Genomic DNA, 111,298 nt, shown 5'->3' with positions numbered 1-111,298 from the left:
GAGCTTTGGGAGATTGTAGGAGTCCAAGAATTTATCCATTTCCTCTAAGTTATCCATTCTGTTAGCATAGAGTTTTTTGTAGTATTCTCTTATAATCCATTGTATTTCTGCAGAGTCTGTTGTTATTTCTCCTCTTTCATTTCTGATTTTGTTTATTTGAGCTTTCTCCCTTTTTTTCCTTGTAAGTCTGGCTAGGGGTTTGTCAATTTTATTTATCTTCTCAAGGAATCAGCTCTTTGTTTCATTGATCCTTTCTACGGCCTTTTTCGTTTCAATAGTAATTATTTCTGCTCTGATTTTTATCATTTCTCTCCTTCTGCTGACTTTGGGCTTTATTTGTTCTTCTTTCTCTAATTCAGTTAGGTGTAGTTTAAGGTTGCTTATGTGGGATTTTTCTTGTTTGTTAATGTGCCTGTATTGTGATGAGTTTTCCTCTTAATACAGCTTTTGCTGTATCCCATATGAGTTGGTATGGCATGTTATCATTTTCATTTGTTTCCAGGTATTTTTTGATTTCTTCTTTAATTTCTTCAATAATCCATTGCTTGTTCAGTAGTGTATTGTTTAGTCTCCACATCTTTGTGCCTTTCTCAGCTTTTTTCTTGTAATTAATTTCTAGCCTTATAGCATTATGATCAGAGAAGATGCTTGTTATTATTTCAAATTTTTTAAATTTGTAGAGGCTTGCCTTGTTTCCCAACATATGGTCTATCCTTGAGAATGTTCCATGTGCACTTGAGAAGAATGTGTATTCTGCTGTTTTAGGAGGAAGTGATCTATATATGTGTGTTAAGTCCAATTGTTTTAGTTTTTCATTTAGCTCCACTACTTCCTTTTTGATTTTCTGTCTGGATGATCTTTCCATTGATGTGAGTGGGGTGTTGAGGTCCCCTACTCTTATTGTGTTGTTTTTAACATCTTCCTTTAGGTCTGTTAATAGTTGCTTTATGAACCTTGGTGCTCCTATGTTGGGTGCATAGATATTTATCGGCGTTATTTCTTCTTGATGAAGTGTCCCTTTGATCATTATATATTGTCCCTCTGTGTCTCTCTTTACCTGTCTTATTTTGAAATCCACTTTGTCTGATATAAGAATTGCAACACTTGCTTTTTTTTTGCTTGCTATTAGCTTGAAGTATTGTCCTCCACCCCCTCACTCTGAGCCTGTGTTTGTCCTTAGGGCTGAGGTGTGTTTCCTGGAGGCAGCAAATTGTTGGATCTTGTTCTTTAATCCATTTTGCCACTCTGTGTCTTTTTATTGGAGAGTTCAATCCGTTTACATTGAGAGTGATTATTGATGCATGTGGACTTAATGCTGTTGATCTGTCACTTGTTGTCTGGTTTTCCTGCGTTTCTTTTCCTGTGTGCTTTAGCCTACCCATTTAATACTGCAATTTCTTATGCTGGGTTTCTTAGATTTTTCCTTATTTATGTTTTGTGGCTCTGTTCTGTTTTTTAGTTTAGTGGCTACCCTGAAGTTTGTATTTAGAGTCTCGTGTATAATATACTCTATTCTTTGGTGGTCTCTTACTTACTTGGCCTAGACTGATTTAGTCCCTTTGCTCTTTCCCTCCTAAATTATTATTTTCATTTCTTATTCCAACTCGTGTTATGAGTTTGTAGTTAGAGTGATAAGATAGTCTTTGCTTTGGTAGTTTTCTTACCTTTATCCTAATGCTATAGTTGAATATTTGCTATCCTATTCTGGTTCTATCTATCTGTCTCCCTACTCTGTGGTTTGTGACCCCTTTCTCCCTTTTTTCTTTTTTCAGGTACGAGAGCCTTCTTGAGGATGTCTTGTAGTGGAGGACTTTTGGTTACCAATTCCCTTAACTTTTGTTTGTCTGGAAAAGATTTAATTTCTCCCTCATATCTGAAGGATATTCTTGCTGGATACAGTATTCTTGGCTGAAGATTTTTATCTGTTAAAGTTTTGAATATGTCACTCCATTCTCTCCTGCTTGTAAGGTTTCTGTAGAGAAACCGCTGAAAGTCTGATAGGAGTTCCTTTGTAGGTTATTTTCTTCTGTCTTGCTGCCCTGAGTATTCTTTGTCTTTCATTTTTGCCATTTGTACTACTATATGCGTTGCAGTAGGTCTTTTTACATTGACAAATCTAGGAGATCTGAAAGCTTCCTCTACACACATTTCTCCCTCAATCCCTAGATTTGAGAAGTTCTCTTCTATAATTTCATTAAGCACACTTTCTGCTCCATTTTCCTTTTCCACGTTCTCAGGAATTCCTATGATCCTTAAGTTCTTTCTCCTCATTGAATCTGCTATCTCTTGGAGATTTTCCTCATTTTTTTTAACTCTTAGTTCTCTTTCTTCCTCTGTCTGGAGCCATTCAGCCTGTCTATCTTTGATTATGCTAATTTTCTCCTCTATGGTGTCTACACGGACATTCAGGGAATCCGTATTCTGTTTTATCTGGTCCATTGTGTTTTTCATCTCTAGTAATTCTGTTTGATTCTTCTTTATAATTTCAATCTCTTTTGTGAAGTAACTCCAGAACTCGTTGGCTTGTTTCTCTATCTTTCTCTCTACCTCATTGAGTTTTTTGATTATAGCTACTCTGAACTCATTTTCACTTAATTTACCTATTTCCAAGTCCTCAGGACTTAATTCTGTGTTTTTATTGTTTTCCTTCTGGTCTGGAGCTTTTATAAATTGCTGGATGGTAGAGGAGCGGTTTTTTCACATGATGGTAGAATTCGGTTGCAGTTAGAGCCTGTCACCACTAGATGGGGGTCGAGAGCCACGCATTCTGAGCTCTCTGCCTTTGGGCAAGATGGCCACGCCCAGCGCGGTTTGCCGGGGGTGGGAGGGGTGGCGAGAGGGGCTGTTTTTCTCACACGCTGATCTGGATTCGGATCAGTTCTGTTCTCTGGTCTCCCGGGGCCCTGGGTTTATGGGGTCCCCATGCCCGGAAGCTTTTCCCCATCAGCATGTTTCCACTGTACCGGCAGCAAGTCCTGGACGATCCCCCAGTTGCACGGCCCCTCCCCCCCTCCTTCCCATACCTGGAGCAGCAATCCCAGACTCTAGGGGAGGGAGCAAAGTTCTCTACTACCCCATTCCAGCTCCTCCGAGGCCAGCAGCAGGGTCTCCGTCCTCCGTCTTTTTGATACTGTAGGTCTCTGATGTCCTGGCATTAGGTTTATTAGCTGAAATTCAGTTTTTTTCCAGTCTTTTGTTGTAGTTTGGAGGGGAGAGAGTCCCGGGTCAGCTCACCCCGCCATTTTGCTCCACCCCAGTCTCCTCTAAAGTTTTCTTTAAGCAGCTCTATTGTGTTTTCCACTCACATTTTGCGCTCTATCACTGGTATCCCTTTAGAAGTTTTCCAGTTTCATTTATATTGATCACAATGTGCTTTCCACTTCTGTAAAAGTAGTTAATACAGTCATGTGAGGTTAAATGTAAGTAACACATCAAATCCTTCTCAAGTAGAATGACCTTAACATCAGATTGAACATTGTATACCAGAAAATCTATAGGAATGTCAGCGAGTAAAACATCCAATGATCTGTTTCTAGCCAATGCTATTTTTTATGACATCCTAGCCTTCTCTCACACATGGCTGATGACATTGTCTGTGCCTTTGTTCCAACGTGGGTAGTTATGCTAAAAATTCTTGCAATGAACCTTATTTTCTTTTCTCTTTCATTTTTAAAAAATTAACCAGGGCACCGTCCTGGTAGCGTAGTGGTTAAGTTCACATGCTCCACTTTGGCAGCCCAAGGTTCAAGGGCTTAGTTCCTGGGCATAGACCAGCACTGTTCATCAAGCCACACTGTGGTAGCAACTCACATGAAATAGCAATTGGCACAGATATTAGCTCAGGGACAATATTCCTCAAGCAAAGAGAGTAAGAGTGACAACAGATGTTACTTCACGGCCAATCTTCCTCACACAAAATAAATGACCAGGAATGGTTCACAGCTGCAGTTTTAAAAATGCCAGTTTACAGAGTTATGACCAAGTAAATACCTGGGCACCCACCACTGGTGTAAGAAACAGAACCTATGAAGCCCCAGTGGGCACCTCCCTAATCCCATCCCCCAGATGTAACCTCTATTCTGGTCTTGTGTTTACTATTCTCTTGGGTCTCTCTAAAGATTTTACAGTAAGTGTATATATCCACAAACCAAGTAGTATTTAATTTTGCCTGGTTTCAAACTTCCTGTACAGTGAACTCATACTGCATGTATTCTTCTGTGACTCAGATTTACATAGGAGAGTTATCCCTCATGTGTGAGGCTGTCGTTCATTAAATTCTACTGCTGAAGTCTTACATTTTATGACACCACAATTTTGCTATTTTGCTATTGATGCATATGTAGTTATTCTAGTTTTCACTGTAAACACTAGTGTACTTCTCTCCTGGGGCACATAGGCAAGAAATTTCCGAGAGCGTATGATCAGGAGTGGGATTGCTGGGTTATATCAGGTGTGTACTTTAACCATACTAGATAATGCTAATTTGATTTCCAAAGTGCTTGCTCCAATTTAAACTTTTACCAGGAATGTGTAAGAGTTCGTGTTACTGAGTTGTTTGTTCTAAAATAAAAAGCTCAGCAAAAGGGAAGAAATTAAGAGTTGAAAGCTACTGCCTTGGCTGCAGAATCACCCAGGCATTTTTTTTTTCAGATTCTGTTAATAACTTTATTTACTTTTATTCCATATACTTTGACATTATACTTTTAGCATGTAGGTCCAGACAAGGCTTCCTTTCAGCATAACCACATAAGTGTCATTTATTTGTTTGGATTTTTCCATAATAAAAAAGAAAAATGGAGGAGAGAAGGAGAGAGGGAGGCAAGGGAGGAGAAAAGACAAAAGAAAATAAAAGAGAGAACAGGAGAGGAATTGGAAACAGTGAGGAGAGAGAATATTCCCATGTGCAAAGAAATACAGGAAAGATAGACTAATAGAAGTCTAAGAGAGAGTTACTAGTTATCTATTGCTGGGTAACAAACTACCTCAGAATTTAGTGGCTTAAAACAACAAACGTCTATTACCTCAAAAAGGTAATACAAGCACAAGCAAAACTGAGCAGATGCCAGTGGGAGAAGTTGGGCAAAGAGAAGGATTTTACAAGATGGAATAAGTAATAGGTCATTGGTATACAGATTAAAATGGTTTTGTTAGTCCAAGTCCTCCAAGAAGCAGACATCAAGATGGGATTAAATTTTATTAGCGAAAACATCTGTCAGAGAATATGGAGAGGGAGCCGGAAAACACCGGGAAGGGCAGCAGACAAAGATGCAAGTCTGACCCAAGTGATGGTCAGGACAGAAGGTTTGTTGTAGGTATCTTGGACCACCAGGCAAACTAAGTGCAGGTGAGCAAAGCCATAGGGAGTCCTGAACCCACATTCAGACATCAGAGGAGCCCCACATCTCCCAGGAATGGCCTGCCTTAGTGTCCCTGCTGTGAACAGTCATTCTGGAAACAGCCCATGGGAAGTAGAGTCTCTGCACAAATGCTGCCATTGATTTCAAAGCACAGGAGTGGGGGTCCTTGTGGCTTACCTGGGGGATGTGACCTAATATGACTCTTCATACTTGAGGGGTCTGGGCCCTTGGAACCCAATCCCTTCTCAGACTGGGTTGCTGCACATGTCCAGTCACAGTTACAGTGGAGCAAGGGGGAAATATGAGGTGCCTAAATCTATCACCCGGGTGCCACACGTCTTGCTCCTGCCCCCATGTGTGACACAGCCCCACCCCCTCCCCCAGATCAGGGTCAATTACTTCTCCCTTGAGTAATGGTCTCCAGGCACATGGAGTCCAAATTCCCTAGTGACAATCATAATACATAGTTCAATGGGACCTTTGTCATGTCCCCTTTCAAGAGTGCCCCCTTCTGGGAACCAGGATCTCCTACTCTGCAGAGATCAGAGTTGTGAAGACAGGAAGTACAAAATCCTCCAGTGGATGATTGGAAGTGATGGTAAGTAAGGCCACACCTGCTTCCATCCTTGATCCTGGACCCACAGTCTATTCCTACTGAAAACAGGGCACCAAATAGAGGTCTCTTATTTAAGAAATACGCTATGTCCTAAAAGAGGTAACCCCATCCCTACAGGGCTTTTCCTCAAAGCTGGTGTGTCAGATGTGCCTTCAGCAGGCCTGTCCAGAGTTCTGTGTGGCCGGCAACCCCTGGATGGTGCAGTGGATCCCATGGTCATGACCCATCCTGCACCTCCTTCACTGTGAGGTAAGTCCCTCTCTTAGATACCATGCTAGAGCAGTTCCAAGCCTATGGATCCAACATTTCAATAACCCCCATAGTAGTGCTGGCTGAAGTTCTGGGGACAGGGAAGGAAAAGCCACACATAAAACAGGTATCCATCCCTGTGGGGAGGAACCTCTGACCCTCCCAGGATGGAACAATCTTGCTCTAGTCAATTTCTCATTTGGTGGCTAGTTGGACACCTAAAGAAAAAACGCTAGATTAGGGCCCAGTATTAGTCTAATGCTGACGAAATGGACATTCAGAGGTGGCAGTAGCCAGAACAGCCTTCATAAGTGTGAATCAGTGCTACTGGACCCGTATGGAGTCTCATCTCTGCCATCTTCGTCACTCCATTCATGCGCCCAATCTGCCAGTCCTGGGTTGACCAGTGATGGAGGCTGGCTAAGGTCCATTTATCTTCTTGGTTGTTCAGTACCTCTTCAAGGGTAGGTGTTTTCAGGGGGTGTGAACATGTGATTCAGGCTTAACCACAGATGTATCATTTCCATCTTAGGATGGACTGCTGTGGGCTTGCCCAATTGATGACTTAGTGGGCTATGCAGAACCTAGTGCATATGGTCATTTTTAATCACATGGGTGCTTGGTGTCCCATGGTCAAGCATTCTCTCTTAAAAAGACCCAGTAACCCACCTAACGTTTCCTCCAAAAGGGGGTATATTTCTCTGCTGTGGATGGCATGGCCTTCCTTCAAAATCCCGGGGTCAGGGGCCAGCCCAGTGGTATAGCAGTTGAGGCCACACACTCCGCATCAGAGGCCTGGTGTTCGCCAGTTTGGAGCCCAGGTGCGGATCTATGCTGCACTTATCAAGCCATGCTGTGGTAGGTGTCCCACATATCAAATGGAGGGAGATGGGCACTGATGTTAGCTCAGGGCCAATCTTCCTTGGCAAAAGGATATTAGTGCAGGGCTTATCTTCCTCAAAAACAAAAACGAAGCCCAGGGGCCAGTATGTGATTCTCCCACTGTTATTTGCCTCTAGCTCCACATGGCATTTTTTCCCATCACTGACATCTCCAACACCACTGAGTTTGATCAATAGTGTCTTATTGCAACAAGCCCTGGATCTACTGCAGTGTCCTTTCATGTCCAAGCCCCACTTGAAGTTGGCATCCTTCTATGTCACCTAGAATATGGGCCAAACAATGTACCTAGATGTGGAATGTGATGTCAGAAACCAAAAAAGCCTACCAGGCAGTGTGCTTCCTTCTTTGCAGTGAGGGATGCAAGATGCACAGTTTGTCTTTTACGTTGGAGGGGATATCCCTCCACACCCCTAACCGCTGAACCTCTAGAACTGAACTGAAGCAGCCACTCCCTGAGTCTCCATCAGCTTTATCTTCTACTTCCTGGAGTGCACCTGTTTGACCAAGGCCTCCAGCATACTCACCCATCCCAATAAACATGAGGTTGTAAATTAAATGAACTAATGTGACATTCTACAGGATGTCCAGGAGGTCCAGATCACTTAAGACTATATTACAGAGGGCAGGAGAATTAAAGGCACTCTGAGATAAACTATAAATAAATGTTGTTGCTTCTTCCACATGCATGCTAAAAATTCCACCTCCACTTTTCTAACTGAATAAAACAGACTGCGGTCATCAAATCTACAGTCATGTACCTTGTGCCTGAGGCCTTACTAACCTGCTCTAGCAGTGACATCACATCCAGCAGAGCAGCAGCATCAGGACCACTACTTGGTTGAGTCTGAAGTAGCTCATGCATCCTTTAGACCACATCAGGCTCCTGCAGGGACAGATTGCTGAATTAACTGGAGATAATAGGCAATACCACGATGGTCCCTGCATCCATCAGGTCTCTAATGGGGGTGCTAACTCCTACAATACCTGCAAAACCTCCACAATACCTGCCCTGGGACACAGTATCATTTCTGATTTGACCAAGATGGGGCCAGTTTCAGAGATTTCCTTTGGCCTTCAGCACAAAGAGACCCCTTATTCCACAGACCAGGGACCCAGTGTGGAGGTTACTCCAACTTTCAAGCATATCAATGCCAATTATGCACTCGTGGAACGGGGATGATTGCCGGGTGGGTCCGTGGACCCAGGGCTCCCATTCTGAGCCACACTTTGTCCAGGATTCCATTTATTACCTGGCCTCTGTATGCCCCACTGTAATAGGGGGACATGATTGATGCTATGGGTATCAGTGTGATTTCTGGGGCAATATATGATAAATATATGATAAAATAATAGTATCAGTGTTTCCAGAGCTTTGGCTACCCTGCAAGGAGATGAGTAGGAGATATGAACATCAGAGAGTGGGAAGCATGAAATGGAGACTATGGAAGGGCTGGGTTATTGGCAATGGTTGGTCTAGGGGATACAAGGGAGTGAGGACCCAGGGAGAGCAGAGTAGAAGGTCATGGAGAAGAAGAGTTCACGGAAGTGAGAGGCCAGGGTGTGAGAGCATCTCTGCTGTGTGGGTTTCTATCACTGCCATAAAAAATTACCCCAAACCTAGTGACTCTAAATAACACCCATTTATTATCTCACTGTTATGTAGGTTACAAGTCCAATGTGTTCTCACTGAGCTAAGATCAGAGTGTTAGCAAGTCTGTGTTCCTTACTAGGGGCTCTGGGAGAATCCGCTTCAAGCTCATTCAGGTTGTTGTCTGAACTCAGTTCCTTGCAGAGGTAGGACTAAGGTCCCCATTTCCTTGCTGGCTGTCAGCTGGAGCCACTCTTAGCTCGTAGAGGATCTCTTCGGTCCTCCAACATAGGCCCCTATGGCACACCCAGTCCTTCTCCTACTTGGGACCTCTCTGACTTCCCCTCTACCACATCTCTTCAGCAGTGTCTCTCTGACATCAGCCAGAGAAAAATTCTCTGCTTTTAAGGATTCACACCATTTTCTTGGGCAAGCCAGATAACCCAGGATAATCTCCCTACCAGGATAATCTCTGTATTTTAAGGGCCTTAATCTTAATTTGTGGTTGTTAGTGCTGTCAAGTTGACCTGACTCCTAGCAACCTTGTCTACAGTAGAGCAGAACCCTGCCTGTCTTTTGTGTGCCATCCTCTCATCTTCTGGTGCTATATTTCACAATGCTCCATGACTATTCATAAGGTTTTCATGGACAATTTTTTCCTAAGTGGGTGGCCAGATCATTTTTCCTAGTCTTAGTCTGGAAGCTCTGCTGAAACCTGTCTACTATGGGTGACCCTGCTGGTATTTGAAATACGAGTGGCACAGCTTTCAGCATCATAGCAACACACAGCTGCCACAGTATGATAACTGACAAATGGGTAGTGTGGTCCCCTGACAGGGAAACAAACCAGGGGCCCAGCAGTGAGAGAGCCGAATCTTAACCACTAGACCATAAACCATAAATCCATAAACCAAGCAGCTCTTTCTAGGTCAGTTGAGAACTGTTTGTAGGACACTGTCCCCATGATAATAGAATCCAGCAGCTCCTCATGCAGTTCCAAAGTCAGTTCTAGGGAGATAGAGGCTCCCTGCTCAGGCATGTATCCTCCTTTCATTCCCCTGGTAGCATGATCCTGTATAAACTGTGTCTGCTTTTTAATGGAACTCTTCTGGGCACTGTCCTTTCCATCAGAGTGTTTCTCCTACATTATCTAAGACAACATGGGTATTTCAGGTTTCAAGTTTGTTTTATATCTTTCAGTCATAAGGGTAGTTTCATAAAGTGCAGCAGAGAGCTAGTAACTGCCCCTTGAAAGGAAATTCTGTAGTTCAAAGTACCAACAGTCATCACTGGGAGGCGCTCAGAAGCTTTTGCCATAAGCTCCAGTACCTGCTCTCCACAGTTTTTGTATTGAGAGTGTGTCTGCACAGCGCTTCAGTTTCTATTCTATCCTGTTGGGTTTCCACTGTGCATATCTAATTAATATTGCTTGGAGGGTGGATTTATATGTTTTCTGTTTTACAATACTAGGTAGGGAAAGTATTCCCCAGTCACACATATCCCCAGATAGACATATCTATTCCCATAAAACATTTAGATAAAGAAGACACAACCTCTTCATTTGAAGCCTGTTAAAACATTTCATTTTCATCCAAATTTTCACCTTAATCTTATCAAGTCTTAAATTTCTGTGCTCTCTCAATCTAATTGTAGCCCACGGTAGTTCTTCACCAATGAGTTTTGGTGCCACAGTGCATGGGGCTCCTGTGTAAAGGAGCCAGCCTAGACCATTTTACCCTCTCTTGTGTGTAAGGCATTGGGTCCTCGCAGGGTTGAGCCAAACTACCCTGGCTCTTTAGTCATATGTACCTTCATTAAACTGCCTGACTATTGCAGGTCAGGGTTCTCATTGTGGTCTTTGTCTTCCTGCTTTTAAAATTCCTCAAAACTGAGTTAAATGGGGCCATCTTTTTTGTGGTCCTTTAATGCTGAAGAACTAGCAAGCGTCCTTTTGGCTCACCCAACTTTCAATACTGTTATATTAAGACCTTTGTTTTAACATTTTCAATATTTGTTTTATTCATTCCATTTCTTAATAATCATCTGTATTAGGGTTCTCCAAAGAAACCGAACCAGTAGAATATATATGAACTGATAAGATTTATACAATATGATATAAGGAATTGGCTCATGTGATTATGGAGGCTGAGAAGTCCCACACTCTGCCATCTGCAAGCTGAAGACCAAGGAAAGCCAGTGATGTAATTCAGCTTGAGTCCAAAGTCCTGAGAAGAGGGGAGCCGATGGCGTAAAAAAAATCCCTTTCTGAGGGCAGAAGACCAATGTTCCAGCTCCTATGATCAGGCACAAAAAAGGGTGAATTCCCCCTTCCTCCACTTTTTTTTCTATGCAGGCCCTTAATGGATTGGATGATGCCCACCCATATTGGGAAGGGAAATCTCCTTTACTGAGTCCACTGATTCAAATACTAATCTCATCTGGAAACACCTTCACAGATACACCCAGAAATAATGTTTAGCCAAATATCTGGCACACTGTGACCCAGTCAGGCTGCCATATAAAATTAATCATCACAAGCACATCCTTTGTTAACCTGGCACTATTATGCATCTCCTTAAGCCAAGCTTAATCTCCAAATAAGGACAATAACAAAGTCATCATTACAGTTAATATGATTCAAGTATCCTGTGTACAACTGAAAATATACTAACCTCTTCCAAAGAAGAGGAAGTAAAGTCCTTGGGTGATGTTTAGTTTTCTCCTTGTAAATACTATAACGTAAAATTAACGGTACTTAAATATTATGATACAAAGTCAATACATCTTATCTTACATGTTAAGGGAATAAGAGAGGAAGAAAACAAAGGTATTATACACACACATTCATTGTTCATAACAAAGTAAATAAATACTAATGACAATTACAGTCCTCGTTTCTTTAACTGGTCAGATGGTTATAGCTGGTAATTGTAACTATCTTCTTCCATTATCCACTCTGTATTTCTTTTGCCTTCAGCAAGCATCTCAGCTAGTTATAGTCCTTTGCCTGATAGGGTGACCCAAACCTTCATTCCTGAAGAGTGTAGGCCATTAGCAGTCCTGCTTGAGTTGGGTTGTACTTTACCATTGACCTTAATCACAGGGTGTGGTAATACTAAAATATGCCCTAAGGGTTCTCTTGTGTTCCAGACATACCCTTTCTTACCTCCATTGTGCAACAGTAGTCCAATTTCTCCTTGGCAGTCAGGACCAATCACCTCACACAACACATAACTCTATTCTTTGCCTGTTGATTCAGAGGCATGAGGAGCCCAAAGTGGCCAGATGGAAGTCTTAGCTTCCAGTTCAGTGGAATCACTGTTGTGTCTCCTGGTGGAAGCATTCCTCCTTCTGGAGCTAAGGCCTTTAGTCCGGTAGAGCATAAAGTTGTGGGAACAGAAAGTAAAAATTTTGCTGGGGAATCACTAGCGGTAGTAGTGAGTGTTGCCATTCCCATTTCCACCAGTTGGTTCCTGGACCTGTGAATCCTGGCTACGGGAAAACAGCACCATGTATTGGATGCTGATTCAGAGGACATACAGCCATCTGGAGAACCTTGAGCCAGCCCTGCAAGTTGTTGCAACCATGTTGCTGAGCCCATGCATAACCTCCATCCCTGCCACCATAGCCACTTTGTTCATGAGCCCACTGGACAATTATGAGAGTGACTGGGGAAAAATGTTGACAGGTGTCCACAGAATGGGTCATCATATCCACTTGATTATTAAAATCCTCCTCTCCTGAGGTCACCCTTTGGTGAGCATTCACATGGGACACAAATATCTTCATGTTATTTACCCAATTCAGAGAGGTCTATCTACATACCTTTTCCTCAAATTTCCCTGTCACCAGTTTTCCAATCATGTTCCTTCCACATCCCATCCAGGCAAACCATTGAATATAGCCCATGAATTTGTATACAATTGCACATCTGACCATTTCTGCTTCCAAGTGAACAACAAGGTGACTCCTGAAATTCTGTCCTGTGGGAGGATTTTTCTTCACTGCTGTCCTTCAGGGATGTCCCAGAAAGGGGCTGTAAGTGCTGCAGCTGTCCACTTTCAGGTGGTGTCTGCATATTGTGCAGAACCATCTACAAACCAGGCCTGAGTCTTCTCTTCCTCTGTCAACTGATTGTAGGGAACTCCCCATCAAGCTATAGGTGCAGGCTGGGACAGAGAAGGTAGTGTAGCAGGACTATAGAAGGTAGTGGGGACCATAGCTGTTTGGACCACTTCTTCATTTAACTTACTTGTGCCTTTAGGGCCTGGTCGGGGCCACCAAAGTATATACCACTTCTATTTGATGATAGAGTGCTACCATACACACCTGATGTTATGATTTGGTGGGTCAGATAATACCTAGTTCATGATGGGTAACTCAGGTTGCATGGTAACTTGGTGGCCCATGATTCTCTGTTCAGTTTCTACTAAGGCACAGTAGCAGGCCAAAAGATGTTTCTCAAAAAGGAGAGTATTTATTTGTAGAGGATGGCAGGGCTTTGCTCTGAGATCCTAAGGGCCTGCACTGTGCTTCACCCATAGGGGCCTGCCAAAGGCTCCAAGCAGCGTCTGTATCTGCTACTGACACTTCAAGCAGAGTAGCCTGGGCCTGTTGCAGAGCCATCTCTTGTTCAAAACTAGCAGCTTTTCAGGTCACTCCATAAATGGGCCAGAATAACACACCCAAATGAGAAATAGGTTACCTCCAAAATCCAAAGAGGCCCACTAGGCATTGTGCTCCTTTTTGGTTGTAGGAGGGACAAGATGCAACAACTTATCCTTCATCTTAGAAGGGAGATCTTTTCTTCCCCAGCTTTATCGAGATATAACTGACATACTATCCTGTGAGTTTAAGGTGTACCACAGGATAATTTGATATACGTATATGTTGCAAAATGATTGCCACAATAGGGTTAGTTAACACCTCCATCACCTGACATAATTAGCATTTATTTTTTTGGTATTGAGAACATTTAATTTACTCTCTTAGCAACTTTCACGTATATAATACAGTATTGTGAACTATAATCACCTTGCTGCACATTAGATCCTCATAACTTATTCATCTTCTAACTGGAAGTTTGTGCCCTTCACCAACATCTCCACATTTTCCCCACCCAACCCCACCCCCTGGCAACCACCATTCTACTCTTTGTTTCTGAGTTTGGCAGTTTTGTTCATTTTGTTTTTTTTTTTTAAAGATTGACACCTGTGCTAATATGTTGCCAATCTTTTTTTGTTTCTCCTCCTTCTTCTCTCCAAAGCCCCCCAGTACATAGTTGTGTGTTCTAGTGTAGGTCCTTCTGCTTGTGTTGTGTGGGATGCCGACTCAGCATGGCCTGAAGAGCGGCACCATGTCCGGCTCCAGGATCTGAACTGGTGAAACTCTGGGCCACCAAAGCGGATGTGCGAACTTAACCCTCGGCCACAGGGCTGGTCCCCTGAGTTTGGCTTTTTAAGATTACCCATGTAAGTGAGATCATAAAGTATTTGTCTTTCTCTGTATGCCATTTCATTTAGCATAACTCCCTCAAGGTCCATCCATGTTGTGGCAAAGGGCAGGATTTCCTTCTTTCTCATGGCCAAATAATAATATTCCTGTGTGTGTGTATACATGTGTGTATATATATATATATATATATATATGTATGTATATATATGCCACATCTTCTTTATCCAATCATCCATAGAGGGACACTTAGGCTGTTTCCATATCTTGGCTATTATGAATGATGCTGCAATGAACATGGGAGTGTAGAAATCTCTTTGAGATCCTGATTTCATTTCCTTTGGATATATACCCAGAAGTAGGACTGTTGGATGATATGTTAGTTTTGTTTTTAATTTTTTGAGGGACCTTCATACTGTTTTCCATAGTAGCTGTACCAATTTATAATCTCATCAACAGTGCACAAGGGTTCCCTTTTGCCCACATCCACACCATCTTATCTCTTGTCTTTTTGACAACAGCCATTCTAACAGATGTGAGGTGGTATGTCATTGTGGTTTGGATCTGCATTTCCCTTATGATTAGTGATGTTCAGCATCTTTTCAAATACCTGTTGGCCATTTTTGTCCCTTAGAAAAATGTCTATTCAAGTTCTCTGCTGATCTTCTAACCTGATTGGGTTTTTTTTCCTTTTTGCTATTGAGTTGTATGAATTCTTGATATACTTTTGATATTAACCCCTTATCAAATAAATGGTTTGCAAATATTTTCTCCCATTCCGTAGGTTGCCTTTTTCGTTTTGTTGATTGTTTCTTTTGCTGTGCAGAAACCTCCAGTTTGAGGCAGTCCCACTTATTTATTTTTGCTTTTGTTGTCATATTCAAAAAATCATTACCAAGACCAATGTTAAGAATCTTTTTTTCTATGTTGTCTTCTAATTTACAATTTGAGGTCTTATGTTTAATTCTTTAATCCATTTTGAGTTAATTTTTGTGGGTGGTGTAATGTAGGGATCCAATTTTATTCTTCTGCGTGTGACTATTCAAGTTTTCCAACATTATTCATTAGAGAGACTATCCTTTCGCCATCAAGCATTCTTGGCTCTCATCAAATATGAGTTGGTCGTATACACATGCGACAGTTTATATCTGGGCTCTTGATTCTGTTCCATTGGTCTGTGTCTGTTGTTATGCCAGTCCCATACTCTCTTGATTACTATAGATTTGTAATATAGTTTGAAATCATGAAGTGTGATACCTACAGCTTTGTTCTTTTTTTCTCAGGATTGCTTTGACTATTTGGTGTCTTTTGGGGTTCCATACAAATTTTAAGATTGTGCTATTTCTGTGAATAGAATTTTGGAATTTTGGTAGGGATTACATTGACTCTGTAGATGGCTTTTGGGTGATATGGACATTTTAACACTATTAATTGTTCCAATCCAGGAACATGGGATATCTTTCAATTTATTAGTGACATCTATTTGTTTTCATCAAAATCTTATAGTTTTCAGTATACAGATTTTTCACTTCCTATTGTAAACTCGATTGCTTTCATCATTTCTTTTTCACATATTTTGTTTTTGGTGTAGAGAAATGCAACTGATTTCTGTATTAAAAGTGAATTGCTTTCCTTTAGAGCAGCATGAACACTGGAATTTGAAATAAAAAACCCAACACTATTTACATTAGCATCCCCCCAAAATGAAATACTTTGGTATAAATCTAACAAAATATGGATATGACCTATATGAGAAAAATTATAAAACTCTGATGAAAGAAATCAAAGAAGAACTAAATAAATGGAGAAGTATTCCATGTTCATGGATAGGAAGATGTCAATATTCCCAATTTGTCAAGATGTCAGTTCTTCCCAAATTGATGTATAGATTCAATGCAATCCCAATCAAAATCTCAGCAAGTTATTTAGTGGTTATCAACAAAATGATTCTAAAGATTATATGGAGAGGCAAGATATACTAATAGCCAACACAATATTGAGGGAGAAGAACAGATTTGGAGAAATGACACTACCCAACTTCAAGACTTATGGTAAAGCTACAGTAATCAAGGCAGTGTAGTACTTGTGAAAGAACACACAAATAATCACTGTAACAGAATAGAGAGCCCACAATACACACACATAAATATAGACTACCAATCTTTGACAAATAGCAATGCAATGGAGCAAAGATAGTCTTTTCAACAATTTGCACTGGAACAACTGGACGACATCCAGATGGAAGAAAATGAATCTAGACATAGATCTTACACCTTCACAAAAATTAACTCAAAATTAATTTTTTGAGTTATTGTCCTAAATTTAAAACTCAAAACGATAAAAGCCCTAGAAGATAACATAGGGGAAAACCTAGATGACATTGGACATGGTGATGACTTCTTAGACACAATACCAAAGGCACAATCCATGAAGGAAGTAATTGATAAACTGGACTTCATTAAAATTAAAAGCTTCTGCTCTGTAAAAGACAATGTCAGGAGAATGAGAAGACAAGCCAAGACTCGGCAAAACTATTTGCAAAAAATACATCTGATAAAAGTCTGTTATCCATAATATACAAAGAAGTCTTAAAATTCAATTGTAAGAAAACAAACAACTCAATTGAAAAATGAGTTAAGGATACCTATCAGTGATCCCTTATCAAGGAAGATATACAGGTGGCAAATAAGCATATGAAAAGATGCTCCACATCATATCTTATCAGGGAAATGCAAATTAAAACAATGAGGTACCACTACACACCTATTAGAATGGCCAAAATCCCAACACTGACGAAACCGAATGTTGGTGAAGGTGTGGGACAACAGGAATTCTCATTCACTGCTGGTGGGAATGCAAAATGGTGTAGCATTGAAACATTGGAAGACAGTTGGTGGTTTCTTAAAAAAGGAAACATACTCTTACTGTACAATCTAGCAATCACACTCCTTGGTATGTACCCAAAGGAGTTGAAAACTTATGTCCACATAAAAACGTGTACACAAATATTTATAGCAGCTTTATTCAGAATTGCTACAACTTTGAAGCATCCATGATGTCTTCCAGTAGGTGAATGAATAAACAAACTGTGGTACATCCAGACAGTGGAATATTATTCAGCACTAGAAAGAAATGAGCTATTAAGCCATGAAAAGACATGAAGGAACCTTAAATGCATATTACTAAGTGAAAAAAGTCAATCTGAGGGGCTGGCCCCGTGGCCGAGTGGTTAAGTTCACGCTCTCCGCTGCAGGCGGCCCAGTGTTTCGTTGGTTCGAATCCTGGGCGTGGACATGGCACTGCTCATCAGACCACACTGAGGCAGCGTCCCACATGCCACAACTAGAAGAACCCACAACGAAGAATACACAACTATGTACTGGGGGGCTTTGGGGAGAAAAAGGAAAAAATAAAATCTTTAAAAAAAAAAAAAAAGTCAATCTGAAAAGGCTACACACTGCATGATTCCAACTCTATGACATCTTAGAAAAGAAAAACTATGAAGACAATAAAAAGATCAGTGGTTGCCAGAGGCTACGACTAGGCTAGAGCATAGGGTTGAATAGGTGGAGCACAGAGGATTTTTAGGGCAGTGAAAATACTCTACATGATATCATAATGATGGACATATGTCAGTATATATTCGTCCAAACCCATAGACTGTATACCACCAAGAATCAACCCTAGTGTAAACTGTGGACTTTGCGTGAATATGATGTGTCAATGTGGGTTCATCAGTAACATTTGCACTGCTCGAGTGAGAGATGTTGATAGCAGGAGAAGCTGTGCACATGTGGGAGTAGAGGGTACATGGGGAATCTCTGTACCTTCCTCTTAATTTTGCTGTGAATCTAAAACTCCTCTTGAAAGTCTTGACAAACCCAAACCAAACCAAATTCATCAGGTTGCTGCATGCACGAATAGTTCATTTTCTTTTGATCACTGAAAAGTATTCCAGTTTATGGTGTACTGCCCTTGTTTATCCTTCCACTCTCGAAGGGTATCTTGATTGTTTACAGTTTTTAATGGTTATGAGTAAAGTTGCTATAAAGATTCACTGCAGTTGTTCTGTGGAAATAAGTTTTCAATTCACTGGGGTAAATATCTAGCAGTGCAATTGCTGGGCCGCATAGTAGGTGGATGTTTAACTTTATGACAAACTTCCTGTCTTCCAAATTGGCTTTACCATTTTTCATTCTCGTCAGCAATGAATGAGAGTTCCTGGTGTCTGTGTCCTTGCTAGCAATTTTATTGTCATGAAATTTTTTTTAAGCTATTCTAGTTGTGTGGTATATCTCATCATGGCTTTAATTTGTATTTTCTTAATGACATATAATATTAGGCAAATTTCCACGTGTTTATTTGCCACCCACGTATCTTCTTTGGTGAAGATCTGTCTTTCAGTCCCTTATTAAATTGGGCATTTTTGTTTTCAATTGTCAAGTGTTAATTTTCTTTATATATTTTGGTTATAAGTCCTTTATCATGTCTGACTTCCAAACATTTTCTCTCAGTCTGTCTTATCCTTTCATTCTCTTCATAGTGTCTTTTGTAGAGTAAAAAGTTTTAAATTTTTATAAAGTCCAAGATATTATTTTTTTCTCATGGATTGGACTTCTGATGTTTTATCTAAAAACTCAACACCAAACTCAAAGTAGAGTTTCTCCTTTATGTTCTCCTAGAATTTTCATGGCCTTTCATTTTACATTTAGGTCTATGGTCCATTTCGAGTCAATATTTCATATACAACCAACTATTGTTTAGGTTATTATTTTTGTATGTGGATGTCCAATTATCTCAGGACCATTTGTTACAAAGAGTATCCCTTCTTCTCTGATGACCTTTGCACCTGTATTCAAACTCAGTTGACTATATCTGCATAGGTCTATTCCTGGCCTCTCCATTGTATTGGTCTATGTTCTACCCTATTGTCAACATCACACTGTCTTAATTGCTGTCATTTATAGAAAGTCTTGAAATAGCATCCCATAATTTTTGAAAAATATATTTCCATTATCATTCAGTTTAACATGTTCTCTAATTTGCCTTGTGTTATCTTCTTTCACCCATGGGTTATTTAGAAGGGTGTTTTCAATCTTCAAATACTTGTTTGATTTCCCAGATATCTTTCTATTTCTAACGAAATTTTGGCCAGAGAACATACTCTGTATGATTTAAATCTTTGAAATTTATTGTTACTTGTTTTGTGTCTCAACATATGATCTCTTATTGAATGTACTGTAAGCACTTTAAAAATATATGTATTCTGTGGTTTCTGGGTAAAGTGTTCCTATATGGTATATGGTTTTGTGCCCCACAGGGTATAGTCTTGACACCTGTAGAGTCCAGGGTTGCTCAGAAGTTTCTTCCCCCCACTGATGCCCAGCCTCAAGGGCAGACTTATCTGACCAGTTTACAGCTCAGACCCTCCCAGGCAGGTCAATCACAATCTGAAAGCAGAGCAGTGGCGCCCCCGTGTGGCCACAGGGATGAGGACAGAAGACCCAGCTCCCCTTTCTCCTGCTCAGCCAGGATCTCTCCAGGGTCTCCCTGGACCCCCAGTAGCAGGACAGGGGACTGCATACAAGGGAGCGAGCCTTTCCTGTGTCAGGTTCAGGGTGTGAAGTGTTTCTCAAAATCCACACTGACATAGATGTTTCTTAAATCAACATAAATTCTGTCTCGGGGCACAGTGAGGTCTCCAGGCCATAACAGCTGGTTCTGAGGTATGGGATGGGCCCCACAAACTGGGTGCCCTCAGTCTCCTGGAACAGGACCTAGGACTCCAGAGACCTTATAATTTGTTCCTGCTGCTGCCTCTGGGGCTGGACTCCATCCGGTGAGCCTCAGAAAATGGGATGGGGGTCAGGGAGAGAAGACCCTACAGTATTAGGTCCAGGAAGGAGACGATGTTCCTGGGGAAGTGAGGACAGAGCAGAAATAAGGACATCAGACGGGTAAAGGTTATAAGGAGAGGAGAAGGAGCCAGGGAAGGGAGGGGCATGGGAAGGGCTGGCCTAGGGGACACTTGTTGGGTTGTATTTGGAGAGGGTTTTCTGGGTACTGGACCATAGAGAGCAAAGGACAGCTGCCTGTGCCACCCTTGTAGGGACCAACCCTGGTCCCAAATTCCCAGGATTTCCAGGCTCTCAATCCCTGCACTAGGAGATGACAGCCATGTTTGAGCCAAGCCCAGAACAGCCAGTTTCTACAGCCTTGAGTTGTCCCTGCCTCCCCTATGACAACCAGAGCCTCTGCACCAGGCCTGGGGCCCCTGAGGATCATGTGATGAACATATAGTGGGACTACAAGGACCTCAGCAACAGGACCCAGGAAACCAAATACCCATTTCCCAATAGCAGTCCTGCACCCTCCACAGCTTGCTGCTGAAGGACTCTGGGATCCCATCTCTCCGTTCTGGTGACACAACCACCCAGATCCTCCAAGTGGAAGCCTCTGGCCCTGCTCTCTGCCACCGCCAACCTCTGAACTTAGGAGCTCTGTAGGCCCAGCCCCAAATCTCATTTCCACCCTGATGACTGACCCAGGACTGCAGGGGTGCTATAGACTGAATGTTTGTGTTCCCCCAAAAATTTACATGTTGAAACCTATTCAAAATGTGATGGTATTTGGAGGTGTGGCATTTGGGAGGTGATCAGATCATGAATGGGATTAGTGTCCTTATAAAAAAGATCCCACAGCACTCCCCAGCCCCTTCCACCATGTGAGCAGTGAGAAGACGGCCATCTATGAACCAAGAAAAGGGTTCTCACCAGACACCCAATTTGCTGGCACCTTGATCTTGGTCTTCTCAGCCTCCAGAACTGCAGAATAGAAATAAATTTCTGTAGAAAAAACTGTAGAATAGAAATAAATTTCTATTCTTTATTAGCCACCCAGTTTATGGTATTCTGTTATAGCAGCCTGAACTGACATGGGGTCAAGTCAGGGGAGGGATCCTCAGACCCCCACATGCTGCAGCTGAGCCACAGCTGCGATCTGGGCAGCAGTTGCCCATGACCCCACAACCTAGACAGACCCCTTTCCCTGGCCCAAGAGACATCAGGGGCAGTTGGTGGCCAGGTGCTGCCTGTCTGCTGTGCTTGTGTGGTGAGAACATGAATTTGGGGCAGTGCTGAGCATTGTGCTCGTCAGGGGGTTCCAGAAACCAAGACCAATTGGTAGTTTCCAAACACATACACATCACAGGAGACACCTGTTATGGACTGAGTTGTGTCCCCCAAAATTTGTATGTCTAAACCCCTAACCCTAACCCCAAATGTGATTGTATTTAGAGATAAGCCTTTAGGGAGAGAATAAAGGTTAAATGAGGTCACAAGAGTGGGGCCCTGTCTGACAGGACTGGTGGTTATGAGAAACAGACACCAGAGATCTCTCTCTGCACACAGAGGAAAGGCCATGTGAGGACACAGCAAGAAGACAGCCATCAACAAGGCAGGAGGGAGCCCTCATCAGAAACCAAATCTCCTGGCACTTTGATCTCGGATTCCTAGCCTCCAGCACTGTGAGAAAATAAACTGCTGCTGCTTAAGCTCCCAGTCTGTGGCATTTTGTTACAGCAGCCGGAGCAGAGGAAGACAACCTCCAAACCAACACCATAAACTCTCCCTTTCAGTCTCAGACTCAGCTCTAAGGAACATGGGCCCAGCATTTACTCATTCACTCGCAAATATGTAGTGAGTGCCTCTGTACCAGGCACTGTTCCAGGCCTGGGGAATCATTTAATCAGAACATACAAAACACCTGCTCTCCTGATGCTGACAGTCTGACAGGACAGGCAGACAATAAATGAAAACATCATAATAGTAATAAATTATATGGCATGTGTTCCCATCATCTATTGCTGGGTAACAAACAATCCTAAAATACACAACAAGCTTTTTGCTCTCTCATTCTGTGGGTTGACAGGGCTGAGTCGGGCAGCTCTTCTGCTCCATGTGACATGGGTTAGGACTGCAGTCATCTGGAGGCCCAACTGATCCAGAACATTCAAGAGGGCTCCATGATGGGGCTGCAGGTGATGCTGGCTGTTGACTGGGAGCTCACTGGGGCTGTTAACAGGGAGACCTAGGTTCTCCTCCACCCGCTTCTCCACATGGCTTGGCTGTTCCCAGCTCAGCAGCTGGGGTCCAGGAGGGAGTGTATCATGTGGACAAGTCAGAAACCACAAAGCATCTTATGTCAGAACCTAGAAATCAAGCAGTGTCATCTTCCCATGTTCTAGTCACCAAAGCTTGTCACAGATCCAAGGGTAGGGGAATTAGGCCCCACCTCTAGACGGGAGATGACGAGGTCACACTGCAAAAGAGCATGTGGAGGGGGGATATTCTTGAGGCCATCCTTGGGAAAAGAAGCCTTCGTAGTACGTTAGAAAGTGATAGGAGACATAGAGAAAAAATAATGCAAAGTCAACAATCAATAAAAGGTGATGGGAGAGGTGGCGCTTTTAAATGATGCGGTCAGGACGGGCCTCATTGAGATGACACTTGTGCAGACGTGCAGGAGGTGAGGAACTGAGCCATGCAGACATTTGAAGGAAGAACATTCCTGCATCGCCTTCTGCGAGTACCTGGGGCTCTGCACGGAGCAGGCCCTACCACTGCAGTGGGAGTGGAAGTGCGCACACTGTGGAGAGACTCCTGGCACAGAAGTGGGCTTCCCCCCTCCCTGCCTGGGCTTTCAGAAGTCCTGGGGCTGGGGGAGGGAGGAGGCGCTGCTGTGGAGGAAGACTAGGAGAAGAGGGAGGAAGCGAAGGTGGGGCCCACCCTCACTCCATCTCTCTACTGTCTCTCACCAGTGTCCTCCAAGGTCGTGATGACTGACAAGGAGGACCATCACACTGTGAGAGGCTGAGCATTTGACTCTTTACCTGCCAACACTATGCTGACCTGGCTGCAGGAAGGGAAGGAGATGATTGTGGACTCAGGACTCAGGGGGACCCAATCTGCAGGGGGACAAGACACACCAGGGCTGGGCAGCTGTGGGGCTCCTCCCTGGAGAGGAGCTAAGATACACCTACCTGGTGGAGCACCTGGGCCTGAAGGGCCCCCTGGTGTGACCTGGGGTTTTGTCAGAGGACAGGGGTGAGAGTGGGGGTCAATCTCATCCAGATCCTGCCCATGCTCTCTGCCCCTGTACCCAATGCTTCCCTCCTAAATGGAGATGCCAGCAATGTCCTCAGTCACCCTCTGATCACTTATATCTCACTCTCATTTATAAGTCCTTCTGAATCTAACCTCCTTCATTCCTGCTGTACCTTCTCCCACAGTCCCAGGCTCTGACCTCTCTCTCTCCTCTTCCACCCTCCTGTGGTAGGAATGACACACTTCTCACTCAGGAGCAGCTCTAGGGGAGAGACTCGGCTCCAGATGAGTTTGGAGGAAAGACAGGCTCCTGGGCCAGGGGTTGGGGAGGGAGAATGGGCGCAGCCAGGGGAGAAGCCAAAGGGCTGGGGGAGGCAATGAAGGAAGAAGTTTCTACATCATTTTTCTCTATGGTCCAAGGGAGCCATCCTTTCCCCAGGCCCAGGGACATGGAAAGAGGGGCAGAAGAGGAAAATATTCCACATGAAAGAAAAATACAAGAGATTCCTTCATGTGCTAGCTTTTCCCTCTTGCCTATTCCGGTCAATTTTATAAGTGAAACTTGAAGTTTTCCTTTCAGGAAAATCTCCAAATATTAAGGAATTAAATTATTAATGTCTAAGCCATGCAGACTGAAAAAGCAGAAGCTTTAACAAAGAGAGGCATATGTGGAGAACTGGCCATATTGCGTTGGGTCCTAAAGGCTGCAGTGAACAAACTCGAATGTGGTGCTGAAGTGAGAGCCACCTATTTGCCTGTGTGAGCTTGGACGGCTCCAGAACCTCTGCGTCCTCTTTAGAAAGTGAAATGAGCACCCAGTGTCCAGATCTTAGTCTCTAAATATCATTCTCCAATAAAAGGAACCAGGGATATTTAGACAAACAGCTGATCCTAGAGCTGAGACAGAAACAATACAAGATGAGCCTGGAACATCTTGTAAAGCCAGAAGAGAAGTGCACCTCTAAAAAATGGTGCATGTCAAAGGGACACAGGAGCCAACATGCAAGAGCTCCTTAGGAACAAAGCTGGAACACTTTGAGCAGCAAAATAACAAGAGTATTGGATTATAACCCAAAATATAAAGTAAATATCGAGTTCATACTGAAATATATGAATGACTGAAAAACTTTTAAATAGGAGAGAAGGGACAAATCTTCCTTACAGAAGAATTCAAAGTAATATCCCTCATGAACATAGATGCAAGAGAATCCCCCTACAAGGAAGTGGGGCTTACTTTCCCTCACCTTGAGAGCAGGCTAGACTTGATGACTCACTTCCAAAGAATAGAATATGGAGAGGGAAAAATTGCTACTAACTACAAAGTTACTACCTTAAAGTTGAGAAACATGGCAGACATAATTTAATCAGTGATACAGGTCATGTTCACATCATAGACCTTCTGACATGATGTGATGAGAAGGACACTTCACCTCTACAGTATTCTTCCCCTAAACCCATAATCCCAATCTAATCATAAGAAAACATCAGATAAACCCAAAGTGAGTGACATTCTACAAATTATCTGTCCAATGCTCTTCAAAACTTTCAAGTCATAAAAACAGGTAAAGGCTAAGAAACTCAACATATCAGAGGAGACCAAGGAGACACAATAATTTAATGCATATTAAGGTACCCTGGATTGGATCCTGGAACAGAAAAAGGACATTAGTGGAAAAACTGGTGAAATCCAAATAAAGTCTCTAGTTTAGCTAACAGTACTACACCAATGTTAATTTCTTAGTTTCTTAATATTAACATGGTTTTGTAAGATGTTCACATTAAGGGAAGCAGAGTGAATGCTATATGGGAACCCTGTGTTCTAGCTTTATAACTCTTCCGCAAACTTATATTATTCAAAAAAATAACTTTAAAAAGTGAAATGACAGAGTGACATCAGCATCATGGCGGAGTGAGCTCTTCCCTTAGACTCTCACCCCTGAGAAAGAACGAAAAGCACCTTCATATATCAAGAGAGGACATTCAAACAACAAAGTAGACGTCTGAGAGACCCACACAACCATACGTCTGAAGGTGGAGGTGCTGGACCCCCCCAGGAGGCAGTGGAAAGAGGGAAGGGGACCTTGTCTCCCTCTCTGAATGGCAGCTACCTATGGCGCAGGACTGTGCAACTCTGAGAGGGAGACAGGGGCAGCCCGTTGCAGGAATGCCTTCGCTTTGGGAGTTGCCTCCCAGCCCATGGGAAAGCTCCACACTGAGGAGGCTAAGCAATTGCAGGGGGGTATTCACCAAGCTGAGCAGCCCAGAGGGCGGACAGCGAGGGCAGAACAGGACCACCCCTGGGATTGCACATGCAAAAGAAAGCATCCCTCCCTGTACCTGGCATAACAGCTCAGCCAGTCAGCTGGAGCAAGAACCCCTGCAAGAGAGCCAGCCCATACGTGAGTAAAGCAGCAGCGGCCAGCAGGCAAATGGAGATGGGCTCTGTCAGTATAGCTTCCAAAGGAAGGCACAGTGCCAGGGATCACCACAGGCTGAGAATATACAGATCGTGCCTCCCCACAGTGGTGGCAGGTGGAATCTATGACCAGATACTACCAGTATGCGAAGGCACAAATCCACCCAATCAAATAGTAGGAAAGGGTAAATAAATGCTCCAGACCAGAGGAAAAAGACAAGCACCTCAGAAATTAATCCTGAAGGCAAAGAAATTTGCAGTCTAAATGACAGAGAATTCAAAACAGCTATCATAAAAAAAAACTCAACGAGTTACAAGAAAACTCAGACAGTTCAATGAACTCAAGAATAAAATTAATGAACAGAGGGAATTCTTCACAAAAGAGATTGAAACTATAAAGAAAAACCAATCAGAAATGTCGAAGATGAAAAACACAATGAAGGAGATAAAGGAAAATCTGGAGTCCTTAAATAACACAGCCGATACTACGGAGGACAGAATTAGCAACTTAGAGAACAGAAATATAGAAAGGCTTCAGATGGAGGAGAGAGAACTAAGACTAAAAAGAAATGAAGAAATTCTCCGGGAAATATCCAACTCAATTAGGAAATGCAACATACAGATTATAGGTATTCCAGATAGAAAAGAGAGGGAGAAACGAGCAGAGAGCTTGTTCAAAGAAGTAATAGCTGAGAGGCCGGCCCCGCAGCCGAGTGGTTAAGTTCGCGCACTCTGCTGCGGCGGCCCAGGGTTTTGCCAGTTCAAATCCTGGGCGCGGACATGGCACCAACTGTCAGGTCACACTGAGGCAGCGTCCCACATGCCACAACTAGAAGGACCTGCAACTAAGATATACAAATATGTACCAGTGGGATTTGTGGAGATAAAGCAGAAAAAAAAAAAAAAAAAGAAGTAATAGCTGAGAACTTCCCAAACCAGGGGAAGGAGATGGAATTACAAGTAAAAGAAGCTAACAGAACTCCTAATTACATCAATGTAAAAATACCTTCTCCAAAGCATATATTAGTAAAACTAGAACAAGTCAATGACAAAGAAAAAACATTACGGGTAGCAAAGCAGAAGAAAACAACCTACAAAGGAACCCCTATCAGGCTTTAGGGAATTTCTCAGCAGAAACCTTACAGTCCAGGAGAGAGTGGAATAATATATTCAAAATTCTAAAAGAAAAAAACTTTCAGCCAAGAATACTCTATCCAGGGAAACTACCCTTCAACTACAATAGAGAAATAAAATCTTTCCCAGATAAAAGCTGAGGGAGTTCATCACCACTAGACTCCCCCTCAAAAGAAATGATTAAGGATGCCCTCATACCTAAAACAAAAATGCAAAAGTCTACAAAGCTGAGAGCAAGAAAATAAATAGAAAGACAAAATAAGAAAACTTCAGCTCTCTTTCAGAACAGAGTATCAAATACTCATAACTTAAAAGATAAAAGGAAAGAAAGCATCAAAAGTAACTAGAAACACTTCAATTTAGTCACAAACTCACAACACAAAACAGAATAATTTGTGAAAACAATAACTCAGAAGGGAAAGGGATACAACCTGCTTAGGCTAAGAGATAAGAGGCTATCAGAAAATGGACTATCTCATCTACAAGATCTTTTATACAAACCTCACGGTAACCACTAAACAAAAAATCAGAACAGAGACACAAATTAAAAAAAAAAGAAAAAACTGAGAAAAACATCATAGAGAACCACCAAACTGAACTGGCAGTCTGAAATGCACATGACAAGAAACAAAGGAAATATAGAACAACTGGAAAACGAGTGATAAAACAGGAGCATTAAGCCCTCATATATCAAAACGAAAATGGATTGATTCTCCAATCAAAAGACACAGAGTAGTGGATGGATTAAAAAACAAGACACAACAATATGCTGCCTTCAGGAAATATATCTCAGCTCTAAAGACAAACACAGGCTCAGAGTGAAGGGGTAGAAGATGATACTCCAAGCTAATGGCAAACAAAAGAAAGCAAGTGTTGCCATACTCATATCAGACAAAGTAGACTTCAAGATAAAAAAGGCAATGAGAGACAAAGAGGGGCAGTACACAATGATAAAAAGAACACTCCACCAAGAGGCTATAACACTTATAAACATATATGCACCTAACACAGGAGCACCAAAGTACATAAAGCAACTATTAACAGACCTAAGAGGAAATATTAACAGCAACACAGTAATAGCAGGGGACCTTACACCCCATTTACATCAATGCATAGATCATCCAGACAGAAAGTCAACAAGGAAATAGTGTAATTAAATGAAAAATTAGACCAGATGGACTTAATAGATATATATAGAACACTCCATCCAAAAACAGCTGAATACACATTCTTCTCAAGTGCACATGGAACATTCTCAAACATAGACCATATATTGGGAAACAAGGCAAGTCTGAATAAATTCATGAAAACTGAAATCGTATCCAGCATCTTTTCTGACCACAATGCTATGAAACTAGACATCAACTACAAGAAAAAAGCTGGGAAAGGGACAAAGATGTGGACATTAAACGACATGCTACTGAACAACCAATGGATCACCGAAGAAATTAAAGAAGTGAAAAATACCTGGAGACAAATGAAAATGAAAACACACAATACCAACTCATATGGGATGCAGCAAAAGTGGTCCTAAGACAGAAATTCACACCAATACAGCTTCACCTTAACAAACAAGAAAAATCTCAAATAAGCAATCTTAAACTACACCTAACAGACCTAGAAAAAGAAGAACAACCAAAGCCCAAAGTCAGCAGGAGGGAAATAAAAATTAGAGCAGAAATAAATGAAATTGAAACCAAAAACAAACAGTAGAAAGGATCACTGAAACTAAGAACTGGTTCTTTGAGAAGATACACAGAATTGACAACCCTTAGCCAGACTCACTAAGAAAAAAAGAGAAGGCTCAAATAAATAAAATTAAAAATGAAAGAGGAGAAATTGCAACAGATACCACAGAAATACAAAGGATTTTAACAGACTACTATGAAAAATTATATGCCAACAAATTGCACAATCTAGAAGAAATAAATTCTTAAGACTCATACAACCTTCCCAAAACTAAATCAAGAAGAAATAGATAATCTGAATAGACCAATCACAAATAAAGAGATTGAAACAATAATCAAAAACTTCCTAAGAAATAAAAGTCCAGGACCAGATGGCTTCTCTGGAGGCATCTACCAAACATTGAAAGGAGATTTAATACCTATCCTTCTCAAACTATTCCAAAAAACTGAAGACGGAACACTTACTAACACATTTTACAAGGCCAACATCACCCTGATCCCAAAGCCAGACAAGAACAACACAAAGAAGGAAAATTGCCAGCCAATATGGCTGATGAACAGAGATGAAAAACTCCTAAACAAAATATTGGCAAATCGAATACAGCAATACATTAAAAGGATCATACACCATGATCAAGTGGGATTTATTCCAGGGATACAGGGATGGTTCAACACCTGCAAATCAATCAATGTGATACACCACATTAACAAAATGAGGAATAAAAACCACATGATCATCTCAACAGACACAGAGAAAGCATTTGACAAGATACAACATCCATTTATGAAAAATACTCTCAATAACATGGGTATAGAAGTAAAGTACCTGAACAGAATAAAGGCCACATATGACAAACCCACAGCGAACATCGTACTCAATGGGGAAAAACTGAAAGCCACTCCTCTGAGAACAGGAACAAGACTAGAGTGCCCACTCTCACCACTTCTATTCAACATAAATACTGGAGGTTTTGGCCCGAGCAATTAGGCAAGAAAAAGAAACAAAAGCTTTCCAAATTGGCAGTGAAACTCTTGCTGTTTGCAAATGACACAATTTTATATGTAGAAAACTCTAAAAAACTCATTGGAAAACTATTACGAATAAATTTAACAAAGGAAGTCAAAGACCTATATAATGAAAACTATAAGACATTATTGAAAGAAATCAATGATGACATAAAGAAATAGAAAGATATTCCATGCCTATGGACTGAAATTATAAACATAGTTAAAATGTCTGTACTACCTAAAGCAATCTACAGATTCAATGCAATCTCAATTAGAATCTCAATAACATTCTTCAAACAAAAAGAACCAAGAATCTTAAAATTCACATGGGGTAACAAAAGACCCAAATAGCTAAAGCAATCCTGAGAAAAAAGAACAAAGTTGGAGGCATCACAATCCCTGACTTCAAAATATACTACAAAGCTACAGTAATCAAAACAGCATGGTACTGGTACAAAAACAGACACACAAATCAATGGAACAGAACTGAAAGCCCAGAAATAACCACACATCTACAGACAGTTAACCTTCAACAAAGGAGCTAAGAACATACAATGGAGAAAGGAAAGTCTCTTAAATAAATGGTGTGGGACAACTAGACAGCCACATGCAAAAAAATGAAAGGAGACCATTATCTTTCACCACACACAAAAACTAACTCTAAATGGACTAAAGACTTGAAGGTAAGACGTGAAACCATAAAACTCCTAGAAGAAAATATAGGCAGTACAATCTTTGACATCAGTCTTAGCAGCATTTTTTCAAATACCATGTCTACTCGGGCAAGGCAAACAAAAGAAAGAATGAACAAATGGGACTTCATCAGACTGAAGAGCTTCTGCAAGGCAAAGGAAACCAGGAACAAAAAAAAAAAGACAACCCACCAACTGGGAGAAAATATTTGCCAATCATATATCTGACAAGGGGTTAATCTCCAAATACATAAAGAAATCACACAACTCAACAATAAAAAAAAAAAAACAATCAAAAAATGGGCAGAGCATATGAACAGACATTTTTCCAAAGAAGATATACAGACGGTCAATAGGCACACAAAAAGATGTTCAACATCATTAACCATCAGGGAAATCCAAATCAAAACTACATTGAGGGGCCGGCCCAGTGGCGCAGCGGTTAAGTGCGCATGCTCCACTTTGGTGGCCCTGGGTTCACTGGTCTGAATCCCAGATGCAGATATGGCACCGCTAGGCAAGCCAGGCTGTGGTAGGCATCCCACATATAAAATAGAGGAAGATGGGCACGGATGTTAGCTCAGGGCCAGTCTTCCTCAGCAAAAAAAAAATAGAGGAGGATTGGCAGATGTTAGCTCAGGGCTAGTCTTCCTCAAAACAAACAAACAAACAAACAAACTACACTGAGGGGGTTGGGAAGAGGGTCAAAGAGGTGACTAGGCACATGTGTATAGTGATGGGTTGTAATTAGTCTTTGGGGGTGAACATGATGTAATCTACACAGAAATTGAAATATAATGATGTACAACTGAAATTTATATATTATAAACCAATGTTACCACAATAAAACAAAAAAAAAACTACAGTAAGATATCACCTTACACCCATTAGAATGGCTATAACCACCAAGACAAAAAATAACAAATGTTGGAAAGGATATGGAGAATTGAGAACCCTCATAACTCTGCTGGTCTGAATGCAAACTCGTGCAGCCACTATGGAAAACAGTATGGAGATTTCTCAAAAAATTAAAAATAGAAATACCATACGACTCAGCTATCCCACTTTTGGGTATTTATCCAAAGAACCTGAAATGAACAATACAAAGAGATTTATGCACCCCTATGTTCACTGCAGCATTATTCACAATAGCCAAGAAATGGAAGCAACTCAAGTGTCCATAAACTGATGAATGGATAAAGAAGATGGGTTATATATATGCAATGAAGTACTACTCAGCCCTAAAAAAAGACAAAATCATCCAATTAGCGACAACATGGATAGACCGTGAAGGTATTATGTTACGCAAAATAAGCCAGACAGAGAAAGACAAACACCGTAAGATTTCACTCATATGTGGAAGATAAACAAACACATAGACAAAAAGAACAGATTAGTGGTTATCAGAGGGGAAGGGGTTCGGGGGGTAGGCATAAGGGGTAAAGGGGCACATATATATGGTGACTGACAAATAATAATGTACAACTGAAATTTCACGTTTTAAACTATTATGACCTCAATAAAATTTTAAAAAGTAAAATGAAATAGACAATCCAAATAGACCTATAAATGAAATTTAATCAATAATTAATAACATTCCAAAGCAGAAAGGACCAGGCCCAGATAGGTTCACTGGTGAATTCTACCAAACATTTAAGGAAGAAATTATACCAATTCTCTACAATCTCTTCCAGAAGATAGATGTGGAGGGAATACTTACTAACTCATTCTATGAGGCCAACATTACTCTAATACCAAATCCAGACAAAGACATTACAAGAAAAGTACAGACCAGTATCTCTCATGAATACAAATGCAAACATCCTTCACAAAATATCAGCAGACTGACTTCACAATGTATGAAAAGAACTATATACCACAACCAAGTGGGGTTCATCCCAACTACAGAGGGATAGTTCAACATTTGAAAATCAATTAATATAATCTATCACATCAACAAACTAAAAAGGAAAAAGCACATGATCATGTCAACAGATGCCAAAAAAGTATTTGACAAAATCCAACACACATTCATGATAAAAACTCTTAACACTATGAATAGAGAGGGAACTTTCTCAACCTGATAAAAAAAATCTACAAAAAACCAACAGCTAACATCATACTTGACAGTGAAAAACTAGGAGCTTTCCTGCTAAGACCAGGAACAAGGCAAGGATGTCCCCCCTCACTACTCCTTTTCAACATCATACTAGAGGCCCTAGATAATGCAATAAATCAAAAACAAACAAACAAACAAAGAAAAGGGTTACAGAGTGAGAAGGAAGAAATAAAACTTGCTTTGTTGGCAGATGACACGATTGTCTATGTAGAAAATCCAAAGAATCAACAAAAACAGCAGCGAACTCCTGGAATAACAATTAACAAGCAATTATAGCAAGGTTGCAGGATACCAGGTTAATATACAAAAGTCAATCCCTTTCCAACATACCAGCAACGAACAAGTGGAAGTTGAAACTAAAACCACAATACCATTTAGGTTAACATGCAAAAAGTTAAATACTTAGGTACAAAATCTAATAAAATATGTACAAGATCTAAATGAGGAAAATTACAAATCTCTGATGAAAGAAATCAAAGAAGTAAATAAAAGAAGAAATAGTTCATGTTCATGGATAGGAAAACTCAATATTGTCAACATGTCAGTTCTACCCAACTTGACCTATAGATTCAATACAATCCCAATCAAAATCCCAGCAAGTTATTTTGTATACTGACAGTTGATATTGTCAATATGCCAGCAAGGATACTGACAAATTGATGCTGCAGTTTATATGGAGAGGCCAAAGAGCCAGAACAGCCAGCACACCATAGGAGAACAGCCAGAGGACTGAAAGAGCCTGACTTCAAGACTTACTGTAAAGCTACATTAATCAAGACAGTGTGGTATTGGTGAAGGACCAGACAAGTAGACAAATGGAACAGAATAAAGAACCAGAAATAGACCCACAAAAATACAGCTAACTGATTTTGGACAAGTAAGCAATGGAGAAACAATAGTCTTCAACAAATGGTACTGGAACAAGTGAACATCCACATGCAAAAAAAAAAAGTGAAATGGGAAAGTTCTCTTGGAGAGACTGCTGAGAAGATGGCAGCATAGGAGGACTCTGAGCTCACCTCCTCCCACAGACTCAACAAATTTACAACTACTCTTGGAAACATTAGCCCTGAGAGAGAACTGAACACTGGACAACACAACAAGGGACAGTACTGACCGAGGTGGAAGAGGCAGAAATTCCTTTCTGGAGAGAAAAAAGCCACATTTTAGCTGCAGTGCTTTGCCCAGGAGCAATCTTAAGCAACCTTTTCCTGGAGGATTGGGGGATCTGAGAAGAGGAGCTTTGGACTCAGCACAACCAAGACGAGTGTCATAGTATCTGGCTTTGATGGCTATTACCAACAAGGAATGTACCCAGAAAAGCTACCGGACATAAAGGGAAAGAAAAGCCTGCTCTTAAAGGGCCAATGCACAAATTCATCCATTTCAAAAAGCAACCTAAAATCACCAAAATGAAAGGTGCACAATTCTTTGGCAAAAAAAGACTCACTTGATAGACTCTGGGCACACCTCAGCAAGAGGTGAGACCTCCCTAGGCTGGCCCCACATCCCCAGGGACTAAGACATTGGCAGAGGCTATTATTGTGACCTAGTACAGGCATGCTGACACAGACACTAGCAGATGCCATGGGAGTTCTTTTCCTGGCCTGTTAGCACAGGGGTCTTCCCCACCCACTAGAGCACCAATTTAATCCAGCTCAGCCAGGGCAGGCAGCCTGTGCTAGGGACTGGCCCCACCCAACAGCAAGTTGTCAGGCAACTTGTGGGCCCACAGGCGAGGTGTGTGGGACCTCTGCAGCAGGCTGAGTGGGTCCACCTCCACAAGGCAGGGCGTGTGCAAGGGACAAGTCTACGTTATCAAAGTGTGTGGGGCCCTGTGGCAGGGCCAGAGGGTACACTTCAGTGGGTCAGGACATGCACACAGGGCAGGACTGTGTTGACAGGGTGTGCAGGCATGTGGGTGGTAGGGCTTGGCAGTTGCAGCAAACCTGTGCTTCTCAAACAGCCACATAGGGAATCGACCGCACCTTCCAATGCCTGAAACAACTGTGTGCTGCCACACCCGGGGTAGGCCCCACCCAGCTGCGCTCCTGAAAGAGCTGATATCAGTTTTGCAGGCCAGAGGCCTGCAGCAATTGTAAACCCCTGAGCCTAGCAACCAGCCATGCTCAGGGCCTACTCATTTAACACAAAAACTGTAGCAGGAATGTGCTATTAGACCTTGCAGCCAACTGTGCTGGGGCTGCCCCCACCCAGTAAAGTCACAGAGGGACCATAGCAGCCACACATAACTGAGCATCACAATCAGACAGCCAGGGGGAGAGCCTAGCCTCCCATGAGCCTGCAGCAAGAGCAACTCTGCCACAACAAAAGGACACAGGTAGCCCACACAGGGGACACTCCTGGAACATTTGGAACTGGTGACAAGCGGGGAGCACACTGCTGGGCCTCATAAGGCATCTCTTACATAAGGTCACCTCTCCAAGATCACGAGACAGAGCTGACCTACCTAACATAGATATAAGCAGAGAAAGAGGTAAAATGAGGAGGCAAAGGAATATGTTCCAAATAAGGGAACAGGCTAAATCCTCAGAAAAACCTCAAGAAAGAACTAGAAAATATAAAAAATAAAATTAGAAATGAAGAATACAATAATGGAAATTAAAAATTTTAAAAAATCAATAGCAGAGCAGATGATACAGAAGAAGAGATCAGTGAGCTGGACGAAGACCAGAGAAAATCACCCAAGGTGAACAGATAAAAGAAAAAAGAATTAAAAAGAACAAAGACAGTCTAAGGGACCTCTGGGACAACATCAAGCACACTAAGATCCCTATTACAGGTGTCCCAGAAGAAGAGAGAGACAAAGGAGCAGAGAATCTATTCCAAGAAATAGCAGCTAAAAACTTTCCTAGCCTAAGGAAGGAAACAGACATTCAGGTACAGGAAGCACAGAGAGCACCAAACAAGATAAACCCAAAGAGGTCCACACCAAGACAGATTATAATTAAAATGTCAAGAACTAAAGATAAAGAGAGAATCCTAAAAGCTACAAGAGAAAGGTGACAAGATACACACAAAGGAAACCCCATAAGGCTAGTCATTGACTTCTCAGCAGAAACCTTACAGGCTAGAAGGGATGGGCACAATATATTTAAAGTCCTGAAAGGAAAAAACTTACAGCCAAGAATACTCTACCTGGCAAGATTATCATTCAGAATAGGAGAGATAAAGAGTTTTCCAAACTATCAAAAACTAAAGGAGTTTAACACCAAGAAATGAGCCTTACCAGAAATGTTAAACGGGGTTATTTAAGTGGAAAAGAAAAGACCACAAATAAAAATAAGAAAACTATTTAAAAAATAATAAAATCACCGGTAAGGGCAAATTTACAGTAAAGGTGGCAGATCAACCACCTATGAAGATCAAAAGACAAAAGTACTAAAATTATCTGTTTCCTTGATGAGACAGTAATGGATACACATGAACAAAAAAGAGGTTAAATATGATATCAAAAACATAAAATGTGGGAGGAGGGGAGTAAAAGAGTAGACTTTTAGAAAGAAGTCAAACTTAAGAGATCATCAACTTAATACAGATTGCTATATATGTATGTCATTATATATGAACCTCATGGTAATTAAACCAGAAACCTGTAATAAATACACAAAAAATTAAGAGAAAGGAACCCAAACATAATACTAAAGCAAGCCATCAAACCACAAGAGAGCAAGAGAAGAAAAAAGTAACAAAATGGCAATAAGTACATCCTTATCAATAGTTACTTTAAATGTCAATGGACTAAGTGCTCCAATCAAAAGATATAGGATGGCCTATTGGGATAAACAAAACAAGATTCATGTATACGCTGTATACAAGAGACACACTTCACACCTAAAGATCACAAACTGAAAGTGAAAAGATGTAAAAAGATACTCCATGCAAATGGCAGTGAAAAGAAAGCTCGGGTGGCAGTACTTCTATCAGACAATTTAGACTTTAAAACAAAAACTGTAACAAGAGACAAGGGTACTACATATGAAACGGAACAATCCAACAAGAGAATATAACACTTGTAAATGTCTACGCACCCAACATAGGAGCACCTAAATATATAAAGCAATTATTAACAGACATAAAAGGAGAAACAGTAACACAATAATAGTAGGGGACTTCAACACTCCACCTACACCAACGGATAGATCATACAAACAAGATCAACAAGGAAACATTGGCCTTAAATGACACATTAGACCAGACGGACTTAGTAGATATATACAGAACATTCCATCCAAAAACCACAGAATACACATTTTTTTCAAATGCACATGGAACATTCTCCAGGACAGATCACATATTAGGCCACAAAACTTAAGTTTCAGTAATTTTAAGAAGTTGAAATAATACCAAGCATCTTTTCTGACCACAATGGTATAAATTAGAAATTAACTACAGGGAGAAAATTGGAAAAGCCACGAATATGTGGAGGTTAAACAAAATGCAACTGAACAACGATTGGGTCAATGAAGAAATCAAAGGAGAAGTCAAAAAATACCTGGAGACAAACGAAAATGAAAATATGACATGCCAAAATTTATGGGATACAGCAAAAGTGGTTCTAGGAGGGAAGTCTACAGCAATACAGGCCTACCTCAACAAACAAGAAAAATCTCAATCTAACAGTGCACCTAAAGGAGCTAGAAAGGAACAAAGCCCGAAATCAGCAGAAGGAAGGGAATAATAAAAATCAGAGCAGAAATAAATGAAATAGAGACTAAAAAACAATAGAAAAAAATCAATGAAATAAAGAGCTGGTTCTTTGAAAAGATAGAGAAAATAGACAAATCTTTAGCTAAACTCACAAAGTAAAAAAGAGAGAAGGCTCAAATAAATGAAATCAGAAATGAAAGAGGAGAAATTACAACAGACACCACAGAAAGACAAAAGATTATGGGGCTGCTCCCGTGACCTAGTGGTTGCATTCAGCACACTCTACTTCGGCAGCCCGGGGTCACAAGTTCGGATCCCAGGCACAAACCTACACCAGTCATCAGCCATGCTGTAGCCGCAACCCACATACAAAATAGAGTAAGACTGGCAACAGATGTTAGCTAGGGGGTATTTTCCTCAGGAAAAAAAAAAGAAACACAAAAGATTACAGGAGAATACTACAAAAAGCTATTCACCAATAAATTGGATAATCTAGAAGAAATAGATAAATTCTTAGAATCATACAACCTTCCAAAACTGAATCAAGAAGAAACAGAGAATTTGAATAGATGAATAACCAGTAAGAAGATCAAAACAGTAATCAAAAGCATCCCAAAAAATAAAAGTCTAGGACCAGACAGCTTCCCTGGCGAATTCTACCAAACATTCAAAGAAGACTTAATACCTGTCCTTCTCAAACTCTTCCAAAAACTGAAGAGGAGGGGATGCTTCATAACTCATTCTATGAGGCCAACATTACCCTGATACCAAAACCAGACAAGGACAACACGCAAAAAGAAAATTGCAGGCCAGTATCACTGATGAACATTGATGCAAAAATCCTTAACAAAATTCTAGCAAATCAAATACAACAATACATTAAAAAGATCACACACCATGATCAAGTGGGATTTATTCTAGGGATGCATGGATGGTTCAACATCCACAAATCAATCAGTGTGATACACCACATCAACAAAATGAAGAATAAAAACCACACAATCATCTCAATAGATGTAGAGAAAACCTTTGACAAGACACAGCATCCATTTATGATAAATACTCTGAATAAAATGGGTATAGAAGGAAAGTGCCTCAACATAATAAAGGCCAAATAGGACTAATCCACAGCTAATATACTCAATGGAGAAAAAGTGAAAGATATCCCTCTAAGAACAGGAACCAGACAAGGATTCCCACTTTCACCACTCTTATTTATAGTAGTATCGGAAATCCTAGCCAGAGCAATCAGTCAAGAAAAAGAAATAAAAGGGATCCAAATTGGAAAGGAAGAAGTGGAACTATCACTATTTGCAGATGACATGATTTTATATATAGAAAACTAAAAAAAATCCAGCAAAAACTTTTAGAAATAATAAATGAGTATGGTAAAGTTGTAGGATACAAAATCAACATACAAAAGTCAGTTGTGTTTCTATACACTAACAACAAAGTAGCAGAAAGAGAAATTAAGAATACAATCCCATTTACTATTGCAACAAAAGAATAAAATACCTAGGAATAAATTTAACCAGAGATGAAAGACCCGTACACTGAAAACTATAAAATATTGTTGAAACTGAAAAAGACACCAAAAAAATGGGAAGATACTCCATGTTCTTGGATTGGAGGAATTAACATAGTTAAAATGTCCATACTTCCAGGGCCAGCCCAGTAGTGCAGTGGTTGGGTTCACATGCTCCACTTTTGCAGCCCAAGGTTCACAGGTTCAGATCCCAGGCACAGACGCAGCACTGCTTGTCAGGCCACACTGTGGCAGCATTCCACATAAAACAGAGAAAGATTGGCACAGATCTTACCTCAGTGACAATTTTCCTCAAGCAAAAAGAGGACGACTGGCAACAGATGTTAGCTCAGGGCCTTCTAAAGCAATCTACAGATTCAATGCAATACCTATCAAAGTTCCAATGATTTTTTTTTTTTAAGATTTTATTTTTTTCCTTTTTCTCCCCAAAGCCCCCCGGGTACATAGTTGTATATTCTTCATTGTGGATCCTTCTGGTTGTGGCATGTGGTACACTGCCTCAGCATGGTTTGATGAGCAGTGCCATGTCCGTGCCCAGGATTCAAATCAATGAAACACTGGGCCACCTGCTGCGGAGTGCACAAACTTAACCACTCGGCCACAGGGCCAGCCCGATTTTTTTTTTCTTTTAAAGATTGGCACCTGAGCTAACAACTGTTGTCAATTTTCCTTTTTTTTTTCTGCTTTTTCTCCCCAAACTCCCCCCAGTACATAGTTGTATATTTTAGTTGTGGGTCCTTCTAGTTGTGGTTTGCGGGACGCCACCTCAACATGGCCTAATGAGCTATGAGCTGTGCCATGTCCACACCCAGGATCTGAACAGGCGAAGCCCTGGGCCGATGACGCGGAGCACGCGAACTTAACCACTCAGCCACCGGGCCAGCCCCCTCCAATGATATTCTTCACAGAAATAGAACAAAGAATTCTAAAATGTAATGCAACAACAAAAGACCCCAAATAGGTAAAGTAATCCTGATAAAAAAGAACCCAGCTGGAGGCAGCACAACCCCTGACTTCAAAACATATTACAAAGCTATAGCAATCAAAACAGCATGGCACCAGCAAAAAGACAGACACACGGATCAATGGAAGAGAATCAAGAGCCCAGAAATAAAACCACACATATATGGACAGCTAATTTTTGACAAGGTAACCAAGAACATAAAATAAAGGAAAGTCTCGGGGCCAACCCCATGGCACAGTGGTTAAGTTCAGCACTCTCTGCTTCAGTGGCCGGGGTTCGAGGGTTCAGATGCCAGGCACGGCCGTACACCACTCATCAGCCATGGTGTGGAGGTGACCCACATACAAAATAGAGGAAGACTGGGGCAGATGTTAGCTCAGGGGTAATCTTCCTCAAGCAACAAAGAAATAAGATTAGCAACAGATGTTACCTCAGGGCAAATCTTCCTCAGTAAAAAAAAAAAAAAAAAAAAAGGAAGGAAAGTCTTTTCAATAAATGGTGTTGGGAAAACAGGACAACCACACACAAAAGAATGAAAGTAGACCATTATCTAACACCATACACAAAAAGTAACTCAAAATGGATTAAAAACTTGAATGTAAGACCGGAAACTCTAAAAATTCTAGAAGAAAACAAACGCAGTATGGTCTTGGTAGCATATTTTCAAGTACCATGTCTGACTGGGCAAGGGAAACAATAGAGAAAATAAACAAATGGGAATACATCAAACTAAAAATCTTCCACACAGCAAAGGAAACCATCAACAAAACGAAAAGACAACCTAATAACTGGAAGATAATTGCAACCATATATCTGATAAGCGGTTAATAAAAGAAGATATACAGATGGCCAACAGGCATATGAAAAGATGTTTAAAAACACTAATTTTAGGGAAATGCAAATAAAATCCACAATAAGATATCACCTCATGCCCATCAGAACAGCTATAATTAACAAGACAAAAATAAGTGTTGGAGAGGATACAGAGAAAATGGAACTCTCAAACACTGTTGGTGGCAAACTGGTGCAGCCACTATGGAAAACAGTATGGAGATTCCTCAAAAAATTAAGACTATAACTACCATATGATCCAGCTACTCCACCGCTGGGTATTTATCCAAAGAACATGAAAACACGAATGTGTAAAGATACATGCACCCCTGTGTTCACTGCAGCATTAATAACAATAGCGAAGACTTAGAAGCAACCTAGGTACCCATCAAGGGACAAATGGATAAGGAATATGTGGTATATATTCACAATGGAACTACTCGGCCTTGGGGAAAAAAACAGATGAAATCTTGTCATTTGTGACAACATCGATGGACCTTGAGGGTATTATGCTAAGTGAAATACATCAGAAGAAAGTCAAATACCAAATGATCTCACTCATAAATAGAAGACAAAACAACAGCAAACCAACCCATAGAGACAGAGATTGGATTAGTTACCAGAGAGGAAGGGGAGATGGAGGAGAGCGAAAGGGGTGATTTGCACACGTGTCTGGTGATGGATGGTAATTTTGAAAGGTTACCATGAAGGTCACCTATGACAGTAACAAAAAATACCCAGCAGAGTCTCTAACACCTAGCAAGCTCTCACATTAATGTAATGGGTGGACTTCAATATTCCTAAATCCCCATCTCCACAAGAGTTTCACATGAAGGGTACAATGATTCGTGTCAGTGACCCTAGTCCTGCCAATCCCCTAGGTAGGATGCGATATTGAAGGTGCCATTAGCGCACTAGCCTCAGGGAGCTCTGCAGCCCCTTGGCTTTGTGGATGATGCTTCCAATAATCCTCTGCTTGTCCCTGGCTGAACAGAGGCCCCTCCTGTAGAGCCCAGGCCAGAACTCTCATTTGATTAAGACTCTATAAGGCATAAATAAAGCCCTTATATCAAAAAGGGGAAAAAAAATTATTAGACACTCAGGAATAACAAAATTACATGTAACAACCTAAAAACTAGGTAACTGGTTTACATATATTTATCTTCATTCCTTCATCTCCGTGTGAGATCCACAGCTCCTCCAAGACCTTTGAATTTACCCAAATACTAGCCCTTTCTTCATTTCTCACAGATGAACAAAGCCAAAATCCAGACTCGCTTTTAACTTATAGCTTAGAATTACCTACTGTGAATTACTGGAGGTTAGCCTATTTTGAAGTACATAACCTACAGTCGAAACGGATATGAAATATCTAGTTTTCAGAAAGGATACTTTGTTATTCGTGCATCATTGTCTTACAAAAGTTTCATTTGTTTTATTTTCTTAACAGCTGCTAATCTTGCTTTTAATTTATAAATGGGGTTGTTTTAGCTTCAATGTTAGTTGCTTGCGAGTTGTTTTAACCCTATATTGGATAGTTTCACTTATCTTCAACAACACTAGTTTACATACAAGTTTAACAACTCTTATGTTCCAATCATTAAGACTTTAAGCCCGCATACCTTATAGCTTAAATATGAATCATACAAAACTCTATCACTAAGAGACATGAAGGAAAGCTTCTCACTTCTAAAATCTTACAGGTGTTCTTGGTTCATTTTCCACTTAAGAGTAGGAACACACCAGCTAATGAGGAACGTGGTTGGCCTCATCTAGAGCTCTCCAGCCCCCCAAGTTTGAGAACCACTGACCTCTACAAAGGGCTTCCTCCTTGTTTCCTGGACCCCTATGCCACAGCAGAGGCCATCTTCCCTCTGAATTAAGAGTAATGTCCCAAAGATAGTAAGCTGTTGGCAGCTGTTCACTCCCCGGTAATCTTGCCTTCTGAGGCATGTCTTTCTGCCTCAGATCTACCTTTTCCCAGATGATCAAAACTGATCCACTCCCTTCTGAGCCACCTCTGCCCACAAGGATGTGGCTGTGCCCTCCACCCACAAGACTACACTGCAGAACACACTGCAGGAATTCCACCACGCATACACAAGACTCACATACGCAGAGTGTGTGGACTTTTGTTCTAGTGCAGATTTCAACGGAGGGCTCACTAGTTAACCAAAGCTTGAAACGTGTACCAGTGTCATGCTCTGTCAGGAGCCACGGGTCCAAGTGATATGACAGTACCTAGACCTACCACAGACAACAAACCTTGCAATGCACAACATCAACAAGGAAAAAAAGTCATCCTGGACCAGCAAAAAGAAAAAAGGCAAGTAAAGGGGAAATCAATACTTGAGTCAGGTCAATAGGTATGAGGTTTCAAGTCAGGCAGACCTTGGCCTGAATCCTCCAGGCTTTTCCACCAACCAGTTGTGGAGCCTTGAGCACATCTGGCCCGGAGTGGACCCCAACAGATACTTGCTGAATGAAACCCTCTGAGCCAGTTCCCTCATCTGCAAACCAGTAAAGTAATTCCTACCCTGGAGAACAGAGAACTAAGTGAGAAAAGACATAGTGCTAAGAAAAACAGACACAAGACACGTGGTAGGCCAGGCACCAGTGTTCTAAAGCAGGTTCGGCCTAAACTGGCAGAATATTCGCACATCAGTAGCAGGACAAGTTCCCGGACTGTCTGGGGCCAGGTTGGGAGGGACACTGGGCTAACAGAGTGGGCCAGGGGCAGGGGCAGGCACTGAAGCGAGGCGAAGGACCAGAGGGAGCCAGTTTCTGGTGGCTGTTGCGCAGCTGAGACCGCTCCCTGCTTCACATGTCATGGACCTCAAGGCTCCCTCTCCCACCACCCTTCTATACCTGCACAGTCCATTAAGTCCTTGAACAGGAATTTCCCCTCATCTAAGAGTTAATTATTTCTTAGGGGATAGAGACAGCCACTCTTCTCCTTCCCATGACCCCATATCCTTGTACAAGGAGGCCAGTTATAGCCCCGGGCCAGCGATCTCAACGTAAGATAGGAAGCTACCTTGGCTGAGCAGTACAGACGACCTTAAATGGCATCGATACGAGAGAGGCCTAATTCCTGACTTCCAACGAGCCTAAACCCCCTGTCCTGGCTGATGAAGTTGCCTCCCCAATGCCCCGCCTCACCCAGGATCCCCAGCCCCACCCTCTCAGCTGAGCTGGCCCAAGCTGAGGAATTGCTGGAGCAGCAGCTGGAGCTGTCCCAGGCCTACTGGAAGGGTAACAAGGGGCCTGGGAAGCCCACGCCCTGGTGCTCAAGACCCAGAAGCTGAAGGAAGAGATGAGAAGACACATAGAGAGCCTGAGAGGAGACGGCTAAGCTTTCCACCAGTTCCCACTTCACCTTCCAACAATGGAAATACTGCACACGAGCCCCCTGAGCTCCTCAATCAGAAACATCCCAGCCTCTCCCAGGCCACTCAGAAAAATGGAAGACACCTCTACAAAGGGTCAGAAATTGGAAAAAAGTGGAAAGCCATGGTCTCTGCAATCTCTTTAGTCACATCCCCTACTTTGACCCCCTCCCATTGACCTCTGCCCCACAGCAGTCCTTTCAGGAATATACACTGATCATACCATAAAATAACCTCACCCCAAATTCAATAAAGGGACGGAGCGTTTACAGACACCACAGACGCATATGTTTTTTAGTTTTGTTAAAAAAAGTTCTGACAAATCAGGAAATGGGAGTTTAGGAGTGGTGGTGATGCAAAAGAGGGAAGCCATGGGGTGGGGGTTGGGGGTTGTCAGGGGCAGGTGGCAGTAGTGTCTCCTTCACCCCCACACCTGGTGTCGTCTCCCGAAGAGGGATAGCTGTCACATTCCAGAATGGGTGGGTAAGTCCTCTACCGCGTCTGTTCAACTGAAGAGGAAACATGGCACAGTTAGAATAAGACATGGAAAAGAAAAAGCCAGGTTGGCAGAAACACACACACCCATACATGCAGATGTCTGTGCAGTGTGTGGGTTCAGAGGAGAGACTTAGGGGTGGAGGACAATAATGTGACAAGAGAAGAGACCCCTACTGAGGTCAATTAAACATCCCAACAGGGCATCAAGACCAGGAGGACATGAACTTATCAAGCACCCATTATGCAGCAGAGGCTTTGAGTATGTAATAGGATTTAAGATAAAACACACTAAAGCACAAAGGGAATCTAAAGAGTTGGGGAAGCCAGTTTCACGAGATCAATACTCACTGTAGGAGGAGATGTCTATCTCATCAGGCAGCTCACTAATATTGACCTCAAAGCGATCCTGCACATCATTGAGTATCTTGGCATCATTCTCATCTGACACAAACGTGATGGCCAAGCCTTTGGTGCCAAACCGGCCTGCTCTGGCCACCTGGAAGACAGACGATAGAAATGGAAAACTCCAAATAGGGAAGATACCCAAAAGGAGGGATGAAGATGGAAGGTATGAAAAGATACAGAAAATAAGGGAGTGGGAGAGGACACTGGGATGTCCTTCTCGGTGTGGGGCTTACCCGATGCAGATAGGTGTCAGAATCCTCAGGCATGTCGTAGTTAAAGGCAATGTTCACCCGCTCGATGTCCATGCCTCGGCCGAATAGGTTGGTAGCCACAAGAATTCGTCGCTGAAAATCTTTAAACTGCTGATACCGAGAAAGCCTTCATGAGAAAGGAAATTAGAAAAATGTTGAGATTTCCTTTTCTCAAGGGCCTCTTTTCCTCCCAAGGACACAAAACATCTTCCCCATCTCTGACTCACCTCTCCTCCTGGGGCATCCCTCGGTGGATGGCAATGGCTGGGAAGTTCTGCTCCACCAAGAGCTGGGCCAGGGCAATGCAACGCTGCACAGACTTCACAAAGATCACCACCTGTGTGTGTGCGCGCGTGGGGGGGTGTGTGTGTGTGTGAAGGGAGGATGTGGGTCCACGGGTGTGTGAGAGAGATTTTGTGCGAGAGAGTAGTTTTCAGTGATTACACTCTTCTAAAAGAATTCCTTAGTCCCTCTTAGTCCCCATCACACATTTTCCTCTTCTGTTCTAAATATAACTTAGCCTCTCTCTCTCGGCTCTGCTTTTTCCTCAGCAGACTTGTTACACAGAAGGTAAACAGAACAGTAGCCAAAATTACCAGACATGTTAGGGGACAAAGATGAGGCTACCTTATAAAAAAATGGTAAAAACTGGAACCAAGGTCTAGAAATACCATTACCAATATTCCTGTTTATCAAAATATCAAACACAACCACCTACCCTAATTCTAAAAAGTAGTTTTTAGTGCAAACAAACCACACAACATGTACAGTGGCAGAAGGCTTCTTCTCAGTGAGTGACAGAAGAAGAAACAAACAAATTTAGGAACCTATTAGGCCCAAGATATTTCGGGACTTCTACAAACTTATTTAAACTCTTCAACAGTTTTATGTATTTTTAGATTTACTCACTGAAGTTTTTATTTATTGAGTACCTGTCTGTATCAGCCATAAAACAAAAAAGCAGTTCCCACTTGCTCATGCTGAACCCCAAAAAAGATGTTTACATTCTCATTTAAGAGAAATTCTCCACCATTCTCTCAAATCACATGTGGTTTTCTCAACAAAAGGGTACTTAATACAGTTTTCTTGTACAGTTGGAGAAGTGCTCCTTCCCCTACTGGACCTTGAACAACTGACCTGGTTGAACTCAAGGACATCCAGAAGGTCAAAGAGCTTCCGGTTCTTCTCGTTGTCCTTCAGTTTCACGTAGTACTGCTGCAACCCATGCAGCGTCAGCTTCGTCTCATCATCCACGAAGATCTCCATTGGCTGGGGGGGAGGGGGGAGGAAGGGGGTGGGGAACGGGAGGAGGGCAGAGTGGGGGGGTTAAACCTTGGGGGGGTGGAGGAAGTTGATCTCCAATACACCCCATGGGGGGAGATGGGGAGAAGAGAGAAGATTGAAAACCCCATCCCACCCCCAAAAATATCCACATTCTAATGTGGTCTCTTCCACATTAGACTTAATTTCCTTCCAATCACTCGAGTTTTAAGATTGCCCAACTGAAAACAGTCATGGGAAGGTAACTTTGTAGGGAGGAAAAGGAGCAGTGAAACCTCCCAATGGCAATATGCCATCACCTCAGATGGAGGTGGCAGAGGAAAGAAAATAGTTGGGAGATGGTTCTCAAAGGGAGAACATGACCCAAACCCCTGGAAAATGATGACTCGAGGTCAGAATAACTCCATCAGAGCCAGTGATGGTAATATGGGAGAGAGGACAAAGACTGCTCCATTTGAGTACTCTCTCAACTAAGAGAAGCATATCCACGTTAAGAGGGTAGATGTCTTTAAGATCAAAATGCTGCAGTGGACATGGTCAAAATGTCATGAATGGAAAAGCAAAAATTACTCAAAATGAGTAACAACTTGCCCTCGGACCACTAGAGAATAGTTTTAGATGAGACCGGTCTCTGAGCTAAGAATCAAACCAACTATAGTGTTACAGGGATTGTATCAATAAGTGGTGCTAACAAATTCAGAGCAGCAGATATGCATTCATCTCTTTAAAAAAAAAAAAGCACAACCCTTCAAGGGGAGGGAGGTAGCATGAAAAAGAGAAATTGACACAAGACTCAACTCCAGAGCCCAATTCTCCTAGGACTCTTCACTAATTTGAGGCACATAATTAACATGAAGACCCAGGGTCCAAGATTTGAGGAAAGGATGTGTGTGTTATGGGAGAAACCCAGAAGCCCAATCCCAGAAGGCTAGCAAAGGCAGGCTTTCCAAAGAGAAGTTCCATGGCCGCCTTCAAATCTAATTCTAGCCCCAAATACAGCTACAGATAAAGAGTTATCATCCCATGGGAAGGAGCAGAGCAGGGAGGGAAAGCACACACTCCACTGCTTGTACAACAGGCCCCTCCTAGCCCCAAACTCTAACACCCACCTGGTTACATCCAAGTGGAGCTCATCACTTTACCTTTCCCATATCCCTCTCCTCTGAGTATTAAAAAAATGTTTAAAAAAAGAAAAAAAATCTACCACCCCATTCAGGACACCCCTCCCCCCAACACATATGGGGGGAAATGGGGAGCACAGCACGCCTTGGGTTCAGGAAAAAAACCAGGAACAGAAAAAGAGGCTGGTTTGGTCCTCAGCTTCCTGGGCAGGTTTCCCCGCGGCCTCCGCTGCCGCCATCCACCGCCGGGTGCCGTCTGCATTTCCCCCGCCGCGCCACGGTGCTTCTCTGCTGCCGGCTCACATCAACCGAGGTTCCGGATGGGTGCGAGGAGGTACGGGTGGGAAGGTGCAAGGGACTGGGGATTGAGGTGCCAAAGGCCCCCACCCCTGGACATGGGGAGGGAGCGGATTCATTTGTGCTGTTTGCTCTTCTTTTGGACATGCCCTGCCATCTGTCTGTCCCTCTCTTGCTCTCCTGCCACCGGGAGGTTGAGTTTTGGGGAGCAGAAGGCTCCAGTTGAATGCTCGATGCCACCTTGAGGGTGCGTGGCTGTAGGGGGTATGTAGGAGATGGGTAGTAGGGCAGAAAATCCTGCCCTCCCCCAAAATGGAGAAGAGGTTCAAAAATGCTGTGGTTCAAAAAAAAAAGTCGAACACTACCCGCTCTCACGTTAACCCGACCAAGTCTTCCGGAGTTTCCCTGGCGCCCGCGCAGACCCTAACACTAGCTGTCTCTGCCTCTATGTGTCTCTTCAAGGAGTCATCACTCCCAGGTGGGCACATGCCCCCTTCTTGGCGCTTGAAGGACAAGGGAGTCTGGAGGAAGAGGGCGCGGAAGGGGAGGAGGCAGCGGGCGGGGAGTGGAGGGAGAGAAGGTAGAAGGGTATTTACGTCTTGCATGAACTTGCGGCAGACTGGACGGATCTCTTTGCTCAAGGTAGCACTGAACATCATGACCTGCTTCTCATGGGGGGTCATGCGAAAAATTTCCTGGACATCCCGACGCATGTCTACAAGGTAAAGGGAAAAAATTATAGGAGAAAAGAAGAATGTGTCATAAACAAGAACAAAAACCAGAGAGGCTTCAATGAGGTGAAGACTGCTGGAAATGGGTAAGCAAGAGTTATTTCAGAGAAAGATTTGCCTCAGATCTATTTTCCACAACCACCATGAAATCACATCGATAGTAGTAACACAATGGAAAGGGCAATTAATTTGGAATAAACATTTGGGATTAGATGCCAGTTCTGTGTATTTTAACCAGGCAAGAAATAAGATGACAAAACCTCAAAGCCCATAACTATGAAATATGGATAAGCCCACTGCAGACTCACAAGACCTTTGAAAAATGCTTTACGAGCCCATTCTCCCTACCCCTCTCCCCAAGCCCCAGCTGTCTACAAATATCTCACACCTACTATATTCCAGCTGTCAGAACCCATTCCATGCTTCCCCTAGATCACATTTTCCTATCCAGTCAGGAAAATATGACATCTCTACCTGCAGCCCTGCTTATTGCTCACCATCTAGAATAGCCAAAGATCATCTGGAATGACTTGGCCCTGGCTATACGCCCACCCTACTCTCTCATTTACCAAATTTGACTTTTTATAGAAAATTTTCCTTTCTTAACTCCACTTAGCACACTACAATACCATGCCACACAAACCCCCCACAAACATTCTCCACAATAATCGCGGAACTTAAGTCTAGCCATCTATTCAGCTATAAATTCTGATGATATATGCTGTGCTGAGCACGCAAGAAGGGTAGACTGTCTCCTCCTTCAGCTTAATACCTCCCCTACAACACCCAGTATAGAAAGGAAAGGGTGGTAACATCTATCATAGAAAGGAGGAACAAGACATCCTTCTCACTGATCACCACGGCTGCTTAAAAAGCATAACAAAGACCGTCCAGGGAAGCCAGAGCCATCAGTCATGGGTGATAGATTAAGAGTCGTCCTGGCACTAAAGTGCTCCTGTATCAAATAAACATCATTTGGCTCCAAAGGGCAACTCCTAGATCACTAGCCCAGTCCCAGCACTGCCACTCACCGAGCTGTTCAAGCATCTTATCACATTCATCCAAGATAAAGTGTTTAATGTGTTTGAGGTTGAGGCTCTTATTTCGAGCCAGGGCTAGGATGCGGCCAGGGGTCCCCACAACAATATGTGGGCAGTTCTTCTTCAGCACCTCTTCATCCTTCTTGATAGACAGACCACCAAAAAACACTGCGACCTGCCAACCCAGGAAAAAAAGAGTGTGTCATAAGAAGGGAAAGATTCCAATCCCCCCACAGTTCCCATCCTTTCAGTTCGATCTAAAACAATTCTTAACATTTCAGAGCTAAAAGGAACATTAGAGGTCACCTAATCTAAAATTCTTACTATGCCCCTCAAACACTGATGTTAAGAAACAAAAGTGACTTGCTCAAAGTTACATGGCTAATCAGGCCAGTCAGGACTAGCATTTAGTTCTTCTGACTCAGTCTAACAATCCTCCTTCCCACAACTCTAAGGTCAGGCTTCACTCTAAGAATGAGGACAGGAAGAATCAGCAGAGTGTCAAGTACCACAAAAAGCTCATGGAACATCAAGTTTTCCTAACTGAACCCAGACTTTTAAACTCCTTTCCATAAACCTTAGGAAATTACTGATTCACGCTCAAAGTATTCCTTTGTGTTAAAACCATTAGGGAAATAGTTGTTGAGGATCTGGCCTATGTACAATAACAAACACCACCAGAAACTGCTTTCTAGTTTCAAGGGAGTAAAGATCAATCAAGGGATCAGACTGTCATGACCCCAATTCTATCATAAATCTAAAATCATTAATTGTGGGATAACCAGGTTTGCAACAAAACAGGAGGTAGACAGCATCGCCTATGAAGAATTCTTGCCAAAAATGTTTAACTTGAATCAGTTAAGCTTTTAAATATAAATTTCAGTTAACAGGAAACACTGGGAAGAACGAACAAGCTAAACATCACCATAAGGGAGTAACCAGACAAATCCAGAGGTAGGACATTCTGTTGAACTGGTCCAGCCTTTTTAACAAGTCACCATAACACAATTTTCAGCAAAAGACAAGAATACGTGATGACAATCTGTGTCTGATCTTGTCAGCAAGAACATTCTCTTATGAGTGGCACAAAGGTGATGAGTTGGACCTTACAGAAGAGGAAGTGCAATCCTAGCTCGCTACTGAGCTCAACAATACATGTGCAACAATAGAAACTGTTTCCTGGTTTTCAACTTTCAGAATCAACTAATCAACTCTACTCAGTGAAAAGACACAAAGTAAATGCTATTGAGGTTGACAATGTAAAAATACACGTATACGTAACATAGATACATACGTATATACATAGCATTCAGATCATATTTAAACAATTAAAATTAACATAACTTTCAAATAGCAGGAGAAAAAAATGCATAAACAAACTAATCTTTCCTGAAAAGAAATCAAAAAGGCCTGTAACTTGATTGAGAAAACAGTGCCTAATACTTGGTTTCACAGATTCATCAGAACCAAAAAGGTTAAAAGTGATTACCTTCTGTGAAGCTGGATTAGAGATGAGAGACACTAATCTTTTCATTACAATCCCTTCCAGATTACTGAAGCATTTTTACCATGCACAAGTACTACTATTATGACTTCAGTTTTTAAGAAGTTATTTTCAGTTTAGGGCTATGACTCAAACATTCCTAGTTCCCTTAAAATATAAAACAATGATCAATAGAAGGAAAAACTACAACAATCCGAATAAGAGTACTGTTCTTCACCCCATCCTAGCCAAGAGGATAGGAAGGTATATACATCACTGCCTCTTCAAACTCCAATTACCTGGAGATCGTGTGAGAATGTATATTCACACTAGTAAGTGTAGGGTGAGACCCATATAATCTGCATTTCCACCAGGCTCCCAAATGATGCTGAAACTACTGATCTGGGAACCACCCCATAAACATCGAGGTTAAAAAATGGAAAACAACTCAAGCCAACTCTATTGTGGCCCCAAGATATCTTTCAATTTTCTGCCATTTTAAAGAATCCTCAAAATTCACACACCAAACTAAAGCTATTTTAGGGCTTCCAGCATTCTCTTGCCACACCCCCCAAAATTCTCAAACTGTCAACCAAAGCACACTGAAAAGAAGTAGCAAGCACAAGGATGGTCTCGTGGTAAGACTCCTCCATAGCCCAATCATGCAGTTTCCTCCTTAAACAGGAATATTTACACAATGTGTTAGAAACCAAGGCAAACTAAAGCCTTTCCAAGATTAGAATATAGCAAGCATCTCCAAAGTTATAAAGCATATCCAAATGAGCCCTGGAATGTAAATCTCTTGTACACCAAAGGTTGCAGGAACTTACTGTTACATATAGCTGAGATTCCTATATAGGTATTTAACATCTGTGGGACGTGAAGACTGCTGATCTACAAGTCTCCGATGCCTCTGACTACCCACACCTTCACTCTCCCAGGTCTCTATGGTGGCTTACCTTGACATTGGGCATGTATTTAGAGAAGCGCTCATACTCCTTGCTGATCTGAAAAGCCAACTCCCGAGTGTGACACATCACCAGCACAGACACCTTGAGGGGCAAGTAGATGGAAACATACAGTATATCAATTCACTATCCCCTCTGGGGAAGTGGTTGTCGTAAAAGCACACCATAAACAGCAGACCACAAACGACTTTACTTCTGAGATCTAAGTCATTATCCCCATGATTATTACAGAATATTCCACATGGCTATCAGTCAAGGGTGACAGAGGTCATCTTAGTGACAAGCACTCACAGTTCTGAAGGGATCATGTAACTGTGACAAAAACACTCTTCTCGAAAATTCCTAACCAAAATGCTTTCCCCAGCACTCTCCCCACGTGTACCTGCCCGGTAACTGGTTCCAGCTGTTGCAGTGTGGCCAGCACAAACACTGCTGTCTTTCCCATGCCTGACTTGGCCTGGCATAGGACATCCATTCCCAGAATGGCCTGAGGGATACACTCATGCTGGACTAAAAGTAGAGAAAAAAAACATAAATTAGACTCCAGTCTCCAGTTAACTGCACAAGCCTTTTCACATCACACTCATTTCTCATGACTCAATTCTTAAGTGGTTCTTGTAAACTTCCAGACCCTTTCTACCTCTCTGCTCCCTCAAGCAAATTCATCCCAAAATCAGATCCTCCTAGTTCCTTCTAGCTTTAGCCTCTTCTAGCTCCAGGTGCGCCACTCCTGCTAACAAACTCTCTTGCACCTGCCAATAGCTCACCTTTGGTGCTCCTGGCTCTGTCTTCATTTTCCTTAATTTATAACAATCATGACACTGAATGCCTGCCACAGGCCATTTCTCCTACTTAGGCTGCTTTGCTTTGCGTCACATAACCCTGGAACCCTGGACAAAATAAAGCACTTGGTACCTGACCCAGAAGCCAGCCATGTTTAAACCAGCCATAAAAGTTTCCAGAAACCAGAGCTGGCCTGGCCCAATAGAGGGGTACTAAAGGTCCAACCAATCCCTCTATGGAAATTTAAAATTAGAAGTCAAAGTGACAAACACAAGTAGATAAGGAGAAAACCCAGTCAAAAGAATGAACAGTGGAACTCTACGGTGCTTTTGGATCACTAGCACTTTCATGCTATCATGAATGAAAAACCAACCTGTATAAACCTCTTCTACTGCTAAAATAGTTTTTGCTACTTCCTTATTTCCTATTCTATCCTAAACATATAACTTTATATCTGAGGAACCATAAACACATCTATTTCTCATTTCCTCAATCTAATGAGTACTCTACACCCAACAAAAAAATTTACCTTCTGAAGGATGCTCAAAGCCACAGTCAACAATGGCCCGGAGCAACTCTGGCTTGAGCAGGAAGTCACGAAAGCCAGAGCTGTGGATGGAGACATAGGAGCCCTTGACATCCTTCTTGGCAGGGGCCTCAGCTCCATCTCCCCCAGCTGCTGTCTCCACCTCATCATCTTCATAGTCCAAGAGCTCATTGTCCACATCGTTCTCTGCCATAACTAGGCCGGCAGGGAGAGAAGGGGAGGGATCTCTGGATGGGTTGACGCAGAATAAGTGAAAGCAAGGGAGGAGAGTGGGGCTTGAGGAACAGTAGTGGAAAAGAAACACACAAGTCTCTGACAGAAGAGCTACGAAAAAAAAAAGATAAAAGACTTATCAGTCATGAGCAGAGCCTTCACCACCACTTTTCCATCCTCACACACTTCCCACTTCCCCTAACTATGAAACCTTTACCAGGAAAAAAAAAGTAACAAAGAAACAGGAAACGCAAAAGCAAAAGTGGTCCCAGGGGAGGTGGTTAGGATACAGGTTCTCAACATTAGGATAAGAGTACCAGAAACAATAAAATTGGGAGAGGAAGACCAGCTTACAAATTCCTGATCTATAAACTAACAATAGGAAGGAGAAAAAGAAAAGAGAACGAAAAGCAAATATGATTAATTACTTAAGGTAGTGGAAAATGAAGACAACGAAACGAACACAAGTCCTGAAAAGTCCTCGAAAACCTTGTGCTTTCCCTATAATCTCAAGGTGTCAACCCCTAATTCAGCAGCCATCAGTCAAGGGTGATAGATTAAGGTCATCATTGCGCAAAGCGCTCGTTTCTCCAAATGAAAACATCATATGGCTGCCATCACCTCCCACAGTTCTTCAGCCTCCCACTCCTCAGAAATCTCCTTCTGGTGCTTAAGAAATCCCCGTGTAATTAATCGCGCGGGGAGACGTGAGAAAAGGCTCGGTCAGAAAAGGGTATTCATCTCTCCATCATACAACGAGTAAGAAGGCAGGCAATAAACTGAGATAGAAGTATCCTCGCTCCGGCTTTACCAGAACCTTTGCCAGGTGGTCTCACATCACCGTTGCCTTACTCCTCATGAGACATCTTTCCCAAAAACACACAAACACCCCCGTAAACATTTGGAAAGCGCTCCAAATAAACGTAGGCAAGTCGCGGTGAGAAAGCTCCAACTAGGCCCAGAAGTAGGCTCCTCCAATTCCAACCGCGGGCCGAGAAAGAACCCAGAAATGAGAGGTGAGTAGAGCCCCGCCCTCTGCAAATGCCCAAGACCAGAGAACGCCTAGCGCCACTTCTCATCGTCACTAGGGCCTCCGGTAAATGAGGGGCCCACCAAAGGAGCAGAGAGCAAAGGGAACACAATGGCGCCGGGGCCACCATCTTGGATTGGGTTCCCCACGGCTTCAGCTTCCCTACCTCCTCCAGGAGCTCTCTGCTCTCGAAAGGGGTACAAGCGATGGAAATAATGACCCAACTAGGCCCCAGTGACCAGACCATAACCTGTGGAAGGGGTATCAGGAGTCCATGCGACAGGATGGCCACAGAGAAACGCAGATGGAGGCGGATGGTACTGAAGGCCAAAGCTTACCTGAGCAAGAAGAGCGCGTATGGCGGCGGCAACAGCAACGAAAGTGGGAATCTGCCTTCACTTCCGGTTCCCGGCTTCGCTATACTCGCTCTCCCGCCTTCTAGGCCACTAGCGCGCAGGCGCAAGGGACAGGACTGAGGACCTTCTACGGTTCTATAGTTCCCGCGCGCTCCGGGGTTGCCTTTAGAAAATGCCTGTCTGAAATTTTTTTTTCAAAAGCCACTTCTAACTCCTCCGCTATTGCCAGTAACAAAAGGCATAGCATGCCCTCACACTGTCATCTTTTTCCTCTTGTCGTACTCTTCTCCACGCTCTTCACCTCTTCGTTTAGCGTCTTGCTGCGCAGGTCTTATCTCTGGCCCTCCCTCCGTGGACGCACGAGAAGCAAGGGCGGCGAGGGGGCTGCGAGTTCCCACGGGGTCCTTGGTCCGGTAGTCAAGGTGACCTGGGGGCGTCAGCCCTGGAGCTACGGAACCTCTGGCCCTAGCTGAGGAGAAGCAATGAGCCGTGCTAGGGGTCATGCCCCTACCCTGTCCCCTGCTGTGGGGACGGTGGGCGGCATTTGCCAAAATAACGTTAGCCGATGTGGCTGATGCCCCAGGGGCCCTCAGGCTAGTGGGCAGGGGCTTCGAGTCGGGCCGGTGTTCTGAATCCACTGAGTGGGGAACCAGGGTTTAAATTCTGCCCCAAGTGTTAAAGCTGAATGATAAGGCTTGTAGGTTATACAACATTCCATAAATATTGTTAATTCAACTAGAATGATCTTAGCCCTGCTCCCAACAGCTCCATTGTTCAGCCTGGATCTTTTTCCTGAATGAAACATTTGATACGCCCATCTTTGATTTACTACAGAAGTCATACATGATGTCCTGCTGCTCAACAAAGATGACAGCAAAGGTTTGGCCCTTTACCTGTTGCCCACATTTAACCATTTAACACTAAGGAGTAGTTACCATTATTCCTATTCTATAGACAAGCACACAGAGAAATGAAATATGTCCAAAGTAATACAGTTAGTAAGGTGACGGAGCCAGGATGTAAACACCTCGTATTCTCTATTGTATCCTGCCTCCCTACTTAAAGAGTCCGGTTAATAAATACGCTACGGATTACCTCATTGTTTAAAGTCCCTGGGGAAGCAGGCTTGTCTTCTGCGGCCAAGAAAAATAAGTGATCCAAGGATGATGTCATAGAAGGGTAGTTTTTCCAACCTCAAATACCAATTTATTCAACAATATATATCGACTGCCTGTCCTATGCCAAGTGCTATCCTAGGATCTGGGGACCCAGCAATGAAAAGCTCTGTCATCACATAATGTAACAGGGGAGACAATACATAAACATGTCAAGTAACGTCAAGTGCTATGAAGAAAAATACAGCAAAGGGGCAAAGAGTGCTTGTCCCTACATCCCAGCTTTTCTCTACAGTTGCCAACTATAGTCCTCAGTTTCCCAAATAAGGAACCACATATGTTTCCCATTTTAGAGAAATAATAACGTACTATTTGCTTTTGTTTCTCCGAGTTTCAAAGGACAGCCATTTTGGGTGTTTGGGGAATATGTAAACGAGGAACAAGAGAGTGACTGAAAATGAGAAATGATGAAGCAAAAGGAAGCTGCTTCCACACACCAATTGATTTGCCCACAGTTATTTTATTGACACTTTTTTATTGTTACAAAGGGAAAGTAAGGTGTTGAAGACGTAGAAAGGAAAGCCATGCATTCGAGGGGACACAGCATCACTTTAGATCTCAGGAAGCAGTGAGCATCTGATGGGTCTTTGGGGAAATAGGAAAAGGGGAAATCCAATAAACAGAAAGACCACTTAAGAGAGAGGCTAAGAAATGCAACATCTTCCTGGAACCACAGTAGAGGGGTTAAATGAGGTCACTGTTTCATCTTTTCATGGATCATAAGGTCTCTGGGAAAAGAGAGATGGGAAGAACTAATTCTTCAGAGAATTACTAGTCACAGAATGAATGAGTAAAATTAGAGAGCCATGGACAGAAGAGAGGAAACAGCTGTGTTTAGGTTTTGGCAGGTGGGCAGGGAGTGGGAATAATATCACAGGGTTGCCATTTATTGAATCACAGCTACCACATGCCAGAAACGATGCTAGGCTCTTTATTTATTTTTTTAAAGATTTTATTTTTCCTTTTTTCTCCCAAAGCCCCCCCCCCCAGGTACATAGTTGTGTATTTTTAGTTGTGGGTCCTTCTAGTTGTGACATGTGGCATGCCGCCTCAGCATGGCCTGACAAGCGGTGCAATGTCCGCGCCCAGGCTTTGAACTAGTGAAACCCTGGGCCGCCGAAGCATAGTGCGCAAACTTAACCACTCAGCCACGGGGGAAGCCCCACGATGCTAGGCTCTTTAAAGAATGATTCCTAATCATTGCAACAACCCCTAGGTATTATTATTATTATTCCAGTCTTGTAGAGGAGGACACTGAGGCCACAGGTTAAGTAGCTTGTCCTGGTTGCACAGCCAGCAAGTGGCAGGGTCAGGAGAGGTACCCCAGACTGCCAGGCTCTGAAGTCAGGCTGTTTTCCACATCCCTACTTCTTTCTCCATGCTACAAATTTCACAGAGTGGTTGGGTGAGGGGGACTTGAGAGTTTACAAGTTCCCAGTGAAGGTTAAAGAACAATAAGGAGATTCAGGTCTGAGCAAGATATTCATAAATTTCACAGGAGAATTATTGGATCCTACCTCTTAGAATTTGTAGGGAATGGAAAGGAGAGAAGGATGATGGTGAGAGGTGATTTTGACTTGGGGATTTCTTTAACGGAGGGAACCGGCAGGAGGAGTCAGGCCCTACGATGGGTCCTAGGCAGCAATCCGGTAGTTGGGGTGGACCTGGGCCCTCACGTCACAGACCATGCCAAGAAGCTGGGCCAGGACACGTTCACGGTTTCTCTGCTGTGAGCTCTGCATGCCTTGCACCTGGCGCCTTGTAGCCTGCTCCACCTCAGCCGACAGGTTCCCCTGGGAGCCCATGGCCTGGGGGATGGGGAAGGGGTGGAAGAGAGAAAGGAAAAAGCAGAAACAGGGAAAGAAGGGTCCAGGCATGTGGAGGGAAAGATCCCGGAGCAAGGCTAGGAAAAAGGCCCTCTCCAAAACCACCCCCATCCCACAGAAATATCCAGACACCCAAGACAGCAACACAATCCCCTTTCCTCTAAAATCTGACATGAGACTTCATCCTAAAACAGACTGTACAATCCCCCCCACCTCACCACCCATAACCATAGAACTCTGCCCTCCACCCCAAACATCATCATATTCTACATAGACTGTGGCCCTTCCCCCCACAATCTATACAAGTCCTTCAAAACTCCCAGACTCTCTGACATATCACAAAGTTTGACTCAGGTTGTGGTCCCCGCCAGGGTCCCCTTCAGCCCTTTACCACCTTGTTTTCTTGTAGAATCACCCTGGTACACACCTCATCAGATGCACTCACCAACTTGCACCTGGGGTCCCATGCCAACTCCCCCACAACTCACCGCCTGCTGCTTGCTCTGGAATTCCTGCTCTCGCTCTCTGCGGTACTGCTCCACTTCCATCTGTGCCTCCTCCTTTGCCTGCTTCAGACGCCGGGCCTTCCCTGGAAGCAGAAGAAAGGACAGGGGGTAGGGGTAGACTCCTCCACAAAATGTGATAGTAGGGGTCAGTCCTTTCCAGAAAGTTATTCTGCCTTCTCTCAGCCAACCAGGTGCTAGATTCCAACACCCACCCATGTCTTCCCTCCTAATCAGCCACTCCAGCCCCCAGTTCTCTCCCCACCAGCCTTGGGTTTTCATAAGGACTCAAATGTTTGCTGTCCCCCAATTTTCTTTCTAGACTCCTAAGGGAGAGAAAAGGAGACTCACTCTTTCTGGCATCTGCCACCTTCTCAGCCGCCCGCTTCTCAGCTTGCAGGAGCTGCTGGATACCCTGGGACTGACTGGCCATTTCTGTCGTTATGGCCGCTGCTATTTCGGATGCTACCAAGGTAGCAGATGGCTCCCCGCAACCCCCAAAGCCTACTTCTCCTCCTCCTCCAGCTCTTGCTGCAGTCCTCCACTACCCCTGGGTCTTAGTGCGCCCCTTTTTGCTCAGCCTCCCGCACAAGGTGTCTCCCCCAAACTGATCCTCCCATTGATGGCTGGTCCTCCTCTCCCATCTCTCACTCTGGCAGTACCCAGAAGGACCATCTGGGAGCAGCAGAGACCAAGGTCTAAAGCTGGCCGCTAACATCACAGCAGGTGCAGGGCTTTCCCAGTCGGACGTCTATGAATGGGGGGCAGGAGCAGAGAGGGAGGAGTATTTGGGAGAGAAGGAGGCACAGAGGGGTTGAGAATGGGGTGAGAAGGTGAGGAAGAGAACGTGTTGGGTGTTGGGAGAAGAGTATGCTGGGCTTCTCTGAATTCTTCCAACTTCTCTTCTCCTATTTTTCTCTCTCCCTCCTGTTTCCATCTCCTTTGTCTACACCTTTCCCAAGTCCAAGTTCTGCATCCATCTCTCTTGCCTTGTCCTACGTTGTTTTCTTATGTCTTTTTTTTTTTTTTTTTGAGGAAGACTAGCCCTGAGCTAACATCTGCTGCCAAACCTCCTCTTTTTGCTGAGGAAGACTGGCCCTGAGCTAACATCCGTGCCCATCTTCCTCTACTTTACATGTGGGACGCCTACTACATCATGGCTTGCCAAACGGTGCCATCTCCGCACCCGGGATCCAAACCGGGGAACCCGGGGCCACCGAAGCGGAATGCTCGAACTTAACCGCTGCGCCACCGGCCCGGACGGACTCATGTCTTTTCACGTCTGTGTTTTTCCCTGTTTGGATCTGTCCTTGTTTTTGGCCTCACTGTGGTTGTTTTTGTTTTCCATTTTCATTATGATTTTTATCCTGTCTTTATCGCCCCTGCTTTCTCTTTCTCATCTTTCCTCTGTCACTGAATCATCGCCTCTCCCCTCCCAGTCGCAGGAGGCGGGGACAAATCTCCAAATCGCCCTCCTTTCTCCCCGCCCTTGCCTCTGCTCCTTTTCCTCGCCTAGCGTCCAGTCTTCCGATTTCAGGCGGACCCTTTATCTCAAGTTTAGTTTCCCTCCGGAGGCCAGACTGAGGGATCACCGCCACCCTCCCGCCCATTCGGGGAGAAAACACATCCGGTAACGAACCCCACAGTTCATTTCCGCCCTTTACCTGCGTCTCCGCCTGCGGTATTTCCGGCAGCCTAGAGTGTCTCCGCCCTTCCCACCTCCCTTCCTCCGAGCGTCTTAAACACAGGCCTCGGGCCTACAGCTCTGGGGGTACTTAGGGGGGCGGGGGGCAAGTCTGATGAGTAACCCCTCCCCCCAGGTCCCAGAGGGAGAAGCCTCTACATCTGTCTGCCGGGTACATTATATTCAATTTCTAGATCATTATTTGCAGTTATCTGTGACTTTTTTTTTAATTCAAATTTCTGCTGATAAAAATTTCCCCCATCAGTCCCTATTCGTCTTTCTCAAAGTCTTTGATTAAAAATCTACCTGGGCTAATGAGCCCCAAAGCAATTATTTATCCTTTCCTCAGATTTTCATTAAAAAATTAAATATGTGACCCCAACCGCCTTCAAAATTCTTTTCAAATCCATCATCTGGTAAGGGATGAGGGTTAGGACAGGCCTCATCTCTTGATGAAGATGCAAGAAGAAACGGGGAGCCAAAGGGAGGAACAGAGGGAATGTCAGGAGTGGAGGGGGAGGGACAGCCAAGGCTGGGCTCCTGACTGCTGCCTTTTTTTCCTTCTTCAGCCCAAGAGTTCCATGGCCTCCACTTCCCGCCGCCAACGCCGAGAGCGTCGCTTCCGTCGCTACTTGTCTGCAGGTCGGCTGGTCCGAGCCCAGGCCCTCCTCCAGAGACACCCAGGCCTTGATATAGATGCTGGGCAGCCCCCACCGCTGCACCGGGCCTGTGCCCGCCACGATGCCCCTGCCCTGTGCCTGCTTCTTCGGCTCGGGGCTGACCCTGCCCACCAGGACCGCCACGGGGACACGGCGCTGCACGCTGCTGCCCGCCAGGGCCCTGATGGTGAGTCAGCCTGGTGGGGAATAAGGTCATGGGCGACTGAGCAGGTCTGAGATGAAGGCCAACAGTTGAAAAATAAGATAGCTATTTGGTCAGTGGGACCTAGGGAGGTAGTTAACCAAGTTGGCATGTAGCCATCATTTATGCCTTTATGTTACTGAGCTACCGTTGTCCAGAGAAGCCAAGATTCCCAAAACAGCAACTGGTCTACAGATTTCACATCTTTCTAGATTAGTAGCTATTTGTCTCTTGACTAGTTGTTTGCTTGTAGCATAAAAAGTAGGCTAGAGGGTGGGTTCTGGAGTTAGATTGCCTGGGCTCGAATCTCAGCTCCACATTTAGTAGCTATGTATTCTAGGGCAGGTTTCTAAACTTCTCTGAGGCTTAGTTTGACTGTTTGCAAAGCTAAATAACAACCCTTGCTATATGCCAGGTAGTCCTCACAAAGCAATTCATTTAATCCTTACAACAACCCTGTGAAGTACTAATATTATCCCCTATTTCTCAGATGAAACAGCACAGAGAAGTTAAGTAATTTGCCAAAGTCACACAGCTATTAAGTGGTAGAGCAGGGGTTGTAACCCAGGCACCCTAGCTAGACCATCCATGGTCTTAATGACTGCATTATCCAGTGTGATGTATTATAGAGTTACACAGTGACAGGGCCTGTGTTCAAAGACCCCATGCTGTGACCTGTTTTGAGAATCACTGACACAGTACATAATTAGAGGACCTGACACATGATAAGCACTCAGTAGATGCTGGGCACTGTTGTTCCTGTTGTTATCAACAGATCCATCCTCTCTTGCCCACAACTCTCCAAGAACCAAACATTTTTCATCCGTCTGCAACCAACTTCACTCAGTGACAGAACCTAACCTGAACTAAAGTGAGGCTATGATTTGCTTTTATCCTGCTGCTGTCAATGTTCGTATATTTCACTGCAGGAACATTAATGTGTTTGGATACGGGGGCTGCCCAGGCGCTCCTGGGCTGCCTGATACACAGCATATGTACTTGCAGATCAGCTCTTCAAATCCCAAAAATATCTGAGCTCTGAAAAACCTTTGACACTGAGGGTTTGGATGTGGACCTGCCGATAGGGTAGTGGCAGTGCAGGCAGCTCTGTAGGGATGTAGCCCCTCTTAGGAAAGGGAATGGTGAAACCCTCTTTCCCCTTCTAGAGTCGGAACGTTAGAGGAAAACCTGTAGGTTGGGATGAACAACCTGAACTCATTTTGATTGCTGCTGTTACTATCTCTCTCCCAAAAAATTTCCCCCATAGAGCAAAAAATTCCCCTTTTTAGAAAATTCCCTTAACGTAAGTGGGATAGGCTGGCATATGCAGATTTCTTTTTTAACTTAAAAACACAGAAAGGAGGCTTTCAAAGTGCGGGCATCTAACTTGACAGCTGACAGCTGACGTGCAAGCAGAGCACCCTGAGGCAGACCTCAGGTTCCGGCCCTACCACTTAAGGCTGTGTGACAAGGACGTGCAGCTTAACCTCCGTGAACCTCATTTGCCTCTCTAAAATGGAGGTTGTGACGAGTAAATGAGGCACTTGGTGCAGTTTTGTCACTCACTGGATGATAAGTATTATTATTTTTATTCTTATGTTATTCAATTAAGGTTTTTTGAGTAATAAAAACGTTTTTCATAGTATAATAGGTGCTTCCTTCATAGTATTGAATTCTAAGGAACATGTGAGATTAATATTGTTGTCCCATTTAGGGATGAGGAAAGCAGGGCCCAGAAGGTTCAGGAACTTTCTGGAATCTCACAGCTGATAGGTCATTGTCCTCCAAAGAGAAACCTGCACTCAGGTGGCTTCCAAACCCTGTTGTCCTATCAGAACTTACTTCCACCTGCTCCCCTGCAGCCCTGCCACCAGGTGGCCTTCCAACTCCTTGGTAGAAAGGCACATCTCATGCAGCTTCCAGCTACTTTAGAGACCACTATGCCTTAAAATGCAACTATTTTCTTTGAATCTATGAAATGACCCAGAATCCCCTGGAGAGGAGTCTCCTCAGTTCCCATGTTAGGTCCAAGGGATGTGTCAGTTTGTGCTGGATCAGCTGGACTGGGTGATACACCCCCGAGATGCCAGTGACTCGCCTCTACCTTTGGGGCTTTCGGTAACTTCTTTTTGAGACCCAACACCTCACAGAGAAGTGACCTTAGCTGTCAGAGACCCCTGGATATACACACCTTAGCCAGACATTAACCATTCTCTCCATACAGCAAGCATTAGTGAACATTGAGAAACAGGGGTCATGTTCTCACAATCTTTGCAAGAAGAATAAAGTCCAAATCCAGCCTGGCTTTTTTTGTTGGTTTTTTTTTTTTTTTTTTTTTTTTTTGAGGAAGATTAGCCCTGAGCTAACATCTGCCGCCAATCCTCCTCTTTTTCCTGAGGAAGACTGGCTCTGAGCTAACATCCATGCTCATCTTCCTCTACTTTATATGTGAGACACCCACCACAACATGGCTTGACAACTGGTGTGTAGGTCTGCACCCAGCATCCGAACTGGCGAACCCCAGCCCACCAAAGCGGAACATGCAAACTTAACTGCTGCACCACCAGGCTGGACCCACCTGCTATTTTTTTTAATGTAATATTCACTGCACTTCTTCTCTGTGCCAGCACAGTACCAGACATTTACCATCCATTACCCGCTTTGATCTGCACAGAAGTAGGCTGTGGCCCCATTTTACAAATGGCTGAGCCATCAGTTTATGTTCCATTTGCCTTTCCAGCCTTACCTCCCACAGCACACCCACAAACCCGCGACTCCAGCTACATGGTTCTGTCTTCAGTGACCTCAAGCATGTTGTTCACCACCTTGCCTGCCTGTCTCTTGCCTGTCACCTTTCCCGTCCCCCTTATTTCCACTTTGCTAAGTTATCCTCCCTTTCCAGCCCAGCGTAAATGCCACCTCATCCTTGAAGCCCTCTCCAACCTCCCCACTCACTGTGACCTTTTCTTCCTCTGAGCCTTAGTCAATCATCACTCAATATAAGCTTCTGATATTGGCGTTTTTAAAAAGTGTGTTGTACCATTCGGTATGAACATCCCTTTAAGATAGAAATCATATCTCGTTATGGGGAGGGGAAGAGCACTACTTCCATCACTGAGACAAAGGACATTTTTATCCCACAAAATTTGTTTCATATTTATTTTTCCCAGTATAGAAGTACAACATATTAATGAAAGAACATTGGGAGAAGTTGATCTATACTGCTTAACTGATGATGAAATTGGCATTTCAAATCTCTGGGGGTGGTGGGGTGAACTGTTTAATAAACAAGTCGAACATTTGGCTCTTGTGGGGGAAAATTGTCTTGCCTCTCACCCAACTCAAAAGTAAACTACAGCAGGTTAAACACCTATATGTGGCAGGAAAGGCAAATACCAAATTCATGGGCCGGGTTTCCCTGGGGGAATAAAACTTGGAAGGAAGTATCAAAGAAAACTTTAGCTTTGTCTATGATGATTTTATTTCCTTAATATAAAATGGTGTTGCTAAAACGAAAATATATTAACATACCCCATGGTAGGACCAGGAATGCTTATTGTACTATACTTTGTACTTTTTTGAATTCTTTATATTTCTGAAAATAAAAATAAATATAGTAGAAAAAAACACAAGGGAACATTTTTATAATCTCTTGGAATGGAAAAAGCCTGCTTAAGAATGAAATAATGAAAGTCAAAAGCTATAAAAGAAAATATTGATACAGATTAAACTACATAAAAGTTTTTAAAAGATGGGAGAAAATATTTACAATAGATGTAACAGACACAAAGGGTTGATATCTACACTACATAAAGAACTCTCATAGCTACATACATAATTTCCAGGAGAAAAGTAGACAAAGAATATGAACAAATTATTCACAGAAGAAACACAAAGAACCAAAAAGCATATGAAAAAAAGAACAAAATTTCATTAATGAAGTCATTTTTTTCATCTGTCATATAGACAAATGAAAAGGGTTGTTGATACTCAATTTTGGTAAGGGACAATGCGGGCGCTCATATATTTTTTGTAGGCGTGTACATTGGCACAAACTTGAGAGTAGTTTGGCAAAATTGCACATGTTCTTTGACTCAGAAATTCCATTTCTGAGAATCTACCCCACAGAAATACTGTAAGGAGTCCGCAAAGGCATCTGTATGAGACTGATCACTTTTGGAAACAGTCTGTCAGTTGGGGGTGGGGAGAGTTGTTTGTTTCATACACACAGTAGAAGACTACCGAGTCATAAAAAAGAAAATGAGATAGACTGTGTATACTCCTGTGGAAAAATTAAGTGAAAAAAGTAAGTTGCCAAATAATTCATAGTACGATCACGTATCTCTGGAAAAAACTTTGTCATATGTGTGCGTTTGTATACACTAAGACAGGAATGGAAGGGGCCACAGCAAGCTGTTAACAATGATTAAATTTATTCTTCAGTCTTTAAAAATAAAATTTCATATTAGTTATATCCCTTCCACATTAAAATATCAACCAAATAAGATTGGGGAAAGCCACCCATATTCCTACCACCCAGAGACTAGAATTTTTACATATTTCCTTCCAGTCTATTTTTTTCAACCATAGGATTTGGTCTCTTTTTTTACACAGTTGTGATCGGATCTTATGAACAGTTTTGTAGTCAGCTTTTTCCACACATAGACATCATTTTTAGTGGCTATTTAATATTCTGTACCATGTTTTACTTATCATGTTTTATAACTGGAGGCCTCACTCCTTAAAACCTGTGAAAATAAAAACCTCCCATGCAAACCTGAGAACCCACCCACCCTCACACCTGCCGTGAATCCTGGTGGGGAATATGCAGTTGAAAGACAGGACCAGGAAGTTGCTGGGTGGGCCAAGTTGGGAGGGCTTGTGACAGGTCACCTCACTTCTGTAGAGAAGTGCCCCCTCCCCTCGTCCTGATGTGGTTTGGGTTAGGTGGCACTCACGTGTGCCAGGAGATGATGGGTGGGGGGCAGTGGGCCTTGGCCAGCCAAGGCTGGGCCCATTTTCTCTTCCTGCCTTCCTGGCAGTGACAGGACAACCTTCCCCTGACCCACCCTTTTGCCAGGTCACCAGTACTTTCCAGCGTCACAAAATAAAGATTTAAGGACTGCCATTTCCGGCCCATTTCCTCCTGCCCTAGGGAGAGAAAGTAGGTCCACAGGAAGGGAGGTGCCTCACTCACCTTCATCTGTCCAGAGTGAAAGAGGTGGTTGGTGGCCGTGGTGGGTGGACCTGGCCAGGAGTAGAGTGCTAGGTTGACAGTGAAGTGAGCAGCATGGCACCTGGCAGACACTGGAGCAGATGTAGTGAAGTCAGGGTTCAGGAGGAGGGGAGCTCAGGAACGTCAGTCCCTGTCCTGTTTTTCACCAGCCTCCGGTCAGCCAGCCCCTGAGTGGGACCCTCTATCCCAGCCCCTTTCCCCTGCCCTAGCTCAGCAGTCATTTGGAAAGAGCTTGCTCTGCTGCTGGGAACATTTCTGTGGCTCAAACTCATTGCTGGTCTGGACCTTCTACCTCCCCATGCCCCTCCCAGTATGCTCTGGGTAAGGCTGGCTGAGAGAAATTCCCCTGAAAACATTTATTTTACTCAGTTATTGAAAAGTCATATAATTTATTGAAATGTCATATAAAAAGATAACTATCATGTATTTGTATGTATATAATGGTACAGAGGAGAATGTTTAGATATTTTACCAGTCTAAATATAGATTTGGGTAAGAAACACAGTGAGAGATAAAAAGTGACAATATTTTCAAGCCAAAAATGGAATACATAGTTAGAGGTTTTTGACATTGCCCTAGGTGGCTGGAGGCAGCCTGGAAAATGTCATTTGACACCGTAGAACTCCCAGGACACTAAAATAGTTTGTGGGGACACAGGTCAGAATATTTTCAACTACCACACTTATCATATATGTAGTAAACTATCAGTAAATATTTGTCAGTGACGGTGATTTCCTAATACCCAGGAGGCATCCATGTGGGCAACTCTTGCCATTGCTCTAAGACCAAGGGAGTGAGGGACCAGCAGGATTCAAGATGGCAGCCCTGCCAAGGAGTGGGAGTCCCAGCTAACTTCTGCTCACTGCTCTCCCACCAACAGCCTACACGGACTTCTTCCTGCCACTGCTGAGTCGCTGTCCCTCTGCCATGGGAATAAAGAATAAGGATGGAGAGACCCCTGGGCAAATTCTGGGCTGGGGACCCCCCTGGGATTCTGCTGAAGAGGAGGAAGAAGACGAGGCCTCCAAGGAGCAGGAATGGAGGCAGAAGCTGCAGGGAGAGCTGGAGGACGAGTGGCAAGAAGTCATTGGGAGATTCGAAGGTGAGGAATCCATTCTCATCCACAGCTGCCCTTCTTCCCTGTCGGCCACCCACACCCATCACCCAAACGCTCCCGCTGGCCTCCTCTGCCCCTTCCTCTATACTGCCTGTCTCTCTTGCCCATCACCTTTTCATGGCCTCTCCCCGACCACCCCTATCCTGCCTTCCCAACAGATGATGCTTCCCATGAGACCCAGGAACCCGAGTCCTTCTCAGCCTGGTCAGATCGCCTGGCCCGAGAACATGCCCAGAAGCGCCAGCAGCAGCGAGAGGCAGAGGGAGCCTGCAGACCCCCACGGGCTGAGGGCTCCAGTCACAGCTGGCGGCAGCAGGAGGAGGAGCAGCGGCTCTTCCGAGAGCGAGCCCGGGCCAAGGACGAAGAACTGCGTGAGAGCCGAGCCAGGAGGGCGCAGGAGGCTCGTGGGGACCAAGGGCCAGAGCTAGCCAGGGCCGGGCCCAGGGCAGAGCACCCCAGAGGAGCAGGGAGGGGCAGCCTCTGGCGCTTTGGTGATGTGCCCTGGCCCTGTCCTGGGGGAGGGGACCCAGAGGCCATGGCTGCAGCCCTCGTGGCCAGGGGCCCCCCTTTGGAGGAGCAAGGGGCTCTGAGGAGGTACTTGAGGGTCCAGCAGATCCGCTGGCACCCTGACCGCTTCTTGCAGCGATTCCGAAGCCAGATTGAGACCTGGGAGCTGGGCCGTGTGATGGGAGCTGTGACAGCCCTTTCTCAGGCCCTGAATCGCCACGCGGAGGCCCTCAAGTGACCCCAGGGAAAGAGCGAGAACTGCAGGGAATGCTGCCTTGGGGCAGGGCAGTAGGAAGGGTATGTCAGGGATGGGGATGATGAGGAAGAGGCAGATGCTGCTCGGCAGAGGATATAGGGTGGGAGTGAAACTTGTAATGAGCGGGGGTGGGGGGGATATGGGCCACCACCACCGCTCCTTGACTCTGCCATTTCCTAATAAGACCTGGTTCCACATCTCACTCCCAGTGTCTCCTCTGCGTTTTTCCATTGCTGTGGTTTTCATCACCCATGACATCTCCTTTCCCGCTCCGCCTGCCAAAACCCACAGCTCCTACACACCTGTGACATGCATGTATACACTAACATGTGCCCTTAGCTGGAGACAAGAAGCCCCATTTGTCCACCGCAAGGTTGACCCTCAGAAGGCCCCGTTTGCCCTCCAGTCTCACTCCACTCCCTGCACTGGGCTTCTCTCCGCTCTGTAGTCAGCGGCTGGAGAAATAGATGTGAACAGAGGCAAAAAAGGGAACAAAACCAGTTTCCCTCCCCTCCCCAGCTCCCCAGCCAGAACCACATCCTCCTCCCCACTTAACACCCCCTTCCCCCAACACAGGGCTTTCCCTTTGCTGAGTCACTGAATGGTCCGAGTTGGGGGCAGCTGGAGTTGGGGGACCCTGAGGAGATTGTGGGAGGGTGGGATAGCACAATGGGTGGAGGAAGAGCCCTGTGGGGGAGTGGAATTTCAATTGCTAAAATTAGGAGCAAGGGAAGGAGGCGGAAAGAGCCAAATTATGTAACCTGGGTTGTCTGTTCTTGGGTAACAAGGGATCCACACCCAAGGCTCTCTCTTCTCTAGCTTCTCAGTCCTATCTCTGCTTTCCAGAACCCCAATCCTTGGCTCCCTCCAGCCAGCTTCTGCCCCATCCCAAACCTGGGCTTCATCTCTGGGCAGCCCAGGCTTGGCCTTCCAGATAAACATCTCCTTTTCCCAAGGTTGAGGAAAAGGTCCCAAGGGATGGAGAGAGGGGGTCTGGGATTCCCATGGAGGAACAAGGGGGGCACTATCCCTCCCGCTGTTTATACTCAGTTCCCACTCCAGCTCCACGGAACTGGAATAGGAAGTTGTAGACAGTACCAAACCCCACTGCCGTTCCCCAAGACACAACAGGGAACTCAGTGAAAAGAAAGAGCAGGACCGAGAGGAGAGTGCAGACATGTCTGCCGTGGGCACCATCTGCACATGTCTACATCAGAGAGTCTTATGATCAGAAACTTATTTCTCAGGTTTGGAACCTCAGTCTACACAAGAGAGTCCCAGGAGTGGAAGCGGAGGGCAGTAGAGGACAGGAAGGAGAAGCCTCTGGAAGCTTGGGAACATGGGCTAGGCATGAGACCCTCAGAGAAGACAGAGAGCCAAGAGGCCCAAGGCCTCTGAGGGGCCAGGCAGATGTTCAGGGGGCAGGAGGAGGAAGGGCTGGTGAGAAAGATCCTGTGAGAGGAAGCTGCTGTGATTCAGAGAAGAGACTGTGAGCTGTGAGCAACCCAGGCGTCCGGTTCCTCTCACAGGCCGGAGATTTCGGAAGTGGCATGCAAAGAGCCCAGGATGGAGTTGGGGGGAGCTGGGGTTAGGATCCTTAAGCTGGGGGTTGAGAGGTAAGCAACAGAAAGCTTCGGTGTCCAAATTTGCTCTTCCATCCAAAAGAATGTTCTCTGGTTTTTAAGCACATCATTTCCCTCCTGCAAGAGTTACATAAAATCAAAGAAAAATTAGCCCTGATACCTGGCCCCCCAGACCTCCCTCTTTGCAACATCCCTCCCCGTGGTGTCTGGCCCCCAGCCCTGTTGGGGGTTCCCCTGAGATGAGGGCTGTTCACTTTCTCTGACCACACCGTTTCCGCTTCGTGTCTCTTGTTTCCTAGGCTGATAAAAATACTGAGCCCTAGAGGCCCTGGCTTCCTCTGACCCCCTGGGGCTAGGCGGCAGGCATCCTGTCCAGCATGGTGGGGGCAGGGAGGGGGCCCTGGGATCCCCAAGGGATGACTCAGTGCCTACCATGAAACCCTGGGGAAGTAGAAGTGTGCGTATCTGCTCTCTAGAGCTGGAACAAGGAATCGATTCTCAGGGAGGATGCACTGGGGTTCAGTTAGAGAAACAGGATTAGGAATGAGATTAGTGAGAGTGGAGTCATTTGGGAGATTGAGGTTAGGGCAGACTTGACTGAAGTTAGGAAAAGGATCTGGGAGGGACTATTCAGTGCAGTTCAACTAAGCATCCAGTAGACCAAAGATAAATTCAAACTCTGCTTCAAGTTTACAATCCGGTAGGGGCAGCAGGCTCATACCTAACTGACTGTGATTCAAGGCAAGCTGAGTAGACATTAGAGTAAGGTACAGTGGATACAGAAAAGGGGGCAGTGGATTCCATCTGAAAGCACCTGGGGTCTCTGAGGAGAGAGCGAGCATTTGAGCTGGTGCTGATGAATGGGTATGATTTCTATGGGTGGAGGTAGATGGACAGGCTCTAGAGGTAAATGAAGTGGCTTGAGCAGAGGCCAGAAGTCAGAGAACACAGACTATGTTGAGGAAAAGTTGAGTGTCCCGAGGTAGAGGAAGCACAGGTGTGAGGGAGCATGTGTTGAAGAAAGGACCAAAGAATGCCAAGGTAAAGGATTTGGACGTTATCCTGTGGGCAGTGGCACTGTGACAACAGTAAAGAAGAGGGAAAACAGGAAAGTGCTGCGGGGGTACAGACAAAGAGTAAAGAAGAAAACAACTGTCATTCTTTGAACGCCTACAATGTGTTAACTATGTTGAGCCCTTTACCTAACATCAGCAATCCTGCCAACAACTGTCTAAAAGGTGGTGATAGATCTCCATTATACAGATGCGAAAATTGAGGCTCATAAACATACTGTAACTTGCTTAGGGCCACACAGCTAAAAACTAGTGGAATTAGCATTAAACTCATCTTACTCCAAAACTCGTGCACTTTGTACTTAGGTCCCAGTAACTCCAAACGGCATTAAAGGAGGGAAGAGATTTTATAAACTTTAAGAGGATAAGTCATTAGGACATGGCAACTGATTGGATGCTAGAAGTGAGGGAAGAGGAGTCTTACATGACTCCACATTTTGAGCTGAGGGGACAGGAAAGACGATAATGCCCTAAACCAAGGAGGAGATGCGTGGCTGAGGGGAAAGATAAGTTAATTTCAGACAATCAATAAATTTGTAGTAAGCACCTGAGGAGTAGGGCATTCTGCTAGACAGTGGATATAAATGAAATAGTCACTGTCCTCATAGAACTTGTAGTCTAATGAGACAAACAATGTACAAGTAACAGCTACACATAATAATGGGAGGTGCACCTGCTTAGAGTAATGAAGCGCTCAACCAAGACCCATTGAGTTTGAGGGGCTAGCATAACACTCAGGTGGAGATTTCCAGCAAGCAGGTCTGGACCTCAAGAGAGCAGTCTGGGCTGGAGAGATAGATTTGGGCATCATTCCCTTCCCAGTGGAGACTGAGCCTCTGAGTGGACAGGATCACCAAGAGAGGGGGTGACCAGCAGAGCCCTGAGGATGATCAAAGGAAGAGGAACCAATAAAGGAGAGAGGTCAGGGCGGCAGTCAGAAGTAGGACAAGAGAGGGGTGTGCAAAGCAGAGCCTGGGCGGCCATGTCTAGTGCTTCAAAGAGGTCTAGTAGGTGAGGGTTGAGAAGATCCTTGGGGTTCAGGAACTAGATGATTACAAATTTTGAGAAAACGGTTTCCACTTACCAGAGGAGCAGAATCACTTTACATGGGTTGAGGAATGAGTGGGAGGTGAAGAAAGGGAGGTGGTGGGTACAAAGTCATAGATTGGTAAATATGGAAGATAACTAAGAATCAGCTCTAGTTCAACCCACGAATTTTATAGATGAGGAAAATTTTATCAGTTCCCGAAAAAGTGGTTCATTAAGGGGGCTAGTCTGAAGACGTCACACAGAAAAGGCAGGCGAGAGATGGAATGGGCATTTGAGGGAGAAAGAGAGTCCAGGGAAGGATTTTTTATTTTCAAGAAATAAAATTGAATATGTAAAATGAAGGGAAGGCTCACGAAGAAAGAAAGATACTGAAAATATAAAAAAGGGAGAAAGAATATAGTAAAGACCGGAAGTGGGATACAGAGTCCAAAGGATCAGCCTTGGACAGGAGAAAGAGTCCTCCTGAGACAAGAAGAAAGAAAAGATGAAACAAAGTGGAGGGAAAAGCAGGAAGTAAAGAGATCCACCTTGGATGATGTTAAGCTCAATAAAATAGCTGACAGCATCATCAACTGAGAGTAAAAAGGTAGGATGGAGAGCATAAGAGACATGGAGATTTAGAACATCACCTGCCGGAGTCTATCAGGGAATCACCAAAGCAGGGTTAAGGAACACTGAGGGCTCTCCCAGGTTAGATGGCCAGGGTTGGTAGTAGGCCTCTTATGGTGACGTGACTCTCCTGTGATGCTTGGCAGTCCAGGAGAAAGACCAAGAATGAGACCATTGAGTTTACCCAAATCAAGTTTTTTAAAATCTTGGTAGAACATCAGGTAGATAAGAGATTCTAAACTGCTAGTGAAAGTAGATGAAAGTTTTGACCACGCAGTACAAGTTAAACCAAATAGACAAGTAAAATAAGGAAGGAGTTGGAAGTCCTGGTGAGAATGAAGAACTGATTTGATGGGAGGGAGAGAGTGGGAGATGTGAAGGGTGGATGGTTATGAAGAGGGGAAAAATTCAGAGTTCATCTCAAAGGCGTAGCCCTTCCAAGTGATGCTGAGGTCTGAGGTAAACCTTGCTCATGGGTGGCTAAAGTGGAGCAGAGAAGGTAGCTATAAAGCTGTTGGAGTTGAGAAAGTTGAAGCACTGAGGAGCCAGGGTGTAAGACTCATCTGATCCGTGTGGTTTTGAAGTTACTAAAGATGGTGGTAGGAAAAGAGATACGGAGAAAAACTGAGGTAGATATGCAAGTTGTTAAGTGCATGGTAGAGATGTTGATGGAGAAGATTGTGCTGTGAAGACCGGAAGAGCATGGCAAATGCAAAAGGCATGGGCCTCAAGAGAGGAGGAAGAGGTTATCAGTTATGCCAAGGGAAGAGAGAATAGTGGCCTCTCCTCTGCCCGCTGCCCCTAGTGATGGCAGTGGAAGAAAGAGCAGGTTTCACCAAAGAAGAAGGAGTATCATTAGGGAAAAGCTAGGTTTCAAAGTGCCAAAGGAAGATGCTTTCGGAAATGAAATAGAGGGTTTGAATACATGAGGAGTTCCGTAGAATATTGTGAAATGGACTGGTAGTAGCATCTTTTGTGGTATAGGGAATCAAGTCCCAGGGAGAGTTCAGGAGAAGAAGACAAAGTCTGGAGAGTTTTGCTTCTGGAAGCAAGAGGTTGCTGCTTCTGGAATTTAGATACATTGCATTTATTGTGAGGGAAATACCTTGAAGGAGGCTTAGGGGGATGCGCAAGATAAGGTATCTCTTCCAGTTCCATGGTTTTAAATGCCTTCTTCATGCTGACGACTCTCATTCTTGTCTGTCTAGTTCCGACGTTGCCTCTGAAATGCAGGCTTGTATATCCATTTGCCACGTGACATTTCCACGTGGATTTCTGTCCAATAGATTTAGACTTACATCCAAAATTGAACTTTTGGTTCTCCCACCCCATCAGAATCCTGCTTGTCTCCCAGTCTCCCCATCTTCCACCCCCTGCCCATCCATCCGATCTGTCATCTAGCTCTGTCAGTTCTACCCCTGAAATATATCCCATTATATCCCAAATTTATCTACTTCTCTCCATCTTCACGGCTGCCACTATCTTCTCTCCAAGATTACTGCAACTGCCTGCTAACTGGTGTCCTTGCTTCCAATCTTGCCCTTACAGTCCTGTCTAAGCACAGGAGCCACAATGATTTTTTTAAAACATAAATCCAATCATTTCTGCCTCACACCTACCTCTTTCTCTCACTTGTACACACACACTGACACCCTCCAAAGTTTCCCACGGTTGATTAAAATCCAGATGCTTTACCCCTCCTTGCATGGCCCTGCATGATCTGGCCTCTGCCCTCCTCTCTGACTTCATCTCCCACCTCTCTCCCACTCTTCTCTCTCTGCTCCAGCGACACTGGCCTCCTTTCTGTACCTCAACACCTCCAGCTCGTGTCCACCTTCCAGGCTTTGCAGTAGCTGTTCCCTTTGCCTGGAATGCTTCTCCCCCAAGCCTTCACCCGATCGCTCTTACTTGTCATTTGTGTCTAGCTTAAATGCCACTTACTCAGGGAGGACTTTCTTGACCACTATGTCTAAAGTAGTTCTCAGCCATTCTTATCGCATGCCCTATCTTATTTCCTCATAGCACTACTTACTGATTTCTTCTTCAGTGTGTTTCTTTTTTGCCTTGCTTCACTAGAATGTAAGCCCTACGAGTCCTGGAACCCTGTCTGACTTGATTGCCACTATAGAACAGCGTCCAGCACGTAGTGGGAATTCAGTAAATACTTATTACATGGAGGGATGGATGAATAATGGAATAAAGCAGTATAAAGCTCAACTTTAGGTTTGTGGCTCAGATTGGACTTAGAGTTAGGTTTAATTATAGGGTTAGGAATGGGGATGAGTTGATTTCAAGATTAGCTCTAGAAACAAGATTGGGTTAGTTCAGAGGATAAGTTTTAGTTGAGGATTCACTTATTGGGATGTGTTTAGATTTGAGGTTAGTGTTGAGTCTGAGTTGTGATTTGGGTTGAGGTTAAATTTGGGTTAGGGTCAAAGTCGGTATTGAATCCCATTTAGGTTTTGAGGCAAGTTCAAGTTTGAGGCTAATGTCATTTCAGCCTCAGTTGGAGGCCTCAGAGATTTCATTGGTTTCTCCACAGAGACCACTATAGAGACTGTATTTCCCTGAGTTTGGGGCACAAGACTCCAGTCATCACCCCTCCCACCCAGGGAAAGCCCCAAACCAACTGTTGGTCTCCTCAAGAAAGAAACCGAGTTTCACACAACCTCTGAAACTGAGATTGAAACCAAGATTGGCCCATCTCAAGGAACGTCCTTCAGCACATTGCAAACTCCCGTGACACGAAGCCTCAGCCCAGTTCTTGCCCTTCCTTCCTCTCTGTCTCTCATGTCTCCCCACCACTCCTCACCTTCCCCTTTTTGTCCCTCAATTCCCCAGTCTTCCTCTCTGACCTAAGTTTCTCCCGTTCTCTCTGTTTCTCACTGTTAATTGCAACACTGTTTTATGTTTTAATATAACTGAGGTCTCTCAGTCCATCAGCTCCTAACCATTAGAGAGGCAGAAGAGACAACAGAAATAAAAAGGGACCCCCAGAGAAAGAGGGACACAGAGAAAAGGAAAGGAGCAGGGACCAAGAGAGAAACCAACACTGACACAAGACGTAATCAAGTTAATAAGAAGAAGCTGGGGCCAGCCTGGTGACGTAGTGATAGAGTTCACCCACTCTGCTTCGTTGGCCCAGGGTTCACAGGTTTGGATCCCAGGCACAGACCTAGCACTACTCATCAAGCCATGCTGTGGCAGCATCCCACATAAAATAGAGGAAGGCTGTCACAGATGTTAGCTCAGCAATAGTTTTCCTCAAGCAAAAAGAGGAAGATCGACAACGGATGTTAGCTCAGGGCCAATCTTCCTCAAAAAAAGAAAAAAGAAGAAGAAGACACCAAGATATTTAAAAGAAGCATCTGTGACTACTCTTTTTCCATCACATCTGGTCAGCCTCCAAGACCTGTAGATTTGGCCTAGACACTGTCTTCTCTTTTCCATTCTCCTGCTGCTGCCTTGATGTAAATGCAGGCTCTTATCTCCTTGCTGGGTTATTGCCAAACCCTCCAAACTGGTCTTCAAACTTCCAGTTTCCCCTCCAGCCCCCAACTCCCGTACCCGAGTCCATTCTTCATGTAGCTTCCAGACTCATTTTTCTAATGTACTAATCTGCATGGGTCCCTCTCTCACTTAAGATTTTTGGTGGCTCCCCATCATAGTTAGAGTGAAATCCAAACTTCTTTTCTTGGTTTTAAACCCCTCAGGATGTGTTCTCAACTTACCTCCTGAGCCTCATCTCTGTTCCTTCTATTTGTACCCAATTGCGCATCTCGCAGACTTCATACTCTCTTTCACCTCCAGTCTTTGCACAGAGTGTTTCTTCCATTCTTTGGTCGATACTTAATGTCTGAATCAGCTGTCCCCCAGGCCAAGTTCGATGGCTTTTCTATGGGCTGCCATGAGCCCACTGTCATGGAACTTATCACACTTTACTGTAAGTATCTAATAACTTTCTCCCACACTGGTCTTTGAGCTCCTGGAGGTCAGCAGACTGTCTTTTGCATCTGTATCCTTGTACAAGGTGCTCAGTAAATGCTTGTGGAATAGAGAGAAAGCTAAAGAGATGGAATGAGAGCTAGATAAGACTAATGAGGCATGAAAGGCAAAGTTGCAGGGCCTCAAGTAGGGAGAGGAAAATAGGAGAAATAGCTTATACACACCCTGAATGTTACTTCTGTGCTAAGGACACCAAGACCCCTTGGCAACTTTGTGCCAGAGGAGAGCAGCAATGTGCCCAGTGCAACGTGGAGGACTTTAGCCTCCATGACCACTGTCCTCAGCACAACCCCTCCCAAACTCTCCGAATGAAAGCGTAACGACATCAGTAAGAGTAAGAATGATATTTGAGGTGGCCAATTGTTATTTTCTCAATCTTATGAAATATGAATAAAATTATCTTTAGAAACCTTTCTCTTTTAAACCTGCATCTTACAAGCTGAGTGAAAACTGCCTCATGTTCAAGAATGTTCATATCCACGTTTGTCATATTAGCCAAAAACTGGAAACAAACCAAATGCACATCAACAGAAGAATGGATAAATTAGAATATATTCATAGAATATTACATCGCAATTCAAAAAAAAACGGTACAGATACATGCAATCACATAGATGAATCTCACAAACATAATGCTGAGTGAAAGAAGCCAAGCACAAATGAGTCAATTCCGTGTGATTTATATGAAGTTCAAAAGCAGGAAGAATTAGTCTTTGGTGATAGAGGTCAGAAAGTGGTTGGTTATCTTTGGAGGGTATCAGCTCAGAGGGGCCGCAAGAGAACCTTCTGGGGACCTGAAAATATGTTGAACTAGGTGGTAGCTTCATGACCATACACAGATGGAAAAGTTCATCAGGCTGTCACTTCGGACGTGTGCACACCTCACTGCACCTAAGTTCTATATCAATAAAAGGGGGAAATCCTTCATGATTTTAAAAGTGTATTGGCTCATGGCAACTAGACTTTTGGTGGTGAACATGATGCAGTCTATGCAGAAGTTGAAATATAATGACATACACCTGAAATTTATATAATGTTATAAACCAATGTTACCTCAATAAAAAAAAATGTATTGGCTCTGCAAATGTGGCTTCAAGACAAGTCCCTTAGCTTTCACACCCCACCCTAGGTCACCACTCTTAAGATCCTCCTATGTGGAATTCCGAAGCTTCCCCTATAGAGAACTCTGGAAGTTGTCTCCCCCATTCCTGGATCATGGTGTGAGTTTGGAGTTATATAAATCCGATCTGTGGGGGCCTCTAAGGTCAGGAAGAGGTAGAGGGTATCCTCAGGAGTGAGATGACACCTTATCATACACGAGTGCATGGCCTCATCCCTGGGTATGGGACTGTGACATTTATCTTCCAAACCAGGACACTTTTGAGAGTGAAAGGGGCTCCACGAATATTTTCACGAGGACAACAGGCATAAACCAGGATGTCCCAGGCACAGGGGGATATAATGGAACTTCTTGATAGGAAACCAGCCAGATGACCTGCAAAGTACACATACTGGGACAAGTGTGATTTGAGCCATTTGGGACAAGGACGGGGGTACAAGAGGAGGAAATGGGCACAGAGAGAAGCTTGTAATCAGCCAAGGGTGCAGAGGTGTTATATATAATCGCTCTTCAGGGAACCAGGCCTCCAGCCCACACCCCAGCTGCTCCCCCTTCTCCTCCTCTGAATTTACTGTCCCTTCCCTGGAACTCCTAAGCCTGACCCCGCTCCCTGGCCCTCCCAGCCCACGGTTCCCCTGACCCCACTCCCTTTCCCAGAACTCAGTCATCTGAGCCCCCAGCCTGCGGTTCTCTCCTAGGCCTCAGCCTTTCCTGCCTTCGACTGAAACAGCAGCATCTTCTAAGCCCTGGGGGCTTCCCCGGGCCCCAGCCCCGGCCTAGAACCCGCCCGCCGCCTGCCACGCTGCCACTGCCGCTTCCTCTATAAAGGGACCCAGGCGTCCTGGCCCAGGGGCCCTGCACAGCAGGTGAGACTCTCCGGCCCCATCTCCTTGGGCTGCCCAGGCGGCGGACTCCTTCCCTGGGCAGGCATTCGGCCCCTCAGCCTGCACCCCGGCCCCTCCTGCACTCCTGCCTGGGCCTGGGCCTCGGTGGGTTTGGTTTTGGTTTGTTCCCCTCTCTCTGACTCTCCATCTGTCAGTCTCCTTCCCTCTGTCTCTGTAACACATTTTCTGTTTCTGCCTCAGTCTCTCTCTGTTCCCTTCCCATCTCTGTTTCTCTTTCTGTCTTCCCCTGCTCACCTTAGGGTTTCCCTGACTGCATCTTGTCCCCTTCTCTGTCTGTCGCCCTGTGTCTCGTGGTGGCTGTCTCCGTGGGCAGGAGGCCTGTCTTCCGCAGTGCCCCGCCCCGCTCACACTCTCTCTCCCTGCAGGTTCTCCCCATGACACCATCTGGACGTCTCTACCTCCTGAGGGTGTGCGGCGCCCCCCTCCTCCTCCTTCTGGGGTTGCTGCTGGCCCTGCCGCCTGAGGCCCAGGTGAGGCAGCAGGAGACTGGGGGCTTGGGGGTGGCCCAGCCAAACCTTGGGCCAACCCTAGAGCCTCCTTCAATTCTGTTCTCCCTTAGGGGCTCCCTGGTGTTGGCCTGTCACCCTCAGCTGCCCGGACTGCCCATCAGCACCCCCAGAAGCACTTCACCCAAGACACTCTCAAACCTGCTGCTCACCTTGTTGGTAAACATCCACCTGACCTCCCAGACATGTAGCCCCCAGCTTTCCTCCTACCCCCACTTCAGGGACCCAAGCATCCACTCCACCACTCCCTCAACTTCCCCCACCCCCAAATCAAAGGCTTGCCACTCCCATCCGTCCTCCTGACCATCCCCCAGGAACTCAGTCCAGCACCTGCTTCCTTAGGGATTGAGACCTCTGAACCCCAGGTCCTTGACCCTCCATCCCCTATGGCTCTTCCTAGGAGACCCCAGCACCCAGAACTCCTTGCGCTGGAGAGCAAACACAGATCGTGCCTTCCTCCGCCATGGCTTCTCTTTGAGCAACAATTCCCTCCTGGTCCCCACCAGTGGCCTCTACTTCGTCTACTCCCAGGTGGTCTTCTCTGGGGAAGGCTGCTTCCCTAAGGCCACCCCAACCCCTCTCTACCTGGCTCACGAGGTCCAGCTCTTCTCTTCCCAGTACCCCTTCCACGTGCCTCTCCTCAGCGCTCAGAAGTCCGTGTGCCCAGGGCCACAGGGACCTTGGGTGCGCTCAGTGTACCAGGGGGCTGTGTTCCTGCTCACCCAGGGAGACCAGCTATCCACTCACACAGATGGCATCCCTCACCTACTCCTTAGTCCCAGTAGTGTCTTCTTTGGGGCCTTTGCTCTGTAGAAAAATCCAGAAAGAAAAAAATTAGTTTCAAGTCCTTCTCCCCATTTTGCCTCCATTCTGACCATTTCAGGGTCACCACATCTCTCCTTTGACCATTCCAACAGTCTCAAACCTTCCCCACTCACATCACCTGGAGCTTCCAAAGAAGGAATTCTAGGCACCCCAGGGGACCACACTTCCCTGAACCACCCCAGATGCTCGGCTGAGGATTTTAAGCCTGCCTAGAATTCCCACCCAGAACTCTTCACCTGTCCTACCAGTCTAGGGGGGCCTAGTCCTAGACATGGAGGGGGAAAGGACACGTGGGGGAGTTTGGGTGGATGGCTGGAGGCAGGGAGGGGGGATTATTTATGAAGGGAAAAATTAAATTATTTATTTATGGAGGATGGAGAGAAGGGAATAATAGAGGGATATCAAGAAGAGAGAGATAAATATGCCCAATAGATGAAGAGAGGGCATCAGCACAAGGATGACCTAGCAAGAGAGAAATAAAGTGGGTCTGAGGGACTAAGGGGCTCTAGAAGGAAGCGAAAGGCTCTTAAGAGCCAGTCATTGCTTGACTAGACACCCCATGAGGAGACATCTGCACCCTCAATGAAGCCCAATAAACCTCCTTTCTCTGAAATGCTGTCTGCCTGTGTCTGTCTGTCTGGGAGGGGAGAATTTCCCAGGTCTCTCTAAGGAAAGGAGGGAGGACAGAGGCCTCAGAGGGGACAGGAGCTGTGGACATACAAGGAGATAAAGGGACCTAAGGAGATCCAGGGAAATGCAAACTCACAGGGGTGGGGCAGCCAGCCTGCTGCGGGAGAACCAAAGAATAAGCTGAGAAGACAAAGGGAAAATAAGGGCCCAAGGTCTGGAGGGGTGGAGGTCAGGGAAGCCCTGGCAAATATGACCACAGGTAGAGGCTCTGAGGAATGGGGGGGTTACAGGAGGCCTTTGGGGAGAAATGACCATACCACAAGGTATTCAGGGCCGTGGGAGTGGAGCACGGGGACCCCCTGGAAGACATGGCCATGCACAGAGCCCTGAGGAGTGGGAAAGCCTCCAAGGCTAGGGGGCTGAGGAGTACAAGGAACATTTGAGGAGACGTGGTCAGGCACAGGGCTCTGAGGGATAGAGCTGTCTCCAGGAATCTGGAGGGAGCAGGAGTTCTTCAGGGATACAAGCCACACACAGGGACTCTGAGGGGTGGGGGCTTCATGCAAAAATCAGGACCTCAGATTCCCTTGGAAGCCAAGACTGAAACCAGCACAGTGAGTCCTTGGTCAAAATGAAAGAAGAAGGCCCGCCCTCATGGGGTTCGTGAATTCCCAGGGCTGCTTTCACTCCCTCTGGGGTTGTCCCAGGCTTGTCCTGGCTATTCCCACATAACCCTTTCAGAAGACCCATCCATGCCCCCCTCCCCTTAAGCTCCTCTTCCCACAGCTCCTTTTCCCACCAGGGACCCAAACACATCTCAGGACTCAGCACAGCTTCCCCTGAAGTTTTCTCCCCATCAAGGACTCAACTTTCTGAAGCCCCTTCCCTTTCTAGTTCTACCCCTGCGTGAGTTATGTATGGAAATCAGAGGGAAACAAGCCACAGGCCTGGCTCCCAAAAGAAATGGAGGCAATGGGAATTGTGGGGAGAGGGGAACTAGGGTCTAGCCTCCAGGGTCCTACCTACACAGCAGTACCTGGCCCAGCAAGCCCCCCTCAGAATCTGAGTGGGGAGGGTGGGAAGTATCCTTGATGCCTGGGTGTCCCCAAGTTTCCAAACGTCCACCCCCACGATGGAGGAGAAACCAAGACAGAAGGTGTAGGGCCCACTACCGCTTCCTCCAGATGAGCTCATGGGTTTCTCCACCAAGGAAGTTTTCCGCTGGTTGAATGAGAGCCTTTCCCCGCCCTCCTCTCGCCTCGGGCTTATAAATGCAGCTGTTTGCACACCCAGCCAGCAGAAGCTCCCTCAGCAAGGGCAACAGGGGACCAGCCAGGAGAGAGAGAAGCAACTTCAGAGACCCCTGGAAATAACCTCTCAGAGGACACACCTCCGGACAAACAGCCAGGCGATTTTCTCCCTCGCATGCCCCAGGGCTCGGCCATCTCCCAGCTGGACTTGAGCCCCTCTGGAAAGGACATCATGAGCACTGAAAGCATGATCCGAGATGTGGAGCTGGCAGAGGAGGAGCTCGCCAAGAAGGCAGGGGGCCCCCAGGGCTCCAGACGGTGCTTGTGCCTCAGCCTCTTCTCCTTCCTCCTTGTCGCAGGAGCCACCACGCTCTTCTGCCTGCTGCACTTTGGGGTGATCGGCCCCCAGAGGGAAGAGGTGAGTGCCTTGCCAGCCTTGGCTCATTCTCCTACCCAGAGAGAAATAGGGGAGAAAGAGGGCGAGAGACAGGATTGGGGAAAGAGGTGTGCTGATGAGGAGGGTGGGAGGGAAAACTTGGAGAAAGATGGAGAGGCAGAATGAGATGTAGAGAGAGATGGAGGAAGAGAGAGAAGGATGGACAGATGGGGGGGCTTGGCACATGGAAGGTGCTCACTAAACATTTGTTGAATGAATGAATGAGCAAGCAGATATACGTATATAAAGAGAGATGTGGGGTGTGAGTAGAGAGGTGAGGGGGAAGTCATATGAATAAAGATGGTCAGACAGAAAGAGAAATGGAAGATACGAAAGAGAGATAAGGAGAGAGATGAGGGAAAGAGATAAGGAAAGATGAAGATAGGATGTCTGGTACATGGAAGGAGCTCAATGAAAGAGTTGCTGAATGGATGGAGGGATGAATAAATGGATGAATGGAGAGAGAAAACTAGACACATCAGGACAGAGAGGACAGGCTAGATAAGCAGCCTGGCTGTTTTTCCTGTAGGGATGACTTGCTCTGATGCTAATCCTCTCTCTTCTCCCCAGCAGTTACCGAATGCCTTCCAGTCAATCAACCCTCTGGCCCAGACACTCAGTAAGTGTCTCCAAAACCTCTCTCCTAATTCTGGGTTGGGATGGGGGTGGGGGTTAATTCTGGGATGGAAACGGTGGGGGAAATTTAGAGTTTTGGCTTTGGGGGAGGAGGAATGGAGGTCACAGTAGTGAGATATTTTCTGCAAAGCTTAAGGGTCTCACCTTTTTCTTTCCTTTTTCCTCCTCAGGATCATCTTCTCGAACCCCAAGTGACAAGCCTGTAGCCCATGTTGTAGGTAAGAGTGCTGAGGATGTGTTTGGGGGATAAAGAAGCAGATGGGATGTGGAGGAATAGGATTTGGGGGCTGAACCTAGGCTGAGGGTAGACAGGTCTTGGGGACAGTGTGACAAGAGCTCACTGAGCTCCAGGGGAGGGTGGAGGAACAGCACAGGCCTTGAGAGGGTACTGAGAACCTCATGGCCAGATGGGATGTGGAAAGACAGACAGGGGACAGGAACCGGATGTGGGAGGTGGGCAGAACTTGAGGGCCAGGATGTGGAGAGTGGAACTGACAGGATCACACTGACTCACCCCTCCCTCTTTCTCTCTCTCCCTCCAGCAAACCCCCAAGCCGAGGGGCAGCTCCAGTGGCTGAGTGGGCGTGCAAATGCCCTCCTGGCCAATGGCGTGAAGCTGACAGACAACCAGCTGGTGGTACCATTGGATGGGCTGTACCTCATCTACTCCCAGGTCCTCTTCAAAGGCCAAGGCTGCCCTTCCACCCATGTGCTCCTCACCCACACCATCAGCCGCTTAGCTGTCTCCTACCCGTCCAAGGTCAACCTCCTCTCTGCCATCAAGAGCCCTTGCCACACGGAGACCCCAGAGCAGGCTGAAGCCAAGCCCTGGTATGAGCCCATCTACCTGGGAGGAGTCTTCCAGCTGGAGAAGGGTGATCGACTCAGCGCTGAGATCAATCTGCCCAACTATCTCGACTTTGCGGAGTCCGGGCAGGTCTACTTTGGGATCATTGCCCTCTGAGGGGGGTACGTCCATCCTCGCCCACCTCAATCCCTTTATTATCTGCTCCTTCAGAACCCTCTCATCCCCTTCTGAGGTTTAGAAAGGGAATGAAGGGCTCAGGGCCGGGTCCCAAACTCAGAACTTGAAACAACAACAACACTTAGAAACCTAGAATGCAGGGATGTGTGACCTGGACAACGGGGCACAGGTCACCACCAAGAATTCAAACTGGGGCTTCCAGAACTCACTGGGGGCCTCAGATTTGGATCCCTGAATGCAGCCTGGGACACCTGGAACGTGGGGGCCAGGAAACCTTTGGTTCTGGCCAGAACACTTCAGAACATCCGTTGAGAAGATCTCACCCAGAACTTGATGAGAGTGGACCACAGATCTCCCTTTTTTCAAATGTTTCCAGACTCTTCCCCGAGTTGTAGAGCCCAGGCCCTCCGCCATGGGGCCGGCTCCCTCTATTTATGTCTGCACTTGAGATTATTTATTATTTATTTATTATTTATTTATTTACTAATGAATGTATTTATTCGGGAGGTTGAGGTGTCCTGGGAGACCCAACATAGGGGCTGCCTTGGCTCAGACATGTTTTCTGTGAAAACGGAGCTGAACTGTAGGTTGTTCCCATCTGGCCTCCTGGCCTCTGTGCTTCCTTTTGCTTATGTTTTTAAACAATATTTATCTGATCAAGTTCTCTAAATAATGCTGATTTGGTGACCAATTGTCGCTACATCGCTGAACCTCTGCTCCCCAGGGGAGTTGTATCTGTAAGCGCCCTACTGGTCAGTGGCGATAAATAAAGTATGCTTAGAAAAGAAACATGGTCTCTTTCTTGGAGTTAATTCTGCATCTGCCCCTCCTCGAGGGTGGAAGGCCGCTCCCTCGAGTCCTATCTCCATAAGGTTTAAGATCCCTGGACCTAGTCCCCACTCCTTGGATTACTGGGGCTCAGGAGACTCTACATGAAACAAAGCCCAGACTAATGGCCCCCTCCTCCAGGAAACTGGAGCCTGAACCTAATTACCTCTCCCTCAGGGCATGGGAATTTCCAACTCTGGGAATTCCAATCCCAGCCGGGGAAGTCCTGCCGCTCAGGTGCTCAGATGAGATTTCCGGCTGTTGCTGCCTGGGAGAGAGCCAGGGAAGGGCCACGTTCTCAGGCACCTGAATCACAGCCAAGGCATTAGACGTTCAGGCATCTGGGCTCCAAATCGCCCCCATCCCTGGCCCCCCAGCCAGCCCTGTTCTAACTGTGCAACCTGAACCAGTCACCGAACATCATCTATCAAATGGAGACAGGAACCATCAAATATGGGGCCATGAGAGAATAGAACACCTAAGTCACATCAGAGCACCTAACACAGCACTTGGCATGGTAAGCACTCAGTGAATTTTGGCTTTCTACCTTTGTCCAGCCCCTAGCTGTTCTATCTCCTTCCATCTCTCGGTTGGTAGAATTGAAGAGATGGAAGAAAATTTAAAAACAGGAATAAGATGTGGATGAAAGACCCACGGGCCAGCTCACACCGATTTTCTCAGAGAATGATGAGGAGAGGGATGTGAGGTGGATGAACTGAAAAGAGAAAAGCACCCCTCCCGCCCTCCCCACCCAGAAAGGTCTTCTTTTTTTTTTTTTTTTTTTTGAGGAAGATTAGCCCTGAGCTAACATCTGCTGCCAATCTTCCTCTTTTCGCTGAGGAAAACTGGCCCTGAGCTGACATCCATGCCCATCTTCGTCTGCTTTATATGTGGAACGCCTGCCACAGCCTGGTGTGCCAAGCAGTGCCATGTCCGCACCTGGGATCTGAACCAGTGAACCCCAGGTTGCCGAATCAGAACGTGCACACCTAACCGCTGCACCACCAGGCCAGCCAGCCCCCAGAACCGTCTTCTGGACACAGAGTCAAAGACACAGGAAGTCAGAAATGGAGACCCAGAGAATGGGAGCCTCCACTGGGCTCAGAAATTAGGTTTTCTTTCCTGCCAGCGCTGCCCTCAGGGGAAAACCGTGTGGTGTCCCACAGGGGTAGGGTGACCTACATAGGGCCTTGGGTCCCCCTCTACCTCCTCCAGCCTGGGACTGAAAGTCGGTCACAGAGTAAAGGGGCTGCTGTTACTCACCTCAAGGCCCTCACACTTGCCCACTTACAGGAAGGGGACCTGAAGTGTGAAAGAGGGGTGAGGACTTTCCATCCCACCATGGACAGGGCCAGTTGGCATCAGTTTTTCTCCCTTCCCTCCTCCCTAGGTTGTCGCCGGTGTCCTCAGGCACTATCTGCACCCCATCTCTCTCTCTCAATCACCCTCCCAACTGTCTCCTTCAGCCCCCTCCCTTCACACCCCATGAGCTGTGGCTCTTGCTCCTTGAAGGAGAATAGTTGGCTGTGGTGTAGTGGCTAAAGGGGCCTTTGTGTAACCAGCAGGGAAGAAGTGCTGGGTCCCTCAGTGCTTCATTCCTCAGCCATATTCAGGTTTACTCTGTGGCTGGGCCTTTCTGAGTGGTGTTTGCCTTCCCCTGTAACGACCCCTGTCACTGTTGGGAGGGACTCAAGAGAAAAGAGTGGAGTGTGGAATCTGGTAGGGACCATGTGGCTCTGAGAATCAGGGTGCTTGGACATGCTTGGGGTTTGACGAGATCCCCTTCCCTCTACCTCCAACCCGGCTAATGCTGGGGTAGGGCCATTTGGAGGCGGGGGTAGGTGGGACCTGCAGACTGCCATCCCAGGGAGCAGAGGCCATACCAGGTTTTACCAACTGTTTCAAGCAACCAGAAAAAGAGAATATTTAACCAACCCTTGTGTACCCACCGTGAATGAAGACATGTTAGCTTCTCAGCATGTATTTGGCAGCACTAAAGCATTACATTCTTTATTTTTGTCAGGCTCAGTATCAGTTTCCAGTCTCCTACATTTTTCCCACCGCCATGGGGTCCCTGGTGACTGGGTCCCCGATATCCGGGCTGATTCACACACTCCCACCATGCATTCGTTCTCCCCGGGACGCGGGAGGCCCTCACCCCACCATCACGGCCCCAAAGAAGGTCTTCCCTCTCCTATAGTCCACCATATCCGGATGACTGATGTTGACGAACACCCTCTCTCCCCTCCGGAGCTGCACCAGGCCGCCGAACCCCACGCTCGTGTACCAGAGAGGCCCGTATTCGCGCCTCCGGGTGGGGTCCAAGACCGGGGTCACGGTCTCCGCACCCTCCAGCAGCAGCTCGGGAGTCCCAGGCCCGTAGGCGCCCCCCGCCCGGTACAGCCGGCTGCGCAGCGTGACCGAGTAGTCAAGGGGGCCCCCGCCGGCAGGGGGCGCCCGGCCCCGGTAACCGACGTGACAGTAGAGGTAATAGAGGCCGTCCTGCGGGAGGGCCAGGCCCTCGGCACCGGAGAACTGCGTCCCGCTCCTTAGAAAGGCCTCTTCTTTCTTCGCCTCCCAGCCCAGCCCCTGTCCCTTGGTCCAAGCACCTGCAGAGAAACGGGTCTGTCGGCTCTCAGGAATCCGATCCTCAGAGGAGCGATCCAGGCCCGGGACTTCTGCGGGGGGCGGGGGTAGGGGGCGCTGAGGGGAAGCGGGGTGCTTTTGACCCCTGCTGGTCCCGAGTCTGGGAGAGGCAGTGGGGTGATGGTGCTCCCTCTGCAATGAATATGAGTTGGGGACTGAGGGCACCCGGGTGTGAGATGCAGAGCGCTGTGGTGGGGAGATCCAGGCCGGCTTTTGCCTGCTCCAGGAGGGAAGCAAGCAGAAGAGTGGGCATTGTAGCAGGAGAGGTGGTGAGACGGGAGGAAACCCAGGACTGCAATAACAGAGCAAAAGGACTCGAACTGTGGATGAGCAGAACTTGGACTATTGAGGTCTCTGAAGTCCTTACCTATGATGTGGGCAGCGGGGAGCCTGGGACTGAGATCTGTTTCTGCCTCCTCCTCTGACTGTTCCTGGGACCCTGGAAGGGACAGAGTCCACGATTGGGGGTGGGGCAGCCATCCATGGGTTGTCCCCCTGAGAGGACAAGGTACCAGGGCCCAGGGATGGGGCATCAGGATTCCTGGAGGAAGAGTATCTGGGGAACCAGATGGAAGGGAACTGGGAGTCCCTGAGGGCTGGAGCAGGGGTGGGGGGAGATGGTCTCCTCTTACCCAATTGCAGCTGTGCCTGTGCCTGTGCCCCTGGGTCAGCGGTCCCTGTTACCTGGGTGGGTGGGGTCACAGTGCTCAGAATTCAGTCTTAGCTGATGCCAGCCCCACCCTTCCCAACATAGAGCCAAGCTCTAGGCCTGAGGTTTCTCCCACCAGCCCCATCCCCAGCACCCATCTCCCTGGAAGGGAGAGCAACCAAGGCATATGTATTTGGGCAGAGAAACAGAAGCCTGTGTATGTCTTGGGAAGGGAAGAGGAGTCAGACAACCAGGAAGGGACTTAAAGACATCAGGACACAACAGTATCACAGGAATGTGGAAAGAGAGCCGGCAAAGAGACAGACAAGACATCCCCACCAGGGACAGCCAAACCAGCTGAGCAGGATGAGGCCAAGAGACTCCCAGGCACAGACAGAGGTAAGTGAGCATCAGCAATATACAGCCTTCTGGGGGACTTGTTGTAACCACTCACCAGTCCTCCCTGCTCCTGGGGCACGAAGGCCAGCACAGCCAGCACAGTGATAGGCACAGCTAGCAGCAGGGTCACCAGGGAAGTGGCGCCTGCCACAGCCAGCAGGAGGCAGTCCATCCCCTGGGGCCTCCTAGCCCGGCCCTCCAGCCCCAGTGCCCCCATTGAGACTGAGCCAGGGCCAGGGCAGGGGGGCTTTCATAGCTCAGGGGTGGGGCCACCCCCTCCCCATAGAGCCACACACCTGGCTGGGACTTTCCACACACCCCTGCTCCCCTCACCCAGCTTCCTGTTTACCCAGAGCTGGGTGGGGCAGCTGGATGCCTGGGTTCTCTGAACTGGGGAAGGAGTTGGGGTGAAGAGATGAGTTTTTCAGGGTAGAGCTAGAGGGGGCCTTAGAGATCTTCTGGGTCAGCAGGGAGGGAAACTGAGGCCCAAGAAGGGAAGGTAGCTTGCAGAAAGTCAGGCAGCAAAGCTGCAGTGAGAACACAGAACTCTAGATTTCCAGCACAGTCTGCATTCTTCTACACTCCAGAGGTGGGTGTTAGAGGGAGGGCATCCACGTCCCCGAGATCAACGGCTAGAATAGGAGGACAAGAACTGGGGTCTTGAGGGATGAATGGGCCCCTGAGAAGAACCTATCCCCCATGCTGGACTGCCCTCTTCCTCCCGTTCCCTTGCTCACTCCTAGCCCCCAGAGCTAGGTGAGAAAGGCAGAGTTAAGCCAGTCCACAGCGATTGCAGCTGAAGGGGCCTCAGCCTCAGCGCTAACTACCGACTCACTGAGGAGGGGTGGAAATGGAGCATTAGCTCCCTTGCTACATAGAGTGCAGGCAGGAGAGCAGTGAGGCACGCCCCCACCCTCAAAGAGCTCTGCAGTCCAGAGTGAGCCCCAGCCATTTAGTAGGTGCTGACTAAATGTCTAGTCAGGGCAAGAAAGGACAAATGAATGAGTAAGCAAAACAAAGCAGCAAGGAGCAAGTCAACGGTATGGTAGGCAGCGCAGTAGGAGTTGAAGAGTGGAAAAACTAGTCCAAAGAACCTGGAGGTGGCCCCAGATCATCTCCCCTTCTTGATGACATTTCTGCATGTTTGAGTAATAATAATAATATAGCTAATATACAAATAGCATTTAGCATGTGCCTGCCACTGATCTACACACTTTATATATAATAATGCTTTTAAGCCTGACAAAAACCCTAAGAGGAAACTGAGGCACAGAGAGGTTAAGGAACTTGTAGGAGGTCACACAGTGGTGGCAGAATCAGGATTTGAACCCAGGCCACCTGGCTCCAGAGCCTTGACCACAAGACAGTTTAAAAACTGAGTACTAACTTTAGATTTGTGCATTTTAATGTATGTAAATCGTGCCTTCCTCGGCCCTCTCAAAAAAGAAATGGGGAAACAAATAACGATAATCAGTGATAAGCATGGTAAAGCCTTTAGAGGTAAAATGTACTGACGTTTGCAACTTTGAAAGATGTCAAAAGATGAGATGCATTGATAGATATGTGATAAAGCAAGTATAGAAAAATGTTCATTGTAGACTCTAGGTAGTAGGGATATGTTCACTGTACAGTTCTTTCCATTTTTTTCTATGTTTGAATATTTTTATAATAAAATGCAAAAAAAAAAAAAAAAAAAAACAACCCTGAATATTGTCCTACTGTCCTGCATGGGAAACATTGTGGATGGGGTAGGGGTGGGGGCGGAAGTAGCAAAAAGTTTCTGAATTTGGAGAAGGAAATTCAAATGCATATGGACCCAGGCACTAAATCTCCTCCTCACCCCTTGCCTCCACATGAGCTCCCCAGTCATCACCCTCCTTAAAGACTGGGTGTGTAATCCTCTAGCACCCCTCTACCTTTCCATCATAGTACCACTAAGAGACCTCATCCAGGTCTCTGTCCAGAGGCCTCAGACCGCTGCCCATATTTACTTTTGTGCTCAACATCAGAATGCTGCCTCCTGCAGGAAGTCCACCTGGATTGCGCATACCTCCTTTCCCAATACCAACTTGTCATCAACTTTCTTTTTAGATCTATCAACAGTGCTCATGTAGATCTAGTCTGGCTTCCTCTGAATCTCCTGTTTGTTAATCAGTCAGCCAAACACCCTGCTAGATACAGCCCCAGAACACCAGGTGAGTCACCCCAAATCCACCAGAGCTCACAGTCTGATGTAGGAGCCGGGTGTGTGTCCACACACCTACACCAAGATCCTGAGCTCTCAGTGGATGCAGTGTGAGCGATCACTGGGAAAAAGTTAATCAGGCAGGGCACTCAGAGGAGGTGTACATTCACTGTCTACTCGCAGGATCAATAGGATGGCTGGAGCTGAGCGGGAGTACAGGCTTAGTTACAGTCACAGGAGGCTGAAGGCAAAGATGTCATAACCCTAACCCCCAAAGCCTAACTTCCTTTCCTAACGACACTGCTGAGGTTCCGAGGCTAGGGGAGAAGTTAAAGCCAGAGGAGGGGCAGGAATGTCTGAGGTGGCAACACTTCTCTCCACCCAGGCAACTCTGGCCAGTCTGGAGTCTGTCCGTACACAGGCCATGGGCTCTAGGTAAGCTGGGAGAGAGCAAGGACCCTGATGGGGGAATTCCAGGGAAGGGGTGTGTGAGAGTGGGCAGTCACACCGCCGAGTGAGGTGAGGCTAAGACGAGGGAAGGGAGAGAATGGCTTTGAGGTTCTCTCGGCCCTGGAGGAATCCTCTGTCCAGCCTGTATCTCTGTTCTCCAAAGAAATTAAGAACAATCCACTTCTACCCCCACTGCCCCTCCTGGCTACCACAGGCCCTCCTCTCCACCTGTGCTTCTGCTTCCCACTCCCTCACACACCCTAGCATTCCTCTTGAACCCAGAAGGGTCTCAGTTTTCAGACCCTGGTCGGTGCATCCGGCTTTGGCCTCAAACAGGAACCAGTGGTTGTAGGGCAGGAAGTGCCTGAGGGGAAGTTATGGGGCCCCAGACACTCCCCATTGCCCCACTTCAACCCCAGCAGTATCTGCCCCTGGGAAGCAGCTCTCCACTCCACATCAGCCAAGTAGGGCTCTGCTCTCCCCAGTTGCTCTGGGGCTGAGGGAGCAGCCCAGCTGCCGGGTGGTGCTGGACACTGCCGCCCCCACTTTTCTGCCAATCCCCACACGCGCTCCAGACCCTGGCTCCTCCTCCTCCATCAACCCCCTCACCAGAACCTAGAACTACCCAGTGCTGAAGAGGCCCCTCTGAACCACCTGGTCAGCTTAGGGCAGGAAAAAAGGGGTGGCCTCTGGGTCTGGACAAAGCTGCCCTTGAACTCCAGCTCTGCCACTTCTGGGCTGAAAGTCTTTGTAAGAGTCTGGGCTCGAGGGGCCAGCCCTGCGGCCGAGTGATTGAGTGTGCACGCTCTGCTCTGGCAGCCCAGGGTTTTGCCAGTTTGGATCCTGGGCATGGACCTAGCACCACTCACTAAGCTGTGTTAAGGCAGTGTCCCACATAGCAGAACTGGAAGGAGCTGCAACCAGAATATACAACTATGTACTGGGGGGCTTTGGGGAGAAGAAGAAAAAGAAAGAGTCTGGGCTTGAGTCTCAGGTTTCTCACCGGGGAAATGGGCACCATAATACCTTACATTGTTGTCAGGATTAGCAGTGACAAATGGAAAGTGCCGGGTTCGGGGTTGGCGTGTAAGTGAGGCTCCTCAGGCTGGGAACATTGTAACAGAGGGCCCCACTCTTTACAGATGAGGAACTTGAGGCACGTGACTAACCCCAGGGCATTTAGCCTGGAAGAGCAGGGGCTACGTTTCCTGACCTCCAGGCCAGTCTTCAGTCTCCAGCCTAATGAATCCTCCAGGCACAAAGGAGGTAACACTGCCTTGGAGGGGGGTTGGTTGGTTGTGGATGCACAGGGAACAATGGGTGATAAGTAGTGTGTGTGGTTCACGAGTAGTGGCCAGGGCCTCTCAGGACCAGACAGTACAGGTGAACAAGGGACTCTATGCGGAAGCCCAGAGATGGCCTGGATGGTGGTGGGAAGCCTCCGAGGGGTGAGCAGTCTTGGTTATGAATGAGATAACAGATGAGGGATGAGTACCTCTGGTAGGAGATGAGGTAACATGTTCCGGAGTGAAGAATCTCTGAGAGTATGTTTTTCTGCCTCTAAAACTGTCAGAGAGGAAAGCTGAGATACCCATGTCAACCCGGAGGATGGGTAAACTGAAGAGAGAAATGGGCCTTCTAATATTGACCCCTTTTCCCTACACAGATGGAGCCTTACACATATGGGAGCTTGGGGCTCGGGGGGTTCCTGCTCCTAGTTGTGGTTGTTCTGTCTACCTGCCTGTGTCGGCTCCATCGGAGAGGTGAGCCCCACCCACATCTTCCTCATTTGTCCCACAGTGATGCCCCCGGTTGCCCCCATCACCCTTTCCTACTGCTTTCTCAGAAGTCCGCATCAAGCCTGACACACCCTGAGATGAGGAAGATGGTAGAAGTCAGGCGGAGAGAGGAGGGGAGAATGTCCAAAGAGAGAGGCCAGGGCTTTGGTGTGAGAACCACAGGGAAGTCAGCAAGTGAGGACACTTCCATGGGGTGGGGAGAGCAGGGGAGAAGGGCTGCAAGATACAACGGGGGGGCCAAGCTGAGTTTCTTCTTTCTTTCCAGTGAGGAGGCTGGAGAGGAGCTGGGTGAGTCGGGGGCAGGGAACTGGGTGATGGGGTGACAAGAGGGGGCTGAGGGCTGAGATGGGGGTCAAGAGAAGAGAGAGAAACAGGGGCATGAGAAAGAGGGACAGAGACAAAACTGGGAGGCAGAAAGAGAGAAATGAGAGAATGAGAAGAAGAGAGGAAAGAAATGGTGTAGAGGTAGGAAGAGGAAATAAGACAGAAAGGAAAGAATGAGAGAGAGAAAGCAATGAAGAATAAGAGAGAAAATCAGAGAGAGACACAGGGAAAATGAGAGAGAAACCAAGAGGAAAAAGTAAGAGAGAGAGATTAAGAGTGGGTGGAGGGTGGGGTAGAGTGAGAGAAACACAAAGAGAAAGGGCAATGAGAGAAAGGAGCAAGAGCTTAGAGCTTGGGGGTGCCAATCAGGGGGAGACTGAGGTAATGAGGTAAGAAAGTGGGAGTGGGGCAAGAACTCACAAGGGAACATGAGAGAGAGGGAGGCTCTCCCGGTGACCGGTGACCTCACGTCATCACCTTCTGCCCTGACCCCAGGTCCAGCTCTGGGAGCAGGAGCCCCACTATGCATCTCTGCAGAGGCTGCCCAGCAAGGTGTCTGACGTTGGCGACAGGCAAAGAAAAGGCTCTAAGGAGGACCCCAGCACTGACTACGCCTGCATTGCCAAGAAGTAATCCACCTGAGCACCCCAAATGCCTCCCTCAACCCACATGGGTGTTCAGGGCCATCCTGTGGTTTCCCAGTAAAGACAGTGGTCTCACCACCTTGTGTGTCTCAGGCTTCTCAGTCCAACTCAAGCCCCCGTTTAACATGGCCACCATCAAAACTTAAGTGACTTACCCTCCCAGCCACTCTGGGGTCAAGCAGTGATTTATTGGGTGAGGAAGGGTGTTTAGAGAGCCGAGCTCCCCTGAAGGCCAGAAAAGAGTATTTGCCTGTGGGCAATTGACAGTAGGACTAATTAGATCTGATGCTCCCCATTTCTCAGGAGAATCGGCCTCAGCCTCCCGTGCCTGGGAGAGGTGGGTACACTGAGCCACAGGATGGTGGTTGGAGGGGCTCTAGACACGATCCATGGCTGGGAAGCTCCCTCCTTGGACTTTTCCAGGACAGATTTGGTAGAAGAGCACATTGGGGCATCTGGAGAATGGAGAAGGAAATACACGAGACTCACAAGAAGTAGTTAGTGGTGGAGCAGAGAGGGATTTATTGGGGTCTCTTGAAGAGAGTTGGGATCACTGGAGTCTGGAATCATTCATCAGAGGCCATCCAAGGAGTGGCAGTGTGTTCCCATGTGACAGTGGCCTGGTGGAGAGGACAGGAGTCCCTCAGTGCTGCAGCCCTCCTCTTCTTGGTCTCTGTCTCCCGCTCCTCCAGCTCTCTCACTGCCCCTCCCATCTCTTCCACCATTGCCGGGCCTCCTTTACTCACATTTGCCTTGGTAATAGATGGTGCTGCCCATGGCCACAGAGAGAAAGCTGAAGGCATAAAATGCAGCCCGAAGGAGGAGGATGGTGTTGGCCCCTAGCCAAGGAGGTCCTGCATGGGGGTGATGGAGAGGAAGGACTTGGTAAAGGGGGCCCTGGGGAGGACGTGTGCACAGGCTCAAGGAGGGCCAGAGGGCAGGCAGCCTCAGAGAAGGACTCTAGACTTCGGAGCGAGTGGGGCCTCCAGCCAAGGAGGTACAACCTCCCTCACCTCACCTTTCTCCACCACCAGCAGAGTCCCATTCCCTGTCCCGACACCCAGGCCCAGCACTTCCACCCTGCACACGTAGACGCCAGCATCACGGCCTCGGATGTCCCAGATGTGCAGCTCAGCCTGGTGGTCACAGAGGAAGCGGGAAGAGGCAAGAGAGGCCAAGCGGCCCCTGAAGTCTGGGGTCCCATTCTTCACCTCCTTCCCCGGGGCCACCTTGTCCCGGTACCACGTGACGGAGCCAATGGCTGGTCTCCCTTGGCTTGCATTAAAGGAGCAGGGCAGGAAGGCAGTGGTGCCCTCTTGGGTACGAATCTCAGGGGGCTGGGCCACCCAGAGAGCACAGGATCCTGGGGGCGGAGAAAAGACCAAGAGAAAGGCCTCCCCAGTTATTCCAAAGAGAAAAGACTAGGGCTTACAGTAGAATATTCCCCTCTACGGAGGGCCTGGGGGGCAAGTACTTTGGGTGCCTCATTAAACCCTTTCCTCCTTACCAACCTAATTTCTTAACAATGCTTATTAAATAGTTTTTCAAACTCTTTACCAACTCTCACCCTCACCTGCTCCCGTCATCCTCCAGCTGCATTCACTAGTAACACCCTGCTGAAATTTAACCTGTCACAATGAGATTGAAGCTCATTAGTGAATGTGGCTGCCTAGTTAACTAATATCATTAACTACGTTTTTCTAGGCATTGCTTTAGTACTAACGACATTCTATAGTAAACCACCTTTGCTACTCTGTTTTTTGTTAAAGAGCATTAACTAATTAAACCTCCAGGTGAAGACGTGGCTATAATTGATTCAGGTCCCTATTTAACTCATCCAAATTGATGAATTAAACCAATTATTAAAATCCTTGATTAAATTCTCTAGTTAGTGAAATTTAACAGTCATTCTTCTATGTCAGGGGTCCTCAAATTTGAGAGTGCATGGAATCACCTGGAATGTTTGTTAAAACAGATTGCTAGGCCCTGCCCCCAGATTTTTTACTTCAGTGAGTCTGGTGCAGGGGCCTGAGGATTTGCCCCAGGTTCTCAGCTGACACAGAAGCTGCAGGTCTGGAATCCACACTGTATATAGTTAATGAATATGTCTGATAGTTAAGGTCTCTCAGTTAATTAAAATCAGTTTCACTAAGAAACTTATCTTAGATTTAATTAGGTCTCCCAAACTACTACTTATATCTAGACCCCAGATAATAAGCTTTGTCTAATAAGCTTATTAAATTCATCAAATTAAAACTGACCCCTTAAAAATAATCGACCCCTTCCTTCAGGCCCTTTTTACCAGTTCTTTCAAGTTTATCTTATTAGGAAGGTGGCTAAGAAGAAAGACCTGGGATGGAAGCTGGGGAATGACCCTCCCTGCGGGCGACGTGTAGCCATGGAGGGAACTGTGAACTGGGGAGTTCGCTGGGTGTCAGCTTTACTGAGGGCCCCACTTGCTCCCGCTCTCCTTTCCTCGCCACTCTCCTCAGGGCTCAATGTTCAGCCCTCACCAAGCCTGCTCCCCCGGGACATCTGTGCCCAGCCTCCCCCATCCTCCCTCCTCCCAGCCTCACCCCTCAGGGTCCTGGAAGAAAGCCCTGTCACCTGGCTGGACCATGATAAAGATGAGCAACAGCATCCGGGCCATGTCGGAGGGTGTCCCAGTTGACGAGGGGGACGTGAGCAGTGAGGTCTGGGTGGAGGAGGAAAGACCCACTACTTGCAGACAGGCTTTTGGTCACCAGATCGGAGTGGGGAGCTTCCTGTGACACACAGGACTCACACAGCACTTGCCAAGGACCTCAACTGCCTGGGACCTCAGGTATCAAATGCATGCCTCTCAGAGGAGGAGGATGCTGCTGATGAGATATCTGGGTCACTAGGAGGTGAGGGCAGCATGTGGGCAGGTTGCCTAGGTTTTTGAGGGGGAGGGTGGGGCTTAGACGGCTGGTAACGCTAGGGTGGGTGGGCGGGTGAGACCAGGATGTGGTTCCCCCACCTTCCGTGGTTCAAGAAGACTAACCCTTTACCCAGAATAAGCTTCCAGGAGCCCTCCTGGGCCCAGAGCTAACCTACTTCCCTCTCCATGGCGCAACAGCGCCCAGGCCCACCCTATCCATTCCTCTCCCTGAGTCTGGCCCTGCCCCAGGGCTGCTCTAGAATTTCTATAAATGGGGGGCTTGGCAGAAACGGCTGATTGGTGGTGGCGGCAGGAGGTTGCTGGGGACTTTGTTTGGAAGCTGCATTTGCATAGCAATCACCTTGTTTTACTTAGACCCTGTCGCCTTGGGTGGTTTGGCAGAGTGAGTGGCAGGTGACAAAGGAGCTTAGACTCATTTGTATTCAGAACTCCGTTAAAAGTATGCACCTTTCGCAGAGGCCTGCTTTACCTACTGCGTTCTGCACGGATTTATCACCCACTGGTAAATCCATTCATTTATTTTATTCACCATTTAGCTAACATTTATTGAGAAATTACAAACTGCCCATTACATAAAATGTATTTTTACAAACACAAATGAAAGACACATTGCATTACATATAACTCCTAGGTTATACAAGGATTAGGACAGAGTATGCCACACACTCTTGTATCTGTATCACACACCTACATGAGATAACAGCACACAGAAAGAAGGATTATGTGTAATATGCCAGGTGAAATACGCCCAGCCCTCACCACACACTTCTCTCTGGCTCCTTTTATATTAATACACACTTATCCTTTGTGTCCAAGTTTCTTGCTCTGTTTCACAACACAGTCATAGATTGTGCAGTCCCCACCCTTCACTGCAGTGATCCAGGGCGCTTTTTTGGAGAAGCAGTCATCTTATGGTTAAGAATGCTGGCTTGGAGAGAGGCTGGTTCAAATGCCAGCTCCCCTACAAACGAGTTATATAATCTTGAACAAATTATTTAATCTCTCTGAACCACCTAGATAACCACACATGCCACACAGTCTGGGAAGGACTGACTCAGCCAGTCTCCGTCAGTGGAGTGGCTGCCTCCTCACCACCATCTAAGCAGAGGATGTGGGACTGAGGTGCCATGGCCAGGCAAGGGCTGCCCCCTGGTGGTCACAGAGCACGGGGAGGCCTGAGGAACCAATAGGTGACTTTTCTCAACTGGACCTTAACTCCAGCTTCTGCCCTGTCCCTTACCTTGCCTTGTCCTAGCAACACCTCATCCCCAACCCCAAAGAGTCAATGTGGAAAAAATTGTCTCTGTGAGAAGCCCATGGTTTGGGGAAGGAGGGGAGGTCACCACAAATGGAGTAGGGGCAGGGGACTGGAATGGGCAACTGGCCTGAGGATAAAACCCCATACTTTGCCGGTGCACACTCCATCACGTGGCACTACTCCATGTCCCAAGGCAATGCGGCTTCAAAGTCAATGCAGCCTAAGATGGAGTCCTGATTCCACTACTTACACATCTGTAAAATGGGAATAGCATCCATCAACTTCCAGACCCCACTGTATAAGATGCTCAATGTATGTTAGCCTTTAGCTCCTCCACAGTCCTGGGCTAGGACGACCAATACGGTAGCTGGGCCTGAACTCAATGATACCTTGCTTTCTCCACCTCTTTTCTCTATGTAAGATTTCCAATATCCAAAAATTCTGAAGATAGTACTTGGATTTTTTTTTTTAGTCCATCTAGAATAAATCCTGGTATATGTGTGAAGTCAAGGCCTTTCTCAATAACTCTGAGACCCTCTAGGGAATTTAACCAGCAGGATGGGAACTGCTGCGCTCGTCAGCTCAGCGGACACAAGGATGAAATTTTTCAAAAGGAACTTTTACCAGGGGCTCAAGAGGAAAGGCAATGAATAGAAAAGTTGTGATGTGGATGTACACACGTCTCTGGTCTAACTCCTTCGATATCCAGCTGTGGGCTGGCTTGAGGGTGGTCAGGGCCAGTAACGTCCCAACTCAGAGCTCCGAGTAGGAAAAGAAATGAAAACACAGAAGGGACTGTGGAATCCCAGCACAAGTGATGCCACCTAACCCAGTGTTTCCTCCTCTCAGTGTTGGCAGAGGTGAGATGCAGGTGACTTCTCCACCCAAGTCCTTATAAATGTCCTTCAACTAATTAATGGTTTCCAGGTTATATTTTCAACCTCTCACCACAACTTCTCCTCTAAGGGTCATCACATCAGACCCTACCACCTGCCGTCTCTCCTTTTTTTTGGCTGAGGAAGATTCTCTCTGAGCTAACATCTATTGCCAAGCTTCCTCTATTTTGTATGTGGGTTGCCACCACAGCGTGGCTGACGAGTAGGGTAGGTCTGCACCTGGGATCCACACCTACCAGCCCAGGCCACCAAAGTGGAGCATGCTAAGCTTAACCACTACACTACACGGCCAGCCTCCAATCTCTCCCTCTTGCTTTCATTATCCAACCTCCTTCACATTCACCAAGAGCTTGCACCTGACTCTCCAGCTTCCTCTGTGTTGCAACCTCTGCCATCTCTCTGGAAGACAATATACAGGTAAATGACATTTTAAAACATTGAGACATAATTATACACAGTAAAATGCACAGATGTTAAGTGAACAGTTTGATGCCCTCTGACAAATATATACACCCATGTAAACAAAACTGCAATTGAGATATAGATCATTTCTATCACCCCAGAAAATTCTCCCACGCCCCTTTTTGGTTGATCTTTCTCCTGTCCCAGAAGCAACCACTGACTTATACCCCTATCGATTAATTTAATCTGTTCTTGAACTTCATATAAATGGAATCATACAGTATGCACTTTTTTTTTTTTTAAGATTGGCACCTGAACTAACATCTGTTGCCGATCTTTTTTTTTCCTTCTTCTTCTTCTCCCCAAAGCCTCCCAGTACATAGTTGTATCTTCTAGTTGCAGGTCTTTCTACTTGTGCTATGTGGGACGCTGCCTCAGCATGGCTTGATGAGCAGTGCTAGGTCCGTGCCCAGGATCCAAACCCACAAAACCCCAGGCCGCCAAAGCTGAGCGGGCACACTTAACCACTTGGCCACAGGGCCAGTCCCTAGTATGCACTCTTGCATCTGGCTTCTTTCATTCTGCGTAATGTCTGTGAGATTCATCTATGTTGTTGCATGTATCAGTAACTTGTTCCTTTTTATTGCTGAGTGGGTATATTAATGGAATAAATGCATGTATAAATATATAAATATCCATTTACTCCATTATATGAGTGTACCACAGTTTATTCACCTGATGATGTACAATTGGGTTGTTTCTATTTTTTTGGCTCTTATGAATAAATCTCCTACGACCATTCTTGCACAAGTCTTGCACATGACTTTTCAACACACTAATTTCACAGTTGCTTCACCTTGCCCACTCCAACCATCACCTTGACTCTACATGCCCTGCACTTTGGATCTTGTCACTGTGGAAGCTGTCCCACTCTGGGATCTTGCCTCCTTTTTTTTTTTTTTTATAGATTTTATTTTTCCTTTTTCTCCCCAAAGCCCCCTGGTACATAGTTGTGGATCTTTTTAGTTGCAGGTCCTTCCAGCCATGGCATGCGGGACGCTGCCTCAACATGGCCTGACGAGTGGTGCCATGTCCACGCCCAGGATTCGAACCAGTGAAACCCTGGGCCGCCCAAGCAGAGCGCGAGAACTTAACCACTCGGCCATGGGACTGGCCCCTCTTGCCTCCTTTTTCACAGGGATATAAAAGCAATCAGACCTGAGTCCCTCCAGACTTCTGTACCCTGCACATGTGCTTTGACATCATTCTCCTGCTGGAGGACTTTTGAGCTATTTCTCTCACTTTCATTCAACAAATTGTGAATGTCCACCGTGGACTTAGCTAGACAATCCTGCCATAGCCGCAGTTTTAACTACTGCTTATTCTCTGCCAAGTCCCCAGTCCACGTCTCCATCTCAGTCTACACTTTCACCTCAGGCCTCTTTCTTGAGGTCTGAGTTCAGAATTTTTTCTTTTAATATTTTATTGTAGTTTTTTTTTTTTTTTGAGAAAGACTACCCCTGAGCTAACATCTGCTGCCAATCCTCCTCTTTTTCCTGAGGAAAACTGGCCCTGAGCCAATATCTGTGCCCCTCTTCCTCTACTTTACATGTGGGACGCCCACCACAGCATGGCTTGCCAAGCAGTGCCCTGTCTGCACCCGGGACCTGAACCGGTGAACCCCAGGCCGTCAAAGTGGAACGTGCACACCTAACCACTGCGCCACCGGGCCAGACCCTGAGTCCAGAATTTCTAATAGCCCTCTAGACATCTCCTCCAGAATATTTCACAAGCATTTCAAAGTCATCAGCATCCACCCAAACCCGTTCAGCCTCCTCTAGTCCCTGTCTCAGTGAATGGAAACACAATCTATCCAGTCACTTAAGGCAAAAACCTGGGGTTTATCCTACTCTGCCTTCTCCCTCAAATTTCCCGTCCAAACAATCTCCAAGTCCTGTCTGTTCTGCCTCTGAAGTATCTTGAGTATCTTTCTCCATCTCTTAATTCTCACTGCTAATTAAGGCCCTCGTCATCTCAGGAGGAAACTAGCAGCATTGCTTCTCTGACGGACAGTGTGTCTTCTTCTCAATATCCATTCTACGCTTGCCCGTCTGAACATCGAGGCTCATCCATCCATTCAACAATGCTTTTGCTGGGTGCCTTCCATGTGCCAGACATCCAATCTACTTGGTCATCGCATCAGACTCCACTAATCTTTTTTTAAAGATTGGCACCTTGGGGCTAGCCCAGTGGCACAGTGGTTAAGTTCACGTGCTCCGCTTTGGCAGCCCGGGGTTCACTGTTTGGATCCTGGGCGCGGACATGGCACCGCTCATCAGGCCATGCTGAGGCAGCATCCCAGATGCCACAACTAGAAGGACTCACAACTAAAAATACACAACTATGTACCAGGAGGCTTTGGGGAGAAAAAGGAAAAATAAAATCTTAAAAAAAAAAAAAAGAAATAGAGCAGAAAACAAATATATATTTACAGAGACTACTAATATTAAAAAATCTCTGACCTAACTGATTAAGCAGAAATAAAAGGCATATACCCACACAAAAATAAGTAATTGAAAGGGAATATAATGTCAGATACAGTAAATATTTAGACTGCAAATTTTGACAAAATGAATAATTTTCCAGAAAAATATATGACCAAAACTGACTCAAGAAAAAATTAAAAGCTTGATATACCTGTAACCATTAAAGAAATAGAATCCAGCTGGCCCAGTGGCACAGCGGTTAAGTGCGCACATTCCGCTTTGGCGGCCCGTGGTTCGCCGGTTCAGATCCCAGGTGGGGATATGGCACTGCTTCGCAAGCCATGCTGTGGTAGGTGTCCCACATATAAAAAAAAAAAAAGTAGAGGAAGATGGGCATGGATGTTAGCTCAGGGCCAGTTTTCCTCAGCAAAAAGAGGAGGATTGGCAGCAGATGTTAGCTCAGGACTAATCTTCCTCAAAAAAAAAAAAATTATTCTAGTGATCAGAAAACAGGAAAAGTTTCTCAACTTACTACATAAGATTAATGTAACCTTGATACAAACCAGGCAAGGACAATTTGAGAAAGGAAACTTAAAAACAATTTCACTCATAAACATAGATGTAAGGGAAAAAAACAATAAAAATATTGGCAAACCTAAATCATAATTGACTAAATAATATAAAACAACTAAACCAAGCAGTCTTTATCCTAGGAAAACAATTCACTATTCCTGTAATTCCGAGTTCCTATTCTCACAATTCACTGCATTAAGAGATTAAGGAGGAAAATCCATGTGACCATCTAATTAAATACAATAAAAGCTAATTTCACAAATGCTGTTCATGATAACAACGACTCAGATTTTAAAAATAGAAAAAGAAAACATTTCACAAGTCATTTACGATTTTAAAAATTAGAAATGTATTGGGCTGGCCCCGTGGCCAAGTGGTTAAGTTCGCGTGCTCCGCTGCAGGCGGCCCACTGTTTCGTTGGTTCGAATCCTGGGTGCGGACATGGCACTGCTCATCAAACCACGCTGAGGCAGTGTCCCACATGCCGCAACTAGAAGGACCCACAACGAAGAATATACAACGATGTACCAGGGGGCTTTGGGGAGAAAAAGGAAAAAAATAAAATCTTAAAAAAAAAAGATCTACTAAAATTTAGGAATGTATATTTTATGTCTCTATTCTCCCGTGAAATTTAGTGTTCATTTTTGAACTGGCTTTGCATTTTTCTTCTATATCTTTCTCCCTGTTCCCATCCATACCCTCCTGTTACCCATCATCTCTTCTCTGAGTACTTTTCTTTCTGATGTGTGGCCTTCCTTCACTACTAAAAGTGCTGTGCTAAGTTTTGTTGTTTTTCAACTCATAAAGGAGTTTTGGGTTACAATTTCCACTCGTTTTTGGCAACATATTTCTGGTATATTGTCATCTGTTGATAAATTGTGTTGCTTTTTTTTTTTTTCGAGGAAGATTAGCTCTGAGCTAACATCCGTGTCCATCTTCCTCTATTTTATATGTGGGACACGTGCCACAGCATGGCTTGATAAGCGGTGTGTAGGTCCCTCCCCAGGATCTGAACCAGCGAATCCTGGGCCACTAAAGCAGGGCATGTGAACCCAATGGCTATGCCACTGGCCGGCCCCAACTGTGTTGCTCTTTTTTACCTTTTTTCTCGTAGTCAAGAACAGAAGTTTTGCTCATTTCCTTTTGTCACTCAAATTTCAATGAGCTAGATTTTTCTGAACCATCAGCAGGAGGACCTTGTGAATAGTGGGGAGAGAGCCCAGGATGGCTTTCCAGATTTACAAATTCAAGGGCTCCTCCTCTTTTGCCGTAACAATGGATTATTTCCTTAAATTTGGCACCTCCCTGTAGCCACTACTTCCTCTGCCTCTGAGACCCTCTCTTTTAAGGAAGCATTTGCCCCAACCTTGGGCTTTATTTATTTCTCAGGAGGCCTCACAGGCTGCCATCTCCCAGGTGTATCTAAGGTGAGGCACTTAATATTAGAGGGAGAATTTTGCTGGCACTTTCTGAGGCTTGTCACCTCTGGGTGCCTTTGGGCACTTGAAAACATTCTCTCTCCACATTTCCCAGTATTTGAAAGTGTTCACTCAGCTCTGCCTTCAGCTCTTCCCTCTCCTGATGAGGCCCTTCCTCCCAGGAAGGGATATTTGCGGTTTTTTTGAGCTGTCACTGGGACCCTCCCGCCCTCCCCGCTCTTCCCTGAGGCACTGCTGGGGGCTGCCTGCTCAGCTTGGAATTTGGTCACACGTGCACCTAATTTGGAGTTTTCAGGTGTCCTTTGTCTCCTAGCTTCACTGAAAACATAGCCTCTGTGTGTGTGTTTCCAATCTCTTTATTGCTCCTCGTGGTTTCCAGGAGACAAGAGGGGAAATTTAGAAATAAACTGCAGCCACGGTCTCCTCAGAGCCCTACAAGGAGGCTTTTTAGAAAAGAAAAGGCTTTTGGCAACAGTGATGTTGGTGAGTTGGTTATGGTTCTACAGAGCTGCACCTTGTAGGATCAGAATCCTGCCTTGTTCTCCCGCCTTGCCTCAGCGAGAGCTCTTGTTAACCACGTCCCCGAGTCTGGTGCATACCCTAGGATGCCCTTTTGTTCATTTGCAATAAGAAATAGAGCCGCAGAGGTCCATTTCTTCCCAGTCGTCCCCACCCCCCAACCATTTCCCTAAACACAGATATATGCACACGGCATCAGAGTCCCAAGAGAAAACAGCACCCTCAAATTAGGTTAATTTGGGGAGACAGTTTATTCAGCAAGGTGTTGTTACCGAACCTGAAGTGAGTTCACTCACCCATTGCACAGCAAGCCAATCTCTGACACCGGGTGTGGTGGAAGAAAGTAGGAATTTTATTTTTGCACAGCGCTGAGCAAGGAGAGAGGGCAGCTAACGCTCAAATCCCAAACTCCCTGAAAAGCTAAAAGGAAGGGTTTTTATTTGGGGGTTTAGGTAGGGGAGGGGGAGCATATGGCCTTGCTGGTGGGAGCTTTCCCACCAGCCTGTCTTTGGCCTTGAGACTACTTGCAGAGAGGAGGGAGCCCGTGACCTGGCTGGTCAGCAGCTTTCCCACCAGTCCGTATCTCTTTGTGGGGAGGAGATGGTCCAGGTGCTTGTCCTTGACGGTGTCTGTCTCCATGGAGGACAGCGGATTCTAGAGGCAGGAAGCCAGAGAGTAAGCAAGGAATGAGTGTTTTGGTTTTAACCCCATATATGCTGGGTTTCATGTGGGGAAACTGATACCAGGGTGGATATCAGTGTGAGTGGGTATAGGGGAACCACAGGGATATTGCCATTTCAGGTCCAAAGGGATGAGAGGAGGGAGAGGTTACAGCAGGGGTCCTTACTCATTTTGTGCCATAGATCTCTTTGGCATTCTAGTAAAGCATTAAAATAAAAAATATATAACGAAGTAAACCAATTATACTGAGTTCCAGGTAGCAAAATATTAATACAATGTTGTGATAGAATAAATCATGCACTTCTTTATCACCACATCAAATACAAGACAAGACATTTAAAATACAGGCAAGTTGAAATTAGATGTTAATAAAGACATCAGCGCAAACGACGTTGTTGCTTAACCTGAATAAGAACTTTAAACTGTGATCTTTGACAAGGCAACACATATCATGTTGGATGTGAGAAAGGGAGGTACATTTTTTCCTTTCCTAGTTCACCGACCACCTGAAATCTTTCCCCTGGGCTACTGAAACCTTGAAAGAATATAGAGTCATGTAGATCAGCTCACCAGGAGAGAAGCATTGCCCACAGGTGGAAGTTTCAGCCCGCCCGAGGTGACCTTGTGGGAAGGTAGCCAGAGGAACGAATGCCCTGAACTTAATGTCCTCCCTTCTGCTGTTTTCCTGCCAGGCTCTCCATCAGCCAAAACCAGCCAGAAGCCAGAGGTGCCCTATTCAGATTAGTCTCCTGGGGCAGAGAGCAGAGTGGGAGAGGGAAAATGGAGGGGCAAATGGAAGACATCTAGGGCACACACACAGACAAGCTTTCTGGCCAGCGTGTTCTTCTCCTGTGGGCACTCTCCATGGGGCCTAATTCTGACCGGCAGTTCCCCTGGAGAACTTGGAATCATAACAAGGGCCCTTAGCACCACCGTGCCAGTTCCATAAGGGACTCTAATCTCACAGGGTTCTAGCAGGTCATTTCTTGAGCCAGCTTAGCATTCTCTCCCTGACCACTTGGCTGGACACTAACAACACTGGCCTTGGGGCCGGTCCGGTGGCATAGTGGTTAAGTTTGCCCACTCCACTTCAGTGGCCTGGGGTTCATTGGTTTGGATCCCTGGCACGGACCTACACACCACTTGTGGGGCCATGCTGTGGAGGCATCCCACATACAAAATAGAGGAAGATTGGCACAGATGTTAGCTCAGGGCCAATCTTCCTTGAGTGAGCAAAAAGAGGAAGATTGGCAACGAATGTTACCTCAGGGACAATCTTCCTCACCAAAAAAAACCCAACACTCGCCTTGGTGACTCCTCCTTTTTTCTGTCTCCAAAGCTGACCAGCCCCACCACCCACTGACCTGTGCTTAAGCTCTGTTGATCCCTTCAGCCAGGGTTCAGCAAGCTTCACAGGCTTGGGAGCCACTCTATTGCTTTAGGCAGTGGCTCTTAAACTTGGGTGTATATCAGAATCATCTAAGGCACTTGCTAAAAAGCTCTTGTTAGGCCTCACCCCCAGAGTTTCTGATTAGATAGGTCTGGGCCGGGGCCTAAAAATGTTCATTTCTAACACGTTTCCATGTGATGCTGGTGGAAGGTCCACTCGTTGAGAACCTCTGCTTTAAGGAGATTCTGCACATCTCTGCTCAGATGGAGATTTTGCAGCCTGTCAGAGAGTTATCCACTTCTCTTATTTCCAAGTTCTCAGTGGATTCCTTGATACACTCCCTAATGCACCCTCGCCACTATTGCCCCCTCTTGCCCAGAGGCCCCACCTCCCCTCCAGTCCTAACTACTGCGAGCTAGCCTGCCCTGTGGTGCAGGGGCCAGGCCCCTGAGTTTGGGTGAGAGGTGTCTTCTTGCATGTTTGTTCTTTGCAGGCTTTCCCCCCATCTGTGTTTAGGCTATTTCATTCTCCACCCACTTGCCCTTCTAGATACTCTTTGCTCTTCCCTTTTGTCCCATGGTCAGAGCAGCTTTCACTTTTTCTATCCCAGGAAGTTTTCCTGGGCATCTAAGCTCTATCTCACCATGGTAGTCTGCCAAGCCTTCCTTAATGGAAAGACCACTCTAGGAGACAATGTCACTCTGAGTCAAACCCAGGTCTTCCCAATGGCCTACAAGGCCCTGCACAATCTGGCCTCATCTCCTGCCTGTTTCCCCTCACACACCTGGCTCCAGCTATACTAGCCTCCCTGCTACTTCATGAATACTCCAGATATCCAGATATGTTGTCACATCAGGACATTTGCACTTGCAGTTCCCTCTTCTCCCATATATCCACATGGCTTGTTCCCTCACCTCCTTGAAATCTTTACTCAAACATCACTTTCTCAGAGCAGCCTCCCTGACCTTATTTAAAACTGCAGTCTACCACAGCACTTCCTATCCCCCTCCCCGCTTTTGTTTTTCTCCATAAGCACCTAAAAGCCTTTCATATATTTGTTTATCTTTATTGTCTGTCTTCCCCAATTAGATTGTCCATGAGGACAAGAGTTAACATTTGTTTGGTTCACTGGGCCTAGCAGCACGCCTGGCATATAGTAAGTACTCAATAAAATTTTTTTTTTTTTTGACGAAGATTAGCCCTGAGCTAACTGCTGCCAATCCTCCTCTTTTTGCTGAGGAAGACTGGCCCTGAGCTAACATCCATACCCATCTTCCTCTACTTTATAGGTAGGACACATGCCACAGCATGGCTTGCCAAGCTGTGCCATGTCCGCACCCAAGATCTGAACTGGCGAAGCCCAGGCCGCTGAAGCAGAATGTGCACACTTAATGGCTGCACCACAGGGCCAGCCCCTCAATAAATATTTGTTGAATGAATATGAAAGAAATGAATTCCCCCCACCAGGCACTGAGACCACTGGGAGTGCAGCCTTGCAGCTGTCTCTGCAGGGGGAGAAGCAGCTTCAATAAAGGGAAGTCAAGAATTCAGAGTCCCCTCCAGCATCTCCCCGACCTGCATGGGTCAGGGAGGGGGCAGTGAGAAGTGAAAACTCCCAGCTGCAGAAGGGGAAATAGGTTGGGGGGAGAGGAGAGGGAAAGGTGTCTCCATTCTTGCTGGGGCAGGGTGGATAGAGCTCTGGGAGAGGAGTTTAGACAAAAGTATCTCAGCAAGGGGGACATGCTGGTCCTCCCCTCCTCTAGAAGCAACTAGGCAAACAGCAGCAGAGGGGATAAAGGGTATGCCTAGGGAGGACATTTATCAGAGGCTGCCCACTAACTCTGTTGAACCTGGTGACCAGAACTCCCACCACACACACACACACACACACACACACACACACACACACACACCCCTAACGTTGGCCTTACCCGCTAGCTCTTGTGTCCACAAATGCTGTCTCTCTCAGCACCACTTTCAGTTCCTCCAAAGAATCTACTAAAATTCTCGAATTTCTGAGCTCTGTAGATTTTACTGAAGATTTCAAAGGAGATAAAATGAGGGGGGTTACATTGCACATCCGAAAGCAAACAAATTAAAACTCCTCCATTAGACATTGCCATATTTCCAAGTGCCTCTCTGGAGCTGCTGGGCTGGGAGTGAAGTTTCTCTCCCTTACGAGATCCTGCACCCATTTTGCCACCCTCTCAGCTCTGCCAGCAGACTTCAGATTCTTCTCCTGTCTACAGCGCAGAAACATTCAGTCAGCCCTTCCTCAGCTCCCTATCCAAACCTGTGTGCCCAGACTCATGAAACCCAGCAAAATGCAGGGCCTCAGAGTTACCTGAACCTCTGGACCTGTTCAAAGACTATTTGTTCCTGAGAATAAATGCCCCTGGGGTCTTACTGCCCTCCTTCCATGCCTCTAGTGGCTTATCAAAATATTTCTTTCATGCACACACTAGGCTGTCCTTAAGAGGAAGGTGGGAGAATGTTTTCTCATCTCCCTTCTACACCCAGCTCCCCCTTCTTCCTGGGGTGCTAGTGTCAGCAGAAGCTGAGGGGAAGTGAAGCCTAGGACGTAGGGGAGGAGGGAATGAGGGGAAAGGGGAAGTTTGGGAGGGAGGCCTCTGAGGAGGCTGGCGGGAGAGGAGAGCTGGTGACAGACAGAGAGACCTCCAGCTTGGTCTATCCCCACCAGCATCTCCATTAGCATCTGCTGAGCCATGAGCCAAAGCAGGGATTTACAGGGTAGGGAAAGTGGAATAGGCAGCAGGCTAAAATGGGAGCAAGAAGATGAACAGACCAGGGCTGGGGCCTAGGAGGGCAATTAGCTGGCCTAGGAAGGCAGAATTGTGATGGCCCAGGGCTGGGAGTCAGGGTGAAGAGAGGAAGGGGGCTGAGGATACACTAACCTTTGTGCACCCTCAGGAGGAAAAGCCTTCGGGCTGCTGAAGGCCCAGCAGGAAGAGAGACTGGATGAAATCAACAAGGTAAAAAGAAGAACTGAGGGGGCAGGGCCTGGGGGAAGGGGACCCTGGCCCCCTGGCCGGAGACGGACTACCCTGGCTCTTGCTTTCCCCTCACAGCAATTCCTGGATGATCCCAAGTATAGCAGTGATGAGGATCTGCCCTCCAAACTGGAAGCCTTCAAGAGTGAGGGGAAAACTGCAGGGGTGGAGGGGGGTGAGGAGGGTAGGATTTCCCCAAGAACGGAGAGGAGACAGCAGAGGCACCAAGTTTACTTTTGTGGGTGGAAGAAGGGAGGTTGCCTCTATTGCCCCTTGGTTGCGGTCCCTTTCCCTGGCCTGTCCCTCTCAGCACCCCTTCTAGTTCCCGACACCTTACCAGGGCCGCTCAACTTCCCAATCCCCACTTACTCTGCCTGCCACGCCTCCTGCTGCCACATCTTCTCCCGCACCTAGCGGCCGGGTCAGCACCCCTATCTCAACCCCCTGCCCACCGGCCCCTGCCTGTGACCCTCCAGCCAGGGCTTATGGTCTTTGCTTTCTCCCTCACTCAGAGAAATACATGGAGTTTGACCTGAATGGAAACGGAGATATTGGTGAGAAAAGGGTGATTTGAGGGAGTGTGCTGACCTAGGAAGAGGGAGGGCTCCATTCCCCATGGTTTGGGAGAGGGCCTAGCTACTAGAGTAGGAGGAAGGGGAATGGGAATGTGGGGAGTGGAGGGGGAAAAAGTGAAAGAGAGTCCCCCTGCTTCTCACCCCCATCCTCTGCCTCCAGATATCATGTCCCTGAAGCGAATGCTGGAGAAACTTGGAGTCCCCAAGACCCACCTGGAGCTAAAGAAACTAATCAAGGAGGTGTCCAGTGGCTCTGGGGAGACTTTCAGCTACACTGACTTTCTCAGGATGATGTTGGGCAAGAGATCTGCCATCCTAAAAATGTGAGGGTCCAATTCCAACCTCCCCTATACTTATTTGTTTCCTCCCCACCCCCACCCCCATCCCCAGGCTTATCTTCTACACATTACTCAGCACCCATTTCTTCCATCCTTTGAGCGACGCTTCCAAGGTCCTACCCCATCCATGGTTCCAGTCCCCACAGACCCTAGCACTCCCACTCCTGCCCTTCCTTCTCTTCTTCTCACCCTCACAAGCCCCATCCTCTTCTAGACTTTTGCAGCAGCTTACGATTTATTCTCTTGAAAGGACTGTCCTCTGATCCCTGTGTCTTTTCCCATCTCAACCAGGATCCTGATGTATGAGGAGAAAGCAAGAGAACAGGAGAAACCAACAGGTGTTCCAGCCAAGAAAGCTATCTCTGAGTTGCCCTGATTTGTGGTGGGGGAGATGTGGTGGGATTGAAGGGGTTTCTAATGACCCCCAACAGGGAAAAAAAAGACAAAATTGTGAACCAGAGTCAAACCAAACTAAATAAATTATTCTTCTCCTCCAGATCAAGTCAGTTTGGCCCCTGTTTGGGGGGATTTTTTTTTTCCTCGATTTGGGAAGGAATGAAGCATCTTTGAGGGAAGGGCAGCAAGGACTTGCCCTTATGAGCAAGCCATCAACAATTGTGTAGTGTGTCTACTGCAGCAGATGGGTTTGTACACCAAGGGGAATTCCAGATGTATAAGATAGTCTTGACCTGAAGGAATTTCGATGGGATGAAAAGACATGTACAGACAAAAAAATATCACCCAGGCCCATGACTAAGAGTGAGGATTACCTTGAACCAACATTCTCCATCACTATAAGCTTTGTGACCTTAACAAATCAGTCAGCCTCTCTGAGTATTTCATCTGAAAATGGGGATAATATCATCCACCCTGCAGTGCCTGACATATCATAAGCCCTCAATAATGTTTAAAACTTGAATGAACGGATGGTTGGATGAAAGAACTGGTGTTATTAAATAGAGTAAAGGAGTCACAACACTATTAAGCCTGATAATTTAAGAGTTAAATGAGTCATTGAGGTCCTTTTGGGGACAGGCTACAGAAAATGAATCTATCTAATTAAGGGAAAAGGGGCTTGTATTAGGAGGATACTGAGGGCAGATATTGGAGATACAGGATCCCTGGATGGCAGAAAGGGTTAAATAGCCTACCCCAGGGGAGGCAGGAGCCTAACAGCTACTGGGCTTTCAGTGAAAATATTGCAGGGGGTCCAGATGAGTTAACTCTGGCAAGCCCCAGTTGCTGGCCACTATTTCAGATTTCCTGATTCCCTGGAAAGAAAGAATCCAATTGGCCCAGCTTGTTTCATGTACTGAAGACAGACCAGGCCACTGAGGCCATACATGTTCACCCTTCCCAATGATGAAGCCAGGTT

General features: G+C 45.9%; 9 protein-coding genes and 3 non-coding genes across 15 annotated transcripts; 5 read left to right on the top strand and 7 right to left on the bottom strand.

Moving 5' to 3' along the window:
• Nucleotides 1-44,014: 44,014 nt before the first annotated feature.
• Nucleotides 44,015-54,866, bottom strand: DDX39B (DExD-box helicase 39B). Its single transcript, XM_046638857.1, has 11 exons — nucleotides 54,713-54,866; nucleotides 53,114-53,455; nucleotides 52,184-52,311; nucleotides 51,793-51,885; nucleotides 49,342-49,525; nucleotides 48,176-48,294; nucleotides 46,018-46,149; nucleotides 45,108-45,217; nucleotides 44,863-45,007; nucleotides 44,573-44,720; nucleotides 44,015-44,235 (listed from the first exon to the last, which is right to left on the bottom strand). Exons 2-11 carry the CDS (start codon nucleotides 53,322-53,324, stop codon nucleotides 44,219-44,221), a joined length of 1,287 nt encoding a protein of 428 aa, XP_046494813.1. The 5' UTR covers nucleotides 53,325-53,455; nucleotides 54,713-54,866; the 3' UTR covers nucleotides 44,015-44,218.
• LOC124227498 (small nucleolar RNA SNORD83) lies at nucleotides 49,214-49,290 on the bottom strand. The gene has a single exon (XR_006885506.1). It is a non-coding gene; the product is annotated as a small nucleolar RNA SNORD83 (small nucleolar RNA).
• Nucleotides 52,045-52,114, bottom strand: LOC124227499 (small nucleolar RNA SNORD83). Its single transcript, XR_006885507.1, has one exon. It is a non-coding gene; the product is annotated as a small nucleolar RNA SNORD83 (small nucleolar RNA).
• LOC124227497 (small nucleolar RNA SNORD83) lies at nucleotides 53,879-53,956 on the bottom strand. The gene has a single exon (XR_006885505.1). It is a non-coding gene; the product is annotated as a small nucleolar RNA SNORD83 (small nucleolar RNA).
• Nucleotides 54,867-57,023: 2,157 nt separating the features above from the next.
• ATP6V1G2 (ATPase H+ transporting V1 subunit G2) lies at nucleotides 57,024-58,667 on the bottom strand. Its single transcript, XM_046641347.1, has 3 exons — nucleotides 58,586-58,667; nucleotides 58,220-58,320; nucleotides 57,024-57,713 (listed from the first exon to the last, which is right to left on the bottom strand). The coding sequence occupies exons 1-3, from the start codon at nucleotides 58,665-58,667 to the stop codon at nucleotides 57,540-57,542; spliced, it is 357 nt and encodes a 118-aa protein (XP_046497303.1). The 3' UTR covers nucleotides 57,024-57,539.
• A 1,251-nt stretch (nucleotides 58,668-59,918) lies between these two features.
• On the top strand, nucleotides 59,919-78,099 carry NFKBIL1 (NFKB inhibitor like 1). Of its 2 annotated transcripts, XR_006885477.1 has the most exons (5): nucleotides 59,919-60,090; nucleotides 60,488-60,764; nucleotides 66,896-67,117; nucleotides 67,291-67,936; nucleotides 78,034-78,099. XR_006885477.1 is itself a non-coding variant. In XM_046641471.1 (4 exons), the coding sequence occupies exons 1-4, from the start codon at nucleotides 60,034-60,036 to the stop codon at nucleotides 67,875-67,877; spliced, it is 1,143 nt and encodes a 380-aa protein (XP_046497427.1). In that variant the 5' UTR covers nucleotides 59,919-60,033; the 3' UTR covers nucleotides 67,878-68,097. The 2 variants fall into 2 exon arrangements, 1 of the variants encoding a protein (XP_046497427.1); XM_046641471.1 differs by lacking the exon at nucleotides 78,034-78,099 and having other exon boundaries at nucleotides 67,291-68,097.
• On the top strand, nucleotides 78,043-80,184 carry LTA (lymphotoxin alpha). The gene is made up of 4 exons (XM_046641472.1): nucleotides 78,043-78,201; nucleotides 78,606-78,710; nucleotides 78,800-78,905; nucleotides 79,147-80,184. The coding sequence occupies exons 2-4, from the start codon at nucleotides 78,615-78,617 to the stop codon at nucleotides 79,557-79,559; spliced, it is 615 nt and encodes a 204-aa protein (XP_046497428.1). The 5' UTR covers nucleotides 78,043-78,201; nucleotides 78,606-78,614; the 3' UTR covers nucleotides 79,560-80,184.
• Nucleotides 80,185-81,522: 1,338 nt separating this feature from the next.
• On the top strand, nucleotides 81,523-84,274 carry TNF (tumor necrosis factor). Of its 2 annotated transcripts, none has more exons than XM_046640705.1 (4): nucleotides 81,523-81,869; nucleotides 82,461-82,506; nucleotides 82,694-82,741; nucleotides 83,066-84,274. In XM_046640705.1, the coding sequence occupies exons 1-4, from the start codon at nucleotides 81,627-81,629 to the stop codon at nucleotides 83,485-83,487; spliced, it is 759 nt and encodes a 252-aa protein (XP_046496661.1). In that variant the 5' UTR covers nucleotides 81,523-81,626; the 3' UTR covers nucleotides 83,488-84,274. The 2 variants fall into 2 exon arrangements, with proteins under 2 accessions (XP_046496661.1, XP_046496660.1); XM_046640704.1 differs by having other exon boundaries at nucleotides 82,458-82,506.
• A 2,041-nt stretch (nucleotides 84,275-86,315) lies between these two features.
• On the bottom strand, nucleotides 86,316-88,310 carry LTB (lymphotoxin beta). Its single transcript, XM_046640716.1, has 4 exons — nucleotides 88,086-88,310; nucleotides 87,615-87,666; nucleotides 87,350-87,421; nucleotides 86,316-86,945 (listed from the first exon to the last, which is right to left on the bottom strand). Exons 1-4 carry the CDS (start codon nucleotides 88,245-88,247, stop codon nucleotides 86,491-86,493), a joined length of 741 nt encoding a protein of 246 aa, XP_046496672.1. The 5' UTR covers nucleotides 88,248-88,310; the 3' UTR covers nucleotides 86,316-86,490.
• On the top strand, nucleotides 87,687-93,501 carry LST1 (leukocyte specific transcript 1). Of its 2 annotated transcripts, XM_046640717.1 has the most exons (6): nucleotides 87,687-88,030; nucleotides 90,122-90,225; nucleotides 91,808-91,931; nucleotides 92,332-92,428; nucleotides 92,730-92,752; nucleotides 93,284-93,501. In XM_046640717.1, exons 3-6 carry the CDS (start codon nucleotides 91,908-91,910, stop codon nucleotides 93,419-93,421), a joined length of 282 nt encoding a protein of 93 aa, XP_046496673.1. In that variant the 5' UTR covers nucleotides 87,687-88,030; nucleotides 90,122-90,225; nucleotides 91,808-91,907; the 3' UTR covers nucleotides 93,422-93,501. The 2 variants fall into 2 exon arrangements, with proteins under 2 accessions (XP_046496673.1, XP_046496674.1); XM_046640718.1 differs by lacking the exons at nucleotides 87,687-88,030; nucleotides 90,122-90,225 and adding an exon at nucleotides 90,570-90,650.
• Nucleotides 93,502-93,948: 447 nt separating this feature from the next.
• NCR3 (natural cytotoxicity triggering receptor 3) lies at nucleotides 93,949-96,250 on the bottom strand. Its single transcript, XM_046640939.1, has 4 exons — nucleotides 96,040-96,250; nucleotides 94,451-94,795; nucleotides 94,179-94,286; nucleotides 93,949-94,052 (listed from the first exon to the last, which is right to left on the bottom strand). The coding sequence occupies exons 1-4, from the start codon at nucleotides 96,080-96,082 to the stop codon at nucleotides 94,006-94,008; spliced, it is 543 nt and encodes a 180-aa protein (XP_046496895.1). The 5' UTR covers nucleotides 96,083-96,250; the 3' UTR covers nucleotides 93,949-94,005.
• A 12,377-nt stretch (nucleotides 96,251-108,627) lies between these two features.
• Nucleotides 108,628-110,425, top strand: AIF1 (allograft inflammatory factor 1). The gene is made up of 6 exons (XM_046640740.1): nucleotides 108,628-108,750; nucleotides 108,931-108,992; nucleotides 109,089-109,155; nucleotides 109,523-109,564; nucleotides 109,746-109,908; nucleotides 110,215-110,425. Exons 1-6 carry the CDS (start codon nucleotides 108,726-108,728, stop codon nucleotides 110,297-110,299), a joined length of 444 nt encoding a protein of 147 aa, XP_046496696.1. The 5' UTR covers nucleotides 108,628-108,725; the 3' UTR covers nucleotides 110,300-110,425.
• The last annotated feature ends 873 nt before the right edge of the window (nucleotides 110,426-111,298 follow it).

This window comes from Equus quagga, chromosome 15 (assembly GCF_021613505.1).
Source record: "Equus quagga isolate Etosha38 chromosome 15, UCLA_HA_Equagga_1.0, whole genome shotgun sequence".
Classification (NCBI taxonomy): Eukaryota; Metazoa; Chordata; class Mammalia; order Perissodactyla; family Equidae; genus Equus; species Equus quagga.
This window is presented reverse-complemented; position numbering and strand designations above follow the sequence as displayed.

Excerpts from the sequence above, each read along its gene's own strand:
- LTB (XM_046640716.1), bottom strand. The coding sequence starts at position 88,247 with ATGGGGGCACTGGGGCTGGAGGGCCGGGCTAGGAGGCCCCAGGGGATG. Across the intron at positions 87,667-88,085 it reads CCCAGGAGCAGGGAGGACTG|GTAACAGGGACCGCTGACCC; the intron begins GTGAGTGGTTAC and ends CCACCCACCCAG. Across the intron at positions 87,422-87,614 it reads ACAGGCACAGCTGCAATTGG|GGTCCCAGGAACAGTCAGAG; the intron begins GTAAGAGGAGAC and ends TGTCCCTTCCAG.
- LTA (XM_046641472.1), top strand. The coding sequence starts at position 78,615 with ATGACACCATCTGGACGTCTCTACCTCCTGAGGGTGTGCGGCGCCCCC. Across the intron at positions 78,711-78,799 it reads CCCTGCCGCCTGAGGCCCAG|GGGCTCCCTGGTGTTGGCCT; the intron begins GTGAGGCAGCAG and ends GTTCTCCCTTAG. Across the intron at positions 78,906-79,146 it reads ACCTGCTGCTCACCTTGTTG|GAGACCCCAGCACCCAGAAC; the intron begins GTAAACATCCAC and ends GGCTCTTCCTAG.
- TNF (XM_046640704.1), top strand. The coding sequence starts at position 81,627 with ATGCCCCAGGGCTCGGCCATCTCCCAGCTGGACTTGAGCCCCTCTGGA. Across the intron at positions 81,870-82,457 it reads TCGGCCCCCAGAGGGAAGAG|CAGTTACCGAATGCCTTCCA; the intron begins GTGAGTGCCTTG and ends TCTTCTCCCCAG. Across the intron at positions 82,742-83,065 it reads GCCTGTAGCCCATGTTGTAG|CAAACCCCCAAGCCGAGGGG; the intron begins GTAAGAGTGCTG and ends CTCTCCCTCCAG.
- NCR3 (XM_046640939.1), bottom strand. The coding sequence starts at position 96,082 with ATGGCCCGGATGCTGTTGCTCATCTTTATCATGGTCCAGCCAG. Across the intron at positions 94,796-96,039 it reads CTTTATCATGGTCCAGCCAG|GATCCTGTGCTCTCTGGGTG; the intron begins GTGACAGGGCTT and ends CTCCGCCCCCAG. Across the intron at positions 94,053-94,178 it reads CATCTATTACCAAGGCAAAT|GCCACTGTCACATGGGAACA; the intron begins GTGAGTAAAGGA and ends CCTCTCCACCAG.
- LST1 (XM_046640717.1), top strand. The coding sequence starts at position 91,908 with ATGAATCCTCCAGGCACAAAGGAG. Across the intron at positions 91,932-92,331 it reads ATCCTCCAGGCACAAAGGAG|ATGGAGCCTTACACATATGG; the intron begins GTAACACTGCCT and ends TTCCCTACACAG. Across the intron at positions 92,429-92,729 it reads GTGTCGGCTCCATCGGAGAG|TGAGGAGGCTGGAGAGGAGC; the intron begins GTGAGCCCCACC and ends CTTTCTTTCCAG.
- DDX39B (XM_046638857.1), bottom strand. The coding sequence starts at position 53,324 with ATGGCAGAGAACGATGTGGACAATGAGCTCTTGGACTATGAAGATGAT. Across the intron at positions 49,526-51,792 it reads AATACATGCCCAATGTCAAG|GTCGCAGTGTTTTTTGGTGG; the intron begins GTAAGCCACCAT and ends CTGGGTTGGCAG. Across the intron at positions 48,295-49,341 it reads TAAGATGCTTGAACAGCTCG|ACATGCGTCGGGATGTCCAG; the intron begins GTGAGTGGCAGT and ends TTTACCTTGTAG.
- AIF1 (XM_046640740.1), top strand. The coding sequence starts at position 108,726 with ATGAGCCAAAGCAGGGATTTACAGG. Across the intron at positions 109,156-109,522 it reads CAAACTGGAAGCCTTCAAGA|AGAAATACATGGAGTTTGAC; the intron begins GTGAGGGGAAAA and ends TCCCTCACTCAG. Across the intron at positions 109,909-110,214 it reads AGATCTGCCATCCTAAAAAT|GATCCTGATGTATGAGGAGA; the intron begins GTGAGGGTCCAA and ends CATCTCAACCAG.
- NFKBIL1 (XM_046641471.1), top strand. The coding sequence starts at position 60,034 with ATGAGTAACCCCTCCCCCCAGGTCCCAGAGGGAGAAGCCTCTACATCT. Across the intron at positions 60,091-60,487 it reads CCTCTACATCTGTCTGCCGG|CCCAAGAGTTCCATGGCCTC; the intron begins GTACATTATATT and ends TTCCTTCTTCAG. Across the intron at positions 60,765-66,895 it reads TGCCCGCCAGGGCCCTGATG|CCTACACGGACTTCTTCCTG; the intron begins GTGAGTCAGCCT and ends TCCCACCAACAG.
- ATP6V1G2 (XM_046641347.1), bottom strand. The coding sequence starts at position 58,667 with ATGGCCAGTCAGTCCCAGGGTATCCAGCAGCTCCTGCAAGCTGAGAAG. Across the intron at positions 58,321-58,585 it reads GGTGGCAGATGCCAGAAAGA|GGAAGGCCCGGCGTCTGAAG; the intron begins GTGAGTCTCCTT and ends TTCTGCTTCCAG. Across the intron at positions 57,714-58,219 it reads TCCAGAGCAAGCAGCAGGCG|GCCATGGGCTCCCAGGGGAA; the intron begins GTGAGTTGTGGG and ends CCCATCCCCCAG.